Source organism: Helianthus annuus, chromosome 8 (genome assembly GCF_002127325.2).
Source record: "Helianthus annuus cultivar XRQ/B chromosome 8, HanXRQr2.0-SUNRISE, whole genome shotgun sequence".
Taxonomy (NCBI): domain Eukaryota; kingdom Viridiplantae; phylum Streptophyta; class Magnoliopsida; order Asterales; family Asteraceae; genus Helianthus; species Helianthus annuus.
The window spans coordinates 14,891,420-15,035,598 of record NC_035440.2 but is presented as its reverse complement, the minus strand read 5'-3'; the positions used below and the strand labels follow the sequence as shown (position 1 = coordinate 15,035,598).

The window sequence follows — 144,179 nt, the reverse complement described above, 5'->3', positions numbered from 1 at the left end:
AAATGCAACATATATGCATCATATTCCTGAAGTAGACATGCGACTATTTACATGTAGCATTGTTATAGGTCTAACTTGGAAGGAAAGACACCTGATGTTCAGAGAATCTCAACCAACTGAGAAAAGTGTTCAAAACATCTTTAAATGAAGACCGGGTGAATGATTCCTCAACGGCTTGATATAAACCTTTACGGTTACCTTTTACTTGAAGTATATTCTCCCCGATTTCCTTCCTGACATAATCTATAATCTTGGGATCTACCGGATATCCCAGGTTATCATCCAAGTGAAAGGAGAACACAGCTTTGTCACCTGTTGTTGCAATTTCAGCTCGTGTGATGTTTAGGCTGTTTTCACGCATGATGCGAGTCACGTCAGATAATAACCCGACTCTGTCTTTTGTACGTATCTCTATCTTTAATCCCTGTATCGCGAGTACAATCTATGTTAACTCGTAAATTTACATCAAAGCAAACAAAACAAACGAAAAAATACAACTGAAAAAGATAATGTATATCATGCTTACCGTGGAAACTCTTCTCTCGATCGCAGCTTCAAGAAATTTTATTACTTTTTGTCTCTCTGCATCTGATTTGAAGGGTGATCCATCAATATGTCTGATCCAAAATTCCTACATATGTGGCCAAGAATCCTTATAAGTCTGTATATTTTTGAATAAATAGAATAAAAGGTTTTGTACATGACTAACCATTTGGTATGCTTTGGCCCCATCAGCATAAAAGTTTCCATGAAAAACAAAATACCCGAGTTCTGTCAGTGTACAAATTGTATCAAATAAAACCTTAGGCGTGTGTTTGCACCAAATACTGATTGCTGAGTAATTATCATCATTCCAGCTAACAACATCCAGTTTATGGCTTCTTTTATCGTTTAAGGTTGGTTCGGGTTCAAAATATTTATCAGCTGACATTATTTGATGAAGCTTTCTGTCGATCCATGTACACCCATTAGAGTCTCGAATCATTGCTTCCCTGTTATCATGACCTCCCTGAAGAACAATCAACAGAACTTTCTTGATTTTGGAAAGCTTCTCTGGTTCAATAATGGCAGATTTGGTCTGTTTGTCACTGACATGCATCACAGCCGCCAGCCTAGTGTTGTGGGTCCATATTTCAGCAGTCACCACATTACACTGTAAATCACTGATTATAGCACTTAGTTCTGAAATTAACCCGGGTCTATCATTTCCTATTAACTCTAGTGTTGTGTGGCCATATGGAATAGGTCTCTCGTTGCACTTTCGTCCTCTGGATGGCGTGGAGCTCAAATATACGTGAAGAGCCTGTAAATTATATATAAGAACAATTGTTGCATATCAAAGTAACTTGAGAAAGAAACACAGAGATAGCGAAAGTTATTACATTTCATCGATAATCTGTCTTACAACTAGGCCTTGCTTAAGTACAGTTGTAACTGTTGGAACTAATCTTGTCAATACTCAAAAGTTGGAGGATTTAAATTGTTTATTTTATTTTAGTAGGAAGATTTATGATTTATATTAGTTTTATTTATTTGGTTTCCTTATAGGAGTAGATTACTTGTTCGGATTCAGGGTAAAAAGGGATTATATGTTTAGGGTTTATGTACATTTAATTTTAATCAAAGAGTTTTTTCTTGTTAAATCCATTGTTTGATTATGTTGAAGAAGGTCTCGTTTCCAACAAGTGGTATCAAAGCGGGTTCATCAATTTGGGAGGTTTGTTATTATCGATCAGATTGTTGGGATCGTTGAGGGAATTTTTAGAGTTGGGATTATTATCGGCCGGTGAAACTTAGAATTATTAAAATCCAATAACCCATTCAATAAAAGCATCGGCAAATTAAGTCCATTCCAATGGCGACAAATTGGGATTGAACGTTTAATTAGAATCAGATTTCATGTTGCTTTTGTTATTTGAAGTCATTATTGAATGAAGAAATTAAGGATAAGGTCATTACACTTTAATGTGATTCTCAAATTCAAAGTTATCAAAAGAAAAGTTTTTTGTGTTGTTTCTGTTGTTTTTGAAATAATAAAAAAGGACTATTGGATTTTAAAAAATCCAAACTATACGGTCTCAACTTCAAAAATACCCCGTAGTGGTCCCACCTTTTCACATATTGTAAACTAATGGATCTTTACTAACAGAATTTAATTTCTTATTGTCCCCTTAACCTTTCTAGTTTAGTAAAGGTCCATTAGTTTACAATATATGAAAAAGTGGGACCACCACCAGTTATTTTAGAAGTTGGGATCGTTGCCTGCCAACGGTTAATAGTTAGGATTATTAAAATCCATTATTCCTTAAAAAAAAGTAACTTTGTTTTTTTGTTTATTAATAACAAAACAACAATTGGTATTAGAGCGGTTTATCAAATTTGGAGGTTTGCAGGTGCAAGAGGGTGAAAACCCAGGTGTAGTGCAGTTTTAGATCGGATCAACTTCAAAGGTGGTGAAGTAGCAGGTTTGATCAAGGTGGAAGAGAAAGGATGTTGCTTTGTTTGTGGTTAATGGTTCAAGTGTTTGGACAAGTTTTGGATGCGATCCCAGAGGAGTCAAAAAACAGGGGTGCGGTGGTTTGTCAGGTGCAACAAAGGTGTTGACGCAAAGCGAACACAAGAGACCAAGTATTGAAGTGGAAGAACTTCGGGTCTTACTTGGTATTCAAGACCTAGGAGGAACTTGACATGATTAGGGGGTGATTGTTGGAACTAATCTTGTCAATACTCAAAAGTTAGAGGATTTTGTTTATTTTATGTGTATTTTATTTTACTAGGAAGAGTTAGGATTTATATTAGTTTTCTTGGATTTTAAAAAATCCAAACTATACGGTCTCAACTTCAAAAATACCCCGTAGTGGTCCCACCTTTTCACATATTGTAAACTAATGGATCTTTACTAACAGAATCTTAATTTCTTGTTGTCCCCTTAACCTTTCTAGTTTAGTAAAGGTCCATTAGTTTACAATATATGAAAAAGTGGGACCACCACCAGTTATTTTAGAAGTTGGGATCGTTGCCTGCCAACGGTTAATAGTTAGGATTATTAAAATCCATTATTCCTTAAAAAAAAGTAACTTTGTTTTTTTGTTTATTAATAACAAAACAACAATTGGTATTAGAGCGGTTTATCAAATTTGGAGGTTTGCAGGTGCAAGAGGGTGAAAACCTAGGTGTAGTGCAGTTTTAGATCGGATCAACTTCAAAGGTGGTGAAGTAGCAGGTTTGATCAAGGTGGAAGAGAAAGGATGTTGCTTTGTTTGTGGTTAATGGTTCAAGTGTTTGGACAAGTTTTGGATGCGATCCCAAAGGAGTCAAAAAACAGGGGTGCGGTGGTTTGTCAGGTGCAACAAAGGTGTTGACGCAAAGCGAACACAAGAGACCAAGTATTGAAGTGGAAGAACTTCGGGTCTTACTTGGTATTCAAGACCTAGGAGGAACTTGACATGATTAGGGGGTGATTGTTGGAACTAATCTTGTCAATACTCAAAAGTTAGAGGATTTTGTTTATTTTATGTGTATTTTATTTTACTAGGAAGAGTTAGGATTTATATTAGTTTTCTTTTATTTGGTTTCCTTATAGGAGTAGGTTACTTGTTCGAGATGTTCGGGATTATATGTTTAAGATTTATGTACCTTCAATTTAATCAAAGAGATTTTTTTTGTAAAAACCATTGTTTGATTTGTAAAACAATCAACCAAAAACATGTTTGTAAATCATATACCAGAACATTTTATGTTTCATCTAAAACAACAAAAGACAACTCACCTCCTTTATGCTCTGTATTTTGTCTTCATCTGTGATTTTGTTCCCTCCATGACCAATAACATAGAAAACTGTAGGACCAAGAATGTCATCAAATCAAATGTTGGGTATAACAAGAACAAATATGGGTCGAGGAGTCGAGAGAAAAGAACATGTTATACCATCCATAAACCAAGATCCATCATTAGTCCTGGAAAATTTAGTGATTTTGAGATCAAAATCAATCAAAACTTGTAAAAGTTCTAATAGTACTCCTAGTGTGCTAGCACCATTAACCTGCATAACAAGTAATATGGTCGCCCAATAAGTTACAAAACAACCTACAAACGGATATATCAATGAAAAATCTTGATTAATAGACGGAGGAGGCAACAAATTGTGCTAGTTTCTCATCATTCACATATTGAACCGGTACCGAACCGTACCGAACCGGGTATATTCGGTACCGGTACCGGTACCCACTTTTGACGATTTTCGGTACCGGTTCTTTCGGTACCGGTACCGGACGGTACCGAGCTCATCCCTATATTGAAGTACATGGATTGTCATAGCCATTATCAAGTACCTCTATGACAGTAGCATTCTCGCACGATTCATTATCAACCACAACACTGACAAAGAGATTGAATATATTTAAACTTCAAGGATATGCAACTCTATGGTTTCAAGAAAAAGTAACAAAGGAACATATCAATAGTTTGTTACCTGGGTGGGTTCATTCTCCTGGCCAGTTTGTCCAACTCAGAAACACCATTAGATGTTTCAGAAATGCTGTGGAGTTCACCAGGTACATCTAAACCGCTGTATTTATACGAGGATTTAGACCTCCTTACAGCGGTGGTGTTTGACTCTGAGTCGGGATCCTGTACAAATTATTCTATCACTATATACAATACACAGGAATTAAGGTGGTCTAAGAAGATGATAGGAAATACATACATGTTTGGTGGTGTCACCCTTACCCGACCCTGTCTCAACTGTGCGCCTGTCGGAGAGTAAAATTGTAAAAATTATACAAAAATATAACTGAAATTCAAGACACATAAAAAGAGAATATTAAGGGATTTAAACTCAAGGATACCTAAGTGAGTCTGCATCTGAGTTTGAATAAGAACTTGAATTGGAAACTGAAATGAAATAAAATAAACAAAAGCAATATAATTAACCTATCCTGCACTTCCCAAAATACCAAAAACAAACAGATAGTACAGTTTAAGGTTGTTTATTGATCCTTACCTTGGCCAAAGAATATCTTTATGAACTCATCATCCTCCGAAGAAGAAGAATACGTGGTAAATTGCGATTTCAAAGCAGCTTCTAGCTTGGCCACCACTTCAGCCATGGTAGGTCGTTTATCAGGGCGTTCATGCAAGCATTGCAGAGTAATATCCTGAAAGATACGCAATCCATCATCCGCAATTCTCCCCCTAAGACCACGATCAATAACCCTGTGTGCAACTCCTTCTCGGATACATTGCTGCGCCCACGACACCAACCACTTTTGCCGACCAGACACCACAAAATCCAAAGGCCGCCGACCACAAAGCACTTCCAGCAACACCACACCAAATGAATACACATCAGTCTTCGTTGACAATTTGTTGGTGCACTTGTGTCTGTACTTTGTCTGTATTCGGTCTGTATATAAACGATGTCCAAAGTTTAGTCTGTAAGTTGACCAAGTCAACTATCCTCCTAGTTTGACTTGGTCAATCTGTTTGTAATATGCTAGTCTGAATCGAAGGATAGCCTCGAAGGATACTGTTGATCCTTCGAGGTTCTCGAAAGATATGCTTCGAATTGTTGGACCTCGAAGGATCATCCTTCGAGGTCATTGCTGATCATTCGAACATGTTGTCATCGATAGATGATCCTTCGGACCATCTATCGGATCCTTCGACCAAGACCTGCTGTGTATGGGTATATATACCCATGCAGTGTGTTGTATTTCAGTTAGACACCAAGACAGATAGAACACACACATCCGAGAGATAGTCTTGAGAGCTTTCTGTCCGGAACTCACACACACACTTTGAGAGTTTACAAGTTAGGTTTGTAAACATTGTGCTTGTAACCGAAACCTTCATTTGCATTAATACAAGTTGTGTTAATCGGTGAACCCGTGTGTGTTTGTATTTATACTTGCTTAATCCCGGTTTGCTCGCTAGCTTGGATTCCGCACTCGCTAGTGGGTTAGTATAACAAGGTTTGAGGTTCGTCATCCGACAAAAAGGGACCTACAAGTGGTATCAGAGCTTGGCTCTTTACCTTGTTTAAAACCGGGTTTTTCAAGTTCTTGGTGTGTGTTTGAACACTTGGTTTAACACCCGTTTTTGTTGGTTTTTCTACACTTTTAAACTGGAAAACGTGTTTTAAACTTACCGGGAGTGTTCATAAGTGGGTTGGGTAACTTAAAACTTGTTTTTAGGTGACTTTGTGTTTTCCGGCGATTATTCCGGTTAAAGCTCCGGTGACTGGTTTTTGGATAAGGTTTCCTTTTTGGGCAAATTATCTTTCAAAATCTTGGTTGGTGGGAAAGTTGTCAGCCTGCCATACCCTTTTGCCGAAAGTTGACTTACCAACCCATCACCTTTTCACCAACCCGTCACATCTGTGTCAGTGTGTCAGTGCACATTCGAAAGATATCCTTCGACTTCGAAAGATATCCTTCGACATCGAAAGATCATCTTTCGATCAAGGAAGGCACGATAGATCATCATCTTTCGACACATCCTTCGAAGTCCGAAACATATCTTTCGACCAAGGAATCTATTCGAAAGACAGTGTCCGAAAGATAAGGATTTAACTCGAAAGATAAGGATCTTTCAAAAGGGAATCCTTCGAGTTCTTGAATCTTTCGAAATTATTGTTCGAGATTCAACAGTAATCTTTCGAGAACTGTTGATCCTTCGAACAATAGTTGATCTTTCGATTGTGGTGAGTTTATTGTTAACTAGTTTCTGTGATTTCAGATCTTTCGACCAGGATCCTTCGGCTGTGTGATCTTTCGGGTGGCCATCATCCTTCGTGACTTTGACTTAGAATTTATTTTTCTTGTCAAAGATGAATCCGAGTTGGTGGAATCCTGCTCCAGACAGTGGAAAATATACCAGTTCTGGTGTTACTCCTTCATGGTGGGGTACACCGGCTCCTGATAGTGGAAAGTACACGTGTACAAGTCTATCACCATCATGGGCCGAATCTCCAGTATCTACATCTTCACAAGCAAATGCTTTACCATCAAATCAATGGGCATTAGTAACGGGTCAAACTCCGAGTGTACAAAGTATCTTATTAAGCGAAAGCGAAACAGGAAGTTTGAATCGACCCCCAAAACTGATGAGTTTGAATGAATATCCAGGATGGGCTGAGAGGTTTAAAACATATGTTCTTGGTCAAAATACGGAACTGTGGATACGTTTCACCACAGATTTCGATCAAGCCATAGAGGTTGCTGCTTCAGAGACTGCGTCATTTGCTGATCTTCCCGAAGATAAAAAGAAAACGTATGATCTGGAAAAGAAAGCATACGCCATTCTCACCCAGGCTTTGAGCAAGGATATTTATCACCAGTTTGTCAGCTTCAAGACAACTAAGAAGTTGTGGGACGGGTTGAAAACAAGAGGAGTAGGGAATGAAGCAACACGTCAGTTGCGTCATGATCTGCTCAAGAAAGAATTTGACAGCTTCGCTTGCATGGATAAGGAGTCTCTGGGAGACATGACAAGTCGTTTCTATCACCTGCTTACTGAGTTGAACAATTTTGGAGTTACAACAACTCAAGCAGAGGTGGTAAAGAAGTTTGCTGATGCCTTACCTCCTCAATGGAGTAGTTTCTTGGAAATCCTTAAGTATAACGGAGCGTTGAGAACTACAAGTTTTAACGACTTCGTGCAGCTTTTGGAAAACAAGGATCAGGAGGAAACATTGAAGGCAAAGAGAGTTCCATTGCCACAGAATCCAGAAATGTATTATGGAACTTCCAGCTCTTCGTCTGCAAGAACTGGTTCACATGCTCCAATTCAAACGGCGTTTGTCACAAGCACAGATTGTTTTGGCAATCCAATACAAGTTCATGTTAAGCCGCCTCCCACCACAGACATATTTGGAAATCCAATCCAACCACCTCCTCCTCCGCCTCCTGCTCAACAACAACGTGCATGTTATGGAGGAACATCATCTGCTAGTCAACAATCAAAGCCAAATACAGTACAGCTCGACACTTCAAGCTTCTCCAAAGTCAGTGTAGAAGTAGCCAAGGAACACATGGAGCTACTTAACACTATAGTGAGCGCGTACTGTGGGTTGATAGAAGGTCAGATTGGCAACATTAATCTGACACAGGAAGACTATCGGCAGATAGATAAAGAAGAGATGGACTTGATGGATATCAAGTGGGCCTTTGCTAGCGCTGTGAGAAGAGCAAAGGATTGGTTGGAAAGTACTGGCAGAACCAGCTTGGAAAGTAAGAGAGACACCAAGTATGGGTTTGATAAACAAGCAGTAAAGTGCTTCAACTGTGGTGAACGGGGTCACTTTAAACGGGAATGTGCAAAGCCAGCACAGCATGGAAACCAGAACCCCTTCAGAAACCAGGGCAACCAGCAGAACCAGAACAGAAATAATGAACGTACATTAGTGCCTGTCAACAATCAAGCCAACCGGGCACTTGTAGTTCAGATGGATGAAGGTTGCGACTGGTCAATCCAGTTTGGTGGTGATGCTCCTAATGGTACAGCTTGCTTTGCTCAAGTTGTGAAGGATGTAGTTAACACCAGTGGTGGAGAATCTTCCGCCAGTGGTGGTGAATCTTCTGAGGATGAAGACTCTTCTGGGTACAGCAGGAGTGTTGATGAAGATTCATCTGGGTCAGGCGATGAGAATGTGAGTGAGACATCTGGTGTCTCGGCTGATGCTGATATTGATGAACGTTTGGATGAAGCTGCAGCACTAAGTGTTGGAAGATCTATTCTGGTGGACCAAGCTGCTTGTACTTCGTCTTCTCTCCATTCAGCCTTTATGGCTAATGTCGACAGTTCTTCAAGTCTGGTATGTGTCGATGAACCCATTGCTGTAAACTGTGATAACTGTGATAGCTTGCAGGCTAAATGTGTTGAGTTAGAGGCAAACATGTCTGAGTTGCAAGCCAAACATGATGCTTTACAAGCTAGTTTGTTTGACTTGCAAGACAAACATGGTTCCTTGAATGATGAGTGGTGTGCATTGCAAAGCAAACACGAGGCTTTGCAAGAAAAATATGATGTGACATTCATCCACAATCAGAAGTTGACTGTGGATCTTTCAAAATGCACAGAAGCCAATATGTTTTATGAAAACCATGAAAAGGAATTTAAGTCAATGATTGAGACATTAAAGAAAGACAAAACTGAATTGACTAAAATGGTTTCCAGAAAACAAACGGACATTAATTTGTACATCTCACGTCTTGAAGCAATGCAAAAAGAAATGGTCTGTGTAAAAACGGAAAGTGAGGCAATCCAACTCAAGCTAGACAGCTATTTGAGCTCTAGCTACGTGTTGGATCACATCATTGACGTTCAGAAAGAAAAGAAGGATGTCACATGCATAGGATACAAAAAATGTCCACCACCAGTCAGACACAATTATGATGCCATGCCTGATGAGGAGGATAGAGTGTTCTTCGAACCATCTGTTCCTCTTGATGTAAAGGAGTTTGCAGCAGGACTCGGATACCAGAAAGAAGTATCCTCAGATTCAAATGTGTCAGCAGATACATCTGTAACTGCTGAACAGAAACAGGATCCTCTAGTTGAGGTTGAGGATGCTGATTCTTCAGATGATGAATCTGATGATGCTGCTCCAGCAAAGTCTGATGCGGTAGTCAAAAATGAGGACATACCTCTTGAGAATCACATTCTATGTGATCCCCCTGTCAAACCCGCTAAGACTGTTGCAACTGAGTCCTCGTCTGAGAAGGAGTCGGAGAGTGTGACCTTGCTGTACACTTTGGTTGGTGATGATAAAATTTACTCAGACAAAGATTTTCCTATTAAGAACGTTAATCAATCCTTAATCGATAAAGTCTTTGAAAATTCGACAAGTAAGTTTTTGGGGAAGAAAGGACCACATGTTACAGTTACACAGTGTCCTCCAATCCCAAAGGCTGAAGTTCGAAAACAATTTGGCAACAAGAAATTACCAGCAATGCCAAAACAGCAAAATCACACCAAGCCCAAAGGAAAGGCACCGGCTCAAGTCCAGAAGAAGCCGAATCAAAAGAAGAAGAAAAATGTTAACTTTGTGAAATCGACGGGAACGGATAAAATTGAAACGTTTGAAAATAAATCTAACTTAGATTTTGTCAAGAAAGCTACTGTTTTGAAAAGAAATGAACAAAACAGTTCACAGCCTAGTACCTCGGGTTCACAAAGTTCAACATCATCGGCTAAGAGAACACATGATTCTTCGAGGTATGTTGAACGAAGATCATGTTTTGAGTGTGGAACCATTGGGCATATAATTCGAAATTGCCCTTATCTTCATAAGCAAAAAGGAAAGGTTGATGATCCCCGTGGCAAGACTGACCGTAAGCCATCTGTTTCCACAAAACAAGATCCCCGACTTGTAAAAGAAAGGGAGAAGAAGCAGAAACGCCAACAGGTCAAAAGGATTGAAAAAGTAATTAAAACCGATGTGGTTCAAAAGCAATCTGTTTCTGTAAAATCAACAAATTCAAAAACTTCAAACTGTAATGAAGTTAAAATTTTAAAGAATGACACTGATAAAACAAAACAGACATGGAAACCTAAATCGGTTACTGAATCAGGGGGACCATCACAATTTACAAACCATCAAAGACAAGAAGTTATTGTCATTGATGAAAATGGAAGACCCAAGACCACAATGGCTTGGGTCCCACTCTCCAACTAATCTCTGAGTGAGTGTGCAGGAAGTTCCAGGAGGAACTATTGATAGTCTTAGGATTGTTGATAGTGGAATGTCCTTGCACAAGATAGGCGACAGAAGAAATTGTTGCCTTTGGTGGAGGGAGGGAAGAAGAAAAGAACACAAAAAGTCTGATGAAAGAATGTGTTTGAATGATGGTGCATAATTCGACCAAATGAAGAACGTGCCAAAAATTTGGTCATTCTGGTTTTTGATCGGGTCCTCAGGAACGAATGAAGTGAAATGTGTGCCGATGCCTTTGCATGGATTGAACATCCGCACACCATTTCTGAAAGAGAAAGTCAAAGACCTTCGCTGGTACAATGTGGAAGACCAGCCGGACCCGGAGGTTTATGATTTTTTTGCTGTCAAGAGATTTCTCAGTAACTGCAAATTCGACTTTGAAGTCCACACCGGGTGGATATCCAGTTGGGAGAGTGCTTAGATTCCTTGCAATGCACGGAACAGTTGCAGGATACGCCTTTAAATTCTTAATCTCTCCTATACTTGTCGATATTTAAGCTACTTTGTGAATTATTATTATCTCGAACAGTACTCTTTGGCCTGACACGTTGATCTCGAATATCACCTCACACGTGATTGTTTCTTTATGAAACTCGTCAATGTTGTTATGGTCCACACCGATGACCAACGTGCCGACTTATTTACCAAAGCTTTTGACAAATCCAGATTTGACTTCTTATTATTGGTAAACGGCATTAAGGTCAAGCAAGAGTAAATCAACATCGGAAAATCATTTTTGTAAATATCTTTGTGTGTTTTTAAATTTCTCTTAGTTTATTGATTTTAGGGGGAGTAAATCCAAAAATCTGAAAATCTAAAAACATCGAAAAATTTCAAAAACAAAAAAACAATAGAAAAACAAAAATGAGTTTCCTGGAGAGCAAAAGAGAAAATGATAGTACATCAGTGGTCTATCCAAACCTCTTTAAACCTTAAATGAAAAACGATAAGCAGCTCTATATAAGATGTATCGGTAGGCTCACAATCATTTTAAAGTGTGCAGGGTGATATAAATCTTAATCGACTGAAGACCAGGTGGGAACCATTCATTGGCATATGGTCTTAGTACCGAAATTTCGTTTGATAGATTGCCGAGGTTCTGAGATATTCGGTCTTTATGCTGCTTATCATCTGGGTATCATGGTTGTATCTTTTACCGAAAAATAACGGGGACGCAAGTCTAGATCTTCCATGATACTATACATACGTGTACATATTCATACTGCATTCGACCTCAATAAGTGATAAACAATCACATGTCCAAATCAAATAAGTGATAAAATATCACATTTATCCGGGTGTCAAGTTCGTCTCTCTGCTGTACGGAAGTACTGACCTGTTCACGGACTTGCACCTGTGCCCTCATGCATACGAAAATCAAGTTCCTCATCAATAAGTGATTATATCACATAGGACTTGTTTTCAATTCAAAATAAGTGAGTATCTCACATTTTATACGGTCAAACAGATGATAATCAGTATACTCACCGGTAAGATGAACTCTCGTGCATACCTTGATACGGGAATGTGTCGTGATGTGGATGAACACCGGTCGGTAAGTATAAATCATACCTTAACGTATCCCCTCGCCATGATTACATCTGATAAGTTGAGCTTAAGTGGACAACAATACCGATAATTGTTATAGGATGCTTATCTTAATGTTAACTAACTGAACAACAAGAGTGTTTTGGCATGACCGTACACTGATATGATTCTCTTACCCTCGAAACTCGCAAAAAGAATGTTTGTATATATTTATTTATTTACTGCTTAACTTTTATTATTTCTTTTAAACAGTTTCGTCGTTTGGTGCATATCAGCACGACATTAGCGGTGATGTCGTTTGATAACACTCAAAGGATTCTAAAATTGTTGTCTTTTAATTTCAAAAACACGCCTAAAATCCGTGTTTTAATATAAACTTTATAAAAGCCAAAAAGATTTTCTTTCTACTTTATTTTCGATCGTACGATGTTGGAGCTCGAGTCTTCGTTACCTGAAACCTGAACGAAAACCGAATTGACTAAATCTTCATAAACGGTCGAAATTTGCATGTTTTTGAAAGTTAAAGACTAAAATCGAGAAATTTATTAAACTTTCAAACTGTCGGACGGTGTTTGATTGTGATAATGGTCATGAGTGTGTCACTTGTTTATGATTAACTATATTCCAAGTAGTTGTTCTCATTATGCGTTTAGATTTCTTGCATGTGCATATTCTAAAGGCTAGGAGAACATGGTCGATGACAAGCTTTGGAATGAAGACACGACGAGAAGGCGCTCAAAAGATGAATATGATCGAGTTGCCGCTGGCCATCATCAACACCACAAGGATCTCACTTCATAAAGTTAAAGTATTTCACGAGCATAACTCAAGGGGGAGCTTATGTTAAGGGGGAGTTTGTCAACACACTTCCTACATGATACGGGTAGTTTGTTGATACACTCTCTGCTTTCAAGGCGTGAAGACTTTGAAGATCCTCCGACATTGAAGACTTGAAAGGACATCAGAGTTTTGGGAACTCGAAGACCAAAGACCGTCGAAGTTCGAGACGAGTCTACAACTATAGAAGATAAAGACAAAGCTACAGCCAAGGGGGAGTTTGTTGGTGCACTTGTGTCTGTACTTTGTCTGTATTCGGTCTGTATATAAACGATGTCCAAAGTTTAGTCTGTAAGTTGACCAAGTCAACTATCCTCCTAGTTTGACTTGGTCAATCTGTTTGTAATATGCTAGTCTGAATCGAAGGATAGCCTCGAAGGATACTGTTGATCCTTCGAGGTTCTCGAAAGATATGCTTCGAATTGTTGGACCTCGAAGGATCATCCTTCGAGGTCATTGCTGATCATTCGAACATGTTGTCATCGATAGATGATCCTTCGGACCATCTATCGGATCCTTCGACCAAGACCTGCTGTGTATGGGTATATATACCCATGCAGTGTGTTGTATTTCAGTTAGACACCAAGACAGATAGAACACACACATCCGAGAGATAGTCTTGAGAGCTTTCTGTCCGGAACTCACACACACACTTTGAGAGTTTACAAGTTAGGTTTGTAAACATTGTGCTTGTAACCGAAACCTTCATTTGCATTAATACAAGTTGTGTTAATCGGTGAACCCGTGTGTGTTTGTGTTTATACTTGCTTAATCCCGGTTTGCTCGCTAGCTTGGATTCCGCACTCGCTAGTGGGTTAGTATAACAAGGTTTGAGGTTCGTCATCCGACAAAAAGGGACCTACAAGTGGTATCAGAGCTTGGCTCTTTACCTTGTTTAAAACCGGGTTTTTCAAGTTCTTGGTGTGTGTTTGAACACTTGGTTTAACACCCGTTTTTGTTGGTTTTTCTACACTTTTAAACTGGAAAACGTGTTTTAAACTTACCGGGAGTGTTCATAAGTGGGTTGGGTAACTTAAAACTTGTTTTTAGGTGACTTTGTGTTTTCCGGCGATTATTCCGGTTAAAGCTCCGGTGACTGGTTTTTGGATAAGGTTTCCTTTTTGGGCAAATTATCTTTCAAAATCTTGGTTGGTGGGAAAGTTGTCAGCCTGCCATACCCTTTTGCCGAAAGTTGACTTACCAACCCATCACCTTTTCACCAACCCGTCACATCTGTGTCAGTGTGTCAGTGCACATTCGAAAGATATCCTTCGACTTCGAAAGATATCCTTCGACATCGAAAGATCATCTTTCGATCAAGGAAGGCACGATAGATCATCATCTTTCGACACATCCTTCGAAGTCCGAAACATATCTTTCGACCAAGGAATCTATTCGAAAGACAGTGTCCGAAAGATAAGGATTTAACTCGAAAGATAAGGATCTTTCAAAAGGGAATCCTTCGAGTTCTTGAATCTTTCGAAATTATTGTTCGAGATTCAACAGTAATCTTTCGAGAACTGTTGATCCTTCGAACAATAGTTGATCTTTCGATTGTGGTGAGTTTATTGTTAACTAGTTTCTGTGATTTCAGATCTTTCGACCAGGATCCTTCGGCTGTGTGATCTTTCGGGTGGCCATCATCCTTCGTGACTTTGACTTAGAATTTATTTTTCTTGTCAAAGATGAATCCGAGTTGGTGGAATCCTGCTCCAGACAGTGGAAAATATACCAGTTCTGGTGTTACTCCTTCATGGTGGGGTACACCGGCTCCTGATAGTGGAAAGTACACGTGTACAAGTCTATCACCATCATGGGCCGAATCTCCAGTATCTACATCTTCACAAGCAAATGCTTTACCATCAAATCAATGGGCATTAGTAACGGGTCAAACTCCGAGTGTACAAAGTATCTTATTAAGCGAAAGCGAAACAGGAAGTTTGAATCGACCCCCAAAACTGATGAGTTTGAATGAATATCCAGGATGGGCTGAGAGGTTTAAAACATATGTTCTTGGTCAAAATACGGAACTGTGGATACGTTTCACCACAGATTTCGATCAAGCCATAGAGGTTGCTGCTTCAGAGACTGCGTCATTTGCTGATCTTCCCGAAGATAAAAAGAAAACGTATGATCTGGAAAAGAAAGCATACGCCATTCTCACCCAGGCTTTGAGCAAGGATATTTATCACCAGTTTGTCAGCTTCAAGACAACTAAGAAGTTGTGGGACGGGTTGAAAACAAGAGGAGTAGGGAATGAAGCAACACGTCAGTTGCGTCATGATCTGCTCAAGAAAGAATTTGACAGCTTCGCTTGCATGGATAAGGAGTCTCTGGGAGACATGACAAGTCGTTTCTATCACCTGCTTACTGAGTTGAACAATTTTGGAGTTACAACAACTCAAGCAGAGGTGGTAAAGAAGTTTGCTGATGCCTTACCTCCTCAATGGAGTAGTTTCTTGGAAATCCTTAAGTATAACGGAGCGTTGAGAACTACAAGTTTTAACGACTTCGTGCAGCTTTTGGAAAACAAGGATCAGGAGGAAACATTGAAGGCAAAGAGAGTTCCATTGCCACAGAATCCAGAAATGTATTATGGAACTTCCAGCTCTTCGTCTGCAAGAACTGGTTCACATGCTCCAATTCAAACGGCGTTTGTCACAAGCACAGATTGTTTTGGCAATCCAATACAAGTTCATGTTAAGCCGCCTCCCACCACAGACATATTTGGAAATCCAATCCAGCCACCTCCTCCTCCGCCTCCTGCTCAACAACAACGTGCATGTTATGGAGGAACATCATCTGCTAGTCAACAATCAAAGCCAAATACAGTACAGCTCGACACTTCAAGCTTCTCCAAAGTCAGTGTAGAAGTAGCCAAGGAACACATGGAGCTACTTAACACTATAGTGAGCGCGTACTGTGGGTTGATAGAAGGTCAGATTGGCAACATTAATCTGACACAGGAAGACTATCGGCAGATAGATAAAGAAGAGATGGACTTGATGGATATCAAGTGGGCCTTTGCTAGCGCTGTGAGAAGAGCAAAGGATTGGTTGGAAAGTACTGGCAGAACCAGCTTGGAAAGTAAGAGAGACACCAAGTATGGGTTTGATAAACAAGCAGTAAAGTGCTTCAACTGTGGTGAACGGGGTCACTTTAAACGGGAATGTGCAAAGCTAGCACAGCATGGAAACCAGAACCCCTTCAGAAACCAGGGCAACCAGCAGAACCAGAACAGAAATAATGAACGTACATTAGTGCCTGTCAACAATCAAGCCAACCGGGCACTTGTAGTTCAGATGGATGAAGGTTGCGACTGGTCAATCCAGTTTGGTGGTGATGCTCCTAATGGTACAGCTTGCTTTGCTCAAGTTGTGAAGGATGTAGTTAACACCAGTGGTGGAGAATCTTCCGCCAGTGGTGGTGAATCTTCTGAGGATGAAGACTCTTCTGGGTACAGCAGGAGTGTTGATGAAGATTCATCTGGGTCAGGCGATGAGAATGTGAGTGAGACATCTGGTGTCTCGGCTGATGCTGATATTGATGAACGTTTGGATGAAGCTGCAGCACTAAGTGTTGGAAGATCTATTCTGGTGGACCAAGCTGCTTGTACTTCGTCTTCTCTCCATTCAGCCTTTATGGCTAATGTCGACAGTTCTTCAAGTCCGGTATGTGTCGATGAACCCATTGCTGTAAACTGTGATAACTGTGATAGCTTGCAGGCTAAATGTGTTGAGTTAGAGGCAAACATGTCTGAGTTGCAAGCCAAACATGATGCTTTACAAGCTAGTTTGTTTGACTTGCAAGACAAACATGGTTCCTTGAATGATGAGTGGTGTGCATTGCAAAGCAAACACGAGGCTTTGCAAGAAAAATATGATGTGACATTCATCCACAATCAGAAGTTGACTGTGGATCTTTCAAAATGCACAGAAGCCAATATGTTTTATGAAAACCATGAAAAGGAATTTAAGTCAATGATTGAGACATTAAAGAAAGACAAAACTGAATTGACTAAAATGGTTTCCAGAAAACAAACGGACATTAATTTGTACATCTCACGTCTTGAAGCAATGCAAAAAGAAATGGTCTGTGTAAAAACGGAAAGTGAGGCAATCCAACTCAAGCTAGACAGCTATTTGAGCTCTAGCTACGTGTTGGATCACATCATTGACGTTCAGAAAGAAAAGAAGGATGTCACATGCATAGGATACAAAAAATGTCCACCACCAGTCAGACACAATTATGATGCCATGCCTGATGAGGAGGATAGAGTGTTCTTCGAACCATCTGTTCCTCTTGATGTAAAGGAGTTTGCAGCAGGACTCGGATACCAGAAAGAAGTATCCTCAGATTCAAATGTGTCAGCAGATACATCTGTAACTGCTGAACAGAAACAGGATCCTCTAGTTGAGGTTGAGGATGCTGATTCTTCAGATGATGAATCTGATGATGCTGCTCCAGCAAAGTCTGATGCGGTAGTCAAAAATGAGGACATACCTCTTGAGAATCACATTCTATGTGATCCCCCTGTCAAACCCGCTAAGACTGTTGCAACTGAGTCCTCGTCTGAGAAGGAGTCGGAGAGTGTGACCTTGCTGTACACTTTGGTTGGTGATGATAAAATTTACTCAGACAAAGATTTTCCTATTAAGAACGTTAATCAATCCTTAATCGATAAAGTCTTTGAAAATTCGACAAGTAAGTTTTTGGGGAAGAAAGGACCACATGTTACAGTTACACAGTGTCCTCCAATCCCAAAGGCTGAAGTTCGAAAACAATTTGGCAACAAGAAATTACCAGCAATGCCAAAACAGCAAAATCACACCAAGCCCAAAGGAAAGGCACCGGCTCAAGTCCAGAAGAAGCCGAATCAAAAGAAGAAGAAAAATGTTAACTTTGTGAAATCGACGGGAACGGATAAAATTGAAACGTTTGAAAATAAATCTAACTTAGATTTTGTCAAGAAAGCTACTGTTTTGAAAAGAAATGAACAAAACAGTTCACAGCCTAGTACCTCGGGTTCACAAAGTTCAACATCATCGGCTAAGAGAACACATGATTCTTCGAGGTATGTTGAACGAAGATCATGTTTTGAGTGTGGAACCATTGGGCATATAATTCGAAATTGCCCTTATCTTCATAAGCAAAAAGGAAAGGTTGATGATCCCCGTGGCAAGACTGACCGTAAGCCATCTGTTTCCACAAAACAAGATCCCCGACTTGTAAAAGAAAGGGAGAAGAAGCAGAAACGCCAACAGGTCAAAAGGATTGAAAAAGTAATTAAAACCGATGTGGTTCAAAAGCAATCTGTTTCTGTAAAATCAACAAATTCAAAAACTTCAAACTGTAATGAAGTTAAAATTTTAAAGAATGACACTGATAAAACAAAACAGACATGGAAACCTAAATCGGTTACTGAATCAGGGGGACCATCACAATTTACAAACCATCAAAGACAAGAAGTTATTGTCATTGATGAAAATGGAAGACCCAAGACCACAATGGCTTGGGTCCCACTCTCCAACTAATCTCTGAGTGAGTGTGCAGGAAGTTCCAGGAGGAACTATTGATAGTCTTAGGATTGTTGATAGTGGAATGTCCTTGCACAAGATAGGCGACAGAAGAAATTGTTGCCTTTGGTGGAGGGAGGGAAGAAGAAAAGAACACAAAAGAATGTGTTTGAATGATGGTGCATAATTCGACCAAATGAAGAACGTGCCAAAAATTTGGTCATTCTGGTTTTTGATCGGGTCCTCAGGAACGAATGAAGTGAAATGTGTGCCGATGCCTTTGCATGGATTGAACATCCGCACACCATTTCTGAAAGAGAAAGTCAAAGACCTTCGCTGGTACAATGTGGAAGACCAGCCGGACCCGGAGGTTTATGATTTTTAGCCTTGAGTTTATTAAGAATTATAAAAATATTTTTAATACAGGAAGTAGTATAAATGATTGGGATGGCATTCTGAAAGGATGGCGTTTTTTAAGCATTCTAAAAGTTTTATTGTAATACTAGTAGAAATGTCCGCGCGTTGTGGCGGGTGCGTCTATTTTATCGCCTCGTAGTTGTTCTTGGGGTTTGTGGTGTGGTAAAGTCACCAACCTCATACATCACAACCTCTATTCCTAAACTCGAGAAATGCATCCACCTTGGTACTCATCGGGCACGCATAGGAGTTTGCCTGGTCCGTCCCATGTCACGCTCATCAACAACTTGTCCACCTTGGCTTTATGCATCTAGGGGGAATGCCGGCGCGTTGCCGCGGATTAAAAAATTGACATAAAAAAACTAACAATATAAGCAACTTGTAGACGACATATGGATAAACAAAAAAGGTTTAGCTAAATCAAACAACAGTTTATAAAAGAACAGTACCTGACTCAAACATAACTAAATGTACTTATAATCCATTGTCCTTGAAATATAAACTTAACATATAATGACATAACTTTGCTAAAAACTTGGAACACAAAAACGAGTTTAACAGAATTCTATAAAAAGAGCGAAAATACGTCCCTTAATGTGATTAACCTTAACACACTGTTGAGAGCCAGTTTCAACTGCCACTACACGCCGCACTCCTATCACAAAAATGGGAACATTCAACAACATTCAGAGTAGATATGGGTATGACCAGAAGGTCATCAAGGGAAAACACTTAAACTTCAGTATTGGAAATGGAACTATATGCTTAGATGGAAATTCATACACGGGTCAGAATGAAGAGTTACAACATATCCTGAATCTATAATGAGCTTTGTTGTCTACCAGTTGTAGTGCCTGAATCACCAAATAAAATCAGTTTTTGTTAATAATGAGGAAATTAGGGGAAAAAAAAGATAAACTTGATCAGTTAGCTATGTGTCAAACGAGCAAATGGATTAGCCTTAAAGATCCATTTAGAAGGAAAGAGACCATATAACAAGCTCATAAATCGATTTATAGAAGAAAGATTATTGTGGTAATAATATACTTTTTTACTCATAGTTAGCACCCAAACTATTTATAAAGCTCATATAAGATGAACAAACGAAAGTGTATGTGGGCACCTTGATATCACCTGAACTATTTTGATCAGAATTGAAGAATTGTTTACCTATTAGCCCGTTACCCGACTCACCCACCGGGCCGATTTAGCCACATGTGAGATGTGTGAGCAATGCTTACTTGAGCTATGCTTAGAGGAGGGTTGGACACCTAGATGGCCAAATTAGCATGTCAAAGCAAATTCGAGTGAAAAAAGTAATTTTGGTGCAGGGAACACGACCAGAATAAGTTGACCCGATATACTTTTTGACAAACAGTTGAAATAATATATAGTGCGTCTAACATGATTACAAAACTTATATTATCTCAATAGCAAAGCTATGATCTTATTTTTCTTTAAACAAATCAAGGAGGTTTTATGATATTGCACTCACCTATCTGACAATAGGCAAAGTTAGAAACCGTAAGTTGCAATTATAATCTGGTGAATGCGGGTCAAGTTGTTTTTATGTTATTGATAACGGATCAAATGTGTAATGGAAAAGATCTGCAAGCACAGCCATCAAGACACTCTAGTAAGTTTCCAATAGATAGGATCTGCCTGAACAGCCAACATTGTTCTAAAACATCCAAAAAATGGCCTGAACCAGCCTAAAGCAGTCCTAAAAACAAGAAAACAATTACGTATAAAATGGATACCTGCACATAGCCTTCATCTGAGATAGAATTTGAGGTCATGTCAGTACGTACTTTGGAGGTGAAGTAGTCCTGTACCTTCACCTGAGGCAAAGTGACAGAAAATATCAAACTGCACTGAACACCTACGCCTTCCTCATTTTATGAGAAATGTGTTATCATCTCATTGAACTAAGTTAACTAAGTGTTGAAAAAAAACTACTAATCATTATGTGAGTTGTCTGAGACCAGCACAAATTTACAAGTGTTTTGGGGCGCAAGCGACTCAGGACCTTTAGGGGCCTAAATCGAACTTCTAAAAGGATTTTCGAATAAAATAGTACGTATGATTGTAAGAGTCATTTTGTTTCTATATTTTAGAAGAATTTTAATGCATAACCTTTCATTAAGACTTGAAACCAAAACTCAAATGGAACCAAGTTTAGAGACCGGTCAAATTTCATTTTTCTAGGCGAGTTACAGATTTGTGAGTTTCAAACCGAACCGAGTCATGAATTTACATTTTTTTCTCCTAATTCGAGACCATAACGCACCAATCCCAACCACAAACCCCAATTTATTCTACATTTGCAATATTAAGCCTCTATGTAAATAGTGAAAGTTGATGATAGTTTTGGTAGCTTGTGTCGTGTAAATAGTGAAAGTTGATGGTAGATTATGTGCATAGATGTTTGTAAATAGTAAAATTTTGCTAAAGAAAATTAACTATTATGCTCTTACCTCCTTTTCAGACCAAGTTCTACCCATAGTTATCGATAGCGAATAGCGACAAATAGCGACAACGTACCTATATGCTACGTAGCGATAGCGATGAAATAGCGCCCACTATTTCGTGTTTAGCAATAAGGTAGTTAAAAAATTAAGAAATAAAACATAGCTATCTACATAACTTTTTTTTATATATAAAGTTAGTTTTATACCTTTTATTTGTAAATTTATAGGTTTAAGGACCAAATGTAAGCTAGTAAAAATAGGGGGGTTAAATGTTAAAATACATAAACCAATTTTACCCACTTTTTATGTAAATTTTACAAGTTTTAATGACTAAATGTAACCTAATGAAAAATAGAGGGGTTAAATGTTAAAATCCATAAAGTTATCTAACCCTAGAAAGGCTCAGACACAACAAAAACAAAAAAGGCAGCCACTCAGCCACTCTCTCTTCTTCTTCTTCATAGTTTCCGGCAGAAATTGCAGGTTTCTGGCCGGAGCAACAAAAAAAAACGCAGCCGCTCTTCTCTTCTTCTTCTTCATAGTTTCCAGCAAGTTTCCCGCAGATTTCCGGCAAAAATTGCAGGTTTCCGGCAGAAATTGCAGGTTTCCGGCCGCTATTCAGCGCTATACACCATATAGCGACCATGACTCGCCTCGCCACGCTATTCGCGATAGCGGTCGCTATGGCCGCTATCGATAACTATGGTTCTACCAGTTCATCAACTGTGCAACATATCGTATTAATTAATAATTAATTATAAAAACCTACTAGGTATTTTAAGTAGAATAAATTTTTGAACAATTTGAGCCCAGTCCAACAAGTTTAGTTCATCAAATACTTGGAGGTCAGGTGTTCAATCCTGGCTCCCTCCACAGTCCTAATGTATATTAGTATTATTACCATTCAATTATCCTAATCTGTGTTTAGCCTTTATATTCTCCTTAAGAAAGATGATGATGATTCTCCTTAAGAAAGAGGTAGCCTTTGAATTAAACCCTAAAAAAGTTTCTCAACTTTAAGTACACTTATCTGAACAATCAATCACCAAATTGATACATATAATCATGACAATGACATAGAGCCAATCAGTAGCCAACCTAGGGTTAGGTTAACAGATAGTAGCTATTAACTGCTCAAATCAGCAAATCATCAAAATAACTCAACAATCACCAACTGTAGGTCCCAATTACAAAAATTTACCGCAGTAAAGATAGAGATGTTAGTCGGCGCTGTCTTCGGTGGATGGAAGAACAATGGTAACCAAAACCAAGTGCCTGCGTTTTTTTTCCTCTCATCCCAACTACCATTACAGGCAACAAACATCAAAATAGACTTTTTTATATGACAAACCAAACAGAAGATTAAAGGAAGATACTAATATTATATTTTTATAACGTATAAAGCTCTATAGAAAACAATTAAAACAAGCTCACTAACCAAAAAATTGTGGGTTTTGTCGAATGGCTGTAATCACTACAACAAGCTTAAAATCTGAACCATAGTCTTCAACATCTTTGAATCTGGTACAGTAAACCAAGGAGCAACAAAATCGATTGAGAGTCCGGACCCCTGGACTCCCTATTTCACGCAGCCTAGACCTAACAAAAAAACCAACCACAATTCAACCACCTGAACCATAAATTAACCTTCAACATGCAGAGAAAAAATTCTGAGATAAAAGAAGAACTTACCTTCAATTTACAAATGCAGTCACCTGGGATCAATCCGCAAATAAAATTAAAACCCTAAATCAATTTTTACCGATCAGAACAGAACCAAAGGCAAGAGGCGAAACAAAAAATTGGAGAGAGGCCGTTTCAGGTCGCCAGAAACTCAACCCTGCAAAACCCTAGCCGCGATTGCGACTCTCCTTCTCGCCGGACCCAAAGCATTTCGAATCAAAGGTCACCGGATGTGTTGAAACTTGAGAGACAAAGCTCCTTTATAACATAGAATCGATTACGGCTAAGTGCAACTGAAGCAACGATGGCATTAAATATGGTTGGTGAAGGGAAATTGAAGCGATTGGGGAAGATTAGAAACAAGGTGCAATTTACTATCATACCCTTAAAGTGTCTTAAAAGTTTTACTTTTTTACAATTTTCCCCTCACAAACCAAGCTTCCATTAGTTGTACATATTGTTTTAAAAGTTAGACGCGACGTAAAATTACATTTTGATACATCACATTTGCTTTATATAGTTATTATATTATTATATTTATGTAGATTTTAGGGAAAATTTCACAAAATAGTAACCAAGTTTTAAAAGTGTTCTAATTAGGTCACTGGTGTTGTTTTTTGTCACAATTAGATAACTTAACATTCAAATCGAGCCATGTCTTTTTTTCCACGTGTCAAGAAAAAAATGGAGCATAAGATGCTGGGTCGAATTATTTTAATATATGAAATTACTAGTCTAAGTACCCGTGTGTTACACGGGTGGCTAATAAGAAAAATAACTACTTTAACATTGTTGACGTAAATATTTTAATTATATATACGTTGAAATATTAATGGAAATGATAGAGAGTATACTAAATAATTGAAATACATGAATACAAACAAAATAAATATTAATATCATAAACATATTAATACTGAATTCATACGGATTTGTTGATGCATCGTTTAACACCAAGCATTACAAATGAAAAATGGAAACACTCAAGAGCACCGAACCAGCGTAGCCTCCTTAAAAAAGACCTGCATTGCATCCAAATGCCTCCTTATACTTGTGAGCTTCATTGACTATCACATACCTGGTTCATAAGTGATAAGTTTAGTATTAGACCATATTTAGGAAAAGGGGAAAAAACAAAGAAAGTTCTAGCCAATCTGTATAAAGACAATATTTGTAGAATTGTATAACACCAGCATGCATTAGAATAACCACATACCCTTTGTCCACATCATGATAGCCATGTCTATTACAACCTTAAGTTACACACCAGAACGCATTAAAAGTAATTCCACAACCGATTGGAGAAGTTCTTTTCCGAATTTACACTCACGTTGATGCCTTAATTAGGCTACTAATTTCCATCATAGCACAAAAAGCAGCACAAGTTGGAAGATTTTATGGCACTTACAATGAGCAAAAAAAGTGACAATAATATTACAGTGAGTACTCTATTATAGTAAATAAACTTAACAGAGTAATAAAATAAAACAAAAAAAAATACAAAGTTATTTGGTTTAAAGAGCTCAAAGTAAACTTCTCTCACTTCAATGGTAAGCAGCTTACGTATATGCTCACATAGCTTTAGAATTTACCGGAGACATCATAGACAACCGGGTCATACGCCAAACATCTTGAGATCAATCGGCAATCAGATCTGTTGAACTTCAAATCTGAAGCGCCAGAATCGCAGCTCAAAGAACACCACAAAAAGCCTCAAATATTTTTAATTATATAAAAAGCCTCAAGTGATGCGTTGTATTAACAGTTTTTCATTTATTTTCATTGATGCGTCACAAATGTGATAATATTATTCAAAAACCAAATTATAAAGTTTAAAAGGAAATGGGTCATATGGATTGGAAGTTCCTTATTTAATCATTTATTCAAAAAATTAGATTACTATCTAATAGTGTCGATATTGTATTAATCAATCGTCTATTTTTCTTTTAAATGGGAAAAGGTGTTTGGGGTTAACCCAACCTGAATTCGACCTACACTAAAAGCAATTGCTCTGACCCGTTACTTGACTCCCTTGACCCCAACCATTTTTCATGACTACTATTTTTCAGGTTTCAACTAAAGCAAACCTTATATTCAAAACTTTTGAAGAACCACATACCTAAAACTCAAGTTGCTCAACAATGGTTGCCACGCAAGAGAAAGGTCATGAGACTATTACAGATAATTTGTAGTAAAAAATAATGAAACATAGACGGACAAATAATGAGCATATACGAACAACTCACTACCAATATTTATATTTAACAGATTGAGTAAGATATGCACCATCTATCTGAACTCTAAATTGCATATGCATCAGTTGCAAAAGAATGAAAGGAATGATGTCATTGTTTGAACTCCTTAGTGAAATCCCCTTATTATTGCAATCAAGAAAAACATATGTTCATCAAATATATAAATTACTCAAAATTTTCAAATAGGAAAAGATCAAATTTAAACACAAACCTGCAGATTTTGAAGGATTCAATTGACTAAGTTTGTTAAAAGTAAGTAAAGTTCATAAAAATAGTCCTAAATAATAGTTTTCCAAAAAGAAAAGCTTTACATGTACTCAAAAACATTTTTTGACTTTTGAGTCAAAGTCAACCCAATCATTGTTTTAAATCCAAAGTTAGTTTTGAGAGTCAATACTTGTGTAGTATGTTCTGCCAATTGCTTTCGTTGCTATTTACAACTTTTATAGGGTTATACACCTTAGTATTTTTGTTAACTTGATTAGCAACCTTAAACTCATAACCTACCTCAAGCATCAACTCAACAAATACATCATTGTTAACTACACTGGTCAGTGGTGTGTCCAAGCCACTACTATAGTGCCTACAACTTTCCATGTAGATTTAATCTTTCAATCGGTTTTATTACGAAAGTACATTTCTCATACTACAAGCATTTGGTACCAGATACCGGTTATTTTCGATACCGAAACCCATTTTTCCATTTTTCGGTACCGATATTTTGGTTGATTTACTGGTAAATACTATTAGTGTACTTTACCAATACCTATTTTCCCCGTTTTTCATTGCCGGTACCGCTCCGGTACCATTCTCATCCCTATACACACAAACACATAGTACGTATAAACTCCTAATATTGGATAATCAAAACACCGCTAAACTCCTCAAACTAATCTCAAGTTTATACTAGTCAATGCCTTTTGACAATAACCATGATCAAACTTAATTCAACCTTGTAGATCAAGTCTCCCTATGCATCTTAGCTTATCATATCTACTTATATCTACTTATGATTGGTAATGTTATGAATCTACTCTTGAGTATTATGTACCTGATAGCTAATAGGTCTACACTACTGGTTTGCAAATAGATCAAAATCCATTCGTACATGTAGAGCTTTTTTCAAGCAGGCCTACTCAAATATTTTGAATATTGACCGTTTCATGACTAAAATCTGTGAATGTGTTGTACTTTTTAAAATTAATTATTAAGAAGAAGGAAAAAAATCACCTTATTTTGGTTGAAGTACAAAAGAACAAATAATGAGATTCTGAATACCATATCGGACCTAGTAAATGTGCTATGGTTTATTAATCTGCATTCATCTCTTAGCTCTAACCTGTTACAACAACCAAGTAAACATCAACATATATAATATTCTCAAGAAGAACAACCAACCAAACATCAATATATACAATATTCCCTTAAAAGAACAACCAAGCCAAAGCCTCAGTTGACGAACTTGTCGAACTTTCCGCTTGGACACTGATCGATGTCGAAAGGTCGGTCAAAAACAAGTTTAAAATTTGGTCCTAGTACCTTTACTAGCAAGGGTAAGTAGGGTCGTCTCCACAGGGAATATGTGGTTAGTGTTGATTGTAGAAACCTAGATTAACTAAAACTAAGAAAAACTATTGCTTTGATTGCGTTTTGAGATTTTTGATCGAGAATAATTAAGAAAGTTATCAATTTTAAAGAAAAGCAACCCCTCCGGATTTCCGGTTCAATGATTCACCCAAACTTGTTTAATTAGATAGATACCAAAAGGTCTTGTTAACGGTTTAGTTTGATTGATAATCAAAGACAAGTTTTTAATAATAACCTATGCAATTTAATTACCAAATCATAATTGCCAAGAACCCACCCAATAACCAAACTACTCACGATGCAAGAGAACCGAATGCGAATGGTAAAAGATGAATAATTGCAACACTCACAATTCTTTTAAACAAAACTAAACCGCAAGTATTCTTCAAGTTATGAAAAACAATCCAAAGAACTAAATAAACAAGGTTTGAGTTTCACATACATGAACCATCCACCCGGAGGTGGTCACAAAAGAATCTAGCCACTCATAATCATGATTTGATCTTCTTGGTTTTCTTGGATGTTTGATTGCATGAAAGATTGATGAAAATTGAGGTTGGGAACTCCAAAATTCGTCCTTGGGAAGTGGAAAATGACTAGGGTTAGTGAATCTCTCATTTTGGGGTTGAAGATATCTTAAAATAAAGTGAAATCCTGAATTTTCCCGTGACTATCTGCTGTCAACGCAAGGTTGCGCCCCCCTGGCACAAGGTTGCGCCCCTGACTGATTAGCATCTGTATTGCGCCCAAACTGACACCAAGTTGCGCCAAACTGGTTTCTTCTTGCGCCAAGTACTGGTTTCTCACCATTTTTTGCATTTTTCAACTCCCAACTTGTGTGTAAGCTTCTAACCTTCATAAATCTTCCCGAAAACCTCCCGTTTAGCTTCAATATCCATCCGTTAAGCTTTGGGTACCTACAAATAGAAACACACTCAAAGTAACCATGTTTTATGATGATAAACACTTAAAACCTTATATTTACACATGTTAAAACACGGTTATTTACCCCTCTATCACATCCCCACACTTCACCTTTGCTTGCCCTCAAGCAAACCGTTACGGAATTACTCACCATCGTAACAATACCTCTAAACCCCTATACCGATGCAACCGTTTAAGTCCCAAGTCATACCCGTCCCATAGACTAACACAATCAAGATTGATAGTCCGACAAGCAAGTGATGCAATTTATAAAACTTAAGACTTGTTTATTCAAAACTAACATGCTTAGGATTACAACACATGCTACACGCCTCTCACAATAAACTCTCCTCTCGGTTTAATATCTGAACTAGCGTGTAATGTGCTAGTGTGTGTAAAACTCAAAACCAAACATGAAATCCTGTAATCATAAGCTTGTATAACAATCATTCCTCCACTGTATCGTATAACACGGCACATATCAAAAGGACTTTCGGTTTTGGGCTTAGGCTAAGGGTAGGAAATTTTTGGCTTATTTTTTTTTTATGTGGCGAACAAACAAACGACCAAACCGTGACAACTTATTTGCAAAACGTAACATACTTTTGGGTTGGTTTCTACCCAAGAACATAGACAATATTCACAACACTTTCTTTTTGTCTTTTTCTTTTTTCTTTTTTTTTCTTTTTTTTTTTCTTATTTTCTCAATTATTCAAAACTGTCATCCACGGTCACTATCAAACAACTCATGTTAGGTGGACAAACGAAAGGGTAAATAGGCTCAACAGGGCTACTAAGGGTGATGATTCGGTAAACACAAAACAAACAAACAAGTGGTGTAAGGGATATCCTAATGCCTTTATCATTTACATGAACGTATCAAACCACAGTCTCAGCATGCATCAAATCATACAAGTTCTAACACAGAATAACATATGGCCTGCTCTCAACAAATGAAGTCATTATGTAAATCATTCTATCATTCTACAGGCTCAAAATTCTCACCAAAGAAGGGTAAAAAGGTTGCCGACACGTAGCATATGCAATCTAAAACATGTTACCCTTAAATAGACATCTCTTTTCAATTCTTTTATCCATAAAACACTTGTCGGACGTACTCTCATGAAACTTAAAGGAATGACCATGACAAGGGACTATGTTAGTTTACTACCGGCAAGGAACCCATCAGTGATTGGAACGTAAGGTTTTCATATCCATTTAGTTCACTTAAGGCGATGAAATTCTTTAAAATTTTCAAAATTTTCAATTTTTTCAGTTTTCATCGTTTTCAATCAGTTTCAACCTCTTTTAAACTATGTCCCAAGCCTTTGCCTTCCCGGGTTGCCATATCCCCACACTTGGGCGACATTGTCCCCAATGTATAGTTTTTTTTAAAAACGGAACCCGGAATACCCACTAACAAACCTCATGAGCGACCGTGCCTAACACAATTAGCAAAAACACATTCCCTAACACATAACTTGTTCACACTACCAATAACACGGATAAAAATGCAATAATAGAAGTGGAACAGACTCCCCTGGTTTAAAGCGTAGAAGTGTCATGCGTCATGTTCCACCACGACCGTATAGCATTTCATTCGCGGCCGTGTCCAAAAAGTACTCAGGTCAATCTCTATAATTAGTGTGCAAATCATCCCCGTCCAAATGGAGATTGAGTATGGACGGTTCTGACTGAACTCTAATCCGTGCATTGTCCACCACTGCAACTAGAACGTATTGGGACTTCCCCAAACATCCCCACACTTGGACCATTGCATCCGTAGAGATTAATAACCTGATAACCTGCAACAGTACTCATGCAAAAACAAAACAAATATACACTACTCTACAACCTCGGGCTGCCTCCCGAGAGCGCTAAGTTTATAGGTCTTCAGCCAGACCGTACCTGATATACCCTCATGGTGGTCGAGTGGGATGCTTGCGTCCCATGGCCTCTACGTAGGTACCCCGCCAATGCTCTAGTAAGTCGTCCACTGTCTTCCACATTGGACCGAATAACTTTAACCTCCTTTTTGCATTATCAACTTCAGGCGGTTTCTTTTTCTTCTTCTTCCCTCGTGGCTTCCCTTTGTCTGTTTTAATCTCCTCATGCGCCACACTTTCCTTTTTCCTTACTGCTTTGCTCCCCGCCACTTCAAACCTGTCAACCAAAAATGTCACACCCCGATTTCCACGTGTCTCACCGGTGGGCCCGGTGGGGGATTACCGTGACGATGTTGGCAACAATATAGTCAAACCACACAATTTTATAATGCACAGCGGAAGCTTAAGATAAACATATAAACTTCAACCTCTGGTTGTAATATCAAATGTATTACAGAAGTTGAATATATCCACAGCGGATCAAAAAGTAATAAATATTGTTCATTCAGATGCAGCATCGAGTTTGCGAGACTATGTGCGATGCTTAGGACGCCTATACCAGCCCATTTCGTATAGTACCTGCACTTAATCTTTTTGGGGAAAATACGTCAGTTTACACTGGTAAATACATTCAACTGACACATTTGAAAATGTTTATTAAAATTGATTTGAATGCACAAGGCACAAACTCTTTTACAACTTGGGAAAATTATTAAAATCTTGTGAACGTTTTACATGTTCTTTTATGCGTTCAGTAGCCCGGGTCGTGCCGGGTTAAAGATTTATAGACACACCACATTGCGTAAAACCGTAGTATAAAAACCCAACGGCTACGTCTTTTAATTTAATGTCGACAATATATACCGGGTGTACGCCTACACCGGGATGTCGATGGTCGTGGCCATTTCGTAAAATGATGCCAAGGATATCCGGGACAACAGTCATTAAACCCCCCAAAGGCTTTTAAGAAATAAAACTGTTTAAATGAGTCGATCATATTATTAATTAACCACCTAAGCGATGGAAAAATATAATGCTCAATCAAGCGGTATTAATATACCGTAACCCAAGCCCATATAGGGGAAATAAGTTAAAGTATTTACCTTTGCAAGTATATTTCCTTAATTTGGATTAAATCACCGATAGCTTTTACTGGGGCTCCTAATCTGGAACGAAGGTTTTAATTAACCTCTTAGAATCCTAACGAGTCGTTATAATGGCCGTAGCCTAGACCGGTTGGTTCCGATATATATAGATATGGTTTAATCGCGCGAAAAGGCGAAAACCGAGAATGGAGTGTGATTCTGACCCAACAAGTTCAGAGACTTGTTTTATATGGGTTTATGGTTCACACTCTGGAATTTGGGGTTCAAATAATATAATTTGACCCGTATCGGCTAATTGATGAAAACTAGTTTCATAAGCCGAACCGTGCGCGCAATAGGCGAAACGGTTAACCATGAGAGTCTTATGCTTATTTCCTAAGTCAATATGCCTTAAAGAGGTTGTGGTATCAGTAGGATACCTTCCGTGATGCCCGTAACGAGTTTTAGTTAATATTACGCCCCGTAGGGGTTTTTCGGTCATTTTAAAGACTTTTAAAAAGCTTTTCGAGTTCTACAGGAAATCTGAGTTTCCCGAACAGCTTATCAAGCTTAAAATACTTTATTTATTATTTGGAACCAGTATCAACTGGAATCGGGTCAAAAGACCTTGTAGAACTCATGTTTTGGCCGAAAAGGGCATATTCGGTATTTACCGAACCGTAGCCATAACCGCAGGTTATGAGCGAGGTAAAAATTATTAAAAATCTTTAAAATTCCCTAAATATTATTTTAATACAGTGAGTAGAAGTTTTGGTGACGAAATCTTGGTTTAGATAGGTGTTATGCTAATTGCGCCGTTTATTACAAAAGTTTATTTTAATTGCGCTAATTAGCATAACTCTCATTCTAGACCTCGGATTGACGTGAAACTTTAAGGACATGCTTATAATTTAATAAGCAAGGTTCTGGTCCGTTCACGTGTCCAAAATACTTGTTTTATTTTCAAAATGGCGTTACGGTCAACTTTTAGGCGATTAACGGAAATGCGCAAAAGACTCGGATAACTCATGAACCGATCACAGAGGTTTATACCATCATGTAACCTGGTCCTAAGAGAGTCCTAAGGTATATCTATACCTCACTAAAACGGGTCAGAACTGAAGTCAATGCAAAAGTCAAACTTTTGCGACATTCGGCTCCGAACCGGGTCAATATAGCAAATGGTCGATTCAAACGAGCGCAAACAAGTTTATATGCTTAATATCATGTTTTATGAACATCAAAACAGGTTTCATAATGTATACATTACAGATTATGTAGAAAACGGCAAAATGACTTTCTGTTGACTTTTTAAGTGCGCGTTTGACTCGATATTTGACGTAGTTAGAGTGGTGATCAGAGGGAACCCTTTTAGAGGTTTATTACCCACATAATTACCTACTCAAAACAACTTTTGATCCGTCATAAGACTGAACCATTTGCAAGTTATTGTAATGACAACCGTTAGTTACGACGGTTGTGTTTATAAGCTATAGCTATGGAAATGTATGACCAAAATGGTTATGAACGACTTACAGAAGTGGTATCTTGCTTAGAGAGCAGAAGGGAATGCTAGAGAGCTCTTAGAATGATCAGATAGAAGTGTTTGTGTTGTGGTGAATGTTATGAACCAAATGTGCTTATTTATAGTGTTCACAAGACCTCAAGATCATCACAACTCAGTCTACCTTTGATCATGGATCATGGGCAGGTGTCCCTAAGTGATATGGGTCGAGTAGGGGGCACCCATGCTCCATTAATTGGTTGTTTGGTCGTTCAAAGGCTCCAAAAGGCAAGATGTTACAACTTTCTGCATCTGGGCGTCTAATGCGGCCCGCATGGGAGTTCCATGCGTTTATAATGCGGGTCGCCTGAGATTCAATTATCAGACGCGTATATTAGGAGGCTCGCGGCCCGCCTCAACTTATCCCTAACCTTCACGCGGGTCGCGAGAGGTTATAAATTCAGAAATTTTAAATCTTTTGTCATGATTGCGAAATCCTGGTAATTAATAACGAAATCTTTCGTAATGATTTACCTGACCTTTCGGGTTTGAAGGGGTAACTTTGCGGTTTGGCCCTCGGTTATTTACCGATAGGGGCCTCGTGTTATTTACCCGCATTATTAAGTCCCCGGTTAGTTTATTAATTATCCGCAAAGCCTTAACTTTCATTGTTGACGCTTTTAACCCTTCTCATACGAATTTGAGTATAACTCTCTCGTTTTAAGACGGAACTTCGCGGAATTTGTACAGTATATTCTAGTGAGCGTATAATACTGTTACGAAGCCTTGGGAACGTTAAAGGGTCACTCAGAGGTATAATTAAACATGTTGACACAGTTAACCCCTGTAGCTCGTAATCTCTCACTTTCTTCCGCGTTTCGCTTCCGTACGATCTATGATTTATTCGTTTGAAGGTACAAGCATTATTTAGGGTTACTATACAGTATATTTACCCTTGTTGGCATTTATAACCCTCGAATTTAATATACTTTCAAGGTTTGTCAAAAATTAGTCCTTTATTTTATATCAATGCCACGTGTAAACAAATGACACGTGTTAACACATTATTGGACGCAAAAATTCGAGGTGTTACAAAAAAGCACTCATATTTTGTTTGAATCTCCTTTGCAGGAGAGACATTCTCATCACCATTTTCAACTTTTGAGCGTTCACCTGAAATAAAAGGATCAGTAGCATTTGAAAACACATTTAACCGTAATTCGCGATCACCAAACTTCATACTTACCGTTCCATCAACGCAGTTTATAATTGCATGAGCAGTCGCTAAGAACGGTCTACCCAGAATGACTGGAGAGTGCGTGTTCTTTGAACTTGTGGCACAATCAAGAACTAAGAAGTCAACTGGGTAGTAACACTCTTCTATTTTCACAATTACGTCCCTTACAATCCCCCTCGGACACATGGGAGTCTGATCAGCCAACACCACGGTGGTGTTGACTTTTTGTAACGGACCAAAATCATATTGGTCATACAGACTCCCTGGTAGAATACTGACACACGCTCCAAGATCCAACAGTGCCCTTTTTATTTTAAATTCACCCACTTGTATGGGAATAATGGGTGCTCCTGGATCTTGGAGTTTGGGGGGAAGGGTACCCAATAAAACGGCATTCACGTTTGTAGTTAAATCAAGTTTTTTAGGGAACTTGTGAAGTCGTTTTCGGGTACTTAACTCTTTCAAACACTCAACATGATCGGGACTCTCTTTAATCGCATCAAGTAAGGGTAGATTAATTTTAGCTTGTTTAAAGCTTTCCCACCTTTCATCCCTTGGTGGGTCCCGATCATGTTGAGAATCCGATTCAGTATTAACATACTCCACCACCTCCTCAACTACTTGTGATGGTGGAGCTACCTCAACGCTACCAGTGTCAAAAGTTGGACGAACACTTACCGCATTGATGTGCACATTTCTTCCATTCTTTAAGCTAGATGACTGATGTGCTGGATTAACTATGGTAGTGCTTGGCAACTTACCTGGATCTCTTTTCAGCTGAGCTAGATCTTCTGCTAGTTGCCCCAACTGTTTCTGCATTGCTTCCGAAGTTTTGTCTCTAACCTCATTATGCTTCTGAATATCCTTCATAAATGACATGATTGCATCTAGCTTCGAATCACTCGAGTCGCCTCCACCACCTGAAGAATTACCTTGCTGGTTGCCTTGATTCCTCCAACTCCCTTGATAATTGCTTTGATTTTGCTGTTGGTTGTTGGCTTGAGGCCCTTGATTGTATTGACCCCGATTCTGGTAACCTCCTTGCGAGTAATTTCCTTGCCGATTCTGATACTGTTGACCTCCTTGGTTAGATACCTGAAAATTGGGGTTCAACTGATTAGCAGAATTACCATAACTAAAATTGGGGTGGTTTTGCAAACCTGGATGATATGTATTCGATTTCATATCATATTGCTTTCGGTCACCATAGATTTGATTCAATTCGTCGGTCTAACCATCCAACACAGCGCACTCTCCGACTTGATGCCCTAACTCTCCACATTCAGTGCACACCGAAAACGTATTGGCGGTTTTAACTTCACCCCCTTTTCCAAGGTTCATTTGAGCTAACTGACGCTCAAGCAATAAGTTTTGATGCCTCAACTTCTCAACTCGTTCCTCAGCTTCATAATCAACTGACTTCGCTGAACTCGATCTCGCCCTCCTGCTAGATTGTGCCTGTCTTTTCGAAGTGGCACTTTGTCTCTCCAAGTATGCCCAATCTGCAGCCTCGGTGTTTGTGAGAAACGTACCATTACTGATGGCGATAAGATCTCTTACATCATCAGGAAGTAGCCCATCATAGAACGCTTTGATCAACTCCCATGTCTGAATTTCATGATGTGGGCATTTTCTAAGCAACTCTTTAAACCTTGTGAACGCTTCATGGAACGCTTCCCCTGAATGTTGCTGGAATGCTCTGATTGCATCCCGAGCTTCACTGGTTCTATTCATGGTGTAGTACTCCTCCAAAAACACTTGCTGCATCTCTTGCCAAGTGTAAATACTCCCAGGAGGTAATGTTGCGAACCATTGGCGTGCCTTGTCTTTCAGGGTAAATTGAAACAACATCAACTTAACCTCATCCTTTGTAAAACCCGAACCTCCTATAGTTTGGCAAATTGAATCAAAACTTGCAATGTGCAAGTATGGCTCTTCGGTTCTTTTTCCATAGAATTCCGGCAAATGGCCTAAGTATTGAGGCCTCACCTCGAAGGGCCGATTATTATTCCCCACCGGTGTAACTATAGCTGATGAGTTGGGTACTATAACAGGTCGACAGTGACCTTCAACTCCTTGAATTGGTGCCCCTTGAACGACTTGTGGGACACCATCCAAAAACTGTATCTGCTCGCCCCTAAACCGATTATTAGCTCTTCCCGCATTAAACTGCGGGACTCCATGTTGAACTTGATTTTGTGGAATCGGCCGCTGGATGTTATTTCTTTGGTTGACTTTTTGTTGTACCGGGTGTCCTTGATTAACATTATACCCTTCGTCGTTTCTGTAATCAGCATATCTCCCATCATACTGGTTTTGATAATCATCATCTTCCCAACCGGATTCCCACGTATGAACACTGCCTTCTCTGTGGTTGGGATCCTCATCATACCCGTGTTGATGTTGTGGTTGGTTAAGACGAATAATTTCCCCATGTCGGAGATTTAGATTTCCAGGTTGGTTTTGTGGGCCTGGGTTGAATTGTGGAAATGGTTGTGGTGGTGGTTGATTCTGGTTTTGGTTATTAGGCTGGTTTTGATTTTGGTTTTGAGGGATTGGTGGATCTGGAATGGGAGGGATTGGATCGTTTTGGGCTTGGTTTTGTGGCTCTTGATCAGCCATTTCGTGAGCTGCTTGTTCAAGATCTTGAGCAACTGTTGATGACTGAGCTTTAGTTTTCACTGCTGAACGGAGAAGAACAAGATTCTGTCGAGCAGTCTTCTCAATTTCTGGATCAAATAAGAGCGGTGAGGATTTCTTTGAAAACCTGGTATGCATGCAACACGAGAATCACCTGCACACAGACAAACAAGAAACCAAGCGTAATACGGAACAAACAAATAAAAGACACACAAAAAGAAATATTTTTGGTTTTTCTAATTTTTAGGTTTTTTTTTTTTGAATTTTTTTAATAAAAACAACTACTAACACTAAGCGCACCGATTCCCCAGCAACGGCGCCATTTTGATCGATGTTGAAAGGTCGGTCAAAAACAAGTTTAAAATTTGGTCCTAAGTACCTTTACTAGCAAGGGTAAGTAGGGTCGTCTCCACAGGGAATATGTGGTTAGTGTTGATTGTAGAAACCTAGATTAACTAAAACTAAGAAAAACTATTGCTTTGATTGCGTTTTGAGATTTTTGATCGAGAATAATTAAGAAAGTTATCAATTTTAAAGAAAAGCAACCCCCTCCGGATTTCCGGTTCAATGATTCACCCAAACTTGTTTAATTAGATAGATACCAAAAGGTCTTGTTAACGGTTTAGTTTGATTGATAATCAAAGAAAAGTTTTTAATAATAACCTATGCAATTTAATTACCAAATCATAATTGCCAAGAACCCACCCAATAACCAAACTACTCACGATGCAAGAGAACCGAATGCGAATGGTAAAAGATGAATAATTGCAACACTCACAATTCTTTTAAACAAAACTAAACCACAAGTATTCTTCAAGTTATGAAAAACAATCCAAAGAACTAAATAAACAAGGTTTGAGTTTCACATACATGAACCATCCACCCGGAGGTGGTCACAAAAGAATCTAGCCACTCATAATCATGATTTGATCTTCTTGGTTTTCTTGGATGTTTAATTGCATGAAAGATTGATGAAAATTGAGGTTGGGAACTCCAAAATTCGTCCTTGGGAAGTGGAAACGACTAGGGTTAGTGAATCTCTCGTTTTGGGGTTGAAGATATCTTAAAATAAAGTGAAATCCTGAATTTTCGCGTGACTATCTGCTGTCAGCGCAAGGTTGCGCCCCCCTGGCACAAGGTTGCGCCCCTGACTGATTAGCATCTGTATTGCGCCCAAACTGACACCAAGTTGCGCCAAACTGGTTTCTTCTTGCGCCAAGTACTGGTTTCTCACCATTTTTTGCATTTTTCAACTCCCAACTTGTGTGTAAGCTTCTAACCTTCATAAATCTTCCCGAAAACCTCCCGTTTAGCTTCAATATCCATCCGTTAAGCTTTGGGTACCTACAAATAGAAACACACTCAAAGTAACCATGTTTTATGATGATAAACACTTAAAACCTTATATTTACACATGTTAAAACACGGTTATTTACCCCTCTATCAGACACACACCGCCGGTTCAACATCAATCCGAGTTTTTTTGCCTACATCTCTTGATTCGATCAAACAAAGCTTCAGTAAGAAGCGAGCAACCATCTTGGTGTCAACCAACACATGGATCTGATATAGAAAGTTATGCAACCACAAGTAAGAACAAATTCACTAATGCAATATGTCATAGTGACAAAGAATCAAATAGGAAAAAAAAAACTACCCAACTCACTTTCGAAACTCCTCAAACAATTCAAGTTTCTTCATAATCAATTTAAATCTGTATAACTACAGTAAAAAAACCTACAAACCTAACATGCAACTAACTATCAACAGATCAAGATCAAGTGAAACAAACCCTAAGCACCCTGTGCAACTCAAAGATAAAACAAAACTTAAACTCTAGGTCAAAACAGAGAACATCATCAATCAACTGTAAATAAAAAAACAAAAATCATACCTCATCACTTCCATTAGGAAGCTGGTGACAAATCATATTCGATTTGTTGTAAACAGGAAATGCTTCTTTAACCGCCCTTCGATAAGCATCCTCATCATTCAAAACTGAGCTTTGCAAAATCCCTAAAAACTATCAGAAACAATACAAATCTCTTAGACACCAGTCAACTATATGATATTAAATTAGTGGCATTATAATACAGGAAGTGTTAAGTATTTACCGTTGGAAAAGTACTTATCATCATCATCGCCAAGTATAAGTGTGTAGAAAATAGTAAACATAGTTATTAATCTCCAAAGGAAGATTGAATAGTTTACAATAATCCTATTTTATAGGTTAGATATGATACTTTTATGATATTAATCACAAATGACTAAGAAGCTTTAATAAATATTAGCAAATATGATTTCATGCTTATAATGCACAAAAGTAACAGAAACCACCTCATGCTTACTCAAAAGGATATGAAAAAGTCAACAATTAGAGTTGACTTTATTGATAATGGGTCAAATGGGAAAAGTTTTTTTTTAAGTAGCAAAAACTGAAGTAACAAAAATCCCAACATTATCATGATGTAAAACCAAATACAAAAAAATATATATATATATGCCAGAAAGAATTATCACTTAAGAGAAAGAACTTTTCTTCGCTTCAAAACACCAATATCCTATTGGTTGATGGCCTGAAATTTACACATGTAAATGGTCAAACACATGTAAGGATATTAATGTCGAGTCAAGGATACATTTCATATCCATACTAAAAATTATAAGTTGCCCAGCCTTTACGCCCATAATCATCATACTGCTAGCTATTGTTAATCGATGGACTTCACGACCATCAGGTGCACCTGAAATTTCAATCAATGGCATGAGAAAGTTAACCAAAAAGTCATGTTAGTTGGAAATATTCCACATAAGACATCCCAACTTGAGAACTTTAGCAATTTGATGGCAAAATAAGTAGCAGAACAAACAATAGATACTCACCATCTCGCAAAGAATATCACCACACCATTAATGAGAAATACGTTCTACTTTTTAAACTGGTTGTATCTAAGTAACTAACTTGTTGAAAACAATAAGTAGTTTGTCGGGTTTACACTAAGAAGGCACAATTTCAAGTTGTGCCATACATATGAATAGGTCAAAGTAAAAGACATAAACAAAAACATCAGATCAAAAAAGAAGAGGCCAAAAGTTCGCTAACATACAAAAAAAAAACAATACGATTGCTTTATACTACCTCCGTCCCACCAAAAGTGTCATATTTTGAATTTTCAAACTCTTTATTTATAAACTTTGACTTTAATTATATATTTTTGTGTTATATAAAACTTGATGAAAATTAACCCGATAAAAACACTTGTAAAACACACTCAAATCATATAAATTTCATCAAGTATTATCTAACACAAACAAAATTATTTAAGGTCAAAGTTTATAAATAAAGATTTTGAAAATTCAAAATAAGACACTTTTAATGGGACGGAGGGAGTATAAGATAAAGATATTATGATTTTGTTGCTTTTTATAAAAGATATTATGATTATGTTGACTATAACTTTGACCAAGTAAAAGCATTCTGACTTTGTACAAAAGTAAGTAACATGTTAAAATTGATTTCTTTCAAAAAATGTCAAATATTAGTAAATTTTTTTTTTTGAAAAGAGGCGATTTTATAAATTAGAAAGCAAAACTAAACCATAGCAAGGTGCTAAGGTATAGTTACTAGTACATCATCAAAAATGAAAAATAGTAACAACAGAAAGCTTATACATTGAACGTCATTTGAAACTTTTGAACTCGCACCATTCTTTCCAATCTAGATCCTTTTTTCCGGCTCTTGCTTTGACCCAAAGAAACGAAATTGCCTTAATGTCACCAACCGCCCTCGAAACATGTGTCGTTTTTCCGTTGAAGATCACGTTATTTCTAATTCTCCATAATGTCCAACATGTTGCCGCGATGATTAGATAGACCGCCTTCTTTTTATCTTGTGATGAACTTTGTGCTTCAATATATTCGAACAAACCCACGACGCTTAGTAAGTATCTTGGAAGTGGGATCTTTACCCATGATGATATTGCTGACCAAACCATTTGACTATACTGACATGAGATCAACAAGTGGTCCACCGATTCATATTTTGAGTTACATAGTACGCATAGAACCGAAGGGATGTGAATGTTCCTAGTAACCAAAGCGTCTCTAGTCGGTACTCGATCCAGAACTACTCTCCAAAGAAAGCAGTTTATCTTCTTCGGTAACCAGTAAAGCCATTTGAGAACTTGTGTTTCTGGTAGTATGCTAATCCCATCTAATTCTGAACGAAGATTGCCCACCTTGAATTCTTCTCTGTCTTGATCTTGTTTCCATAGCCAACGATCAGATTTCATGTTTATTTGAACCGTTTGCAGCCTATTAACACATTCCTCCCACATATTAGCTATTTCCGAAAGAGAAATCGGATACTCGCCGCCCCACGTCCATTTAATAGACCCATCCGACCTTGTATATCGATGCTGAACCAAGTATCTCTTGTCTGATTGCAGCGCGAAGAGATGAGGATATTGATCTTTTAATACAAAGTCACCTGCCCATTTATCCAACCAAAAAAAGGTTTTGTTTCCACAACCCAATTGTACCTCCAACCTGCTCTCTACCTCAGACAAATTCAGATTTGCACCCTTGCCTAATTGCACTATGTTTTTCCAAACCCCGCTTATCGAATTCATCACTGGGATAGACGGGTAATTTCTGTTTCTACTGTGAATTGCCGTTATCACTCTTGCCCATAAGTGTGTAGATTCATTTCTAAATTTTACTATCCACTTCACCATTATAGCTTTGTTCATTGAAGCCAAGCTGCCAATGCCTAACCCACCCTGTTTTTTAGGTGCCATAACTTTGAACCATGGTACCCAACACATCTTATTCTTTTCCAAGCAACCTCCCCATAAAAATTGACGCCTTACTTTCTCTAAATATTTAATGACATGAACCGGAGCACTATATAAAGAGAAATAATAAGTTGGGAGATTACCTAGAACCGCTTTCACAAGTGTTGTTCTACCTCCAAATGATAACGTCCGTGCCTTCCATAATGAGAGTTTGCTTTCAAAACGATCGATTACAGGTTTCCAATTTTTTACCAATCCCATGTTAGAACCAACCGGCAATCCTAGATAGGAGAATGGTAACAAGCCTTTCTCACATCCGAGTATTGTGGCCATCTCCGAGACGTCTCCGTTTCCCACCCCCACACCAAACACTCTACTCTTTGAAAAATTGACTTTTAGGCCCGAAGATAAATGGAAACATCTAAGAAGTCTTGCAAGATTATGGAAATTCTCTTTAGACCATTCACCTACAAAGAGAACGTCGTCTGCATATAGAAGATGTGAGACTGTTGGACCCGAGCCTGGTGTTGCAATACCTCTAAATATGTTATAATTGACCGCACTATCCGTTGCTATATGTAATGCTTCCATCGCCAATATAAATAAGAGAGGAGATAATGGATCGCCTTGTTTTACCCCCCTTTGAATTTTAAATTCCGCAGTTGGTGACCCGTTGACTAGGACCGAACTTCTAGCTGAATTAAGTGTACCCATAACCCATTTTCTCCAAAGAGCCGGAAATCCCATCTGAGCTAAAACCGATTCCATGAAATCCCAACTGATCGAGTCAAACGCTTTTTCGAAGTCCACCTTGAATAACATCATTTTTCTTTTGCAATTTTTTGCCCAAGATATGAGTTCGTTGATAATTAGTGGACCTTCAAGGATACTTCGACCTTCTATGTAAGCCGTTTGCACATCACTGACCAAAAAATTCATCACTTTCTTAAGCCTGCTAGCAAGGATCTTGGTCACAACTTTCGAGATGCAACCAATCAGATTAATTGGTCTAAAGTTATTGATCGTCTGAGGATTATTAACTTTTGGAATCAAGGAAATGAAACTTGAGTTACATCCACGATTCAACTTACCGTGAACGTAGAAATAATCGAGAGCAAGACTAAAGTCCTTTTCAAATAAATCCCAAAAATCCTTTAAAAATCTGAATGTAAATCCGTCTGGGCCCGGTGTTTTATCTCCCCCGCAATTCCACACTGCCTCCTTAATTTCTTCTTTTGTAAATCTTTTAACTAGCATGGCAGACTGTTCTAAGGATAGTACTTTGAACCCGTTATTAGTGAATTTCGGACGATTGTGCACTTGCTCAGTAAAGATTGATTCATAATACCTCTGAATGCTTGCTTTTAGCTCTGCTGGTTGTGATACCCATACACCGTCAAACTCCAACCCGTTTATTCTATTATTCTTCCGGTGTCCGTTGATAACACCATGGAAGAATGCAGAGTTTTCGTCCCCGTCAGCTGCCCATTTAACCTTTGCTCTTTGTTTTAGATCATCCAATCTACTCTCATCTAATTCATTAATCGTTTTCAGCCATAACTCCCTATCACAAGCTTCCTGATCAGATAGTGCACCTTTTTCCGCCTTTTGATCTAATTCCTCCACCTTTTTTTGTATTTCTTTCAGCATCTTGTTATCTCTATTTTTAATCCTTTCACCCCAAGGTTTCAATGCGAGTTTGACAGCTTTTAATTTTGCAGCTAATACCTTGTCTGGAGGATCAAAGCATTTGACGCCCTCGTACGCCTTTTTCACCACATCCAAAATACCCTCTTCTTTGAGCCACGAGTTGAAGAAACGGAATGGAGCTTTACCGAAAAACATATCTGAACACAGCAGCATCAGAGGTCTGTGATCTGATTTGAATCTTGATAATCCCCAAAGTTTCGCTGCCGGCCATAAGGAAAGAAACGAATGGCAAACCAATACGCGATCTATTTTGCTAAACCTTAAACCATCATCAGTCACATATGTAAAAGCGCATCCAAGCATTGTGTATTCCGTCAGACCTTCGTCATTGATAAACCGAATGAAATCTTTTGCTTCCTGTTTGTTGAATTTTGAATTCTTTCTTTCTGTAGGTTCCTTTACACAGTTGAAATCACCTAATAAAATCTTTGGACCCGAGAATGAACCCATAATAACCCGTAACTCCTCCCAAAGTCGTTTTTTCTGATTCAGATCATGAGGAGCGTAAATGTTGATTATTATAATTTCACCTCCCCCGTTGCACAGATCCCCCAAGATTGCTAGAAAATGTCTATTTTTAACAACCGACTTTTTAACAAAAATTCCTGGATCCCACAAACTCAACATACCTCCCGATCTACCAGATGCTTCTACTGATTCAAAATCGAAGAGAGTATTGTCCTAGAAACTACTTACTTGTAAATTCAGCGAATTTGACACTTGTGTTTCCTGAATGGCAATAAATCCAAGTTTGTTTTTTATTTTGAGATTCCTGATGTGTTCCGCCTTGCTAGGGTCGCCTGCCCCCCCTGATGTTTGCAGTTAAGAAATTCATTGAGAACCGATTGTCACCTGTGCATCCATTATCTAGTTTCTGATCCTGTCTTCGTGACCAGAGACCTGGAATCCGACTTTTTCACCAATTTCAATTGTAGCATTCACCTCCGCTGAGATCTTCTGGCGAATGATATCCTCGTTAGAGATGCAGTCGTCTTTATCTCTTATCTCAGTCGACGATTCGCCCGATCCAGTTGTGAGTTTACTCCTGCCCTTCGAAGTTTCTGTGTTTCTTCCATACCAGAGAGTGTCCTTCATCTTCATCGAAGGGAAACCCTGCTTTTTCTTCTTATGGCTCTGTTTCTGATGAAGTGGGGGAGCTTGAGTGTTACACCTAATTTCCTCGCTTTGAATAGAAGAACATGGAAGGTTATTTAGGTCAATATTCTTTTCTTGTTGGGCCACTTGATTAATAATATCCATAAGATTAAATGGATCGGACGTGTCAATATTGTTGTTATCACTGGGCCTTGTTGGTGGAGTATCTTCAACAGTCTCCTCCTCATTGAAAAGGTCATGTAGACCCAAACCAGAATTGGGCTCCAAAATAGGCCTAGGTGGACGCACAGGTGGAGGCGGTGGTGTATTGCAAGGATCTTCTGAATTATTATTGCTATTAGAAAAAGGTGAGTCATCATTAATATTAATGTATGGAGTTTTATTAATGTTGTTGTTGGGAGTGTTCCCACCGTCATTAAAACCACCCACATCCGCCGATTTAGCCGTATTATCCACTGCCACATTTATTTTTCCAAAAACCTCATTATTACTATGAGACGCTTCACTCCCCGATGATGCCCTTCCATTTCCCGCATGAACAACTCTTGGATTACCACTTTCCCACACCGGTGATTGATCATCTTCCCGACCACCATCCATCCACTCTCTGTTGCTAACTTCCGACTCCGATATCCAGATTGAGAGAGGCTCACCTCCCCAACTTAACGTTAACATGCTATTGATACGCCCTACCTTTTCTGTTAATACACCGACAAAGTTAACCGACAGGTCAGAGTCATCCACTGAGGCTTTTGATGGAATGATTACCGTCCCAACCAAATTACCAATTTGATTAAAGATGTCTGGACCCCAAAATTTTAGTGGCACACCTCTAATAATGATCCTTGCAAATCTTTGGAAAGATACCTTCTGTCCTTCCCATCTCTGAATCGACGAGAACCATGTTGACCATTGTTCCTTTTTTAGATTAACAAAGTCCTCCGCCTCTTTTGTAGTTTTGAAAACAAGTAAGATACGTAGTCCACCCAAGTATTTTGTTGACACACCATCGATGCCTTCAAATTCCATTATTGCTTGTATATCTTTTAGGTCATGTGGATTTTTACATTCACCGATGATTGACCTCTTTCTCCAATTTTTTGAAATCACACTTTCCTGTAGATTAATCTCCAGGTTTTCCTCTGGTACCTTCATATCCCGGATCCCGGTAGCAATGTTTGATTCTGTGCCTCCCATATTTGCCTTCTCTTGTGCCTGCTCGGTTGGTTTATTGGGAAACCAAGCGTTATATTGATGTTGTTGTTGTCTCTTGATTACCTTCTCGTTCAAATTAACTGATACAGTTTGTGGTTGCTTCTGGTTTCTATTGAACGGCACATGTTGCTTGTTTCTTGACATCTCGTTATCACCAACATGACTTTCCTTTTGTTTGTTGCTACCAAGTTTGTTATAGTTTTTCTCAAATTTTGCTAGGTTGACGTAAACTCTAACCTTATCAATTTTAATTGATCCCAGACATTCACCCAAAGCATGCACATCTCTAACATCTGCAAACCTGATGAATCCGAAGGTATTGCCAACCTTATCTTTCTTTTTTGCTACGTAAGCATCTGTCATATGACCGAAGTTCTGGAAAACATCCCATAGAAGGTAGCTTGAACAGTCATATGGCAAGTTGCCAATGAAGTACGTCGTCTCTTTGAAGTTGGGTTTCTTTTGTTGTTTATCTCCCTGAATTAGTCTTCTCCCTTTGTATTTTGCAACTCGCCATGGTTCCTCCGTCATGCCATCGTCTCTTCTCCTATAGTCTTCATATCTTTGGTAATCATCTTGTCTTTTTCCGTACGAATCATTTCCCCACCACCTTCCTGCCATTCTACGGCGCAGAGATTTCCAACGAGATACCAAGCTATCCCTTCGTCCCTCCGAACAGACAAACAAAACAATGGCAACCCGACCCTAAAGGTGTTAATGGGATTCGAATCGATCTAGCTGAACCATACTCAGATAGCCGCGATCAATATCAGACCCACTAAGCCCCGAAGGAATCCAGTAACCACTGCGGGAAAAGAGGGAAGAAAGGGATGTGAAACCAGTTTAACGAGGAAGAATAACCGACCGAGTGTGGGAGCCGTTGAATCCAGATAGAAGGAGAGGTCAGACCGTTATATCCAAGGAAAGGACGGGACCTCCCGCGCTATTTAGACGAGGCAAACTCCGGCGAGACACTCCGGCGACGGTTCAGTTTAGAGAGCTAGGGGCTGCTTTGGTTCCGGGAGTTTGTGGAGGGGGCTATGCTGTGAGGTGTTTGTTTGACCCATTAAGATTGATGGTGTCCAGTGATTGACCTAGAGCCGTGATCAGCGAAAAAGCCCAGCCCAAATGTGGTGTGGCTTAGGTGATCAGCGAAAGCTGTGTAAATATTAGTAAATGCCAAAATGGTTCAGGTCAAGTTGACTTCTAAAGATTTTAATTATCAAAACAATTGAGTTTGAGTAAAACAATTTCGTAGCTTTATACATTAAAATTATAGTTAATGTGATTTTTACACAGTCAACCCCACTCCCTTTTTAGCTAAATCTTTCATTCCATCCATTTGAGATTCAAAACCTACCTCAAATCAGCTCATTCATAAGTAAATAGGCAGCCATGTTTACAAAAGTCCAAACTTTTCACAATGCTAACCCTAGTGGCGGTTCACCATGGCTAGAACCCATGAGTTGTTGTCAAAATGCAATAGCTTATAACATTCTTGGTCTTCGAATCTTGACCCTAGACTGTGTCTTCATATTTTAACTAAATTACTATGAAAACTACATCAAAATGGAACATAATCATTTAATGCAATGCCAGCTACTCACCTACTCCAAATATCCAATGCCCTTTTGATTTTTATAGTTTTATCATATAATCAAAAAATAGAATATACATACTCAGTAGCCTTGTATTGTTGGAAGAAAAGACTTGTAAACCTCAGTAGCATTGATGTGTTGCAAACGCATCTTATTTTCCTTGTGTATTTTGTATATTATTTTAATAGTTTAGAGTTATTTTTATAATATTTAGAAACATATTTTATTATTTATTATTATTACAGATCCTAGTGCAAATGAAGCGAAAATAAATAAGAATGAAATAATCAGTCAGTTGGGCAGAGTACAATGCCAAAAACCGAATCAAAATCGAAATCATTTTCTTTGAGTAGACAAAGCCCGCTAGATTCGCAGCCCATTGTCTAACCCTATTTAAAGAGATATATATATATTGAAAACAAATATATTATATTCATTTGTTACTTTGTAAACAATTAAAAAAAATACAAGAAAAGAATATGTGGACATAAGTCCATGTGTTCGTTGATGGCAAAATATGAAAAAAAAAAAGAATTGAAGTGGGCTGCAACAACTAATAGGCTTAGGGCCTTGTGATGACGGCAAGGAGTAGCAGGGCTCAAGTTTGAGGGGATTTATTCCTTTTTTGGGTGGCAAATACTGGAAGGAACAGAATATATATTTCGAAGGAGGGGGCATTATATTATCTTTTCTTTGACTGCCGCTGCAATATATCAATCGAATGGAGGGGCATATCAGGGACGAATTGGTGGAGTTTTGAAGGAAGAGAAGGCTTGTGTTGAAGAAACTTGGCATAAAGTTTATTGCTTTCGGTTAGACTTTGTTTTTATTGTTTTCAGTTTATTTAGACTTAAATACTTGAACAATGTTTTCTGAACCCGTTTACTTTGATTTTATTTTTGCTTTGTTCTTGACCATGCTTGGCTAAATTTATTTGTGCTACCTAGGCTATGGATAATTGTTAGTTTTATTTACGGTTTCCCGGTTCGGTTAATTTATGTTTTGGCTCTATGTTATGGTAAAAGTGTTCTAAACTACGTTCTAATGTTTATGCGTATTTAATAATTGATGGTTTATTTTTGTTCCACCTTTTTCTTGGTTAAAATTAATTGCGTATTAATTAAGACTAGGGTTAGGTGATTTCGTTAACTTTGTGTTTTCGAATAAATCTCGTGGTTGCTAGACGTAGTAAACCCTAGGAACAAATTAATAAACTATTTGGTAATTAAATACTCTACCATCTTTGAGACCGAGAGGAGATTAGATGTCGAGTTGTCTTAATCATTAGACAAGTTAGGTGTTAATTGCACGAGAGTGAATCACCCTAGGTTTTCTTGTGATTTTTAGCAAACCGTGTTAGAACCTAATTAGAGTCACCACCCCGTACATCCCTTACACTTCCCGGATGTACCGTTTCTAGTGAGACCGAGAGATAATCTAGACTTTGGGTACCATAACCTAGTTAGAGAGACTGAGAGATGATCTGACATTAACCGATGAGTTTATACACTTTTCTTGACCCTAGATTGCGACCTGTTTGGAGAATGATCTGTTAGCCAGTTTAGGTCTTGTTTAGTGAACCTTAAGATCCCGGTAGCCAAAACTTAGTTATTCCATTCCAAGAACCGTGAGTGAATTGACATGCATCTTGCCTAGGTAGCCACTTTTCCGTCATCTGAATTCACCTAAATTTGTTCTCTGTTTGTTTTGCTTTCGTATTTGCTCTCTTATTTAATTTTAGTAGTTAATATAAATCCAAAACACAAATTAAAACCAGTTAAGTATTAGTTGAGTCAGAGTCTAGGTCAGCGTCGCTAGTGTCTCGTGGGTTCGATACTCGGACTTCATTGAGCTTTACTACATACGATAGGTACACTTGCCTGTCTTGTGGTCTAGCATTAGGATAGTCTTAGTTTATAAATTTAAAACTAGGGTGTCTAGATTAGGTAGGTTTTTATAGACCATATTCAGCACATCAAGTTTTTGGCGCCGTTGCCGGGACACTTAGGCGATTGCGTTATTAGCTTTGACTGATCTTATCTGTTTAATTGGTCTTATTTGTAGTTTGAGTCTTAGGGTTTGAGTCTACTAGTAGTGTGTCTAGTCGTTTTTGTAAATATATTTTTATTAGTTGTTTTTTATATTTTTTATCATGTGTTTTATCTGTGGAGGGACCCATTACACCAAATATTGTCCAAACGATTCGGGGTGTTCCATAGATTTCGATGTTAACCCTCTTGTGCAGCCACGACCATATCAGAATTCCTATCCTTTACCGTATCAATCATGCGACGAAATCGAGTACCCATCTTATGTTCCGGCATTCGTGGAATGTGTTCAAATCTTCACTCGGATAACGGAAACATCACTAGACGAAGGAGATTCGAGGTTTCCCGAAATGCTTGCTATTCTTAAGCAAATGCACGAGGTATTAGGTCAAATGTTGAGGGAAAGCGTGAATCAGCATGTGGATCCGGAGTGTGAGGGTTGCGCTGGACCGCACAGGTATGAAGATTGTCCGGTCGCTTTTCGATGGTCAATACCTTCGGTTACACGAGGTATATACTGGGATGATGATTGGGATTGGAATCGAGGTATGAATGACGAATCGGTAGATGCCACCGAGCTTACCAATATGAAGACACCATTGTGGGATGTTGAGGGTACTTGTGAAGATAATGAGGTAGAAATAGAAGAAAAAGGAGTTGAGGTTGAAGAAGATCCTACTAGTGACCCAGAGTTGTTAGATAGAGAATTGGAGACGAAAATGGACGAATTAGTCCCACCTCCGGTTCAACAGGACGTGAAACTCCCTTGGTATTCCACGCCATGGTATTACGGTCCTGAACCTATTGATGATGACGTCTGGAGTGAAGATGATGAGGGAGTGGTAGAAGAGATGGAATTAGAGATGCCTGACTACACCACGTCCCCTAGAGTTGAAGAAGTTGAAGAAGAGCCACTTGACAAAATGGAGGATGAGAATGAAGAGCATATACCATCTTGGGAGGAGGAGTTTAGTGATGAGTTGGTAGGTTTGCCAACTCTTGAAGATGAAGAATTTGACCCGGTTGGTGATCTCACCTATCTAGAGACATTACTTGAAGAGAAACCGACCATGGAGATCAAATATACACCAAATGAAGAAGAACAGGAAGTGGCCGAGGAGTTTGATAGCCGACCCGTGGAGAAGTTAGAAGATGGACTGCCACCACAATCAAGAACACGGGAGAGGGCGAGAAAGAGCTTGGATCAACACCTTCTGAGGATTCGAGGATGGTACCGAAGGAAGAAGGAGGAGGAATCGCTGAAGTTTGCACAACACCATCCTTCTCATTACCTGCCACGAATCAGGTTTGGTCCAGGTAAGTTTAAATATTGTTGGTCCGACCCATTCGAGAATTTTAAACGGTTTATAAATTCCATTCTAAAAATCTTAATAGACAATAAAGAACGAGTGGAACTAAACGGGTTGGACCAGGGCTTGATAAAGGAGAAACCTCCTGATAGAGTTTGAGTGTGGGGAGGTTTTGTAGAGTTTGTATAGTTTGTTCGGTTTGTTTGCAGTTTTCTATTCTTTTTGTATATTGAGTCATTTATTTTGTACTATGAGTCTAATTTAGTTGTGTCGAGTCGGTAGTGTTTGGGTTTTTGCTTGTTTTTGTTTATGCAGGTTTGGATAGTTTAAAATCAAATTCTAGTGTCTTTTGGCACTGTATTTTTTCAACACTCTAGAAAAAGAAAATAATTGAGAAGTCTACTCTTCCTCCTCACTATCGTGCTGTTGTCTCCTACGCCTCTCTCTTAGTTCTCAAAGTATGTTGTTTGTTTCTTATTTCAAGAACTGTAAAAATCTTCCACCAGAAACTAAAAATCAAGATAGTAATCAAAGAAAATACATGCAATCAAAAGAGGATAAGAAGTTAAAGCCAATAACGATGAAGAAAAATACACGAAACACTTTTGTCACCGATTGTAAGTAACGTTGCTGTAAAGTTGCTTAATACAAATTTTCAATTCGGAGTCATGAAACCCCAGCGTACCACCGCTATCCACCGACTATGAAGATTTTTTAGCTTCCATCACACAACAAATATAATTCTGATTATAATATAATTGAAAACTTGCAAGTTTGAATGAACGTGCAGTTCATTCTCCTAATTGATTAGTTGAAAGTGAAAGCATTAAGAAAAGGGGATACCTGGACGTTTGTGTTACATTAAAAGGTAACGATAGAACTCCTCTCCCGAGTAATACAATCGTTTTCAGCCAACACAATTAATGTTTCAACCTCTTCTAGGCCTTTTTTTCCGGTGATTCTCCGCTACCTACCACCAATAAAATCAACCAAATAAATATTATACGAAAAGTAAATCCCATTTTTTTACGATTTGATCAATGTTTTCATCGCAACTAAATTAAATCTTCAAACATCAAACAAATTATGATTCATGATCTAAAAGTCAAAACCAAAACACAACGAAACCCAATATAAAATAAGACCAAATCTAATCAAATGATTTACTTGATTGAAAGTAACAAACCTCAATAACGATTGAATCTTTGCAAACCTAATTACACGAAATAGTAGAATTGTTCCTCCTTCCGTCTAGTAACACTAAAGGAAAAGAGATTTACCTCCTTTTTTCTCCAATTGATGTAGCAGTAGACGGGTTCTTCCTTCGGAATTCCATTCTACTTCACTTGTTGATGATGAGCATTGTATGTAGATTTCCTTAAAGAACAAAACCAAACTTAAGGCAAAACCAACAACCGAATTGTCATGTAACTGAAACAAAATGGCAATCAAAGAATATGAAACAGAGGGCCTCATACCCAAAAGCAAATAAATCGCCGGAGAATGCAAAACCTTAATCTGAAATGGGTCAGATGGGTAACACATACCTTAATGTCGCCTATGATGCACTGGGACGGGTACGGGAACGGGGTACGGGGACGGGTACGGGAACGGGAAACAGGAAAACTAAAAAAATTTTAAGAAGCGGGGACGGGTACGGGAATAAAACATATAAAAAGTAAATATATATTAAAGATAATGTAACACAAAACCCCAAAATAGTTATATATTGATGTAAAGATAATATTGATTTCTTATAATTTTTATAATATAATTTGTATTTGTATAATCCGATGAAAAATTGTTTATTTTCATTATACTTTTTTTAGAAACATCTATATATAATCTAAAATTTAGTTACATCTTCTATTTTAAAACCTAATTTATGAATGTTTTAAATGCAATTTTTAAAATACAATTGATTACAATAATATAATACAAAAACAATATCACCCTCCATCCCCGTTATCCCCTTTAATTAGGGTTATCTCAATCTCTGAAGATGGAGAATCCATCTTCCACAACCAAATCCCTCCTCGACGAATTTTAAGGGAAATCCCCAAACTGGCATCACACACTTCGACTTTTGAAGATGGAGAATCCATCTTCCGCAACCAAACCCCTGCTCGACGAATTCTAAGGGAAATCCTCAATCTTGCATCATCTGTCTTTCTCACGGTTCGAGTTTTTGAAACCCTACTCTCCGTTTGCCTCAGTCACTACCGCGATATTCCTTAATCTCCGTCGGCAATGAAGTCGCTGATGTGTGCGAAGGCGGTACTCGACGGTAGTGATGGGCGCTTGAATGTGGCGACATTGAACCCTAAACCACTGACGATGGTGCGTTTCGTTTAAAAATGGTATTTTCTGAATTCGTTTGATCTTACATGTTCACTTCAAATTTTAGTTTTGGTCTTTTGAATGTGTAGGGAAGAAATTAGTTGGGTTAATTTGAGGGTTTTAAATTTGGTTTGATTTAGGTTGAAGGTAGTGTTTCACTGCCTTAATCTCCGACGGCAATGAAGTCGCTGATGTGTGCGAAGGCGGTACTCGACGGTAGTGATGGGCGCTTGAATGTGGCGACACTGAACCCTAAACCACTGACGATGGTGCGTTTCGTTTAAAAATGGTACTTTCAGAATTCGTTTGATCTTACATGTTCACTTCAAATTTTAGTTTTGGTCTTTTGAATATGTAGTGAAGAAATTAGTTGGGTTAATTTGAGGGTTTTATATTTGGTTTTATTCTCTTTGGGTATTTTCATGAAGTGTGAAGACTGGGCAAAAAAAATGATTTTAGTTATGTCTTTTGCAGCCTCAATGGATAGCACATGAAGTGCTTCGTAACGAACCTTCAAACGAACAGTAACATTTAGTTAGCATATTGAAATTAGTCAATTCAGAATATGAGTTCCAAGATAATATAAACTTTTACTGCATACACTGTTTAAATGATCTGATATTTGTTAATTGGTGTTAGTTTTAATAAAGAATCAGCCTAATATAGTATGATGTTGATCAGGTTGGGGATGTCGGCCTTTCAAAATTGAAGCATTCAACCTTTTTCCTTGGTCTTGCAAGCGTACGGCATTGTTGGATATTTGATTGTTCGACAATCTTCGGGTGATGATTTCCATTTTTACCCTTCTCAAAGTTTTTTTTTGGCTTATCATTTAAACCTGCCGTGATATTCACCAGGTTGGGTGCTTCGGTGTTTTAAAGTTGAGGCATACAACCCTTTTATCTGCTGCCTTCGGCGAGGGACAGTAAGAACATTTTCTTTCGTTATTTCCTTGGTTAAGTGTCAGAATTGGCAAAAAAAATATTGGTTATGGTTATGCCTTTGACACCCTCAATAGATGCCACCTGAAGTTCTTCGTAAGGAACCCTCAAGGTTGCTAAATGTGTCAAAATTGGCAAAAAAAATATTGGTTAGGGTTTTAGCTAGGGATATTGATTAATGAGGCCTTTTATATACCACAGTTGCATGAACATTAATTGGGCCGATTTACGGTAGGTTTTAATTGCATTGATAATAATTACCCAACTTCTTCCTAGGAAGGTGAATGGTCTTACTTTCTATTATATGACCTCCACCCTCCCTATTGTTGTTCACCCATATTCAGAGTTGTTAAACTGCTGTCATGTCTAGCTCTCAGAATGTTAATACATCAGAAATTGGTGTTGCCAACCAATTGGTCCTTGCTGACCTCCGTGAGGGGACTACCGGCCCCATCACGGTGATGGTTTGTAGAAAGTGGGACGTCACAAGTGTCAATGGCCGCTTCATGAGCACTGATTATGTCGTCAGTGATATAAAGGTAACTATCACCCTTTTACCCCCTATACCCTTTCCCTTTTACGAGTTTCATCGTTATTGAAAGTCTACTGTTTGGTTTACGCAGGGAGGTGTCATGCATTGTACCGCCCGGAATAACATTGCACATTACTTCTTTGACAAGCTAAAAGAGGGTGGGGTATATTTACTCAAGGGTTTTGTAGTCCAACGTACCGATCAATACCGGATTCTGAAAGACAACCCCTTTGTTATCGGGTTAAATGGCTCCACGGTAGTTATAAAGGTTGACGATGGCGGTAGTTCATTCACGCGCTACCCGTTTTTACTTACGCCGTTTGAGGAACTCGAACCAACAGAGGGCAAGTACTTTGTAGGTATGTTTACTCTCCTGATGCTGGTGTAACGGTTTTGCGGGGGAAATCAGGCTCAAAAAACAGTACTAACCCCACATAGTATGAAACTGATCTTTTATTTAGTTTGTAGTCTGCTATAACGGGCTAAGAGAAATAAAAAGGGGATCCACGTAGAGTATATAACATTGAAAAATAGTAAAAGTCGGGTGTTCCATTGGTGTTAGTGAGCCTTTGATGTCTGTCCAAACAAGCTGGTAGGAACCACCTGTTTCTACTACTAGATTATCCTTCGACCCATCCGACAGGGCTCACCTGGGTAGAAAAACATTTTACTCTTAAAATCTACAAAACCTACTACTTGAATGTAAAACATGCGCATAGTAAACGGGGCAAGTAATGGGTCAAATGGGTTGGAAATTTAAACGTAAGAACCATTTTGCTTTACGAATCTAAAAAGAGTAACGACTATCTGGTGTAGAACACCATCTACTCTGTCGTGTGCGTACGAGAAATGACTGAACGAATGGTGAATCCGGTTTTCAGTTCAGCCCCTGGCCGTGTTTCAGTATAAATTCAGAATCCGGGTTCCGCAAATATGACCAATATAGCGATAAATATGTCTCCTGTTGGTTCGAATTCCTAAAAAGCCGTAAACTAATTTATTCGGGTTTGGTTAAATATACATGTCAAATATACATACTAAACCGAATCAATTAGTTAACTCAGCCGAATTTATATGTATATTATATCAAAAATACCCTGTTATATATGCTATTTTACATGTATATTTAACCAACTGGGTAAACTAATTGGTTAGCTACACCGAATAAACGCTGGATTCTAGGTTTTGGTTAAATATACATGTAAGATAGCATATAAATTCAGAATCCGGGGACCCCAAATGGTTCGATCAGCTACCTACACCGAATAAATTAGTTTACTCCGACGAATTTGGCTCCACATTGGCTCAGTTAGGCTATTAGACATATTTATAATTCAGACGAATCTTCATTACACTACAGATGTTATCGGATATGTTACTGAGGTGGGGCCGCAGTCTGTGAAATCATCGGGTGCTCGCGCGGTTGAGTTCAATCTAAACAACGAACGGTATGTACCTAATCCTTATCCCCTGTTTGTTCTTTCTTTTTCCGTAACCTAACCCTCTAATTTTTTGACCTTTTCAAAATTCACCCAGCAATCGCCGAGTTAGAGTAACACTGTGGGGTGATCTCGGTGATGTTATGCTTAAGAAGAAGGCCGAAAACCCGGCTGTCTACTGTCTAATCCTGACTTCCATGAGCGCAAAGTTTTACCTGGGTACGTTTGTTTTCCGACACGTAAATTATGATGCGCATTACTTAAAAAAACTTCACCTACCTTAAGATATTGCAGGTGTCCTTGGTTTGTCCAATTCATCGTCAACTATTCTTATTGATTCATCCGAGGTTCCCGCACTGCAGACTTTTAAGTCGTCTGTGAGGTACTGTTACAGCCTTTGTCGCACACACTTTAATTATCTATTTTCTCCCCGTTTATTGCTCTTGCTGAATATGAAGCTATGCTTCCCAGCTGTGTTCCTATTGTAGATACTAGCGATCCAGTCACCGAGGAAGTTGTAAGTGTTGGAACTCTACAAGAGCTTGTGGACAGAGTTCGTGCTGACAAATCCAAGAAAAAGGTATTCACTCCAACTGACTGTTTACATACGTCTCTCCCCTTAGACCGCTTCAACCAGCAACCCAGAACTTTACCCAGCACACTCCTCAAACCCTTTTCTAAAAAAAATGCCTTCGGCAGCTACCAAGAAACTAAAATAAATGATTAACCGACTTTATGAGCTTCAACCCACCATAATGTTTGTTTGAAAATGACAAATTAAATTAAACAAGACGTCTTCCATAGGTTCAGAAATATATGTTTGAGGAAGGGTATGTTGATGTTATGGTAACGACAAACTGGTGGTTCTCGCTTTGTTTGTTCGGGGGAATGATTACTAAACTACTACACACACTCTGCATTAAAACCATTCGTGCATACTAGCTTTTGTTAAATGTAATTTAATAAACACCCATATCCTGCTTTGTTTTTTAAAATCTTTTACTGTTTTAAAAGTTAGTATAAGATAATGAATAAATCATTCTATGTGCAGGCAACCATTATTCTGTTTAAAATTAAAAAAACATACTTAACGTATGCTTTAGAGTCCAATAATTACCACCACCGCTACCGCTAACGCCACCCCACCACCATTGTGACCCATCACCGTTGGGATGATACCGATCTCATTTCTTCAGCTTTTTGTCACAAAAAAAATAAAAAAAAAACACCTAGGGTCCTTATTTTTTTTACTGATCTCCTACTAAACAGAACTACCTAATCTATCAATTGTATGGAAATAGGGATTACCCTCGCCAACACAACCTGTCCATCTGCCTACTTGTGTTTTTGTTCGTTGTAGGCCATTCTTTTCCGGAACGTTGTAGAGATTACGTCTATTAGAACCAAGAACAGCTGGTATCTTTTCGCGTATTCCGGTAGCCAATGTCGTAGGGGACTAACAAGAGAGGGCGGTTACTTCATTTGCAAAGCGTGCAAATCGAAGGTTGACTATCCAAGGACGAGGTATACGCTTCAACATCTCATGCCTAACTTCATGACTTTGTTCCCCTACCAATATGATGCGATGATTCTTTGTTGTCTAGGGTGATTTGATACCCTTCTACCTTCGCCACCAAACAATTTTGTCCCCGTTCTGCCATTATTATTGATCTACTTTAACCTGCTAGGTTTCGGATTCAAGCGGATGTAACTGATGGAACGATGAGCACCGTTGTCACCCTCTTTGATGAGGTTGCTGAGCAGTTGGTCAAGAGGACCGCAAAATCCTTAGTAGAAGAGCAGCTAAATGTATGCGCACTCCTCATTACAAGATGATTTTGAAGCATGTGGGAAATTGTTGCGATAACTTTTCTGGTTTGTATTTGGTATGCAGGATACTTCTCTAGATGCTCCCATATTACCCTCCGCCCTCGAATCCCTTATTGGAACAAAACACACTTTCGAGATAAAGAGCCACACATACTACCGTTATGGAGAATATGAGAGCTTCAATTGTGCGAAGATTGTCGGCCCTGGTTTGGATGATACAGATGGAAACTCTAAGTGTGTGACGTCGGATTTGGGTGCCCTGCCATCTGACTCCCCAAAGCGTGGTTCGAGCCTCCCGCCTCCGACACCCGGATCTGGACGCAAGCTTAGAAAACTGTAAGTTCCACCTGCCAATTGTCCCCTGTTTCGAATGTTTACGTGTTGGAACTTTGCACCAATCCATACGTTTCCATCTTTCTTTGCAGCTACCTTGAAGAATCGGATGACGATGATGAGGGGGTGTCCGTTGATCCTGCACATGTTACAGGTGTGGTTGACAATAGTGGGGATGCTAAGAAGGGCTCTCACTGATATGGCGGTGGTCATTTCTCATTTTCTTCAATTGTTTGCGCTCTTATGACTTTTCCTTTTATGGATCCAAATAATGTTGCAAAATATATGACTTGTGCCCACGCGAAAACTGTGTTGCTTTACTATTGTGCAATATATGTTATTTTCACGCCTTACCAGCCTCTCTGAAATTCTTAAAACAATACAACCATGCATTTACATCGCATCAAGATACTCCGCTTAAAAAGGGATGGTATAGTCCAAATAGGATCATAATATGCCACCTCGGAACACACGCTCCCAAATACGTTTACCCAGCCCTTTTGTTACATCTTTAAAGTCACAAATAACTTCCAAACACTGTAAAAGGGTTCTATAAATGTTTGCTCGGAATCATGCATATTCCAATAGAATAATACCAATGCACAACGTAAATCAGATTTGGAAACGTATTAGACTTACATGATTTTTTTGCTAAGATGTTGAATAACCGATATAGATAAATGCAAATATACAAGCGATGCCTGTGTCACTATACAACCTTCGTGAACACTTACGTAGAAGACTGCATTATAAACAAGAACGAAATAATCAAGTCATGACTTGAGCTACACAAAGACCTAACCACATATGCCCTTTTCTGACCGACTGTGGCTGCATACGTTATTTTGGAAAAAAAACAGGCACGCGGCCAACAATAAATATGATCTTTACACCAGCTTTAGCATGCATTCTTTAATACTTATTTTGTTGTAGATACTATGCCTTTTCCTTACGTGCAATTTACTTTGTTTTACCCCCCCCCCCCGGGGGGGCGGGGACGTATATGAATGATTCATTTTGGCTGATGTGTCATGTAACATTATATGCAAAATACAGATGGCTGTGACCCCCTTTGTGATGCTCGAAGCCTCTTTCGCCTTTCATGCATATTCACGTCGTTTGCTTAACGGGTTGGTCCAATACGTTTGTGGGTTAAAACTGATTGAACAGGCTGGAACAAACAGAGGTATGTCGCTTTTAATTGCAGTGTTATCCCCGACCCCGCATATGGGGTTTTAAATACTAAATTCTAACCCTTCCTGTTCCCTCATAAAAGACAAGACGAGGTTTGTAGGTTATGGCCTACTACTCCTGATGTGGTTAGTAATTCGATACAGGCCCGCCGTTGTTCCCATACGCTGCCAAATGGAAAGATTCAAACATATTTTGGCCTTGCATTGATTAACAGCTGCAACGATTCTAGCATCGTGGGTACCAAACATTCTATCCATATACAAAATCGTAATTATGTGGGTCTTAGTGGGAAGGTCGTGACATACTGTGGGCCTACCCTAACTACCATAGATGCAACTACTTCCTCTGCTGACCCCAACGTAGGTTAGTTACACTCTTCATAAAAACGGAACCTTTTAGCCAAATGTCCACTTACCGACATGCGTGCCCGCTCAAATTACAACTCTAACTAGGCTGCAAACAGTTTAACCACTCCAATGTTGACGTCGCCGCTGTACAGCCACACGCAATGGAGTGGAATTTACTTTCTTAGCCAGTTATTTATAAGTTTCCTACCTACTATGTTGCGTTTATCCTATCTGCATGCTTTGTACCTCTTGCAGGTTGTGCTCAAATACAACCGCCGACTGTTACAGTGACCACTGGGCCTGGCGCTAAAGTGTGTTCAAGAGAATCAATTAAAGGTCGGCCCCATATTTCCTCATGAACGTCCCTCTGGGGCGCAGTACGCCTATTTATACTTTCTGGATTGCACGCTTACATCATCGCTCAGCCCACTACGAGCACTACATAATAGTTGTTTTAAAGCATATGTTACAGGTAAAAACGCCATGCAGAGCGATGCAGCGCAGATGCAGCCTGCTTTATGTCCACCAACAACATATTCTCCCTCCGTATCTGCCCAAGGTCTGCAACGTTATCTACAATGTTTAGTACTATCCTTTTATCAATCCCGTAACTATTACGCTTTTTACAGACAATATTTCCTGCACTACACGGCATTCTCATCAAAGCGTAGCGGGCCCATCACGCCTGCGCTCTTCTCGGCCTAAAAAAACAGAAGGTAAACGACCATAACTGCCCTGTACCTGACTAACCTTCGCCCTGCTTATCATGCAACATAGGAATAACATTGCCATATTTTAATATGTTACCAGGTATTCGTGTTCGCACCCCACGAAGGGCAGCGTTTGCATCAACAGGTATTTCCCGACCCTGTTTCTTGCCATGCATGTTTTGCTCCCTTTTGCATCTGGCTTCGCTATGCTGTTTGAAACGCTTCTCTAAATCGTGCGTTGTGCTAAGCATTCCTGTTACAAATATCATAGGTGCGCATGTTAGGTACCAGAACCTTGGCCGTCCAACCTTCACGTGCCATAATTGTGCGGCGATCATGTGGTATGAAGAGAGGAATAAAAATGCAAAGTCGTCTGATGGGACGACTTTCTCTTCGTGCTGCCAGGATGGCAAGGTTTTGCTTGCTCGCCTTCTTGATCCGCCTGAACCATTAAGATCATTACTTGATTATAACGACCCGTCGACACTTAGATTCAGAGAACAGATTAGAGTTTACAATAGCATGTTCTGTTTCACATCATTTGGGGGAAAGATTGATCATGCTATAAACAGTGGTCGAAGCCTATACACCTTCCGAATAAGTGGGCAGAACTACCATCGAATAGGCTCCATGTTGCCAGTTGAAGGTGAGCAACCAAGATATGCTCAGCTGTATTTCTACGACACGCAAAACGAAGTTAAAAACCGTATAACTGCTTTGTTTGGCCAGACCCATTGTCACGACACATGTGACGAAGCAATTGTTGCGTCCCTAATCAGAATGTTAGACACCCACAGTCCTTTGGCTAACGCCTTCCGCATGGCACGTGACTGGTGCACTCAAAATGAAAGAAACAATTGTCAACTACGCTTACTTGGCCAGATAATAAACAATCCACAATACAACCGCCCTAATGTGTCTGAAGTTGCTGTTCTTATCACAAACGACTTTGGGGACAACACTGAACCACGTGATGTTATCGTTAGCACAAAGCACGGCGCGCTTCAACGCATATCGGAATTACATCAGCTTTACATGGCTTTGCAATATCCGCTGTTCTTTCCGTACGGAGAGACCGGGTTCCACGAACGAATACACTACCATGACAACACAGGACGTCGAGCGACTAAACGACAATGTGTCACAATGCGGGAATACTACTGCTACAGAATCCATTATCGCAATACCAAAGGCACCACCCTGTTAAGAGGCGGTCGTTTATTCCAACAATACTTAGTTGACTCATACGCAGCTATCGAAGAACAAAGATTGCGCTGGATGAGGAATAACCAAAATGAACTGCGTGTTGAACTCTATCATAATGTTTGTGACGCTGTGACGCGTGGGGATACAAATGCCAAGGCTATCGGCCAACGTATAGTTTTACCGGCAACCTTTACGGGCAGTCCAAGATATATGATCCAAAATTACCAAGACGCCATGGCTCTGTGCCGCACTTTTGGGAACCCCGACCTGTTTGTAACATTTACAGCTAACCCAAAATGGCCTGAAATCGATGACATGGTATCTCTCATACCCGGCCAAAAGTCTCATGATCGTGCAGATGTTGTATCACGCGTTTTTAAACTAAAGCTTACCTCCTTGATTGAAGATATTATGAAGAAACAAATCTTTGGTAGCTGCGAAGCAGGTACAGTTTGTAATACCTCGCCTCTTTCTTTTGGTATCAATTCTCCCACGAATACTAACCTTTTAAAACTCTCCAATTTTCCCCTTTTCCCCTTCCTGACTTCAATATTTGTTCCCTTGGTTCTATACAGCTGTTTATACAATTGAGTTTCAGAAACGAGGCCTACCGCACGCGCACCTTTTGTTGTGGCTTGAACATTCTGCCGAGTCACGCACACCGGCTGGCATCGATGATTTGATTTCTGCAGAGATCCCATCGGAAATGGACGATCCATCCGGCTATAAGGCCGTAACAGATTACATGTTGCATGGCCCATGTGGAAACGATGCGCGCAGTGCTCCGTGTACAACAGATGGAAAATGCATGAAACACTTTCCGAAACCATTTTACCGAGAAACAACAATTGACGAAGACGGTTACCCGGTTTATCGCCGACGAGATACCAAGATCTTCTTTAAGAAGGGCAAAACGAAGCTTGACAACCGGTTTGTCGTCCCATACAACCGCTACCTCCTCTTAAAGTACGAATCTCACATCAATGTTGAATGGTGCAACCAATCCCGAGCGATAAAATACCTGTTTAAATACTTAAACAAGGGGCCAGACAGGGCTACAATGGTTGTTCAGGAAAACATTGGCAATAACGGTGAAAAGCGTACACAACAGATTGTTAAGGTTGATGAGATTAAAAACTATCTGGATTGCCGGTACTTATCACCATGTGAAGCTGTGTGGAGAATGCTTGCATTTCCTATACATTACTCATTCCCATCCGTCATGAAACTAACGTTCCATACACCTGATCAACATCTGCTCACGTTACGTGATTCAGACAGCTTACCGGCATTGTTAAACCGGGACGGGATACGAGACACGATGTTCACCCAATGGTTTGCGCTAAACAACAGAGATGAAGCGGCAAGAAAGTTAACGTACGCCGAGATACCAACAAGGTATGTGTGGCAAGAGGATAACAAGGTTTGGAAAACGCGGTTGGAACGGACAGCCATTGGGCGGATTGTGTATTGCAATCCAGCAGCTGGGCCAAAGTATTATCTAAGAATGTTGTTGGGGATTGTGAGAGGGCCTCGAAGTTTTGAAGAAATAAAAACGGTCGACGGAGTCGTATATGCAACGTTCAAAGAAGCCTGCTATGCGTATGGCTTGCTTAATGATGACAAGGAGTGGAATGACGCCCTGTCAGAGGCTAAATTATGGGCGTCCGGTTCCCAACTGCGGGAATTGTTTGTTATCATGTTGTTGTTTTGCGAAGTGAATCGTCCGGCGCAACTCTGGGCAGAAAATTGGGAGATACTATCTGATGATATTTTGTACCAAAAACGTAGGCTCTTCATGTTCCCAGGGTTACATTTATCTGACGACCAGCTTAAGAACTACTGCCTGATCGAACTAAATGAACTATTGGAGAAAAATGGAAAATCGTTATCGGATTTCACAGATATGCCTCAGCCGGATACGTCGCTCCTCGATAAGATGGATAATCGTCTAATTAGGGAAGAGTTGAGTTACAATAAAAAAAAGATAACAGACGAACACGATCGATTATATGCATCACTGAACACGGAACAGACGGCCATATACGACACAGTCATTGAATCTGTTACCACTCGAAAAGGCGGGTTCTATTTCGTGTATGGTCCGGGTGGGACAGGCAAGACGTTCCTGTACAAAGCCATTCTGTCACGCTTAAGATCTATGGGCATGATTGCCCTTGCGGTTGCATCTTCAGGTAAAAAAATAATTCTGGAATGTTGTATTATTATTCTTATGCAACATGATGTATGTGGTCACGTACGCAACTCTATTTTTTACTCACTTTATCTATCTCTACACATCAGGTATCGCGTCCCTTCTGTTACCCGGTGGTCGGACAGCTCATAGCCGCTTCGCTATCCCTTTAGAATTACTTCAAAATAGCACGTGTGCCATCAAACAAAATACCCATTTGGCACACCTATTACAAGAGGTAAGGTTAATCATCTGGGACGAGGCACCAATGATGCAAAAATATGCTTTTGAAGCGCTTGATAAAACACTTAGAGATATCTTGGGGTTTCCTGCCCACGCAAACAGGGAACGCGTGTTTGGTGGCATGCCTGTTTTACTTGGTGGTGATTTCAGACAAATCCTGCCCGTCATCCCAAAAGGAAAAAGAGAAGATGTTGTTCAGGCATGCATAAATAAATCGTATCTGTGGAAAAGTTGTAAACTCTTCAGACTCCACCGTAGTATGCGTGTCAACGAATACACCTCAGCAGGTGTGCTAGACATGGATAGGCAACTTTTCAACAAATGGTTGTTAGAAATCGGCGATGGAATTGTTCCTTCAAAGACCAAAGAAGGGGAGGATGAGCCTACCTGGATCGAGATACCCACCAGGTTCATCGTAGATGGTTGTGGCCTTCCTGTGGAATCGATTGTTAACGCTGTCTTCCCGTCGTTTACAGAAAGGCAGGTTGATGATGATTATTTGTGTGAAAGAGCAATACTAACCCCGCGCAATATAGATGCGGACGAAATCAATGATTACATGTTTGCACAACTAAGACGAACCACAAAGACCTACAAGAGTTCTGATGAGATATGTCGCGCGTCCACGGATGTATTAGAATAGGAACAACTCTATCCGTCTGAATTTCTAAACTCTTTGACATTCCCAGGTAACCCCCCCCCCTCCCCCTTACCCGGCACAAAAAAATTATTTGCAGGCAAAAAAAATGTGCCCAGTTAAATTCTTTAATTATTTGACATTGTCAGGTATGCCGCCGCACGCTTTGCATTTAAAAGAAGGCCTCCCTATCATGCTTTTAAGAAATGTGAACCCCTCGCAAGGATTATGTAATGGCACCCGCCTTATTATAACAGACCTTGGGAAATTTGTTATCAAGGCTAGAATACTTACTGGGTCTAATCGTGGAGATACTGCATTAATACCGAGAATAACCCTTTCATCGACGAAATCAAAATGGCCATTTATTATGAAAAGACGCCAGTTCCCAGTAAAACCATGCTATGCAATGACCATTAATAAAAGTCAAGGTCAATCATTAAAAGTCGTTGGTCTGTATTTGCCTCGCCCTGTGTTTAGCCATGGTCAGCTATATGTCGCGCTTTCAAGGGTTACGACACCTGAAGGTTTAAAGATTGTCATCGTCGGGGATGACAACGGTAGCATGAAAAACCATACCAGAAACATCGTTTATAAAGAGACGTTTAACAATTTGGCGACATCAGATGAGACACAATAAACAATACTTGCCATACCGTAATCTTTTAGACCACCAAGAAACTTTTATCGCCTTTATTGCTGTTAATCCAACATAATAATTTATGCACACCCTAAACCCATATTTTCTGTTTGTTCTGCCCCAGCCACAACAACTATGTACGTACCACGTTGAGTATTACGCATCTGCCCTCCAACGACAAACTATCCCCGTATTCTTCCAGTAACGCCACCGCAACAACTATTCATGCGCCACAGGTCGTAGGAATGTAATTCTTTATAGCTTCCTTGAAAATTTTGAAAACTAATAGTCTTTTTAATTTCTTAGTTTTTTGTTTGTTGATCTTATTCCGATACATGTGCTGATTGGGTTTTTTTTTATATTTTAGGTGGAAAAGGCACCGATGATTCAAAAACTGTTGTTTGTTGCTGGTTTGGACACATTTACGCAAACGCATATTGGGCCACGGTTGCCAACTGTCATTTGGGGGGGGGGGCATACGCTTTCGTGCCCGCAACTATTTCAATCATTTTGGGTGGTCAATATAGCGACATCGTTGACCCTGAAGGTTGCTAAATGTGTTGAGGTTGGATTGTATGAGCTTGATTTGCCCTAGGTAGGCATGCCCTAGGTATGCATATATAAATATGTGCGTCTATATATATATTATCTGCATATAGGGGATATGTATATAGATTGTTGCTAATTATGCGTAAAAAGATTTGTTTTACATGCTTCCTTAAGATTTTGCAGGGTACTATATGTGTTGACATTGGCTTGCCTCAGATTATGGCAAGCAGGTTTTATCATCTTTATTGCCGTTAATCCAACATAATAAGCAATGCATGTCCTAAACACTTTTTTTTTGCTCCGCTCCAAACACACCAGCTGACAACTACATTCTACATAGCCTGCCAATAACGATAGCGCACCAGCTACTTTTGTGCCACAAGTGGTGGGAATGTAAGTGTTTACACCTTCCACTACATTTTGAAAACTCATACTCTTTGATATTTCTTAGCTTATCTTAATTTTATTCAGGGACATGGGATGGTTGGTTTATTTGTCTATTTTAGGCTGGAAAAACAACGCTGATCCAAAAACTGTTGATTGTAGCTGGTTTGAACACATTGACACAAACACGTATTTCGAGACGGTTCCCATCTGTCGTTTTGTGGATGGGGGTGTCATAGTCTTTCGTGCCTGCTACTGTTTAAATCATTATGACAGGTCAATATAGCGACACCGTGGAACCTCAAAAAGTGGTTACAACCTTGCACATCAACCTTTTATAAAACTTATGGTGTTTCGCTCAATATTACATCCAACTGACTCCCACATGTTGATGCTTATATAGAAAATTTAGAGGATTATGAGAGGGGCTTAAGAAACTACTGTTATTGTTACTTCAAATCTACAAATTGTGCTTCGTTTTACTTGGTTTTGGCGTAATGACACACGGTTAGTTTTGAATCATCTTACATATTCTATCTTTTACAATTAAGAATTTAATTGGCTGGAAATGTTTCTGTTTTATAGATTCAGATTCATGCGACCACTACCTACAGTTTCATTGGCAGCTCTAAACGGTTATACATCATAAGAGCTTGATTTTACCTTGGTATGCATATCTAAATATGTGCATGTATGTATATATATTCTCTTCATACAGGGGATATGTATATACATTGATATAAATTTATAGCTTTATATATATTTAATAATGTTCATTTATAAATGTATGCGCTCCTGATACTCAACTTCCATAACATCAACTTATTAGTATTGACACAAACACGTATTTTGACACGTTTGCCATCTGTCGTTTTGTAGGGGGGAGGGGGGGTCATACGCTTTCATGCCTACTATTGTTTCAATCAGATTGGCTGGTCAACATAGTGCCACTGTGGAACCTCAAAAGGTCGTTACACACTTCCACATCAGCCTTTTATAAAGCTTATAGTGCTTAGTTCAGTATTACCACCAATTGACTTCGACATGCTGAAGATTATATAGAGAATTGACACGAATATGACAGGGACTCAAGGAGCTGCTGCTATTGTTACTTCAACTCTTCGAATTGTGCTTCGTCTTAGTATACTTTGGCGTATTTTCACACGGTCAGTTTTGAATCATCTTATACATCCTGTCTTTTCCCGTTCAGAATTTAATTGGTTGGAAATGTTTTGGTACTTATGATTTCGGATTCATCAGACCATTATCTACAGTTTGTTGGGTCGCTCCAGCCGGTTATATATCATACGAGCTTGGTGTTAGTATGGTATGCATATCTAATTATGTGCGTGTATATATATGTATATATCTATATATATTATCTGCATATAGGGTATATTTATATCAACTAATATAGATTTATAGATTTATATAGATTTAATAATATAGTTTTATATATGTATAGACTCCTCATATTCAACTTCCATAACATCAAATTATTATTAATGGTTATCATTTCAGATATTGTAACATCTTTGCTTTTTAACTTCCATTCAAATGAAAACTGCCATAGGTCATCCCAAGAGGCTGCTTATCATGTTTCTATAAATTCACAACCATATTCAAGCATCCTACCTTTCATTATACAACCTGTGGCTGAATATCCAAAAGACCCCTGCAAACATGAAGAAAACTACTACTGTTGCTAACTGTCCAGCAAGTCTGGAAACTGTTGAAGAAATATTAAACCATGGGCGAGAAAATAAGAAACACGCGGTATAAACACTTTCTATAATGTCGAATGTTTCCCCCAGCATTATTATTATCCATACATTGAATGTGTTTCTTCTAATCCATGCAGAATGCTGAGTTCAACTGCCGTGTTGTGATTAAAGGCGTACGTAATAGCGAAGAGTGGTTCAGACTTATGTGTGGAGGAGGGAAATGCATGAAAGGTGTATCGCATGAACACGGGGAGTTGTGGTGTGAAGGCTGTGAAAACCCAGTTATGATTCCTCGAGCAAGGTTCGTCTTTGGTATTCTATAGTTATGTACTTTGGCAAACCTCTTTACACATTTTCACATCTGAATAAAAAAAAATTACCAACAGATTCCATCTTCAACTTGATGTGGTCGATTCCACGGCTAATGTGGTCATCGTGTGCTTCGATGACACTGCACAACTTCTAACAAGCACCACTGCCCAGTCTATACTGAATGTGGAATCGGGTCTCTCGCACATCTACACCGTTTCTTCCGCAATCAACCAGGACAGCTTCACACCAGTCATGATACGGACCTGTAACGGTAACATCTCAACGCTCCCAAACTGCTTACATTCACTTATAGGCACCACCCGAACCATCCAAGTTGATACATCCACATACTACCATCATGGGGCCTTTGAGAGTTTCAACTGCAAACATGTGCTCCCAGACGAACCCAACTATCAATCCGTTGGATCTACCACTCCTACTCCCATGACTACGAAGGGTAAAGGGGTGATGACAATTCCAACGCCGGTTAAGCTCAAAGAAACAGTCAGCAAGTACATGTAAGTTTGTATACATACTTTTGAATTACGAAATTCCATGAACCACGTAACTACCTGTCCATTTGTATTGTGTTTTAGAAACTGTTCAAATATCAATAATATATGCTACAAACATCATGTTTATTTCTTTATGGCTATAGTGACACCATCGTTTTTTGATATGTGCTTTCCGACTTGATATGTTTATTCCGTTTGGATACTTAAGTTAAATCGTTAGATTATGTTCTTCCCCCTGTTTTTACATACCAAATAGCTAAATGGAATTAATTGATTTTCAATGAGTTTGAACTGTAGTTCATAAATGGAGATTTACTTGAACATAGTTACATTCTTTCAATTTTTAGTGCAAAATAATGGAAATACATAGATGGTCAAAATTAAGGTTCAGCCTAACATTTCCCTTCTTTTTCACAGCCCTAATTATGAAGATTCTGATTCAGATGGTTCGGTGGGTAGCTAATGGGAACGACGGTTGCATGGTCATGCATTAGCAACAGAAGATTTAGTTGAGCATTGAATAAAAAAGGAGGCTTTATGAACTACTTTGAGTTTTCCTCTTTAATGTGTTTTTTTAGACTTGCCAATTTTCTTGTGCTATGCACGTCTTAAATTTTGTGAGGCCAGTTTATGGTGCAAACTCTTATCACATTTTGTATGGTTTCACTTACAATGTCTTTTGGCTAATTATGTTTTACCCTTACATAAACACTTTTCCTAAATACACAACACAACGAATGACACTTAAATGACGATCATGTCGTGCATCGCACGGGCCTTCCCTCTAGTTATCTATATAATAAAAAGTGTTGTTCAAATATAAAAAAAAAAAAGCAAAAGAGTTATTTAATAATAAACTACTTAAGGGATAAACAAATAAGGATAGCACAATGTTTTCCTTTTTTATAAGGATAGGACTTTCTAAATTAATAAAAAATCAGAATGTTAATTTTTTTAATATAAGCAGGACCCTTATATCACCGGGTTGTGGGTTGTGGGCTGTGGTTATCAAAGGCCCAGTAATATTAATAATATTGTAGGTCATCTTCATCTCCTTTATTGTTCAGAGCCGCCATGACGTTTCTATTACCACCGGAGTTGCTATAGTAGACCGGAAAAAAATCCATTTATCTCAAATTCAACCTTCTCTTCTCATCTCAACTACAATCTCCCTTCTGGAAACTTGACAGAAACGTTTCCTGCACGTCCCCAAACCCCATCCCCTTCTGCAGCGCGTTTCCAGGCCATACCCAACATGCCGGGGACGTTTCCCGGCCGTCCCCGTGCCGTTTCCGTCCCCTAGCAGTCCCCGGGACGGGAGACGCCACCTCAATGGCGTTTCCGTGCTTCCAAGAATGTCGTTGGTCGTCACTGTTAAGGAATGTGTATTTCAAAAAGAGTAGCTAGAATCTCATCGGAACCCTAGCCGCCATTGCCAGAGGCGGCGGCTAGGCCTTGAGATCCCTAATGCCGACTACATCAACACCCAAACAATCTTTTCAACCAATGAGTTTCAGATCTTCTTACCTCTCGATCTCAGCACTCGTAAATCGGTGGCGAATCTGATTAGTTTGTATAACAGTCTCTCACTATGATTATTTCTCTCTTTCCTAAATCGGCGTCTCTGACTCTCACCTCTGAACATATTAGGGTTTCAAGGTAGAAGAATACCCCTTTTAACTAATTGCAAAAGATTGGAAACGCTTCCATATGATCTTCCGGTAATTGATGAATTATTCAACTTTCCATATATAATCCAAGGAGCGTTTGAAAGAAGAATGAAGGAATTGTGAGGCGATAAGGAGAATTGATTGAGAATTGAGAGAATTGAGATAAATGACGCCTAAAACCCAATTCTCTGGCCAAAGACCATTGCCACATCATGGTCAACATTATTTTTTTTAGTATAAGAGATTGATATTTATTAAAAATAAAAACCATTTAATTACATTAAAAATTTAAAAAAAAAAATTACAATCCATGTCATCACTCGACGTTAGCATCAAATAAAAGAGAAAAAAGAAACAAAAATCCACATCACCATGGTTACATATGAAATTGATGAAAACCCCCTTAATTTTAATAAAAAAATGAATGTTGAGTGACCTGATTAGAACACTTTTGAAACTTGAGTGACCTAATTGGAACACTTTTGAGACTTGATTATTATTCTATAAAGTTACCCCTTTTATTAGGTTTCTGTATAATGGAAATGGATGAAACTCCTATTTTATTTAAAAGAATTAAATATATTAATTAATTTTGTAACACATGTATACAAAAGGTTAGAATTATTGCCAACATAACTCACACGGTTGTTCGAGTGCAATATGAATTGAAGTCATTTTGTTGTCTTCATAAAAGACATAAGGTCACATACCCACATAAGGTCATGGTCAATGTGGAACATAAGATTGTGATTGTTATTTTATGACATCATAAGAATACAAAGTGTACAAATCATATCTCTGAGCTTTTTGGTGTTTTTATTGGTAAATTTTTAATCGTGAATTGATTAATATTTTACATATAATAGTTTCAAACTGATTCATACAGAAATAAAAAAAATATATGCATTATATTTCGTAGATGAATACTTAAACTACAGGAAAACTATAAACAAATTATATCAAACGAATAAACGATTAACTACAGGAAAACTAAAAACAAATTATATCAATAGTCGTTTAAAGTTGTTTTTAACGTGATAAACTATTTTATTAAATATCTTTGTAAAGTTTGTAAAATGAATAAATAAACAATAAGTGGAGCATATACAACAATAGACCGCATAGCGCAGTGGATTAGCGCGTCTGACTTCGGATCAGAAGGTCGTGGGTTCGACTCCCACTGTGGTCGATTTTTTAACTTTCTCACAAATAATATTACACTTTCGTCCTTTTGAATATTCAAATTTCACTTTCTACCCTAAGCTATAGCACAATCACCGAGGTCGATTCTTTTTAATTTTCTTGCAGAGAATATTTGACACCTTGGTCATTTTGAATGTTCAAATTTCACTTTCTACCCCATAGTTACATCATAAACGCCATTTAGAGGTGTAAACGAGTCGAGCTCGAGTGCCGCTCATTTCAAGCTCTATGTCTAAAGATCGAGTTTAGCTTGTTAATATTTTCTCAAGCGGGACTTGTTCAATTTCTTCTAATATTTAACTATTTATTTTTCATAATTATTTGAAGATTTTTCTATATAACAAAAAATGTATATCATAAAGTTATTTTCATCATGTCTTTATATATCTTTATGTATAGTAATACTAATTATGTGATTGTATACTTACTACTAAAAATGTAATTTGTTGTAGTAATATACACGCCAAACTCATATAAGCTTGGCAATGAGCATTTTTCACAAATTTATGACGTGCTTACATTATCAGTCTACGATTTAATAAGAAAAATTAAAGTTATTCGGTCTTTAATATATATCATTAAATTTTGAGTTTCGACTAATAAAAAAATTTTGTAATCTAAGGTGTTATATACTTACTAAACATACTTTTCTAGTTCAAATATAAGCATAATATCAACCATATATTTATCATTGGATTACCAACACTCATAATGGATACAGTTAAATCAAGTTACTTTATTACTGGCTATTTTTTAACAGATTCTAATCTATACTTATTTAATCCGCCTAATACCCCATTATAATAAGGATTGAACCTTCATCCTTTTGATATAGAGAGGCACCCATACCCCTAGGCCAAATCCCTTTGGTTATTACTAGCTATTATATGGCAAAACCAAGGGGTTAGATAACGGGTTAATATATGAAAAAAAAATAAAATAACACAAAACGCTTTCTTTCTAGAGGTAATAAATTTTCGCATATGGGATTATTAATTCCAACAAAATTATGTAGATGACTTTATATGCTAGTAGCACACAATACAACTAAATGTTAGAAGAGACCAGACGATGCTTAGTTCAAAACATCTCTTAGACTATATGTAGTGGAAGACACAAATAATACCTCCATCATTGGATGTTTTGCATCATGTGGTAGTACAGTCAGAAATAAGGCATTGTGGGACATTATGTTAAAAAGGGTGTAGTGGGACTTGAAATCTTGTGAGGCATTATACTCTAATAGAATTAAATAAAAACCATAAACAAATGCTACTGGCCAAAGATTGGGAAGGTGTGCATCATTTGCCAAAATAATTGAAGGAAGGCGTGGAAAAAAGAACACTTGGGACAAAAATTTTGAAAAAAAAAAACACCCAAGGGGGCGGGTAAGTGGTGTGTGTGTGTGTGGGGGGGGGGGGGGGGAGGGTTATTTTAGGGAAAACCCCCACTATGGATAGTCTTAGGATGTTTATAAAATTGACAAGAGTTTCAAGAGATGTATTAAGAATTCAATAATCAACAATTTAGGTCAAGGAAACATAAAAATCAGCAAACCAGGCGATTTATAATGATCATTATTTTTTGATGTATTAGTGGCTTATGATTCTTAAATCTTTTAGAGATACTTTTTGGCAATTGTGTTACATGTATAACTTCTTAGAATCAGGGCCAGCCTTTTAGGCTTATCAATCTAGGTACGGGCCTAGGGCTACTAAAAATCAAGGGCCTCTAATTTTTACTAAAGTTATATATATTATATATGTATCAGGCTTAAATAAAAAGCAAAACTAAACAATGTTTTTTTTTATAAAGTTACACAGATAAAAAAATGTTTAGGAAAAAAGGCCCACATGCAAGACCCAGTTTCGAAATTAAACCACAGACATAACTGCAGTCTGTAGCAACCATCTACCACTCGATGTCATTCGAATTCCGTGAATCAGCGCCAAAAATCCCTAAAATTGAGCCGCAATCATCGTTCCTACCTCCTATCGCAACCTGCTCTTTCGATTTTCTAGGTTATCGGCTATCACTAACGGTAATCACTCAAGGCATCGGCTCTGTCGGGATTGGAGGAGAATTTATGGGCAAAATTAGGGCTAATTACTAAACGTAGGTTAACTTTAGCAGCTAATTTTTCTATTAATCTCTATATGTTTTGCAAAAGGGCCTCCACTTCGTAGTCCACTTAGGGTCTACAAAAACGTTAGAACGGCTCTGCTTAGAATATACTTTAACTGTGTTGTTATTTGTATAACTTCTTAAAATATACTGTGGTTGTGATGTTTGAATCTATGGTGTGTATTCTGGTTTTATGCAGTTGACTATTTGCCTAACTAGATCTAAAGGACTTTATTAGTGTATGATCTAGGAAATCGAAGTTTTAAAATGCCTTTGACTTCATTTTAATAAATTGGCAATTTGTGTAGTGACTTTCATCCTATTATCAATGTTTTTAGAGGAGATCTAAGAGTCATTTAAGTGTTTGATGGTTTTACTTAAAGTCGTACATATATTAAAACTATTTTATGTCATTTACTATATATTTGGTTTGATGTGCCCACCATTTGGTGTAGGTGGAGTGGCAGAGGCAACGAAGATAAGACATTGGCCTCTTTTAGAGGTCGCAAGTTTGAATCCGAGCCAACACGGGTTTTCGTCCTATTGTGCATTACGTCAGTCTGCCAAAGAGTCTCGGTTCTTGTGGCGGTACAACGTTTGTCAAGTGGCAGTCGGCAGTATGGTTTCCCGTGAGAACTCGCAAACGTCCCATAAGCCGGTGTTATGCCCCTCCATGGAGAAACCCGGTGGGTTCCGATCCGGGGCAGGCCTCATAGCCGTGCCTGCTATTGCCCATTCCCAACCGCTCTATAGGTGATATCTTGACAATCGTTGTTTAAAAAAAAATATATGTGGTTTGACTTATAAAGGAAACATGGCAAAGTGTTATACATAATGATGCAACCGTGAAAGAGCTTAAGGTGTGGGCGTTCGTTGAGCGAAAGAAAAAAAAAACTTTTGAACTATGTAAAAAAATGAATTCTATAAATAAAACAAAATAGACATGTATGATCTATTACAAAATTATAATGCTATTACATATGTTTTGAGTAAGCTTATATAGTCTTAATTTATTAAAAACTACATATAAAAACAAATATAACATACAACAAAAGAAAAATAACAAATTTATAAATTAGAGAAAGGACACTTGACACTAGTGGAGGGACCAATCTCTTTGTTTAGCCCGAAGGGATGAGAAATAAAGATGGTGCTATCTTTGGAAACCCCACTAAGTCAAAACAGTGGATAGGCCTTTTTCTTTTCATGTTGAAAATTCCATCTGATATCCTCCAAAATATAGCAATATAAATTATTTTATTTAATCATAAATTATTTACAAGATCTTGTTCGAAGTCAAATGTATATGAGACATATGAAAAACAAACCGATTCACTATTTCTATAATATATGATACATGAAAAACAAACTGATGATTCTTACTTTTACATAGTTAAGTGGATTGTGAATCTAAAACTTTATAAAAGTTACGAATTGTTCTTACCTTTCTCACGTATGTTTAACTTGTTACTTCATATTTGATAAGATTATTGAGGGCGGTACCTATACTGTTTCATGGCTAGGCAAGAGCCTAGGGCCTTCAATTTTTTAAAAAAAAATCTTTTATATAGTATATGTGTATTATTATATTATGAGTCCAAACGAACTAAAGAAAAACTATATTTATTGTAAGGCCCAACTCAAGAACCAATTTTAGAATAAAAATTGACCAATTTCAACTCTAAGTAATATGCAAATCATTTTTAATTTAGGCCCCTATCGTCTTTCTCCTAACTGTAACGCCATGTGCGCTCAATGTCGTAAATCGATGAGAAATTAGAGGCGGAATTTGGAGAAATTAATGGCGTCGCAAGGATAGTCCAAGTTGGTTAACGACTATTTTTTATAATAATCTCTATATATTATGATTTACTCGATTACTGTTTGCCATAAATTCATAAATGATCCTTCGAATCTTTGAATTTTGATATTGTGCTTGGGAATTTCCTATTGGGACTTGAAAGGCAGAAAACAAAACCATTTTTTTCTTTATACCAATTCAAAAGGGCATCGACTTTGCAGTTTGCTTAGGGCCTCCACAAACATTGGACCTGCCCTGCGATTATTTACAACATTTATATTGCTTGGTTTAGTAGAAATGAATATGTCTCTTGGAGGGCTTTGATGGAGAGATTGCCAACTAAAGCTGCATTGGCAGCTAGAAACATTGATGTTGGGGACACATGATGTTCTTTCTGTAACGAGTATGATGAAACCAGTGATCATTTGTTTATGGCATGCCATTTTACACAGGTGATTTGGCTCGTGATTACACAATGGTCTAAGATTCCATCTTTGATTGCCTTTAGCCTAAAAGATGTGTTGGATATATATACTATTGTGGCTGGTTCTAAGAGGAAAAAGAAGATTGTGAATGCTATATTTCAGGTTGTGATTTGGAGTATTTGGAGAATAAGAAATGACGTAATTTTCAATCAGGTTCATCCAAGCGTATCAAGGGTGGTGGAAGAATCAAAGTCGATGTCTTACTTGTGGATAAAAAATCGATTGAGATCTCCTAATTGGACATGGGGTGAGTGGTGTAATTTCAATATTGTAATGTAATGTAGGTTAGTGTGGGCCGGGTGATGGCCGTCCTTTTCAGGTATAATTTCCTTATACATTTGGTGTCTAGCTTCTTGCTAGTTGATTAATAAATACTTTTTTGTTGGCCGTTCAAAAAAAATTAGAAATGAATATGATTGATTATAATGATTAGTAAGAGAGTAAGATATAGTATGATTTTTGGAGTTCATAACCATTTGTTGGTTTGATTATGAAAAATATCTATTTAAACTTTTATCTGAGAAAAATTAGCTCTATTAAAAGGATATTTGGATGTGCTATCAAACAAATAATTAAAACATCAAATCAAGAAATGGTTTATCCGGCAACCATTGCTCTTTTGTCTGAACCAAAGTGAATTATATATTCGGTTTCTCAAATTATTATTCAGTTCAAATCAAATATCAATTTATGGTTATTTATTTTTTTCCCATTTAGACCAATCTTGTCTAGCCCGACCAAATTCAGTAACATATAATGATATAAAACATTTTTAAAGATAAAATAAAAATTAATTCGGTTGAAAGCCGAAAACCAAACCGAACTTGACTTTAGTGTTCGGTTCTGTTTTCTACTACTTAAATTCGGTTGGGTTCAATGGCAAACAAAAGAATTATTTTTTTGGGTACGGACGAGGGGTTCAATCAAACTTTCAAGAGATGCGATTTGAATTTTTGCAACAAAATACACTAAAAATTTTCTTTTAAGGGGGCACCCGCCCACGCACCCCTTCACTTATGTCCACCACTGGTCAGATCTTCAATTTCGACCGAAAAATTTTTAAATCAAGTTAAACACACCTACTTACTCGTATATCTGTCTCGAATACTTAAGATTCCAAATTTTGTTATGTGACTCAAGCTTTTGTCATCCATACCTTACTAACATAATCTCGACATTCTACATAATATATATTATATATACATATATGATATTGTATGAAGTCATACGGATTATAACATTATATTACAAACTTTTTTTTGTAATTACTAATTAGATAACATTATATTACAAACTTTTTTTAGTAATTTTCTAATTAGATTTTTTTTAAAGGTGTGAATTATTCGCGAATATCGGAAGATCTTGCATACGTTGTCTTAACCGGGTCCTTGCTAGAGAGCCCCATCGGCCCTCGCACAATAGATCTCTCAAATTTAAACCCCTCAATGAGAAACCCTATCATCCAGACTCGAACTTGAGATCTGAAAAGAAAAACTTATCTGAACCTACCAAAGATGAAACTTAAATATCCGTGCCCAGCACTACATCACCATCATAGTGATGGTTTTCTAATTAGATTAAGTAAGATTGCAGGAAACACACCATGTATGCCGCCATGGTCCTCAACCAATTTACCAAACCACCACCCACATGTCCAATGATGGCGTTGATGGTGGAACATGGGCCCCACATACTTAACCAGCTGGCCCCACTTCCAAATCAATAAAATACTAGACACAACAACTAAATAAAAACTAAAATATTAAAAAAAAGATCCCCAATCCCCATTCTCAGTTGATGAGTTGGTCACATTCCACTCATCTGACTGCCCCTCTGTTTTAAACAGATTCACCTTTTTCAGTTTTCTCTTCACTTTTCCGGCCACCGTTGCACCTCCTCCGGCCACCACCTACTCGCCGGAAAACAGCTACCGATCATCTACACGTGTAACCAGATCGCCGTCCACGAAGATCTCATCAACTTTTCACGTTTTCAGGTCAGCGATTTTAAAACAATCATTCAGGATCTCTTTTTATGTATTTCTGACGTAATCATTGCGTTCGTTTCGTGTTTTCAGTTTCGCTTTCGTTAATTAACGAAGATCTCCACAAATTACTCAGTGTTCAGGTGAGCGATTTTGAAATAATCGATTCAGGATCTATATATGTGTTTCTGACGGAATCATTATGTTCGTTTTCGATTTTTTAGTGTAATTATCGAAGATCTCAACGGATTATTAAGTGTTCAGGTGAGCGATTTCGAAATAATCGATTCAGGATCCGTGCAATGTATTTTGACGGAATCAATGTGTTCGTTACGAGTTTTCGTTTTCTAGTGTAATTAATGCTGTAGTTTTTTAGTGGTGGCGCTTTTGATTCTGTATCTGTATCTGTCATGTAATAAATGCTTCTGTAAAATATAGATGATTAGAGTAATTAGGTTTTAGATAATTAGATATTTTTTTTTTGCAAGTGGCTCGAATTCAATTTTCTCCTGATTTTTAACAAACTATTGGCGTATATCAGATCAAACGCCATGTGATTTGTTTATAATTATATGATCGTATTTCGTTTCTGTTAATCTATCATGTCCGTAAAGTTCGGATCTAGTGCTGTATGTTTACTTCATTTTCCTTTTTGTGGTGATTTGTTATATGATTACAGCCGGAAATAAAATAATTTAAGGCTGTTTTTGTGTTTTGCAGATTTGATTGTCTGTTCTGAAGCGGTGAAAGAGACGGATGAGTGTTTAATTTGGTTGATTTTGTGTACAGGTACTGTGGTTAGTTTTGTAAATATGCCTTTAATCTGTATACTGTTAATTGTTAATTTGTTGTTACAAAGTGTGAATTTGTTCGGATCTGATTATTACTTTATTGATCTAGGGTTTGGTAAATTTGGTGATGAGATTGTAAAGTTGTGTTTGTTTTTAGCCGGAAACCCTAATATAAAATTTGGTAATTTCAATTTTGATCTAGCAGGGAAGATAACTGACAAAAAAGAAGGTTGTAAGGGAACAAACCTGATGAATATAAAAAAGGTTGTTTAGCTGTTCTATGCTAGTGGAATTACTCTTAATATGAGCTTAGTGGATCTTATTTTAATATAACTTTTTAACTTTTATGTATTGTCTTTTCCTCTTTTTCTATGTTGTAGAATAGTCAGTTACCTCTTTGTTGTTATTCTTTTAGTTTGTTGTCTTCTAATGAATCTTTTAAAGTTTTGTTTTTGGTTAGATGTTGCTGACAAGTGACAACCTTTCTTTAATTCTATATTCATTTTGACTTTATGGGCAAGCTGTTGACTGTTATAGAGAACTAGTAACTAGTGACTATATAGTTTACTTTGAGCAACAAGATGCAGTTCCACATTTCGGTTGGGAAAACTTAAATTTTCAGGCCTTTCACTTCGTTTGAAACGCAACATTCACACGTGATGTCGTTTGATATACAAGACTTTTGACTTTTGTCGTCTGTTTCTTATACAAGAATTTTGACTTTTGACTTTGACACAGATGAACTGAAGGGAGCCATGAAAGAGAGCCCTAGAAGATACACAAACCCCTTTTTATCAGATGAAGAGAATGAAAAACTCAACTTATGGACTCAAGAACTTGAGCATTCAAATATTGAGCATGATACATTGACAACTTTAGGACCATCCGATTTTTGTGAGAAAGAAACAGAACTTTACACCGATAAAAATGTTACGGAATGTGAATTTCCTGAGTTGTTAATATGTTACAAAGAGGGTGCTTTTCATGTTAAGGATATCTGTGTTGATGAAGGAATACCTCATGGAGAAAGGTTTTTGTTTGACGAGAATAATAATGAGATGCTGCATCCTGAAAAGTTGAGGTTTACAACTATGGAAGATTATTATATGGAATCTAATTTATGTTCTGGAACCGACGTGAAAGTTGATACTCCTTTGCCTGTTCTAGAACCTTCTAATGATCATATGAATATTGGAGATAATCGTGATGAAGTTGATGCTGCGTTAGCTTTAAACGGGCCTATCAGTGATCATAGAAATATGGGCAAAATAAGTATTGATATGGAGATTCCAGTTCATGATTTACAGGATCCAGTACCTGATTACAAAGAGTGTGGGTACAAGGAAGAAGTTAGTGACTTTGTCGGTCCAAATGAATCGAAGGAAATTTCTAAAGATGATATTAACGACGGAAATGGAATTTCGAAATCTTTTGCCGACGGGTTTATGGTTTCTTCAGATTCTGTTACTGCTTCAAAAGCTACCGACAATGACGGTCCAGATATCTCAGTGCAACTTGATGAAAATATGATTTATTCAAGTGACAATTTATTGGATAATGTTTCTACAGAGAAAGTAGTTTCTAATAGTGGGATCTCGTCGGAACAAGATCAATCGGTTACTGTTTCTAAAGCTACCGAAAATGATGGTAAAGATATCTCGGTGCAACCTGATGAAAAAATGAATTTTTCAAGTCATAATTTATTGGATAATGTTTCTACAAATAAAGTAGTTTCTAATAGTGGGATCTCGTTGGAACAAGATCGATCGGTTACTGTTTCAAAAGCTGCCGAAATTGATGATCCGGGTATCGCGGTGCAGCCTGATGAAAAAATTACTTATTCAAGTGACAATTTATTGGAAGATGTTTCTACAGAGAAAGTAGTTTTAAATAGCGGGCCCTCTTTGGAACAAGATCGAATTCTTCCATCACTCAAATCTCTCCTTGAGTCCATTGATCAACAGCCTTGTCAGGTTAGTATTTTTTACCTTACTAGACGTTGCAGGTTTGACACATTGATCTGTGAGTGAGTCGATTTGGGTTTTGTTGTATCTCAAACAGGCCATACAGGGTGTTTTAACTAACCCAACCTGAACTGGTTTGACCCGTACTAGAATTTTACTCGTTTTGACATGAATCTGTTATCCAACCCGCCCATTGCCACCCCTATTCCCTACCAATGAGGTTGTTACATGGAAAAACTAATGTATTTTACATATTATTATTATTAATTATTATTATTATTATTATTATTATTATTATTATTATTATTATTATTATTATTATTATTATTATTATTAATATACTAACATTTGCCAAATTCATCTACAGTAGCTTCACTTTTTTTGTCTTTATAGTTTGACTTTTTTGTTTTTTAGTTTTAATTTCACCCTTATACTACAAATAACCTACATCTTTAACGCAATAGTTTTATATAAATTCTGTTTGTTAGTTTTTTTTATAAAAATTTAATACGCAGTTGTGTTTAATTTTTTTCTCGACATTCCGGTACAAATTTTATTGAAAACGTAGTTGTGTTTGAAGTTGTGGTACGGTAATGAACTAAGCCGGTACCGACAGAACAAAATTGGTACCGTATCGGTGTTATCGGGACAGGTATCGGTATTTGTTTTTTTGGTTTTTGATAGATTGTAAATGAACAACTTCTAGTCATCGAAACCGAGTCTTACAACATTTAACATCCCCACTGCCACGGGTGGGTTAAATGAATAGAAAAAGGAGTTCTGTTCGAATTTCGAAATAGTTGTACAGTGACGAACCGAGCCGATATCACCGAACAATATCGATATCGGTATCAGTTTTATTGGAACCGATATCAATATTCATTTTTATGGTTTTCATCGATGTAAAATAGTGTTTTATTTTTTGGATTAAATCACACATTTTGTGGAATAAAACCATTATTAAATAAACTTTTTTTCATGGTCGTCGAAACCAAACATCACAAATTTTAATATCCCCACCGCAAAGCGTGGGTTTCACCCCACTAGTTACAGTACATAATCAAAACCTAAATACCATTGCAAGTTTGGGTCTAACTGTAGTCTTCCTAATTGCAGAGTCCAATAGAAGAAATCTCAAAAAGGCCCGATGAGAGTGGAAACGCGGTGGAAGGAAACGACACTTTGCATCTCAACAGTATCAAACCAGCAACTGGTAGTGAACATGTTCATAACATGGAGAATCTTGAACATCCTGAACTTTCCATAGTGCCGAATGGTGCACCTAAGCTCCAGGATTCGGGTTCAGATAATGTTGCAATGGTTAATCAGCTTCATCGTGGTGAAGGAGAGTCAAGTTTCTCCGTTGCAGCTCCTGTTCCAGAACATATAACTTATTCGGGGCCGATAGCATTTTCTGGAAGCACCTCTCTCCGATCAGATAGCAGCACAACTAGCACCCGATCCTTTGCCTTTCCCATGTAAGAATAAACACAAAAATTGCACATTTTTCTAAACTGTGTAGAGAAAAAGTTAGGGGTGAGGTTGACGGGTTGACTCATTGGACCCTAATCACGCATGTTGAAAAACCCTAATCACGCATAAACGGGCCAACGGGTTGTCCTTTTCACTTAAACGGGTTAAACAGGTCAACACAAACATGATGTGTTTAATTAAACAAGTTAACCTAGACACGTCTCGTTTGTTATACGAGTTAGATATTGTGTCATGTCTGGAGCGACTTGCATATGGTTTATAGTCAATTTGTTTATAAAATGTAACAAGAATTTTGTGATAAACTGTAGATTGCAAAATGAGTGGAACAGCAGTCCTGTAAGAATGGCTAAGGCTGACAGAAGACGCTTACAGAAGCACCGTGGATGGAAGCATGGGCTTTTATGCTGTAGATTCTGATTTCATGCATCTTTAATTTTATAGGATGTCGGGTTTTTTTTTCTATACATACAAATCAAATTTTCTTAGGCGTGCAGCTTTGTTCCAAAGTTGTGATCGAGGTTGAAATATGGTCTTTTGTGTTCGGTTTTTTTGACTTCATTTAGCGTGTTGTTTGCTTTTAGTAATTAGAATTTCATATTTATTCGGGTGATATTTCTTATATACACATAAATTAACTAGTTGAGCAAAAAAGAAATGTCCTTTTTATACATTTTATTTGCATGGACGTATATGTCATGCATGCATTGTCCTACTTTCTGGTTTCTTATTTTTGTCCTAAATGTGTTGCAGACTTATATTGTATAAAGTAATGGTACATACACCTTTATATGCAGATAAGACAAATGTGAAACACAGAAAATGAACATATATAAGCTTGTTATTAGATGTTAATGACTTAATGTTTTAAATCATTAGATATTCGCTGTACGAGTTGTCTTGTGGTACACAAGAACACAAATATCCATTTGAGAGTGTGTTTTCTCATCATATAGTTTACATGTTTGCTTTTGTTATTGGTGAAACTGAAATGTGTGGGTTTAGTGAGTTTGATGAACTAGAATAAAGTTCGGGTTTCATACAAGGTGTCTAGGTTGTGGAGAGTCGATGCTCAAGCACCATAACGTTAAGGTGGAAGTGTTGTAATCTTGTGGTGCTGGTATTGTTTCTTCTCACTTGTCATACGATGCTCAATACGGTGGAAACTGCATAGTCTATGTACGGTAGCCTTACATTCCTCTGACCGTAGGTCTACTTGATTAGGTTGGTGCGTCCATGGACATAAAATCTCCACGTATTTATCTACGGTTTGTGCCTTTGTGGGTATATATGCGTGTAGTGTTTACTTATGAAGTAACGGTCCTTGGTATGGATTAGTAGAAATGTCATAGCGCGCTAACGGTCTTTTGTTCTATCAAGCTTAAGGACCACGTGTTTGGTCACAACTTGCACCTGATTATTTAAGTTGTGTATCATTTTGATAACAAAATAGTTGTTTAGTTATAGATTGTAGTCCTTTTTACAAAACTTCTCTTACGTTTGTTTGTCGAATTTTTGGACCTTGTTTTATTAAAAATTAAATTGTGTTAAATATAACATAAATATACTTTACAAAATGCTGGTGTAACATTTTAAGTTCTAGTTTAACACTTTAACTAAATCATTCATATGTAATACTTATAATTGTTTTTAAAGGAGTATATAAAAGAATAATATAGTAATTAAATCATTCATATGTAAAGACTTATAATTATTTTTAAAGGAGTATATATAAAAGAATAATATAGGAGATGAGGCAAGGGGCAAGAGGTACATCACATCCACCTTTCTGTCTTCATCTCTAAAGTAGACCAGACAAAGCTTGTATTATGGTGGATGGATGTGAAATATGCAAAGTGACTAGTGAGGGAAACTATTTTTGTTCATATTCAACTTCAGATTTTCATTGCATATATACACATGTTTACCTTTTGTGCAATGGACACAAAAATCCAAAACTTAAGCTTTTTGGAAGTTCACAACTATATGGAAAGGTGATTTGAGGTTACCTTCACCAAAGACTCATGCCAAAAAAAAAATAATTTAATATTCACTACAAATCAGAGGACTTTCATCGACAGACAAATGACTCATATTTGTCTCATAGAAGGTGATACATGATACAATGATGCTTGTCGCTAATCCGCCGTTAATGGTCCTTGGGGAATAAACGTTTTCAATACTAGGTTAACTAAAAGCATATAGGATTTGTTACCAAATTCCTTTTCGGGTTTTGAGGCTTGCTTCTTTAAGGTGTGTTTGGTTGGCTAGTTGATTAAGTAAAGCATGAGATGAACTTTTGTGTCACTTGTAACCAAATTTCAGCAATTTGGTGTATGACAGAGATGTATGTTTAAACTTGATATAACATAATGGTCCTCTCATCATATATGATGATAATTTCACCAAAATGGTGTTATCATTTGTAGCCTCCTGTCTCTTAAAACCTCTTCAATGCGGATTCTATGCGCCGCTTTTTTTGCCCTCTTTTTTACCAAAATAGTTTGTAGGTAAATGTTAAACGTATCGTTCTTTGAATTAGACAAAATTTTGATCTTTCGGCTAACATATATGACGAAAAAAGAAGTTCAATAATGCCATAAGGCTCAATGAGTACTGATTAGGATATATATTTATATATATCTATGCACTTCTTTGTTATATATTTAAATTCTCCACTTTGTGCTTTTGTGTATCCTCTATATAACACACACACACACACTTACTTATTACTTTCACTTGATTGATAATTGATTTCTAACAGAACCAACATCTATATATCTCATCCCACATGCTACATTATTGGTACTACTGATTTGGTTGGAGATGATGATTGACATGATGATAATGTTGTTGTGTGTTAGAGTTTCACTTTTGATGACAACTAATGCTGATTTTCTCTTTAGCCATCAGATACAAGATTTCCATGAGTTAGGTATATGTTGAACCCCCCCCCCCCCCCCACACACACACACACAATGTTTCTTGCATGGTGATGATGCATGATATCATATGCTTACATTTTCTGCAGGTTATGACCAAAAGGTTATTTCTTCTGGGCTTTCAAGAAAGTTGATGCTAAACAAGATGGTAACCCCTTGAAGCGTTTTTTTATCTTGTCTCGTTGGTTAACAGAGTATTGATAGGGTCCCGCAAGATATCGAAACCGGGAAACTATTAATATTTTAAACTTTTTTTTGGGTTTGCATTTTTTTGTAACATTGTTTAAGGTTATGTTTTGATTAGGGTGAAGGGTATAGAGATCAAGATTTGGTGCTCTACAATGACCAAAAGAAAGCTCTATTAGCAGGTAATTTGTTGATAAACACTTTCATTTAGAAATAATTCTGCAATGTCACAAAGCATAATATTAAAAAAATGAAGATACATATAAATAAATTCATCATAAAGCCCACTCATGTAACATTTTTTTATTTACATATGTAGGTGAAACAGAGAAGAGAGGGGTGGTGAATGGAGCACAAGGATCCGACCCGACCCAATTCACTACGATGGATTATTCACACGTGAGAAGAAGACGCCCTATCCATAACAGCTCTTCTCCCAAATCCGCCAATTCTCCATAACTCTTGCTTTCTCTCTTTGTACAAACTTAAAACTGTTTTTATGTTTAATATTTTATTATATTTTTCCTTTTTTTTACCTAATATTATTTGCATTTTATATATGAAATATATATATTAGAGATTTCGTTTTCATTGTTTAATTTCTAAATATAATTTAGAGTACTATAAAATTCAGTATTGTGGTCATAAATCAGTTCCTAAATGCACTTTGCGACCTGTCACTAATTTTGGGGCAAATCACCCAATTGCTAGTTAGTTACATTCATTTTTTTTAAGGTTGTGTGTTGTAGTTTAACTAACTGATTTTGGCGCAAATCACCTGGTTGCGAGTTAGTTGCATATATTTTTCTTAAGGTTCTATATAATAGTTTAACTAATAAGTGCATAATATTGTCACAGCACTACCACACACGCAATGAGCTTTAACTAATTGCACCCTTTGAATATAATGTTGTAGTTTAACTAACCGTTTTTATTAAAGGTATTTATATTAAATAAGAAAAAACTATATTAATTCAAAAGAGGGTGAGGTGTCATTTTTCTATTGGGTATGGAATTGGTGAAGAGAGTGATGGGAACGTTAATGGGGTAACGGCGTAACGCCCAAAAAGGCAGTTGGTTTAGTGGTGGTGATGTGGGTTGGCGAAGGTTTTGGCGTTAAACGTGTGGTTAGGTGGTAGGGGTGTTAAAGAAACACCAGTCCTAATCCTTTTGGGATAGAACTATAGTGTTAGTCTCAATAGGGGATTATCCTTTTGATCTCTTCTTCAATCGACAAAGCTTGGAATGCTCTACAAAATAGAACACTGTGAGCTCGTTGCGAGAAGGTGAGGTGAGGAGTTCTTCTCGTAACCACCACCCGACATGAGAATAACTAATGTTCTTACAAGGAAGTAAGGAAACAATTGTGTGTTAAGAGTGAGAGAGTGAGAAATCGGATGCTTAAACCTGTGATCGAAGGTTGGTATTTATAGCCGAAGGGTTAGAGAAGGAGATGGGCTCATGGGCCAGATGTTGTCAGCTAGGAATATCCATTTGGTCTCCTCTGACACGACATGTAGTGTTTGCAGAGGTGAAGGGACCTTGGCGCACCGTGATTGGTTACACCTGCCTTGTCAAATGTACTTTTTGTCGAGTTTGTGATCAGCTGTGAGTGGAGATAATGGTGCAGTGAATGGCGCAAGCTGATTAGCTACACCTCACTGTCTTTTTATATTGTTTGTCCCCTGCGCAATTGATCATCGTTGGGATTGGCTCGGCAGAGCATGGCGCACGATGATTGGCTGCAGGCTGCTGCCACTTGTACTGGTTGTACTTCTATGAGTTGTCATGGTTGTGCGTGCACGGACGGATCCCGCGCAGGAACCTTGAAACAAACTGAGAGTTTTTTTGTGAATAAGTGTGAGTATGGTCCACATGGCTTGCGTGGCATTTAGGACCATACCCCTTCAGGTGTCATCCCACAACAAACACCCTGATTAGTCCAACTTTAGCGACCAAAATATCAATGTTTGTGTTTTGTGATTGAAACTATTTCCAATTGGTTTGCGACGGAGTCCACTTGTGAAGTAGCAACCGACTAAAAACAGTCGCAAAAGTTGTGCCGATTGTTTCAGTGGTTTATTTGGTGGTCATAGATTTTGGTTTTAATACCCTGTTTTATTTTTATTTATTTATTTGTGATTTTAGTAGTGCGTGTGTAAGTACTCAATTCATCATTAAATTGATCACATTTCAAAGGGTTTTTTTTTTTTTTTTTTTTTTTTTTTTTTGTTATAAACATGCATGTTCAAAAGGTTTGTTAAAAGGTAAAATCATTTATGTTTAAATAAAACTTAGGAAACATTTTGTACAAGTGATTAAACTTGTGATCACGATATGTTTTGCTATGGCTAAATGTATGTCAGTTTCATATGTAACCAATTCTACAAATGTAAGTTTTATTTGGTATTTTTACACTCTTTTTTGAGTTAATTATAAGTTCTTTGGATAGAAATACATTTATGTTTGTTTATCAAACAAACTAACATGAATATGATTTTGTGTTCGTTAAATTTAATCTTATATTTGATTTTTTAGACGAAAACAACGAATATTACAAATAAACACTACCATCCAGAAGCTAGAATTAAAAAAAAAAAAAAAAAAACAACAACGCGCCTATCTTCTCATACACATTACAAATTTGAAAAATAGCAAGTCAAAATTACACCACACTTACTAATTAAGTGAAATACAACTAACATGCCCGAAAAGGAAGAAAACTTCGCCCTGTTTGTGTTCTGATTAAAGGAATATATGACTAACGCGGTCTCACAATCAATGTTTATGTTCTGATTAAATGAATATATGACTAACACGGTTTCACAATCAATATTCAATAATTGTGTCATTAAGTTCATTTACTTCCATTCACTTTTATTCATTAATCTTCCTTATATGTTAGAATTTCGTGTAATACAAGAGATTGAATATAATTAAGCAAATTATACTAATAATTATGCAACCTATATTAATAACTACGTAACTCATGATATAGTTTTGCACATACACAATTACGCAACTTATATCATAATTACACAACTTGTTTATAATTACGCATATACATAATTACGCTTGTTATACAAAGTTTCATCCTTTATGTTTAAAACTTGCCAAAGCTATCTTTTAAGTTTATTTTTGTTATGGGTTCTATCCCTTAAGACTAACCTCGTTTATTTACCCAGTTAAATTCCCTCACATGCATAACATGTGAGGGTAATAGATCATCTGGTTTCAGTCTCATCGTCTTAATATCCTGAGATGAAGAAGGTGAGTGGGAGTTCAGTGATGGTAGGTATGAGGTGGAGGAAATGAGACGGTGGTAGTGGTTTTGGGAAGATGAAAAAGGGAGTGGGGTGGAATAGGTATTTAACTCCTTTTTTATAATGGTTGAACTGAAAGGACTACATTACCCTCATGTGCCAAGCACATGGGGTGTTTTAAGAGAGATATTTAACTGATGTTAGGACTGGGGACCAAGCGAGTTCATTTTTAGCAAGTTTTGGTACCACGCGTGTAATTAGTAAACCACTAGAACCAAATTTGCAATTTTTGCAAACCACAGGGACCAACCAAGCATTTAACTCAATCTTTTATGAACAAAAGGGACTAAACATGTTAATGCACATAAACTTGATGGACCTTTCACGAACTCACATCACACTTCACCAATTGTCTGTTAGCAATACCTGATCTGTAACCGCCCGTAACTTTACCAGACACACCATTCCCCATCTACACTTCAATACTGAGCAGTTACACTCAAATCACACACACACACATCAATGGAAACCTTCTGGCAAAAAGCAAAATCACTTGCAGAAGAAGCAACAAAGAGATCTCAAACCCTAACATCTTCTCCAGTCCGAATCGCCGACATCGTCTCGGAAACCGCCAAACGATCCAAAGACATTGCTGCCGAAGCTTCCAGAAAAGCCGATCAGTTGAAGAACGCTGCACTTCTCTCACTCGCCGATCAAATTCCGTCGCTGTCGATTACGTCAGCTTCGTCTTCTTCTGAATCGCCGTCGGAGTCGGAGCTTGAAACGTTCGGCATCACGGAGGATCTGCGAGGCTTTGTTAAAGGCCTCACGTTGTCTACGTTTCAGAATTTTCCGTTTCCAGGTGTTATTTCGCTTGATCTGTTTGTAAATAGTTTGTATGTAGGTATTGGATTGCTGTTATTTGATGCTGTTAGTTGTTAAGTTAGTTTATGAAATGTTAAGATGCAATTTGACTGTGTATGCTGAAATAGTTGATTCTGATGTGATCTAGTTAGCTAACAGAAGTCTAAGATCAATGACATTTCTGAAAACCTAGATACATTTGTTGAAGTTAATTGTTCAGTTGATTTCTCTCGCTAGATCTGTTTGTGAATAGTTTGTATGTAGGTATTGGATTGCTGTTGACTGATGATGTTGATTGTTTAGGTTAGCTTTTGAAATGTTGAGATGCGTTTGACTGTGATAGTATGAATGCAGAAATTGTTGATTCGAAATTCAGAATTGAAGTAGGTTATGAAAATTGTTGAAGTATTTGCTAGATAGATTGACCTTTGTTAGACTCACTGGAATGTGATCTAATTAGCTGACATAAATCTAAGATCAATGACATGTATGAAAACCTATATGTATACGTTGAAGTTCGGATTTGCTTTTGTGCATCTGTTTACGGTTAACTCTACTGCTTTACACAATAATTATTTATTTAATTATAATATGTTAAGATGTGTTTTGACTATGAATGCTGAAATAGTTGATTCTTTATTTAAAAATTGAAATGGATTATTATAATTGTTGAAGTTTTTGCCAGATATATTGACCTCTGTTAGTCTCTCTGGAAATCTGTAATGTGATTGAATTAGCTAACGTAAATCTAAGATCAGTGACATGTACGAAAACCTAGATACATATGTTGAAGTTCAGATTTGATTTTGTACATTTGTTTATGGCCAACTCTATTGCTTTACGCAATAAGACAACTAAACTTTTAGACTCTCTTGACCTGTAGATGATGCGGCATCTGATGTGGCTACTGTCTCCAATGTAAGGCAAGATCTTTCCGAGTGGCAGCAGAAACATGCAAATCTGGTCCTCACAACTATCAAGGTATGAGCGCTTTTTGTGTAAGTGCATGGATCGTGTTTTCATTCTAAATTGATTAACATATATGTGGTGTTCTTTGGTAAGTTAAAGAATCATGCATCATACTTCTTCCACTGCGTGAGGTTTAGGCCATACGTGTTAGTTACATTGTTTTTTGCATGTTAGGCGCAAATGACTGATGTTCTTGTTGACCTGTGAGAATTTTGATAACCATGTACATTTCTAAGAGCTAATTGATGCAGATAATACATTTAATCAATGGTGTTTGTTCTCTCGTTATTAAGAAAGTATGCTCGAGTAGGGAGTTCATGTCCTTGATTTTTTTTCTATCTTTAAGTCGAATAGACATGCAAAGCATATGTATAAATATAAATGTATAATGATCATAATATTTCAGGAAGTATCAAAGTTGAGATACGAATTATGCCCAAGGCACATGAAGGATGGAAGATTCTGGAGGATATATTTTACACTTGTGAGCACTCATGTTTCCCCGTATGTGACTACTTTATCTTGGAATTTCCACTTCAATTATTAATTATATTTTATTGGATGCAAACTGATCTCTTTGCCCCAAGTATGAAATGTAAATGTGATGTGGTTTATAAATAAAGATCTTGTGTTATTACTATTACTTCTCTTATATGTTTATATATGTGTAGGTATGAGAGGAAGTTTGTTGAGGAGAGCAAGTTAAAACAGATAGCACAAGCAAAAGACGAAAAAAGTGATCACACTCCGGCCGCTGAACCAGAATCGGCGGGAGCAAATCTGCAAAGCAAGACATCTACATCTGAACAGGATTTAGATTCATTTCTTTTGGGAGATCTTGATGACAGTGATGGGCATCCAGGTATTTTTTAAGAAAAAATATCGAATTACTGTTTTGTTGAATATTCTATTTGTGTTGACCTTCATCCTTCTCACTTTCAGATGACGGTGATAATGATGCTTTTGATGATGATGACGACGATGATTTTGACAAGGCGGACAATTCTGTGAGTATATAAGATCATATTGAAACACCAAGTCTGCGGGATTGAAGAATATTGAGTGATGGTTTTTATATGTGTGTGTGTACTTGCAGGCGATTGAAGATGAAAAGTGAGTGGAAGGGTGAAGGGGGTACAGCTTGATGAGGACATGTATTTTTGAGTTTGATGGAAACATGATATGTTCATTTGTAATGTGGGATTGATAAGCTGTTTTTTTTCCGATTGTACTTAAAAAACCTTGTTAAGATGGATTTCGTATAGAAATATCAAGTCAGAATGTAAAACTTCATAGGTGTATATTTCTGCTGCTTCTTGGTGATTCCATTGATGCATCTGAGTGAACATATCATGTTTGGCTCATGTGTAGTACAATAACATAATCACTTACAAAATCTAAAAAATTTCAAGTTAGGCGATCTGACCGAGAACTCAGAGAAAAAAAATACAAGGTTTTCAAGTTTTGAGTGTTGTTAATATTGCAAGTTGACAACCAATTTGTCTTCTTTACTGATCATTGGCGACCTTGAACCTGGGCTCTCCTAAGCTCGAGTTTGGCTCGTTTCAAATAAGAGATCGGGAGCTTGATTTGGTTAGGTTTCGAGCTCTCTATTGAAAACTCGAGCTCAACTTGTGTAATTTTTTAAGCTTTGGCTTAGTTCGGCTTACTAGTTATGTAATTATTTATTAGGTAGTAAAACAAAAAAATATTATATTTTATAAATAATAACCTACTTTTGAATGACAAGCCTATTTAAGCTTGGCTTGTTTCAAAACGTGATATATCTTGGAAGCCAGTCCTCAGCTTACATCCCTAATCTTCTTTGGAAATTCAGGTCTTTGAACAATTTTATAGAGATATTTTTCTCAAAATGTGATATATTTTGGAAATTCAGGTCTTCGAACAAATCAGTTCACTGTAAAACTTAGCAAAAAGATATATATGAGATTAGGAAAAAAAATATATATATGAGAGTAGCATATATGTTCAGTTCAAAACTTAGCAAAAAAATATATATGAGATTAGTAAAAACTGTTTCAAAAAATGTATTGGGGTGAGAGAGGCTCGAACTCTCGACCTCAGGATTACTCAGATTGCTATGAGACCTACGCGCTAGCCAACTGCGCCACCACCCCAGATGTTACTGTATCTCGTTCATTATCTAATAACTGTTCCAAGTGTCAAAAGTGCTTAAGTACACCATACCGGACCATTCATATATTCAGGGGCGACTCAACCATTTTGGAGTCCAAAAGCGAAGTGAAAATCCGAGGCCTTTTTTCCTTTGTCTTTGATGAATTTGTTTTGTTAATTTCATACTTAAACAACTAATAAAAAGTTGCATCAAAAGAAGATCTGCAAAGCACCATCCTGCACTCTTGCACAAATGATTTAACCTGCACATTTACAATAATTTGTTAATATAACTCGGATGATTTGGGTCGATTTCAAACAGAGTTGCAGAGGTCAGAGAACATGAATAATGAATGCTCCATGTTTCAGAACTGATCCATTGCGAGTAGCGACTCTTCAGTGGTTGATGACTTGATGATTTTGGAAATTGAAAACCCTAGTCCAGCGATGCTTCACGTCTGAGCTTCGCCCATTAGATATATACATATAATTCTAAAATTTTGAAGCCCTTTTGGATTGGAGACCCAAAGCAAGAGCCTCAAAAAACTTGGGGTCTCCGGCAGGTCTCCAGCAACAGAATCATAAGATAATAAAACTTAAACCAACAAAAAAAATATTTTAATTTAATTTTTATATAATTTTTCATCTTCAACCACAATAGAGACAAACCCAAATCCCTAACCTTACAAAATCATAATAACAACAATAATAATAAGGATAATAAATCCAAATATTTATCAAAATCACTAAACAAAACCAAAGACAACAGTAATCCACCACTACCAACCAAGCAGTCAGTAACCACCATGCAGCAACTCTTCGACACAGAGATCTCAGGTTGCCCACAACAGAAAAATGACACATGTACAATTTTGATTGGTCTTGCAGCTATACCCCCTCCCCCCCCCCCCCCCCTTCCATCCATCCACCATATTCAAAACACTAATTCTCGGCTTGTGAAATGGCGTGTCACGTCTTTAGTCTTTTCGATGCTTGATCTGAGTTTTCCCCATTGTTGAATTCTTGAAACCGGACCACGTCTTGATTGCTAGGATGAGGATTATTCTCGTGATCCTGAACGCAGATCGATCAATTGATTTCAAAATTTGATTTTTTTAGCACAAACAATAGATATATGTGAACACTTGTGTACCTTTGCAGTGGATGTGCCAGATGCCAGTCCTCTATTTGCTCGTTTCCCGAGATCCACCTGTACGGATATGGTGGCTTGAGTCAAATCCACACCCGAGTTCTGAAGTGCTTGCGTAAGGGAATTCAATAACCTGAAATACCAAACACGCGCACACAAAAGTCATGATGATGTTTATATTAATTATCATAATCCAAATATAAGGAGCATCATAAAAGCGATGCATGAACAATCCCGTGTGTGATAAAGTAGAGGTGGAAGATGAGTGGGTCGGGTAACGGACTAACGGGTCAAAACGAGCCGTTTCCATTACGGGTCAAAACTGGTTGGGTTGACCTGCAAACAATTTTTTTCCTACTTTTTCAATAAATAACTAATGCATTTAATATGGTTACAAAAAAAAGTTATTATAATAATTATGTAACATTTAGAGTAAAATGCCATTTTCGTTCCCTGAGGTTTGGCCTGTTTTGCGACTTTCATCCAAAGATTTGAAATCCTGCCATTTTCATCCGGCTCGTTAACTACATACATTTTTCTTTGTTAAGTCAGGGGTATTTCGGTCTTTTTTTTCTTAACTTAAAGGGCAATTGGGTCTTTTTCAAGCGTATTCAGTCTATTAACATAAAGTGAAAAAAGACCGAATTGCCCTTTAAGTTAACAAAAAACACGGAAATATCCCTCACTTAACGGAAAAATAGATAAGTTAACAAGCCGGATGAGAATGGCAAGATTTCAAACCTTATGGATCTAGATGCAGAAAAACAAACCTTTGGACGAAAGTCGCAAAACTGGCCAACCCTCAAGGACGAAAATGGCATTTTACTCGACATTTAAATAAAAGATGTAGGAGGTCGCATGCAATAATAACACACTTGTGATGACTTTCAACCAGTTTACGCTAAAAATTTTTGACCCGTTTGAGAGAGTATTTACACGAAATCTACCCATTTCATAAGTAAACGTATCAGAATTAGTCAATTAGCGCCTCTACCACAAAATTTCTTTGATACTTACCCTTGAGAATAAGCACTCGAAATGCTAATTGTGCCACCTTCAACTGTGAACTCCTCTTGCTGATTCGCATCACCGGCAACAGGAACATCAGAAGACTGCATATTGACGTTACAGTGAAGGGCAGAATGGGAAAACGTCCCGTCAGCTTGCTGAACGGGAACAGGAATGCTTGGTTGGACAGCTGGCATTGCCATTTTACTCGCTAATTCAGGTTGCGAATCCATCATATTACAGTTCACATCTCCACCAGGGTCGGAACGAGTTGGATTCGGTGTGCCCGTGTTGATGGCAGGTGCAATCGAGGCGTTTTCGTCAAATCTAACGGGATACGATGGAGTCAAGGCGGAATCCGGCTTTATGACAGGTGGATGACCGAAACCTGGGACCCGCCAATGGCTGTTCCTCTACACGGAAAAAAAAATGGAAACTTTATCGATTGAATAACGACCATACAGCAACTTGCATGAATGTTAAAAAAATGTCTGATTTTTGAAAATCACAATCACTTAATAAGTTGTAGTAAAACTGGATGTAGACGATAGTGTTTGGACGTGTGATCAAGTATTCGACGTTTAAGCGTTTTGAAAATTACTGTTTTCGTCCCTTTGGTTTGTCAAAAATCACTATTTCAATCCATTAGCTTAAAAATTGCGATTTCAGTCCCTATGGTTTCACTTCCGTAACCATTTCAGTCCACCTCGTAACCATTTCAGTCCCTGTACTTAACAGAATAATGGATTGAAATGGTTACGAAAGTGAAACCACAGGGACTGAAATCGCAATTTTTAAACTAATGAACTGAAATAGTGATTTTTGACAAACCACAGGGACGAAAACAGTAATTAACTCTTCTGATTATTTAAGAAGTTAATACGTAAACCGACCAAAAAGGGTATATTAATTACCCAGGGCATTAGTTTGGTGGGTTCTGCACTCCAACCTTGGTACGATCCTTCATACTTTTGTACTCTTTCTTGTAAATACTGAACATATTCTATCACCTGCAAGAAGATGCACGGGTCAACCGAGATACTCATCGTCCAAAAAATAATTAAAATTCAAATATCCTTATGTTTGGTGTATTTACCTCAAGCAAAAATGATGCCGTATCTCTCTTCTGATCACTATTGGGTATCAAATCCCTCAATATCTGGAACCTAACAAAGAAGATAAGACGTGTTCCAATTCATTATAGACCGCTAATCTTAACAGATCTACGATATATAAATAGAGTGTCGTTCAATACAAAACCAATTTAACTGTGATACATAAGACGCGTATGCAATCGCATAATCGTCTCTCTTTCTCTCTCCCACTGTATCTGACATGCACAACCTACAAGTGCTTATGCGGTTCCGACACTTCTTTGCTTAAATTTACTTGTGCATTAAACGCACCCCTAATTCAATATCATACTCGGTTAATCCCACCAACAGCAAAGCTAAGGTAGGGTCTAAGGAGGGTAAGATGTAGACAGCCTTACCTCTAGCACGTAGGAATAGAGAGGCTGCTTCCAGGGAGACTGATACGAACCGAGGCCCAGTTCCACTTCAGATTAGGAACCCATTATTTGACCCAAGCCCCGTTAGCTATAATATTGTGGGCCACAAAATCAGGAGTAGTGGTCGTAACCGTTCCCTTATTTTCTTACTTAAGTACGATGTTTTAGGTTAATTTCCATTATCGATGTTTATGTTATAAAAATTAGGGTTCTGAACCTTGTAATCGGAGATCAAGCCTATCTCGAATTTGGCTACTTATGTAATTGTTTCTTCCAGTAATCAAAGTTGAATTTCTAGTTCTTATCAGAGACCCTCGGCTCGATAGTAGTTTTTGTATCAAGCCTTGGACATGAGGCACATAACACTCAGCAATCGGGACAAAGGCCGATTTGTGCATGTACCCCCTTGTCTTTCGGCTATCAACGCCACCACATGATGCATGATTAGTCGTCCGCCGCTTTTAACGTTATTTTCACGAAATTCGTAAAATAACGTTATTTTCGGCTACCAACGCCACCCCTAATTCAGTATATATTATTGAATTATTTATTACAAGATTTTCAAACGCACGAGCAGCGTGAAATAACTTAATATAACTTAAAGACAACTAGTTACACCATTAATCTTTCCTCATAAAAATACACAAACTAAGGATTGTTATCAATCCGATAACCCTAAACAAACAAGCATAACCTACATCCTACGGATCACGATTACATTTCATATCGATTAATTTGCTCACTTTGACCCTGCTTCACAATAATCAAACCAATTTCATCAAATCACAAACTCAATTCCACACAAAACAACAAATTAAAATACAAAAACAGTAATTATAACGAAACAAACACATACCTTTCATTAATCTTGCTCCTTCTACGCTGCTCGGTCACCGAATGCTTGGACCTAGTAGCATCACTGTTCTTCCCATCTGCAACAACCCCAATTCAATCAACACCCAAAATTACAACAATTTTTCAAAAATCAATCAAATTGAGAATAAAAAACATACCTTTAGAAGATGGGTTGGTGTCTTTTTTGGCCCCGTAATCTTCGTAATCGTCTTCCTGGTGTCCTTTGCTCGATTTCATCTTCCCTGTTGTTGATAAAGATTTCATGAATTTCACAGAATTGAAGACAAATTGATGCGATTGGATCTGAAGAGAAATCTTACACGATGAGATTCGAAGATCTGAGAATTATGGGTAAACGCCGGCAGGGAACGGTGGCCACCGTGACAACAACTTCTTCTTCACGGGGTTGCGAGAAAGCCTCTTTTCACGTGCTTCTCATGAGCCCCCTTACCCTTTTTTTTTTCTCAAATAATAGTATCCGAGTTGATTTTGATTATTCGGTACATGTATTGGTATCTAGTTTTCTTGATATCGGTATTAGGTAGGTTTGGTATTGGTGTGGGTGAAAAATGACACCGGTGCCGAATTTTATATAACATTAAAAGAGTATTTTTGAATGCATATCTTTTTTCGTATTATTATATTATAGTATTTTGTACCCGTATTGTGTTACTAATCATACCGATTTTACCTTACTTGCTATTTGTATTGCGTTGGTATTCGTACCGATTTTACATATTTGGTACTCATACGTGTGTTCAAAAGATATAAAAAACAAAGTGGTACCAAACGCAGGGTATTGTATCGAAATACCAGTACCGAACTTGTAACCGTATTTGTTTTGGTAAAAAATCTGATAAGGATAATGTAACCAATTTTGTAAAGTGATCTAGACAGTGGCGGAACTAGCACATTAAATCAGGGGTATCCAAAAAAAAAATTTAACGTACAATCATACAATATCAGAAAATGACAATATATAAATAAAGTAAAGAAAATACCTAATAGATTTGTTATCTTCTTTTTTTCATAGCTTGAAATCGCTCAATCACATCGTCGTCTATTACCTTATGAAAAAATCATTTTCGACCGCAAAAACCATGGCATTGTTCAAATGGATTATTTTATTATTTGGGTTTTATTAGTTATTACAATTTGGGCTTAGTTACTAAAGGTTTTGGGCTTAATCAATAATATTAAGTTTCATAATCTTCTCTTAGGGGTATCCTCGTATATTTTTAGGGGTATCTTATGTATAAAACCGAAAAAAAAAATTACACTGCAAATACGAATACGGGGTTGGGCCGTAGCCCATGCTACGTCTAAGTGTACATTGGTTCCGCCTCTGGATGTAGAGTGCTTAGGAGATGAACGATAATGAAATGAATGTTAAACGAGTAAGGTAATCAAACACAGAGATTTATACGAGGAAAGCCCTTGATCACTAGTAGATCGCCGGCATAAAAACCTCGGATGGTGAAAACCATCACTATCAACTATATTGCACAATTGAAAATTGTTTACAACTTCGGATACTGATCAAGTATTTTACAACTGAAAGCTATGAGTGTTGTGAGAGTTTTGGTTCGTAGTATGTATGCGAAAATGTGAATTGTCCCACTAACACTTGATCAACCCATTTTGAATAACAACTGAGTCCAATAATCTTGGAAGACCATGTTCAAGCCCCATGACCGTTTGTGGAAATAAATGTGCAGCATCTTGAATGAATTATTCCCGAGATTCCAGCTAAGACTCGGTCCACTTCGTTAATAACCTACACATGAATATTAAAAAAAAACACCGAGAATGACTGTTAGAAACCACAAGTAATAATAAGGATCCTTGATCCTCTGAGTCCCTTGTAACATCCCGAAAATATAAATTCTTAAATTTGCAATTAGATTGCGAATAAATTAGTAAAATAAATTAACTAGGAATGACACTAACCTAGTTAAATGATGACTTATGTGTAGTTAAAGACATAAAAATAAACTAAAAGAAACTAGAGGGACCAAAAGTGTTTACTAGTTTTAATAAAAACAATTTATTAAAACACAAACACCCCTTGTGAGGGTGCTGGAGATCGATCAAAGCAAGGGGGCGACCAGGCTTGTCAAAACCCTAAATTCCACAAAACACCCAAATTGAAGGTCCAAATCTGATCCAAAACGAAATCCGAGTTAAGATTAGTGATCCTCATTGCAAGGGGGTTATAAGGTATGCAAAATTTGATGAAAATTCCCTACTTGAAATTCTCATGAATTTGGGAAATCTGAAATTTGATGATGCATGTTTGTTATTTGGTTAAGATAGGGATGATATAGTATCTAGGAGTAAAACCTAGATAACATGTGAAATCAAGTCTAAATTCTGGAAATTTCACGAACACATTGAAGGTGATTCATGGGTTTTGGTGAAGAATAGATAAACACTAGGGTTTTGAGCATTATTCTAGTGTAATATGGGTCATGGAAAGAAATTACTGAAATATGAATGTTAAATTTTATATGTGAAAGCTTGATTGATGTAAATTCGGGCTAAATGATAAGTTAGGGACTTGTTATATAATCATGTAAAATTTTGCCCTTAAAGTGTTTGTATAAATGCCTCAAAGAAGGCTTGAAACTGAAATTTAAAGTTAAAACGCATGATTGTGATGTTTAGGCAAATTATGCGACATATGATTTAAAAGGAGTTCTAAACGTATCGTGATTGAACTCTTTAGGAAAAGATACCGGAACGTCGAGTGGACAAGCCGGTGGCGACTTGCGTTTGAAGGGCGTGCATTGAAGGTATGTAACTTGACCCGTTACATTAAATGAATTGTTGTTAAACTATGCATAGTCGCATTGTAGAATAGAAGTTGTGTTGATTTTGGTGACCATGATCGTTACTTGAATTAATAGGGTTAGAATTGATAAGGAACTGCTTGGTAGTCATCATATTGGAGGATTTCCACAAGATGAGCCAACGGGTCGAATAATAGTGTAAATTGTAGTATTAGTGTTTTAATTAGTTAGAAATGGCGATAACAATCACAAGAGCATTAAACCATGGGATTGATAAGGAAATGCAAGTGATGCTAAGCCCTGGATGATGGGCATAAGGCGCCATAGGCTTACTAGTGAAATGGTAGTAAAATGGGTAAAGTTAGAGTGGGTCGAATAAATGCATAGTGACATTTAGTCGTTCAGTCCGTAAATCAAATTTTCGGTATGATAATTGTAATAGGTACGTCGGTAATGAATTTACAGACGTATAGGAAAAAGAATCACCTAAAACGGACTTACGAATCAAAAGTTATGGCCAAACGAAGTTAAAAATCTGAATTTCCAGAGCTGGCAGCAAATGCAGGTCACAAACCTGCATCTGCTGGAAAACCGTCTACCCCGCGCCACGCGACAGGATCATTTAGATCTGGCGCGACACGCGACGAAACAAAGGGTACCTGGCGCGACACGTGACAGGATCAATTTTGAAATTTTATTTTATTTTTCATGATTCGATGTCGGAACTCGTTTATATGTACTATATCAATGTCAAAACTAACATTTTTAATGGTTTTGACCTTAGGTGATAATGGGGATCTTACGGATGGCAGTCAAGCAAGTTTTGAAGAACCGAACACAACTTTTGAAGCTTCCGTGATATCTAAAACTTATTAGACAATGTTTTCGTAATGTAAACAATTTGCTTATTGTGTCATGACCGTTTAAACTAGTTGGTGGCTGTCAAGTTTTGAATACTTAGAACTTGTGTTGGTAACTTATGTCTTAAGTTTAAACATCTTTTATATATAATCATATGAATTTTCATTAAATTCATATAGTAATTAGACGGGCGTTACATCCCTGCACTACCGGCTAAGGATAACTGATCCAGACAACACCTCAGAATATTATGCCCTTACAGTACTGAAACATAATATTTGGTACGGTATTCGATAACAAAACGAACAACTCTAAATTACTAAATTTTGTGACTTAGGGTGAAACGTGTGATTGTATATAAGTTGCGGCAGACGGGTTTGGTTGTTGTGTTAGGTGATTTTGATTTAAGTTGTTTACCATTTCCCAAGGATTCATTCCCATTTATCCGAAATTTTAAAACTTTGTGAAAATTTTCTAAGTCCCAAAAGACGACCCTAATTCAAACAACACCTGCACTGGTCAAACAACACCCAGTTTTTCAAATGGCAATGAGGGTTGTAGTTTGAAAGATATCCAAACGACATCGGGTATGTCGTTTGGTTAGATTGTGATATAGTTTGACAGTTATTCAAACGACATTGAGTATGTCGTTTGGCTGAAAGGCGATGTCGTGGTGTTAAGTCCAAACGACACCTAACAAGCAATCGGTGTCGTTTATCCCGACAATGAGACAAAAAGTATGCTCCTTTTTCATAATTTCAAACGTGTTGCAGAGACAATCACCTTCTAGCACGAAGTTGTACATTTCCGGAAGTATTCCGGCGAGCTTGGTCATCGGAAACGATGGTGAAATGTTTTTTAAGCTCAAAACTCAACAAAACCATGTTTTTGATTGTCTCCATCATTTTACCAGGTTATCAATCACCATTAACATCAAACAACATCATTTAATGGTCTTTTAATCAGTTTTTCTGTATTTAAGGGTTTTGTCTAATAAATCTTCAAATATCACTAAAAAACCTCTCAAAATCACCCAAAATGCTTGGTTTTCGACAAGAAATCGAGCTTAATGCTCTGATAACACTTGTAGGTATAGATTATGATCTTGAACAATGAGTTTCTTGTTGTAAATATGTATACGAGTGCGGAATCCAAGTATACACACTAAACCGAAGCAATATAAGATCAATAAACACAATAGATATACTCAAATGTTCTCATGTATTGATTCCAGGGGAGTTTCGACACAATATTACATGAAATGCTCTCAAACTCTCTATGTGGTGTTAACCCATGTATTGATTCCAGGAGAGTTTCGACACAATATTACATGAAATGCTCTCAAACTCTTTGTGTGGTGTTAACGAAATGTGAATGATAAGCTGTTGTATTTATATTAACATGCAGAGCTCACTAAATGACATCCAAAACATTTAAACGATACCTCAGGATCTTTTGAACGACACCCTGGTATCATTTGCACAACTTCAAACGATACCACTTAATCAAACTGCACCAAACACTTTCCAAAGTACATCCATGTCGTTTGGAATATACATGCCGTCTGGTTGTGTTGGCCAAGTCAAATGACAGGAGGATGTCGTTTGACTTTGGTCAACTTACACAAAATCAAACACTTAACAACGAAAACTGTTTTATACAAAGATCGAAATTAATATTGTTAGATGCAATTTTAGACACATTTTATCATATTTTAAGCGTATATTTTTATTGGATTTTATGCATTTAGACCATAGATAATACATCTAGTTGGAAAATATAAATTTTTATGAGATGGAATCTACTTTGATTCGTTTTTAATATTTTTTGTAGTCAAGGAGCGACCACTAAGGATTACAATGGGGGTTGGAAAGAAATGGAAGGATTCACAACGACAAGAATCTCAAAACAACCGAAACAATATGACGAGTGAACTTTTGAATGGATTTTATTTATTTATTATTATTATTATTATACACCTTTTTAATTGAAGGTGTATAATTTAATAGTATGAATGTTTGAAGTTTAAGTTGATAAAAGAATATAAAGAAGCTTTGGTCAGTTTTTGTTCGTGATATCTCAAAAAGTGAAGTTGGGCCAAAAATAATAATTATTCCATATATAAATTAGCAACTTATATGTGCATTTAGAGTTGTACATTGTGCTTTGGTTATTTTTCAAAAAAATAAAGTTGATTTTTTATTTTTAACCCAAAGTTTTTTTATCTTTTGTAATTTTAACCCTACATAATTTGTTTTTTTAACTTTAACCCAAAACTTTTCAGTATTTGCAATTTAACTTCACAACTTTTGTCACTTATACTTTTCATCTTTCGCAAATTTTCGTTTTACGTATAGTTCTAAATTTTTCGAGGTAATACGACGCAACGTGCATGTGTGGTTCAACGTTTTTACCTATATTTTTCCATGTTTGACAGGTTCGTCGCAACACGCATATCCTAGGTTGAATCAGTGTTGGTGGTCGATGACGGTTGTGTGATATTAATACTATTTGACACCGTTTTAAGCCCCGCCGCAACGCAGTGTGTGCTTTGGGGGTTTTTCAAAGAAAAAGTGGTTATGCATATGGTTGTCGTAACGTTGGCTTTGGGGGTTTTCCAAAAAAAAAAATTGATTTTTTTTACATTGGGGTATTGGATTTTAATAATCCCAAGTTTCACTAATTGGCCGGTAATAATCCCAACTTCAAAAATTGCCTACAACAGTCCCAACTTGTAAGATTTTTGCCACCAATGATCCTTGTCTAACTGGGTTATAACCTTGTTGGGCTGGTGACCTGCAACTTATTCCGGCGACCCGTTTTACCCCTGAAACCACCAAACGAGACCACCACCAATCATCTCCGACCTCCTGTAATCTTCTCCGCTTCTCAAAAGTTTAAAATTTCCACCATCTACGCAACTCCGGTGACCTGTAACTTATTCCGACGACCTTCTTTACCCCTGAAACCACCAAAGGAGACCACCACTTGTTATTATGAGGAAGCTATTTGTTTAGAATGAATTTGCTGGGCTGGGCTGGAAGGTGCGGCCCGCTAACAACAAGAAGGAATGAAAAAAAAAACAGGAGCTGGCAATCTGGATAAGGAAATATTAAAAAAAAAAAAGGCATCACAAAATAAAAAGAGGAATTCGAGAAGCAGGTAGTGATTGGGAATCTTGTGGCTTTTGGTTGAATCAAAACTATTGAATTTTTGTTTTTGTAAGTTTTAATAATTTCGGGGATGATTTGTTTGTTAATTTACTTGATTGTTTTAGCCATCATGTCCGGCTAGAACCGTATAGTTTCAACATTAGGGATTAGCTTCATTGTTTTGGTTGGTAAACTTATGTGAAACGGGCACGTTAAATCCGATTATTTTAGCGGTTTGTTTGTGTGATTTTTGTTTTTAATACGGATTCAATCCGGAAAAATATTAGATTGTTAGTAAACTTGATCAACTTATTAGTTGTTCTAATGAAGTTCATCATTTTTAAAACCTTAATTAAGTTTTAATTTTTATATAAGGAACGAATAATATTTTGCTTTTGTCTATGAACCCAAACTATTATAGAATCATATAATATAATTAAGTATTCCGAACAGTGTGAATGGTTATTTATAATCGATATTTCTATCGCGCAACCCGCACACTAAGATCGGGACGGCGTGATCTTAGAGTAGCGAGTTGGCTCTAATCAATGAACTGCGCTTGGTTAGACACCAGGTAGAGTGGATGTCCGAACGGCGTGATGTCTAGTATTTATACAAACTATTATTTAAAAGGATTATTTCTCCGTGATCGTCAATGATCGTAGGCCGGACCGAATCAAGTAATTGCCCTGGTGTTGAAATTAGCTTTCAATATATGAGTTTACCCAAACCTTTTTACTTTGACATTTTTATATAATTTTTGTTTTTTATAAGTTCTAAGTTTAACAACCTTTTTTTTGAACGACAAGGAACGACGTGTCAACCACCATGACACCGGGCGTTGTGGCCAAGGTCGACTACTCTACTGTCGCCAGCCCCTTGGCTCTCCCAGATGCGCGGAAACCCGCTCGAAGACACTTTACTTCGCCTCCCATCCAAAACGAGCCGCGTCACCCGTATTCGCCCTTCACCTGGATGCCGTAGAAAATAATAGAGAGAGTGGGAGTCGAACCTCTGTCACAAAAACACTAAGTCTTTTCCCAACCACTCCACCACTACCTCATTGGTCTAACTTTAACAACCTACTATCTATTCTTAAACCAATCATCCGTTGGCCTAAGTTTAACAACCTACACCAATCATCTTAACGGCTTTTATTATTGAAATTATAAGAATGAGTTTATGAATTTTTGAAAGTCTAAAAATAAGCACATTTGCTACGAATTTTTCAACCTGCTTTAGAAAACTGTAAAATATTTGTCTAAGTTGTTCATGTTTATAAATTCTTACAGTAAACAACTAAACTCGTGTAGTAAGTGTGTAAACTTAAAAACTTGTTTATGCTTCAGAAATCTTTATATATAAAAAAAAAGTTGTGTTAAGGATCAAATAAACAGCTTTTAACAAAGAAATGATACAGATTACTAAAGTAATTAATAGTACGTACACTACAATTATAAAGTAGCGTAATAATAATAAAAAAATATTATACCCTTATACAATTAGTAACTTAGGTTGTGTCCTATTTGTTTAAAAGTCATACCCTTTAGTTTATTTTACTCACACCCTTTCATTTTATTATATAACCTTATAAAAAGTAACATAAGGCACCATCGGCTAAGTTAATCGTTATGTCTCTTCGCGTCACACCCTTTAAATAATACCTCTCGAATTAATAAACTCATATTATACCACCAACATCATACACTTCTAAACAACCACCACCCCAAATCAACATCTCCCAATAAACCACAACATTTAAGAAACTAATATCTTGAATAAATTAAATGCTATTAGCATTTACAATTGTCTTCTATGTGCATATCCCACGCATTCATTAGCCAAATACTTTAATATTACGCATTGGTTGAAATTACGAAACAATGTGACCGTTTGTTGTTCGGTTTCTACATGATCGTCAGTTTGTCACGTATGTTCAACACACAATTGATGCCGGTTCTACTCCTGTCCGTCAATACCGTTTCGTGTTTTATTGTTTTCCCTGCCTTTTTTCTCACTACATATCCCATTTTTCCCTGCTTTGGATTTCCGGCTCTTGGATTTCTTGCATAATTCAAAACCACATTCTTTAACCCCTCCTACTCCATCCAAATCCCTTTCAAACTCCCCTTCATTTTCCTCTGTTTTCAGTCGTCATCCACTTTTGTTCGTCCCTGATTTGGCGCCGTATGTTTTGATCATTACATCCGAACTTTTGATTCCGGTATGTTCGATACCATCATCCTAAGTTTTGTGATACTCCAATTGGTTTATTATTTGGTTCTCTATTGATTATTAGGTTCTCTGTTTGTATGTATGAACATCATGTGCGTTTCCGTGTTTATAATTTGTACGTGGCTTTTGTTTTGTAATTTCTGAAAATACATATGTGGATTCATGTTAATCTATTTGTATGTTTTAATTTCATCACTCATAATGTTCAATTTATTTTTGCAAGCACTAAAAGTTGTAGTTTGTTTGTATTGTTGTCTGACAACATTTAAAAGAAAATTATTTTAATATTATATGGGTTGATAATCTTCTAATGACAACGAATCAGTTTTTGGTCACCAAAACGAAATTAGAAATCCAGAAAGCTAATAAATGTGTTCTTTTGTGGGACATGGTGTGAAATCAATGGATAACTAGATGCTCTATTACTGATTATCACAAAAAAGGGGAATAACTAAAATGATTTTGATGGTAACTGCAATCTTTTTGCTGTTGTAAATTGACTTTGATGGAAGTTTTAACTATTGATGATTGTGAAAGGGTGCATAAGGGATTGTGGAAACGGTGGTAATCGGTGATCGTTTAGTATAGTTCGCCGCGGTATGTAAAACTCAAATCTGTGTGTGAAATTCAGCGATATTGTTAAGGAAATGGAAGAAAAAAAATCTGCCCAGTCGGTAACTTTGTGTTTAGTTTCATGTCGATGGACTTTTCTTTCGTCGAAATTAGGGGATTATTTGGCGGTTCGAACGATGCATGATCATGAATTTTGCATTGATTGTGAGTAAAGTCGGCTCTGTTTTGTGTGAACCTTTGTTTCTTTCCCTTATGCATATTTTCATCCATATTTACTGTTGTTAATCCATAATTTATTGGAGAGTGGTTTTGAGGTGGTAATCCATTGTGGACGATGACAAAAGAAAAGCTTTTATGGCGGTCATGTCGAGTCCTTGGCTATTGACTAAGACAAGAAAACGATCATTGGAGACATTGATTTAGTGGATATCGTTGAAAAATTTGGAAAATGGTACACTGATATACTCACCGTTGGACCTGACAAAGAACCAACAAAGAAATCCAGAGAAGAATATGAAGAAGAAGAAGAAAGAAGAAGCTATTAAAAATGGGTGGAAACTTGCTGGATATGAGATCTATTATTTAGGTATTGTTTTATTTGCTGGAAATAAAATCTATTATTTACTCATAATTTGTATCATTCTTCTGATTGATGATTTTGATTAACTGTTTATGTGAAGGATCGAATTAGTTTAAAAAAAAATGTCATGGGTTTGTTATTACGTGATACTCGCATAGTTACTTGCAACTGTTTAGTATATTGAAGTTGTTAGAAACCATAAATATTTAATATTTCAAGTTGGTTTGAGTCGGGTTTAATATTGTGCCGCAAACGGGTATACCCCGAACACAATGGGTTTGAGACTGAAAAATAACATTTGAAGATAAGGGTGGTTAACTCGGTTGATCTCACGAGTGACTTTGAAGAGATCAAGGATAATAGTAAATTGGTTGTTTTATATATTTCATTCATGTTTATCATTTAAGTTTTTTTTTTCTTTCAAATAGTTTAAATTACACAAAATCCGCATTTGACGGGGCTCAAACCCTTGACCTCAAGGGGAACAACACCTTAATTACAATGGCTTTGTTAATTGGACCCAACATCCCACCCTATCATTTAAGTTATTTAGTTTGTTTAAAAGTCGAAGTAATAGGTATACGTGTGCAAATATGATTTTGTTTGAGGTTAATATATAAACCTGATAATAGCATAGGATTTCGTTGTTGTCATTGTTTGGTGTAAGCTAGGGGTAACGCGACAAGAAAAATAATGTTTTTAGTCAATACCCCGCCGCAACGCGCGGATTGACGTCAACTCGTTTCGTACAATTCATAGTTAGCGCGCGTCTATTTGTACCAGATGACACACCTATAACTATAAGACTTTTAAGTTTGCAACGGGTTTTAAGTACCCACACCTTTTATAGGGAAAATCACCAAATTGGCCACTGCAACGCCGTCTTTGCGAAAATGGACACCGGACACCCCTTGCCGAGCCGGTTCAAAATCCTGAAACGGCACAAGAGTTTTTTTTAACGGCCGTCCACTCCCCGGTTGACACGTGTCCGACAATCCCTGAAACGGCTTGAGAAGGAAGCTGTGAACGACACGTGGCTGTTAATGTGGAAAGATCTTAGCCAAGCCGTTACAACCGGCTCATGTGGAAAGATCTTAGCCATGTTCCTTCAACGAGCCAAGCCACGTTCTTACGAGATAGCCAAGCCGTTTCCGTACGATCTGGCCAAGCCGTTACAGCTGACATCCTAGCCGTTTCCGTGAACTACTTGTGCCGTTTTAGCTGGCTCCAAGCCGTTTTAGCTGGCGCCAAGCCGTTACAGAAGGTCCGTGCCGTTTCAACACACTGTTCGAGCCGTTTCAGCTGGCTCAAGCCGTTTGAACTGAATTGAAGCCGGTACAGCTGTCTAATGCCGGGTCAACGTGTTGTTCAAGCCGTTACCGGGGTCAACGTGTTGTTCAAGGCGTTTGAGCTTATGTTCTCACTATATATTTACCCACTTGTTTTTTGGTGTGCTTGTTTAACGAATCCATCTAACACACTTAAATCTCAAATAAAATGTTATCTTGGTTTCTTTATGTTATTAGCATAGATGTTTTTGTGTATCAAATGCAAGAAATATTTATGAAATCACACGTATCTGCTAGTGACGTGTTCCTTGGCTTTAGTTATCAAATTCGGTTTTGATATTGCTTATCATATTGGAGTGTCTTACTCTTCAGAAATGCCGGATCTAACTACCCAGTTAGTCCGGATGGAACTATCGAGCAAAAGACGCATCTCTATCATTGCTACAAGCGTTTTGACTCGAATTCCAGAAGAAGGGTTTTGATTCAATCCTAACTTTGAATTTGTTCTCGGGGAGGTTCTAAGTTCTAAGCAGTGGTTTGGTCAAGTTATCTGAAGACTGCTTTCTTGGAGACCGAGATTTTTTCTCTACTACCCGTTTCTGCTGTTATGAGAAAGGGTTCCGATGAGAAATTTTGTTTGTAATTTTTACATGTTATGGATCAAATTGAATCACTTTACTAGCGGTTTGACGAAGTTTTGTTTGTTATTTTTTCATGTTATATCTTTTATGTGATTTGTAATAATTAGTAATAAAAATTATGTGTTTCGTTCACTTTTAATTATGATTTGGGCTTTTTATATGGGTTGTTCACAAAACAAGTTAACGAAAAAAAAAATACATAACTGTGTTGGGCTATGTATACGGGCTGTGCACTAACAACTTAAGGAAACTGCTTTGGGCTTTTTATTTGGGCTTTTCACTAACAAGTTAACAGAAAAAAATAAATAAACTGTTGCTGTTCACTAACAAGTTCACGAAACTGCTTTGGGCTTTTTATATGGGCTATACAGTAACAATTTAAAAGAAAAAAAAATAAATAAACTGTTTTGGGCTTTTTAAATGGGCTTTTTACCCGTTGCCTTTCCATCTTCCCATGTAAACGGCTAACCATTATTACTTCCACACCTATTACCCACTATATAAACCCCCCCAAACTTCTCATTTCTCCACGCCGTCCCCGTTAACACTCTTTATATTTCGACAATACATTCCGTTCATCCGTTCAAATGGCAAATTCGTGGACAGAAGTTGACGACATCGCATTGTGCGAAGCCTGGGAGGAGGCAGTGACCAATCCTCCACCACGGGGACAGGGTGGCCTTTGGGTCCGTGTTCAACAAATTTTTGGACAGCTTCGTGGTCCGGACCATAACCGAAGCGTGGACGCCTTATCTTCTAGGTTTCGTGTGGTCCGGTTGGAATGCGAGAGGTTTGACCGGTATTTCCAGAGGGTGGAGAGAGAGATGCCCGACCTTGAAGAGGATGATCAGAAGGCGGTGGCGCTGATCAACTATCGTCATGACGAGGGACAGGATTTCAAGCATGTTTCGGAGTGGGAGGCTATTAGGATTTATTTTTAGTTTTTTTTTAGTATGTTTTGTTTAGTGTTTTTATGTTTATGTTTAATATTTATATAAAAAATATTTTGGATGTTATAAAGTTTTGCATGTTCTAAAGTTTTGCATGTTATAAAGTTATAAGTTTTGTTAACTGCGACGAAAAGTTTTTTTATCTGCCAATTGTGGACTGCAACGAGTTGTCACGTTAAGCCCAACGTGAAGCCCAACCTGGCCCAAATGTGGACTCAAAATAATTGTCAACTGGGTCGTTTTAAAGTACTGTATAAAAATAAATTAGTTAACATTGTTACCAGCTCCGAGTAGGAGGATAAACTGGTTAACATGTTTTGCTTTCACATAATGGGCGCAGGTTCGAACCACGGAGGGGCCGTTTCTTTAAAGAAGAACCCCCTTTTTATCCGTTTTTATTAATTAAAATAGTGGACTGCAACTAGTTGTCACGTTAAGCCCAACGTGAAGCCCAACCTGGCCCAAATGTGGACTCAAAATAATTGTCAACTGGGCCGTTTTAAAGTACTGTATAAAAATTAATTAGTTAACATTGTTACCAGCTCCGAGTAGGAGGATAAACTGGTTAACATGTTTGGCTTTCACACAATGGGCGCAGGTTCGAACCACGGAGGGGCCGTTTCTTTAAAGAAGAACCCCCTTTTTATCCGTTTTTATTATTTTACTTTCTTAAATTAGTTTAATAAGTTAAATTATTAATTAATAAATTTTAAAATTATTTGTTTTAAAACTTTGTGGGTTCTTGGGCCCAAACTATGTAGCTTGTTTTGGGTCGTTTTTTACTATTTTTATTTAACTTTATTAATTAGTTTAATTAATTAAAATATTAATTTATTTTTGCACGTTGCATATCGACAAACGGCTCTTTGGCCCAAACATTAACTTGCACGATAGAATATTACAAACTTCTTTCGTGAATTACAGATAGATTTTTAAAATTTCAAACACTGAAAGGTGTTCAAAGTCCTCGTCGTAAAGTATTGCGTAGTCTAGCAGGGCCTCTTGTATGATCTCTTCTTCTTCCATGTTCGGATTTTTTTTTCACATTTTTGCACCTTCCTAGAAAACGTGTACATTTAAAGCGTACCAAAGAAAGACGAGTCATCAACGCCTCGACGCTTCGGGACGTCTCTTGTAGGTGAATGCAGAAATTGTTGAAAACCTGCTCCCAGAAAGCAGGATCGGAAACTGAGTAAGTGCCCAGTTCACGAGCGGCAATGTACGAAACGACAGCAGCAATATCTTCCTCGTCGGTCCAAGAGTCCATTTTGTTAGTGTGAAGTTTTGGGATGAGAATGTTGTTTAATAGGAGGGAGTAATGTATGTATTTATAGGTTTGAAAAGGGTAAAATGGGAAGATTTAATATTAAATTAAATATATTACAAAGAACAGTTTTTTTATTTAACAACATTTGGCCGTGGTAAACACCGCCAAAAATACAGTTTATCAGCCATGAATCGTCTATATGACAAACATATTTGCTTAACGTCTCCAGTAATGTTAATGGGTTTGTCTGTAACCAGATGCTCCATAAGCATACACAGATAGACAGCTTCATTTCCTACGATTGACCTGTTAGAAATCACGTAGTTATCGTTTAGCTCATGAGTTATGCAGCATTCTGGTTTTCCTGTCTTTTTCCAATACTTCAAATGCACAAGCAACCCAGTTAAATACACCTTAAGCTTCGTCAACCGTGGAATAATAACTGCCCTAAATTTGTCTCCTCGTCCATAAAAGTTTTCAAACGGGTACAAAACTAATTCCTGGGACGCCAACTCTAACCGTACTAACATCCATTCGTTATTGTCAATCGACAGTGGGAAAAACACAAAATCCACGTCAACAAAGGAAGGAAATGGGTTTACTTTACCATTTCCATAACCAACCACGCTTTTAGGAACCGATTGTAGTAACGTATCATAGAATTGAGGTGGGAGAATTGTCCACCGCAAATTTAACGTCGGATCCTTTTGTAAATTTCTTTTTCTCCAAGCCATTAGTCGTCCAGCCCATCCCTCAATATGCTGTTTAATGATTATTTATATATTAATAAACACGAAAAAATGCAAATTTTGATAATAAAAAATTTATAATGAAATTACCGTTGCTGTTAGGTAGCCATTACAATGATAGCCTAACAAAGTACCCCAAAATGTTTTGTCCAACTCCACATAACGAGTGAAAACAGCTGAATAACAGAATGGGGCGTCGCCAGTACTGTAAAATGTTGCAACATCTTTTGACCAATTCTCAGATTCGTCGTCTGGAATTGCCCATCTTCCGGCTCTCTTTAAGTGCAAGCTTTGACGGTTATTTAAAAAATTGTTTTCTTCCGGCACGACCGTTTCAGACGAGGAAGATTCACCGGACTGTCTGGGTGCTCTCCATTTCTTAAGAATCCACGTTGATGATTTACTAACTGGTTGAGAGCAGTATACGTTGTTTTTGTCAGCCATTATTGGTTTTAAGACTGTTTCAAGTGCTATGAGTGGCGTTCTAAGAAAATTTTTTGATCTTATTTAACTTGAAAATAATTTATTATATAATTGTTTTTTAATAGTTTTCATCACAACTTTCAATAAAGGTACTGCCCGAGCCGTTTCATATAACTGGCCGAGCCGTTTCGTGGCACGTGCCTCAATAAAGTAATATTCAAGCCGTTTCCGTTTCTTGTTTATGCCGTTACCGACAGGCCGAGCCGTTTGCACTGCAACTTCAAGCCGTTACAGCTGCAACGCCGTGCCGTTTCCTCTGCTACAGCAAGCCGTTTCAGGCGCGTCGTTTTGCTGTCAGTTTAAGCCGTTTCCGATTTCAGGCCGAGCCGTTTCCGCTGTCAAGTAGTGCCGTTTCCGGCGTCAGGTTGAGCCGTTTCACGGCGCGTGTTCCAATAAACAACTATTCCCCACATCAACGAAAATTCAAATCGGGTCAACAATGCCGTTTCCTCATTTTCTCATTTTCAAAGCAACTCACCACGTTGGAGCAAAGCAAAGGAGTTGAAGACCGCAACTTTCAACATCCGAAAGATCGTTGACTCTTCCGGGACCACTGAATTCTTCGACAATAATTGTGGGCCCCCACTATGGACTTCAACCGACACGAGAACATGCCGAATGCTTTCGAGAATATACCAAACGACCAAGAGATGCAAGATGCTTTCATGGACCCCCCTTTGTGCCCGGTAAAATGTTTGCCGATAAAATAAAGATAAGTTTTTTAATTGAATTCGTATGCTATTTTTAATTTTTTTTCTCTTTTTATATAGCAAATAACTATTAAAGTTCGAGAGAAGTGGTTGGTTTTAAAAAATTTGCGTGAAGTGATGACTCCGGCGGTTGAATCAGCTATTAGGCAAACTTGTTTCGGTCCATTCTTAGATAATAGGTGCACCATATGCGATAGCCTTCTTTTATATGGCGTTGCACAACTACAAATACCGACGCCTTTTCCCCGTATTGGGATTTCGTATAAATTACGAGGGCAGCTATTTACATTCACCCCGAAACAGTTTTGTTTAATAACGGGGCTACGTTTTGGGCACAGTTCCTGGTCACCTATAGACCATCCGAACTCATTTAGGAACAAATACTTTGGAGCTGGATCAACTGTTAATTTTGGCCAAATAATGAACATGTTCGGTAACATTAGCCATTTTGATGATGCTGACCGCACGAGGATATGTCTTCTAATGCTAATCGGTCAAGGTTTTTTGGGTTGGCAAAAAACCAATGCAGTTGATAATATGATTTTAGACCTTGTGGATAACTTAGAAGAATTCAGACAATATCCGTGGGGTAATTATTTTTGGGAAAGTACTTATAGTGCTATATACAATTTGTCCAATCGGAAAATGGATGAAGCTAAAGGTTTTTCTTTAGCTAGATTTGTGTGGCCGTTCAAGGTACCCGTAAATGTTTATGAATATAGTTATTTTTGAGAACTTATAAAATTAAATATAAATAACCCTTAAATAAATTCTCTTGTGTAGATGTGGGTGTTGGAGACTTTTCCTCATTTTAAGAATTCAAGGGAATGGTATCAAGGTGAGACGATTCCAAGATTTTTGGGATGGAAAGAAGGCAAGAAGTTTATGAGGAGCAGTGTCAATTCATTGCTACAAACAGCTGCAACCGTAATACATTTTATCTTTAAATATACTTTAAAAATAAACATACACTTTTTTATTGTTTATATTAATATATATTAATAATTGGGGATTTTTTTGAAACATTTTGGCAGAAACGTGAATATAGGCCGTCTTTGGTTATATTGCCAACTCAACATGAGTTGCAAAGCGCGTGGTATTTGTCTAGTTCAGATTATTTAGACGCTGAACGTCGGATGTATGCCAGTGCAATGCCGGGCGAGAATCCGGTTGAAAGGGCCACAGAAATACCCATTCAAATGCACACAGAAATACCCATTCAAATGCCCACAGGATTCACGGGTCAAAATCAACCAGAAATGCAGGCCGCCCCAGGTGTCGTCACACAAGAACAGCTTGCGTCTGTAATGGGGGCTCTGTTTGGTCCCGATGGGACCAATGAAGGTTATAATCCGGCAACGGATCGAGATGAGATTCCACAACAGAATTTTGATCCCCCCCCGACCCCGTTTCGATCAAATTACGAGAATGACCTGATTTCAAAGTTTAAATCAGTCTTGGACGAGAGGCTGCTAGAGAACAACCGGAGACTTACCAATATGTTCATGGGAGAGTTTTCTCAATCATATCGATGTTCTCCAAAGCAAAAAACGGTCAGGACTCCGGTGACCGTACGAACACCAAAAGAAGAGGCACACACTCAGAGTGATAATGTAAGGTTAATTTTTTTTTATAATAACAATATCCACCAATAACTGTTAATTTACCTGTCATGCTTTTCTTGTAGGCTGTTGCCGATTCATTTATCAATTACGATAATGCCTACCACGTCTCTATGAGCCCGATGGTGAATGAAGATTTTGTAAGTTTTTCCAATCTTTTTATTTTAATTACTTATCATATTTTTATTACTAGTATAAATTTAAAAAAATTTAGTATTAATTTTGTAAATGAAAGTTAATGAAATTATTTTTTAGATAGTGAAATTAATACATATATACAATTTTTGTAGAATGAGGATCCTGAAATCGTCAAACTGAGACGATCGGAAAGGCTTGTAAAGCCCGCAGCAGCTATGCTATCCCCGTATGTGGCTTTTAAAAGATTGAAAGATATAAAAGCCAAAAGGTCAAGAAACGAGGATCGACAAATTGATTTTATCAAGCAGTGGTATCCAAATTGCGGCAGTCAACATCTTTCCCTAATAGTTGGGAATTCTGTCGGTCCAAAATTTTGGGAGTCGTTGCTGGGCATGGACGGTGAAGGCTGGTTAAGCGATGATGTAAGTAATAAAAAATTAATTTATATTTTTTTGTATATTGTAATTAACTTTATAATGTTTGACAGCATATATTTGGGTGGATGATCCACATGTATCATTCAAGAAATGAAAGTGATCGGTGGAGTATTCTACCCCCATATTTTCAAAATTATTTTCGGTACACGTCCGTCGACCATACCTGTAAAGGTTACTTTACTGGGCAGGTTGACCCTTTTCCATCAATACATACTCTTGACGAGGTAATGTTGAACGACAACTTATTAATTACTGAATAAATGTATTTCGTATTGAATTAATTTAATATTTTGCTTACTAATTATATAGGTTTACGTACCGTTGTATATAGAAGGTGCTCATTGGTTTTTAGGCGTTTTCAATCTTCTCAATTACACGCTAACGATATACGACAGGTATTAGGCAGATTTAACTTATTAGTACTCCAACATACATGTTACTAACTGTGTTAATTTGTTACTCTTTCAGCTTTTTAAATGCTTTCGAAAAGGAAAGAACGGATGTGGTGTGTCATATAAATTTTGTGTTTGACCACTGGCTACGAATTCATGGTTACAATGCCCACAGACCATTACCGTTAACTTACCCTTTCCGAGTTATTTATGCAACCGATGCTCCTCAGCAGTCCGGAGTTTTGGGAGACTGTGGGGTTTGGGTTTGCATATTTCTTGATAGGTTGATAAATAAAAAACCGTTGAACAATGATAAAGATACTCAGAAAACAACGGAACGTATGCGACGTCAACTTGCTTTACTATTTTATGATTTCGTGTTACCAGATACAACAACTGACAACAACCTTGGTGATGATGATGATGATCCCGTATTAGAAATGTAATTGTATTTTTTTGGTTTAAAAACATTAAATATTTTTCTACTAGTCTTTATATGTATATATATATATATATGTGTGTCCCTTCTACCTTTATTACACATGTGACATCCTCCATTACCAATGACAAGTATTCCTCCTTCCGTTTCCAACAATCAACAGATTTGGGATCGCCAATGGTCTCCAAATGTTCTTGAATTTTACTACGAAGGGGATAATCCTAGTTGCTATTCTTCTTACACGGGGTTAACACCACTAGGAAAGGATTGGTGGGGGGGACTGCTTGGATTTACTGGAGCAGGTTTTATTCAAAAAACGGTACCTTAATAATAAATTTTTTCGTAATAAAAATCTGTTTCATAATTTTTGTAATAAGTAAATTACCATCATTTTTTAGCACGTACAAGCATGGTGTAACAAACTCATGTGTGAACGAGAGAATGCAAGGACGCTGTCGTCAAACGATATTCGTTGGACAGTTCTACCGCCAAATTTCTTCGACATGTTACATAAACAAGATATTGATGCAACCAGATACGCAGATGGTTCTACAGCAACATATCCTCCATTCTGGGAAATTGATACGGTAGGCTTTATCAATTTTTTTTTCTATTTTATTATATCCGTTTTTTATTAAATGAACACGACTCCCACTCTTACTCCACACCTATTTAAACACATCTTGGTTCACTGCTCAACTGCATCCCCTTTTTTTTGTACCTCTTTTTTCTACCTCATGGCAAATCAAGAAATCAACATTCATGTAAACGTTCATATCAACGTCAACATTTTCCAACCGATTAACCACCCAAACCCACCCCCAGATAACCCCGAACCAAATAATTCACAAACTCGTAACCCCCCAAACCCGGTGCAACAGCCAACACGTGAAGCACCATTTAGGGGTTATGTTCAGTGTGAGGCGGTTGATCCGTTACCTAATCACGATGAACAACAGCTTCCTTTGGACCAGATTATTCCACAAGAAAATTTGGCGGTTACTGCTGACGAAGACTCAGACTCAGACGACGAATCTTGTTTCGAAAGGCTGTACGATAAAGTGCGTTTTGAAGCTTATCGTGCGGAAATGGAAGAAGGGGTAGAGTATGATTCTGAAGCGGAAGACCATTCCGGTTATTAGTAAATGTCAGGGTTGTTTTTTTTTAAATAAGAACTTGTACGTGTTTGATATAATTTTTGGGAAAGTATTTTTTTGCTAATAATTTTTGTTTTTAAATTTACACCGTTGATTTAGAACCTAAAATTATTCACTTTTTTGAAGGTATACGTTCCTATACCGGACAACGAACAAAATTGGTTGCTTTTTAAAATAAATATAAAGTCACTACAATTAAGAATTTTTTTTGCTAATAATTGTGACACGATTAATTGCGGAGATTCATTTTGCGTACACAGAAGAGTACATCAAATTGTTCTAGAATTTGAGTCTTTATTTTTGTGGTTTCTCGGACGTATATCGTACTGGCAACAGTCAGGAATAAATGAGACGCGTTCCATGCAAATAGTAGGGGATTTCGTGTGGCCTCCTCAAACAAATCGTGTTGGCAGAAATTCAGGAGTCATCATATGTATGCTAATGGAAAAACTTATTTGGAATCGTTCTTTAACATGGACCGAAGGAAACCTTCAGGATGCTTGTTTCAGATACAGACGGTACATGGCAGATGAACTCTACACCGGGCGCTTCACACCTGTTAATGTTTAATGGTTCTATGTATGCATGTAATATAAAAAAAATTAATAACATATTTTAATGAAATGATTTTCAATATTAATATGCAACTAGTTACTCGACAAGTTATATTAAATTTCACAAAATAAATTAATAAAGTATTAAAAGTCTCCCAAGTTGAAAGACGGATACATATAATCAGCAGGAGATTGTGTAAAATCATCAGGATTATCGGTTTCTTTCCCTTTCCCTTTGTCTGGGTGTTTGCGAGTACGAACTTCTGACGGCATGGGCTGCCGACATACATCCCGATGATGACCATATGAGTTACATCGGGAACAATAGAGGGGAGTAGGTTCTTCCCCGCGGGATAAGATTCGGTTGTTTTCTCGAGGACGACCAGCCTGGCGCTTTGTCATATGTGGCGGTTGAAGATTGATAAGGTCTTCTGGAGTCTCCCATTCAGATCTATGCGGGAGAGGATAAATCGCTTCTTCATAAGTTTTCTTATAGACTTCGTTGGAGTAACACGGGAAGCAATACTTACTGCAGTCGGTTTCACCTAAAAATTTTGAAACGGCGATAACATGCCCGCATGGTAAACCAGAAACCTGCCAAACTCGGCAACTACATGTTCCATTAACAAAGTCCACTAAACCCCCCTTTCCACTGTCTGCAACAGAATAACTGTTTAACTCAATCCCAGCAACCGTCCATGTTCTAGACCCTTCAATTTTTTTAAAAATTTTCTTCTGTGCCCACTGTGTAAGTAAATGTTTTTCATGTATACCTTGCAAACGGCGATCGTAAAACCACTTTTGTACAGATTGCCGGAAGAACTCTAAGAGTTGTGTTACCGGCATTTTACGCGAGTGTCTAGATAAAGCGTTAATAGACTCCGCGCTGTTAGATGTCATATAATGATATCGATTGCCTGGACAATGCGCCCGTGCCCATCTACCGAACCCAATACTTGTTAGAGTGTGTCGCACTCTAGGAACGGCAAGACAAAGAGCATTAAATGACTCGTTAAAATCAGACAATCGATACGATTTGCATGTCTTCCACCACAACTTCTCATTTTCTTTTTTTTTATCAGAGGGTAAACGTAGGTTCATCATTAAATGACGACAGCATAACCCATGATAAACATGTGGAAAGACATTTCTAACAGCCAGATGTATAGAATTCGCTCTATCCGAAATTATGGCCATTTCAGGTATTTCACCGATACATTCTTTAAGCTTTGACAGAAACCATGTCCAACATTCACCATCCTCTGATTTTCCTATTCCGTAGGAAATTGGTAAAATTTGGTTGTTTCCATCCATCCCAACAGCTAAAAATAACGTCCCTTTAAATTCACCCTTTAGGTGTGCAGCATCAATGATCACCACCGGTCTTAAATTGCATATAAAGGTACGAATCTGAAACAAAATTATTTAAAAAGAGTCAAGAACATGTAGTTTGTCGAAACAAAATAAAAACAGATAATGCTATAACTTACCGCAGCACCAATCGCGACAAAGACCATCTCAAACCGACGCTCGTCATCAGTCTTGATATGTGTAACAGAACCAGGATTTGCCCGCTCAAGATTGTAACAGTAAAGTGGTAGTTCTGCGAACGACTCTCTGCTTGATCCTTGTAAAAGCTCTAGTGCCAGACTTTTTCCACGCCAAGCTTGACTAGTGGTTATCTCAACTTGGAATCTCTGTCTAAAATCTTTCACTATTTCATTACAACGATATATTCTTCCACTGTCTTTTAAAGGTTCTTTTAAATAATGAGCAACAACATGTGGGTTTGCCTGACGAACATGTGGGTACGTTAGCGTCTTCGAGCACGTGTGTTTATCGTTAAAACTCTTAACAAAAAACACCCCACTATCTCCAAAACTCCTTGCACGGAAACGCCAACCGCAACCGTCGACCAAACATGACACCTGGTACCGAGTTTTAGAGGATCTATCTACTTTAAACTCAAAGTGTTCTAACAAACATTTTTTTCCCAATTCAAGTTTCATGTCTTCTTTGTTATTAAATACGTGACCTGGTTCAAAAGTAATTGATGAAGATCGCGAACAATTTTCGAAAGAATTATCAGGATTTGGTTGGGAGTCGTTTACAACATCATAATTTTCTTCATCAGTACAGAAATTTAAATCAGGAACTAAAAATTTTTTTGGACTTGAAAAACCAGATGATCCAACACCAAACCCTTCAATCACATATAATTTATAAATTTCAAAAATATTTTCCATAGCAAAATTATAAAAAATTGCAAGATCTTCATCGTTTATTATATCTATGGGATCACTAAAGGAAGACAACCGATAAGATAACTTCGTAATGTTTGTAGAACTACAAATGTTTGACAGTTTACTTAAAAGAGCGGTGTATGAAAGGTTGGGTTCAATTTCTAAACCACGTCTACTTGAATCAGCATCAGCAACATACTCCAACTTTTCGTTAACGATTTCCCACTTTCCGCCAGTGTATACAACCAAATGAATCTTCATAATTTTAAGTTGGAAACTTTCTTTTACAAAATGCCAAATGTTTTTATAACTTTAAACAAATCTGTTGAAAAAACAAATACAAAAAATATAGGGAAAAATTTTTAACGGCCACTCACTAAATATAAAGGTTTGAAACGGCTTGAGCCAGCTGAAACGGCTCGAACAATGTGTTGAAACGGCACGGACCTTCTGTAACGGCTTGGCGCCAGCTAAAACGGCTTGGAGCCAGCTAAAACGGCACAAGTAGTTCACGGAAACGGCTCGGATGTCAGCTGTAACGGCTTGGCCAGATCGTACGGAAACGGCTTGGCTATCTCGTAAGAACGTGGCTTGGCTCGTTGAAGGAACATGGCTAAGATCTTTCCACATGAGCCGGTTGTAACGGCTTGGCTAAGATCTTTCCACATTAACAGCCACGTGTCGTTCACAGCTTCCTTCTCAAGCCGTTTCAGGGATTGTCGGACACGTGTCAACCGGGGAGTGGACGGCCGTTAAAAAAAACTCCTGTGCCGTTTCAGGATTTTGAACCGGCTCGGCAAGGGGTGTCCGGTGGCCATTTTCGCAAAGACGGCGTTGCAGTGGCCAATTTGGTGATTTTCCCCCTTTTATAACCATTATAAATGTGAAAAGTATTATGGTTTTTTCATGCTTTTGACGCTTTTAATTATGTTTGTAACGGCTTTTAGATTGTGGGGTATGGGGCGGGGGTTGGGGCGTGGATTAGCTGAAAACACCAAAGCCACCACCCCGGGTGAGCTTGGGTTTGGGCGTGGCCCAAGGGGCGGGAGTTTAAGACCGGGCGTTGGGCATGCCTAGCGGTCCTACGTGGCCGGCTCCTATTCGCTTGTTGGCTAGATCACAGCGGGCTACATTTAAAATTCAAATTATAACCGTTTGGCCAAGCCAAGCGGTTCACCACCCAACTGTCCACATCGCTATATATATAACCCCCAACCCCACCGGCTGTCCACCGCTACCCCAACCCAAACACACTTGAACGAACCCGTTACCCACACACACTTGATCGATGGCCTCTTAGACACACGAGGAAGAGCTAGCTCTTGTCACGAGCGTCGTTGACGCAATGAAGGACCGCCAACCCGGTGAGACCCGTTACTGGCCGGAAGCTTTTGCTAGCTACCGGCATAACGTGGGAAACGACAGACACAATTTAAACGCGTGCCAACACAAATGGCGCGAGCTACGACCGAAGCTCGATCGTTTTAAAGCCTACTACGACAGCGTCCCGGGCGGTGAGATATGTCACGAAGACCGGGTGGCGGTGCCCAACATCGAGTTCCGGGGCAAGGAGCGGAAGTCGTTCGACAAGCTCGCCCTTTTCGAAATCTACCTAACGCTTTAGGTTTTTTTTTTAATTTTGTAATCCTTTTTTTTGTAGAATTTTGTAATTTTTAGGAATTTAATAAAATTTTAGGCTTTTTTTTAAATGTTGTGTGTATTTTTTAATTTTTGGTTTATTTTTATTTTTATTTTAATAAACCTGCCAAGCCACGCGGGCTAGCCACGCCCCGCCATACCCCACGGACACGTCACTCACCAATGAGGGGCTCGAACTCCACGTGTCAACCCATGCCTTAAACCCCCGCCCCACCATACCCCACGGTCTTAAGTACCAACACCTTTTATAACCATTATAAATGTGAAAAGTATTATGGTTTTTTCATACTTTTGACGCTTATAAACGTAAGCATATTGTAGAATGTTATCATTTATCCCTGCAAACAACTTATTGATATTTTTTAAAAATGTGTAGATAAAATTACAAATGATAAACTTATTGTAGTTTTCAGAAAGTAAATAAATTTGTAAAAAAAAAAAAAAAAACCCATTTAACGATATATAAAGAGTTAATAGCCAAAATGGTCCCTGAGGTTTGCTCATTTTTGCCACTTTAGTCCAACATCCAAATCTTTTAAATTTGGGTCCCTGAGGTTTGCATTTTGTTGCCATTTTAGTCCAAATTTCAAAAAAGTCTATTTTTGTCAAGATTTCTTACAGAATTTTGTCTTCTTCCTCATTTCTCATAAGGGCAAAATTATCATTATAGATTATTATAAACTAATTTATATTAAAAAAATAAAAATAAAAAGCCTCAAAGAATTCGGGAAATGCCAAAGAGGCACATGGGTCGACACACGTGGGAACATCAAAGGGTAATTCAGGAAATTCAACTTATAACCCTCAAGATGATGGGGAAGGTGAGAGTGTTTTGATCGATTGATTAGGGTTATTTAAAGTTCTTTGAGGATTTTTTCTTTTATTTTTTTTAATATAAATTAGTTTATAATTAATAATTTATAATGACAATTTTGCCCTTATGAGAAATAAGGAAGAAGACAAAATTCTGTAAGAAATCCTGACAAAATTAAACTTTTTTGAAATTTGGATTGAAATGACAACAAAATGCAAACCTCAGAGACCCAGATTTAAAAAATTTGGATTTTGGACTAAAGTGACAAAAGTGAGCAAACATGAGGGACCATTATGGTTATTAACTCATATATAAATAAACTCGTTACAATTGGTTAGCTGCTCACGTGCAAGTCGTTTTCTAGTTTTCTTAATTATGTGTTTGTTATTAACATGTTAGATAAGTATAAAAAGAAATCAAATACCGTAAATGTTTTATATGGAAAGTGGCTATTCACGTGAGGATGGATTTAAGTGCATGTTTGGTCAAAAGTCAAACTTTGAACAATAGAAGTTTGAACATGAAGAATAAGAATAAGATGCATGTGCTATCAAAATCAACAGTTGAAAAAAACCCATATTTTGTCACACAGTATATGCCTTTTACCTTTCATATATATATACACGCCCAGAAAGATAAAGCAATCAGGTCAATAACTCAAGATTGTGCACGTAAACTAATGGCAGAAATGCAAGTAACTTCCATAGATCAAAAGCTTACAGTGGCACAACAAGAACTAAAAATAAACGGTGATCAATGTAATGGCAGTGGTCCGATTCTGTTTGATTGTGTAGTGTGTCTTTGTGAAGTAGAACCAGAAGATAGTGGGTCCAACAGCAGTGGCGAAGCTTGACCCGAATGACCGGGGGTCGAAAACGTATATACCAAAAATTTTCTATAGAACCGGAGGGTCGAAAACGTATATACCCAAAAATTTCTATACGAAAATTACATATATAACACTACTAAGCGAAAAGTTCGGGGGGTCGGGCGCCCCTCCCCGCCCCTTTTATCCTTCGCCAATGTCCAACAGGCTCACCAACTGTGAGCATGGAGTCCAGTGTAAGATTAAATATATTACGTATTAATATTTAATCTATAGCCATCATAATCATTTACATTATAGAGATCAAAATATATTAGAACCTATTATTTAATTAGTTGGTAATTGTTGATGGACCATATTACCCTTAGTAACTAATTAGGTTTCCTCCTGGGTGCTTATATAAGGAGAGTTATGTGGAGGTTTAGGGGTTACTCAGTTACACAATTCACACACCCCATTAGCCATAACATCTTCACGAAACCTCCTCTCCATAACCGATACCCCTTTTCGGTTCTCTAAGTCCCCATCATCAGTCAGCACCCTAAGGAGGAACCAGATCAAGATGACAAGCATGTCGAACTCCATTACTGGATTCTCCTCTGCACCATCTGCTGTGACAGGTATGATTTATATTGTTTTCCTTCATGCACAAACAGAACTGAACCAACATGTGGTATCAGAGCATATGTTGATTAGTCAGTTCTGTTTTCGTATCCATAATTCTGGGATTGAAACTTGGAAAACGGAATTTTTTTGAAACCTTATGAACATAACAGCCGATTTCGAGTCATGGAGATCGACTCGAGATCTTTTGTTTTCGGGAAAAAGATTAATTATTTGTTCACCGAATTAACTGGATTATGTTTTTTAACCGAAATCTATTTAGAAAAACTAATAAAATTCAGGTTTCGGGTTCCAGAATTTATGTTTTATGTTTTAGGGTTCATCATGTTCTTGAGAAAATTCGAAGTATTCTGTTATGTTTTGGAATGATTTAGGATTAATGAGTGTTTTTTTCATGTTTGATCTAATTTTATCTTTTAATTTTATTCGAAACTGTTATTAGATAAACAGATTATTTTCGAAATATGTTGACAAAATTAGATCAGCTTAAAACAGGAAAGAATATCTCTTAATCCCTTAGATTTCGAATTTTCGGTTATGATATCACAATTAACAGCTGTTAACGAGGTTGCGACTCGCAACCATGAGGTTGCTACTCGCAACCATGAGGTTGCTACTCGCAACCATAACGTCATTACTCGAGACCATGAGGTTGCTACTCGCAACCATGAGGTTGCTACTCGCAACCATAACGTCATTAGTCGAGACCGTAGTTGCGACTCGCAACCATAACGTCATTAGTCGAGACCGTAGTTGCGACTCGCAACCATAACGTCATTAGTCGAGACCGTAGTTGCGACTCGCAACCATAACGTCATTAGTCGAGATCGTGGTTGCGACTCGCAATCTCATTATTTTAAGCTGTTTAAATGTGAACTAAAGAAAAATTTTTTCGGGGCTCCGCCCCGAACCCCGGGCGGGGGCACGCTGTCCCCCGCAACCCCTAGCGAACTCACCGCGGAGTTCGATCCGCGCTAACGGGTAGTTTGCTATTAAATGATTGGTTTTTGTAATTATTTAGTTAATTAATGAGGATCAAATAATGTTTTACAAAACCAAAATGGCTTTACTTGAATGAGTTTTTGATATATCATTTCTGGCCAAAGCTGACTTGATACATCTACTTATCATCCAAGTATTACGAAAGCTATGTTGTGTGTGCATCATAAGCATGAATGTCTTAATTTCTGGCCAAAGCTGATCTAATTCATTCATAGATGGCATACTCAACAAGTGCATAACTAAAGTGTTTGTCTCAATTTCTGGCCAAAGCTGATTTGTTACAACCACTTTGCACATATGCTTAAATGATTACACTTCTGGCCAAAGCTGTTTTGTCTTCGTTTAAGTAGAACTTTAAGTAGTCTATTATTTTGATGTTAGTAATAGACATATCACAACCTCTTCACATAATGATCCTTATATTAATGATCCTCAATTAATTTTTGTGATCATTTTGTCTGCCTTATTCTTAGTACCCATATTTTTACTCACTATGATTTTCTTCTATAAATCTATATCTCATCCACTCTAATTCCTAAGCCTAAAATGTTTTGCTTTATTTAAAGTTTCTATAAGAATTAGCTCTTAAATTAAATCCTTGATTATCTCTTAAGACACGATAACCTTATTGCTCTCTTCTGATAAGGCACTACGGAAGAAAAGTAGAGCATGATGATTAGGGTAAATCGAACATGATGTCTCTTATGATAATCAAGAACTCTCTAACATAATTGCTATCACTAAAGTTATTCCAGATTCAGTTTTTCCTAAGACTAATCTATAATTGTGGAATAATCACAAGAACTCCTAAGGCGCATGTCTTCATTTAAAATTATAAATTATAAGGTTAAGTGGTATATGTGAATATATTATAATGTACAATACCATGACCCATAAAGTTAAGGGCTTACGCATGAAAATAAGTACATTTTCCAGTACATTACATACTAAGTTTTCATTTGTACGATTTGATGCATTATAAATCAGCTATAACACTCAAAAGTACCAAAGTATAACGAGTGTGTTGATAAGCAACATATGTACATAGAAATAAATGTTTGAAACTGGAAAATAAGATGTTATTCACCTTACAACCACTAAAACCTTAAGAGAGGATTGTTCTAAAGTCCATAGACAAACTACAAGTGTTAATCCCAACGTTAAGGTTCTTCAAGGGAAAATCTCACTGCATAATTATGTCATTAGACTAGGCATAAGCAACGAGACTATCCATTATTCTAAAGAACAGTTGGATAAATTAATTAGATAGAAACTTACTAATGATATTTAAGTCTGATAATTTTAATATTCCAATTAACACATGATTAGTTGACTCTAGTTCCATACGTTTCCTTACCAGAACTCGACAAATAACTAACATGAGAGTTAGTGACAAAATTAAATGTTAAGACTATAAGAACCATAATGAACAGTCTTCCAACAACGCTTTACGATACCTTATATATTCTGGAGATTAATCAGAATACAGTATCATAATTAAGCAATGTTATGAAGGTTGTGAGGTTTGCATAGTCAACATAAAGTCACACTTATCTTAAACTCTCCTCTTATTTGTTCTAAATATCTGGATAGAAACATTACTAAGATGAAACTAGATGATACCTTATTTTTCACAACCTTTGTCATCATGCTAACGAAAATTTGACAAAAGGAAAATGAGACTTATAAATTTCATCCATTAGAACCAAAATTCATGAGAAATCATGACATGGTTAATGAGGATGATTATCCATCTAATCTCATTTTAAGTGATTTTAAATCATGACGTTAAAGCCCTAAAATATGACTTGGCTTAGGGAATAAGCATGGGTCCATCATAAGTCATTCATTGACATTTGTGGAACTTTTCCAAATGGAATATTCAGACATAATTCATTTATCATTTAACAGACTATCAACTTGTATCTAAATTTTGTCACATATGGCCCACGGTCTTAGAAGAAATTTATTCATACATATACTTTATAAGATTTCTATTAAATATGTTCCTAAAGTTTCTTATGATATCTGGACATTAAAGAAATCAAATAAAGTCTAACGTATATGTGATAGGTTCCCGCGTCACGTAGCTCATTGAAACTTTTCTTGTAGCATTTTAGAGATATTAAAGATCAGTGGGAGCATTAAGTGTCTTAATAATAACTTGCAATAGTTGCAAGAGGTGGGGAGTGAAAATTTTACATTACCTTATAAGTTTGCACCTCTTGTACAAGACACCGCTCCATCATGACACTGTTCTATCATCAATACTTGTCTCCTCAAATCTAATGCTACTCTTACAAAAGTTTCATTGTTTCTTAATTGTGGGCGCACTTAGATTTCTTACCTAAACCAACATAATCCTCAACAAGAGAAACTACAACGACTAATGTCATTAATTTGTTTTCTCTATTAGAATTTATTGGTCGTTAAGTATTGACCCTAAGCATGCTGAGTTCCTAAAGATTTCTAAGGTTAGTGGGAGCAGTCAAAGTCCTTATTATGACTTGCAAGGAATACAAGAGGCGGGGGGAAGAGTGTCATTAAATTCACTCCGAATTTAACTCCGATTACACCTCTTGTACACTATACTGCACCAACTCTTACAAACTTAGAATGAAAATGATAGCAACCTAACCAAGAGCTAATCCATAAAATTGAAACTTCTAATGAACCCAATAATCAACTCAGGAGGTCATCTAGGTTTAAAAGCCTACTAGCTTTGATGATTACATAACCTCCCTAATTGAAGTTGAAATGGATTTTGGAAATGTTTACTGATCCTATCTCTTCAAATTAAGCCATTAGTGAAAATCAATCATTTGAATGGAATAAAACAGTTTTCTAGTGAAACTGACTTTGTGTGTTCTTATAACGTTTGGGATTTGATTAAGTTACCTAAGAGTGCTCATGACTAAACCAAATCCTAATATAAGCGTTAAGACACTCAAAAGCATGATTGATTGTCAAAGGTTGTACTCAGGAAGAGATAAGTTATTAAAGACTCTTTATTGCATATCTAACAAAAGATTTCTTTGAGGATCATCACTGTTCTAGTAGCTTATAATACTTTTAAGCTACATTAGATGAACATTAAAACGATTTTCCCTAATAAATGGCTGACACATTTACATGTTCATTAGATAACAACCTAAAGTTTCAAACTGAAGGTTAAAGAACACTTTATTTGTAAGCCAATAATATCCATGTATGGGTTAATGCAAACATCATAATGTGATGAAAAGCTAACGTAATTATTTTCATCAAGAATCAAGTGGATTAATGTACCTACCTCAAGATGAGTGGGAGCAACTAAAATAAACTTGTCTATATATAGATGACATTCTTTGACAAGCATATGTTACATAAGTCAAAGCATTGTTAACACAAACTTTGATATAATAAAACTCAGAGATATCTCTTACGTGATTGATATCATAACATACTGAGATAGACCAAATGGGATATTAGTTTCGTTCCATAAGTTTAACATTAAATGGGTCCTTACATATGTAACAATCAATATTGCTCTCCTTTAGAGGATAATAGGATAAATGAGATTATTTATTTATGCTTCATTAATTAGAAGCCTTATGTAAGTTTAAGTCTATACTCGTTTAGATATTACTCATATTGCAACACACTAGATATGTCTAGATTAATGTGTAGCATCTAATGGAGTATTACAATATCTTTAAAAGAAACGAGAGACTACAATTTAAAGAAGAAGTGAGAATTAAAAACCGGTTTATTACTCTAACTTTGAAATATTCAAAGATTATAAAATGCAATTTCGGGTATATCTTTATGTCAGCAGACAAAACCTACTTCATGGAGGAGTCATAATGCACTGATATTAACAACCTAAGTTATAACGACATAACATGGTCACTAAATGTTGTTGGAAATTTAATCAGTGGACTCATAAGTTTATTAACTCCATATAATGTTTGAAGAATTAGTGTGATAAAGTCAGCTACCATAACTCCTTGAACAGTAACAGTTCAAGAGGTGCTGCATTAAGTTTCGATACGCAATTAATTATTCGTTTATGAACGAGTTGAGGAAACTAAGTTTTGTATCGAATACATTCATGATATGCTTAAGGATCCTATAACTGAAGGGCTATTACCCATAAGTCTTATTAAGAGAGCTCATAGACGGGTATTAATTAATAGTCGTGCGCAATTGCATATCGTACTATGAATGACTAAGTATTAGTTAATTTTCCTCAAGTTTGATTTTGTATGTCTGTTAGAATATGTTCAACCGGTATAATGGCATATAGACAAATAAAAGTTACAAATCAAACAAAGGGCTTACGCGTATTTTGATCATGATGATTAGGTTTTAAATTAAGGCTATAGTATGATTAATGGGGGTCCTGAGTCGCATAATGATTCAACGGCTGTATTTTTCTGCTATAGTACTTGTTTAAGGCTAAAATGAGTGTTAACTCCTGATCAGGCTTATCTAATACTCATAGTAAATGATTACTCGGCTAAGTGGGAGAATGTAAGATTAAATATATTACGTATTAATATTTAATCTATAGCCATCATAATCATTTACATTATAGAGATCAAAATATATTAGAACCTATTATTTAATTAGTTGGTAATTGTTGATGGACCATATTACCCTTAGTAACTAATTAGGTTTCCTCCTGGGTGCTTATATAAGGAGAGTTATGTGGAGGTTTAGGGGTTACTCAGTTACACAATTCACACACCCCATTAGCCATAACATCTTCACGAAACCTCCTCTCCATAACCGATACCCCTTTTCGGTTCTCTAAGTCCCCATCATCAGTCAGCACCCTAAGGAGGAACCAGATCAAGATGACAAGCATGTCGAACTCCATTACTGGATTCTCCTCTGCACCATCTGCTGTGACAGGTATGATTTATATTGTTTTCCTTCATGCACAAACAGAACTGAACCAACATCCAGTTTCATGATGAGTGCATTGAGTCATGGTTAAAGGACCATCCAACATGTCCCTTGTGTCGGAGTCATGTTTCACGGCCAGTTCATCTCCGGCTAAAGGCCTACTTGTTTAAGGTTAGGGATGATATGGTCTCTTACTGCAACAATGCACTTGACAATGTGGCTAGCTCCATAAATGATTGTGATGACTCCTGAACATGTTTATTTACATGTTGCTATTATTTCATTCATTTGGACAAATTATTATATTTTGTTGAAGTCATAATGTTTTTGTGTATATATTGTTTTGGGTGTATTTTGACTCCGGTACAATCATTTGTTAGATAGGTATTACAGGTGAGAATGGCAGTTTAAGTTATTTAACAACTATAAAGTTGATTATATATAATCTTTTGAATTAAAAGGCCTAAAATTACTATGAACATATATAAAACTAAAAGATAGTGAGACCACACGACTAAGATAAATGTAACATTTGCAAAAAAATTGAAACTCGCTTTTAGAAAACTTTGACACACAATTATATTTACACGATTTGTCGACGCGTCTGATCTTGACAACTTAAATGCATCGTTATACGTTGGACATACCTTTATAATTGTATAACTTAAATAAAGTAATTAGTTTAGACACGCCGTTATAATCATCATATACAAAAATGTGTTTTGCTTTAAGTATCTAACAATTATACTCTTATACAATTAGCAACTTGGGTTATGTTCTATTTGTTTAAAAGTCACATCCTTTAGTACATTTTACTCACACCCTTTCATTTTATATTAAGACACAATGATTTGCATCACACCTCTTTAAAAAGTCACAACCCTTCAAACTGCTTTTAAATGTATCATACCTCTTAAAAAGTCACAACTTTTAAATACATCACACCTCTTCAAAAAGTCATAACTCTTAACTACATTTGAATATCACATCCCTTTAAACTACTTATAAATATATTACACCCTTACAAAAAGTCACAACCTTTCATATATACATAATTACCAACTTGAGTCATACCCTTTGGTTTAAAAGTCGCGTTGCTTAGAAAGTTATATTTATGTTATCTGTATATACACACATTTACCAACCCAACATTTTACTAACGCGTGTTTATGTATGAATTGAAAAGTTTGTCAAACAAAATGCAAACTTATAAGCCTGTAGTCGCACATGTTCACCACAGAAACGACGCTGGTTCGACTTTCGTCCCTTCTTTTTTTTTTCCTTCGTTTTTTCATTTTTTATTTCCTTTTATTAAATTCAATTTTCTTTTACATATTTATTAACTAACTGCCGCCGATTCAGAATGGACGCCCTCTTACAAAAATCCCTCAGTTTCAATTATCACATATTAATTATTAAGCGTCGCATGAATTTTGAAAGCACATATCAATTTAATGCAAAAACAAAAAAAAAACTTAAACAAATTAAACATTAATCGATAGTTTATCATCGTAAAGAAAAAAACTTAAACAAATTAAACATTAATCGATAGTTTATCATCGTTCTTCTGTTATAAAATAAGAAAGGAATCCAAAGCATGGATTTATATAATTGTTAATTCATAGTAATATTTCACCGATACAATTCATGGTATCTTAAAGAAAATACAAATCAAAATTAAAAAAAAAAACAGGAGGATTTACAAATTTAAGGAATGTCAATTCATCGGTAAATAAAACGATTTAATTTCATCGACAAATGTTCATGGAAAATCAAGAAATACTTATAGGTATATTGACTAACTGCGACACATAACTAGACAATTTGAATCTCTCTTTTTTAGTTGATTTTTTATCAGGTTTCCTTATTGTTGTATTGATTTCAAACCGAAAAGAAATTCAATTTTTTGTTGATAATTCAGGGAGACTGAATGTTGTTGTGAGGTTATGTTAAAATATGCAAAAGTTAAAATATGCAAGATTTATAATCCGTATGTTGTGGGATTTGTTGTGAGGGTATGTTAAAATATGCAAAATATATGATCCGTATGTTGTGGTTTTTCTATAGTTTGTTTGATTATGAATTACTGTATGTTGTGGTTTATCTATAGATTTTGATTATGATTTACATTGCAAAATATTTTTTTCCTAAAAATGCGTATATTTCTTTCTAACCACATATTATGTGCAATATATTTTTAATCGCCCACGTCCAATATTTATGCTTATTACATTTACAACAAATACATTCTAACCTATTGTGTATAAATAAAAAAAATTGACAAACGTGAATAACACCAACGCCATCTACACCCGCGATAATCGTACAAAAAGTAACATATCTGCCACTTATCAAGACATGCTCTGTTCAAATTTATGCTTGAGCCATTGAAATTTGTTTTTATCTTTATTGATGATTTAGGTTTCGGGTTAAGCAAGAATGAAACAAATGTTTTCATAAACTTAAAATTTTCGCATCTCATATAGTGACACTAAAAGATCATAATTAACATCCCGCTGCAACGCGCGGGTTAGCACTAACTCGTTATACTCAAACTACAACAGTCGATTTTTACGATTTTTAGAAATGATTATTGGATTTTAATAATCTCAACTTTTATTAGTTGGTCGGGATTATTCCAAACTAAGAAAATGTTTAAAGGGATGCCTAACTTTGAATGTATTTTCATCCAAAGATCTCATACTAACTAAACGTTACCTTAGTTTTTTATGTTTGTTACATAAACATGTCACGTTATCAAAAAATAAAGTTTTGCCACATAAGCATTTCACGTCATCAAAAAAGCTAAAAGTTTTTCACCGTTTTAGTCTTATGCATTAAATTGGTGAGACCATCGGCTTAGTGACTTCGTATACTTTTCATGGTATATTTTACTTTTTTTTCTTGATCCAAATTTTTGGTGTGTATGGGAGCACGCTCATTTAAGACAAATGATATGTTCAGAACTTTGATGAAGACATAACATACGTAGTGTATAAAAAGATAATCAGAAGTAGCGAGAAGAAAAAGAGAGGTGGTTACTTAAACGTCTTATGCCTCACATTTTAAGTAGTAAGCAAAAATACTTTAACTAATAGGGTGATTGTTCATTGGCCAAAGCAAAACCTTTAAAAACTTGGGTTTAGAAGGGGTAGGTCTTGTGTTCAAATCTCATTGACAGACATTAATAAAATAAATTTGTCGTTAAAACATAGTAAAGATGCATTATGGGGATTTTATGATTCTTAATATATTATTGGTTTATATATGATAGTTTTATAGCCAAAGTTTATCTTCATGGGAGAAACAGGGTGGTTTTGTTGTCAATGTTTGTTTTTCCTATGCTTTTCTGTGTGCTTTGCCTCTTTCCGTGATTTAAGGATGAGTTTCTATTTGGAAAAATGAATTAAAGTCAGATTTACATAAAAAAATTGTAATACATCAACTACAAATAATTTTCACTAAATAAAAAAACAATAAGATACCTCTACAAACATTAAATCCAAGTTAATTAATCATAATCTAAACAAATTGCGGTTACAAAATAATAAAATAGAAACAAGTTGCACCAACCTTGGGATTCACAACATGTTTATTATCTATGGTCCGTCCTAAAAACCGCCTTTCATGTATCAATCCATGGACGACAAATGGAGTAAACCAATACTTTAGTTGGATGATGTTTATGTTCTTTTTTGAAACAAGATGCTTTAAATTTTTGTTAGATTTGTATTTTTTTATGCTCTTTTATCATTGCATAGCATCAATACGAGCTGAACTTGGACTAGGACCATGCGTAGTCGTTGGGTGAATAATGCTTAATGCTTCACCCTTAGGCGTTTTGCACCATTTGACAGTCCATTCAGCAATGGGGCGTTTTTCTAAAATAGGTGTAGTGGGAATATGGGTATTTTGTTAAAAGGGGTGTAAAGAATTAAAAAAATAAAAAAAAACCCATGAAAAAAATTGATTGGCTAAACAAGAAAATGGTTAGATGTGATTGGCCCATCAAATAGGGCTTGGGCGTGCTTTAAAAAAACGCCCGGAACCAAAATCAACAAAACACGCCCATGGGGGCGACAAGGCCGGCATTTTGGGGCGGTATTGGGCGAGATTGAGGGCAAAAAACGCCCCATTACGCTTGGTCTAAGCAAGTCAAGTAAAAATAATGTTGTTTTTAAATTCTTTAACATTACATCAAACACCATTTTCTAAAGGGTTATTAGATTTAATCATCCCCAACTATTGGCTATTGGCCGCTGCCACCCTCAACTATCACTTTGACGCCCGTCACCCCCCAACTTAACACTTAGTGTGTTATGTCACCACGTCGCTAACTGATCACTAACTTTTGATGTTGTTTTTCTACTTTTAGGGGTGTCATAGGGATCTTAGAAAGGTTTTGGGGATCTTTGGACACCCCCAAAAGTATAGTAACAAGCTCAAAAGTGATAGCTGGGGGTGACAACAGCTAATAGCCAATAGTTAGGGGTGATAAAATGCAATAACCCTTTTCTAAAAAAATATATAGATTTGATAGGTAACTTAAAATTTTAAATTCACAAAATAAAAATTAAACAAGATGGTAAGAAAAAATGTGAGTATAAAAGAGGGAAAATTAAGGGGAATTTTTATGTAATTTGAGTTTGATAGTATACAAACCACATGCTACCATTGTCCATATGATCGGCTGATCAAGAAGTTTTTATTTATATTTTATGGGTTTCGTAACTTCAAACAGGTCAAAAGTGATATTCGTTTATATTTTTAAAATGTGTTGTCAAAATTGGAAAATTGCCAAACTTTGATTATAAGTATTTGATTAAACATTAGTTTAACTTTATAAAATTTACAACTTAGACACATTTTATTATATCATTTAGAAAGGTAAACTTGTTCATAATGAAAAACAACAACAAATGTCATCACTCTTCAAAGTTGGTATAACTCACAATCAAAACAATGCATATACTCAATTGATACCACAGTTTAAAAAAATGTTCTATCCACTTTTGTCTATACGTATAGTAAGCATAGATTTTTACATTATAGATGAGCGTAAAAGTTGAAGCATAGCCTACCACAATAAATACATAGATCATGTTTAATCGAATGATAAATGATTCATGGGTGAAAATCAAGGGGAATTGGCTATATTTTGAGTTTGAGAATCGACACACCGCATGTGACCATTTGTCCAACCGCTCGGATGATTAAGACGCTTTTGTTCATATTTATGAGTTATGTAACTTTAAACATATGGTAAGTTACATTTGTTTTACGTTGATATCTTCTCCAAATCAAATGTGTGCATAAGCCTTTCCAAAGGGTATGGTATTGTTAATGAGAATTAAAATAACTTATGTTGCCAAACTTTGCTTAAAAGCATACACACAAAACAAAAGGTATTGTTTATGGTTCAAATCCCATCCCCGTCCTTTAAACATCAACGTTGATAATAGTTATAAGTAATTGATAACAACCTAGTATTTGATTACATATCATTTAACTTTATACACTTTACATCTTAAGTATATGTGTTTTCAGTATCTTTTGCAAAGCTTATATTGTTTCTTGGCCATCTTTACTCGTAACTTGTGGTGTGGCCCATGTATTATTATCTCTATTTGAAATAACAAAGCAATCTAAGACAAATGTCATCACTCTATTGGTTTTCCACCTTCGTTTCTATGTATAGTAGATACAATATATTCTTGTATCAACCACTAGAGTTGTTGGTCTAGTGGCAAGACAAAACCTTTAAAACATACTTATTGTAAAATCTTGGGTTTAAGTCTTACAAAAAAGCAAGAAATTTGTTGTTTAAAAAATTATGTTCTTATATTAGAGATGCGCATAACTGGAAAATGTTGATCTAAATTAACCGAAACATTATGAAACCAATGTTTCATTTTCATTTTTTGTTTAACTAGTTGAAACAATTTGATTACGGTTATGGATTAAGATTTGACCGGCATAATCACCCTCCCCAATAAATATATAGAATATGAGTGTAAAGATCAAATACAAATGAGTTTTAATATACAAAATATTTTTAACGTAAGAAGTGAAGGAGATATATATATATATATTTTTTTCCTACTACTTAAGAATGATGTTTATTCTACAAAATGTAAATTCCCTACTATTTAAGAATGATGTATATTTGCAAAATGTAAAAAAAAATTGTATAGTAGTAGAGTAATTATTGTGGGGTAATTATATTACTCTATAAAATTACATAATTACCTACTAGTGTAAAATCACAAAATATAACTTTTTTTTTTGGATTTTGGAACTAAAAAAATGTAATTTAATAAAATTTGGGAAAATTAGGGGAGTTTTTTAAATAGTTTGAGTTGAGAGTCGGACTAACCACATCTGACCATTTGTCCAACCACCCGGCCGAACATGACATTTTCTTTCATATTTGACTATTTGTGGGTTTGGTAACTTCAAACACATAAGACCATGTATAGTGGTTAATTTAATTGGCGTGAAGTCACAGGTATTTCTGAGAATTTACGTACTTTGTTCGAGCTTGAAAAAATATGCCCTTCCATAATGTTTTATGATTATTTTAAAAAAATCACTTTAGTATTGGGCTCAATAAACCTAATGTCCAGTGGGCTAAATTCTAAACCATAAAATGATTTGTAAATGAGTCTATATTGGAATTGATATGTGTTTACTATTTAAAAAAATAGCATATACATATCGGAAATTTTTTATATCGCGTGCCTCTCGAAATCACGGGCCTTGTGTGGATGTCCTCCCCGCACACCATCAAAGCCGCTACTGTGTGAAGTGGCAAAGATCACGCCTCATAATGTCCCGTACACTGTCCTCTGGGCGTGATCTTCAGAAAATTGGTGTTGGTGTGATTATGAAAACGCCAATAAAGAAAATTGAGAGACTTGATCTTAAAGGAAATGTCTTAATGCCACATGTCACATAACATAGAAAAGACATTATCATAATAAGTCACTAGACATGGTCTAAGAAGTTATATTCGTTTTAGATTTCTCTCTTTTCTAGCCCTTACCTTTTTATCAAGTTTATCATACGAATTTCCTTACTCTTTAATGAAAAGTGAAATAATATTTTCTATCATGCATTAAATTCAACCGAGTACTCAAGTTAATCAACATAATTAAAGTTAAAAATAAAATAAAAATATTATTGATATGTGTGGTTCATCTAAAAAGGTTAGGACCTCCTTTTCGGTGTATAATTTCTGCATATGTCCATAACAAATCTGTCTATGAAAAAACAATTGCATAAACGTTTACAAGGTGTATAGAGATTGTTAATGAGAACAAAAGTAACTGATATTACCATACATTCATTTAAAGCATATACACATAACAAAAGGTATTGTTTATGGTTCAAATCTCATCTCCGTACTTTAAACATCAACATTATTAAAAGTAAGTATTTACAACCTAGTATTTGATTACTTATTTTTTCTAGAAATTTTAAATTGTTTATCATCTTTATTTGTAGCTTGTGGTCTATGTATAATCACTCTAATTGATATAAAGCAAATTGGATTTAAATAATTCCAACTTTTTTAATTTGACCGATAATAATCCCAACTCAGTTATTGACCGATAATAATCAGAACTGGTCCACTTTTGGCCGATAATAGTCTGTGTTAAATATAGTTTAACGAAGTTAAGTTTTTTCTGAATTACAAACCCATGTTTTAGGGCTTTTGATTAGAACGAGGATACCAGTTGATTGATGTAAATTTTACCTCGAAATACTGCCCCAAACGACGAAAACAGTGCTTCAATTCGGGTGTTTAAACTTCCAAATAACAAAAATCAAGTCGTTTGAAGCACTGTTTCCATGTAAGTTTTACATAAATCGACTCGTATCCTCGTTCTGATCAAAATCCATAAAACATCGGTTTGTAATTCGGAAAAAAAAAACTTAACTCTGTTAAGCTATTTTTAACATGTAACACCCATAATAACAATTAACATTTACATAACATTAAAGTAAGCATTTTATATGAAAAATGCCACTTAACAAAAACTTTTACATCATAAGTATTTAAACATGTTTACAACATCCAAAACATCGTTAAAAGTGTTTACATAATCCACTTGTATTAAAGCAAAACAAGATCGAATGTGGAAGCTTCATTGAGAGGTGTGTTCGGTTCTTGCTCGTGGCTTGATCTTCTTCCGGAAGCATATAACATTCACCTAGAATCAAAACCAACATAAAAGTTAGTTTTGATAGTTTATTTACAAGTTCATACAAGTCCCATGAGCCATACAATTAAAATAACAAGGATTTGCAGATTTTACACCCGTCGCGTGCCGTAATCGAAACGATGCTCAAAATCGGATTCGATTAACTAAGATATGCAAAATTCAGCAAAAGTGACTGGGCTCTACCGTAACTTACGGTAGCCACCATAAGTTACGGTAGCCACTGGGTAAAACTGGTGTCACACCCCGATTTCCAACTGTCTCACCGGTGGGCCCGGTGGGGGATTACCGTGACGATGTTGGCAACATTATAGTCAAACCACACAATTAAATAATGCACAGCGGAAGCATAAAATAAATATATAAACTTCAACCTTTGATCGTAATATCAAAATGTATTACAAGGGTTGAATATATCCACAGCGGATCGTAATTAATTATAAAGTATTGTTCCATCAGATACTGCAATCAAGCTTGCGAGGCTTATCCCGACGCTAGGGAGCTAATACCAGCCAATTACGTTTAGGTACCTGCACTTAATCTTTTTGGGGAAAATACGTCAGTTTACACTGGTAAATACATTCAACTGACACATTTGAAAATGTTTATAAAAATTGATTTGGATGCACAAGGCACAAACTCTTTTATAACTTGGGAAAATTCATAATGATCTTGTGAACGTTTTACATGTTCTTTTATGCGTTCAGTAGCCCGGGTCGTGCCGGGTTAAAGATTTATAGACACACCACGTTTGCGTAAAACCGTAGTACAGAAACCAACGGCTACGTCTTTTAGTTTTAATGTCGACACTTTATACCGGGTGTACGCCTACACCGGGATGTCGATGGTCGTGGCCATTTCGTAAAATGATGCCGAGGATATCCGGGACAACGGTCATTAAACCCCCCAAAGGCTTATAAGCAACAAAACTGTTTAAATGAGCCAATCATATTATTTAGTTATCCACCTAAGCGGTGGACGAATATAGTGCTCAATCAAGCGGTATTAATATACCGTAACCCAAGCCCATATAGGGGAAATAAGTCAAAAGTATTTACCTTTGCAAGTATAAATCCTTAATTAAGATCAAGTCACCGATAGCTTTTACTGGGGCTCCTAATCTGGAACGAAGGTTTTAGTTAACCTCTTAGAATCCTAACGGTCCTTGTATTAGCCGTAGCTTAAACCGGTTGATTCCGATATATAGATTTGGTTAATTCGCACGAAAAGGCGAAAACCGAGAATGGAGTATGATTTGGACCCAACAAGTTCAGAGACTTGTTTTTATATGGGTCAATGGTTCATACTCTGGATTTTGGGGTTCAAATAGTATAATTTGACCCGTATCGGCTATTGCACGAAAACTAGTTCCGTGAGCCGTACCGTGTGCGCAAATAGGCGAAACGGTTAACTATAAGAGTCGTACGCTTATTTCCTAAGTCAATATGCCTTAAAAGTATTCTGGTATCAGTAGGATACCTTCCGTAATGCCCGTAACGAGTTTAAGTTAATATTATGCCCCGTAGGGGCTTTTTGGTCATTTCAAAGACTTTAAAAGGGATTTTCGAGTTCTACAGGAAATCTGAGTTTCCCGGACAGTTTATAAAGCTTAAAATACTTTATTTATTATTTAAAATCAGTAGCAACTTGAATCGGGTCAAAAGACCTTGTAGAACTCCCGTTTTGGCCAAAAAGGGCATATTCGGTATTTACCGAACCGTAGCCATAACCGCAGGTTATGAGCAAGGTAAAAATTATTAAAAATCTTTAAAATTCCCAAAATATTATTTTACCACAGTGGGTAAAAGTTTTGGTGACGAAAACTTGGGTTAGATGGGCGTTATGCTAATTGCGCCGTTAATTACAAAACTTTCTTAAAAGTGCGCCTTTTAGCATAACTCCCATTCTAGACCTCGGATTGACGTGAAACTTTAGGGACATGCTTATAATTTAACAAGCAAGGTTTTGGTCCGTTCACGTGTCCGAAATACTCGTTTTAATTTTAAAAGGCCGTTACGGTCAACTTTTAGGCGAATGACGGAAATACGTAAAAGACTCGGGTAACTCATGAACCGACCACAGAGGCTTATACCAACATGTGACCTGGTCTTAAGAGAGTCCTAGGGTATATTTATACCTCACTAAAACGGGTCAGAACTGAAGTCAAAGCAAAAGTCAAACTTTTGCGACTTTCGGCTCCGAACAGGTTCTACATAGTAAATGATCGATTCAAACGAGCGCAAACAGGTTTATATACTTATTATCATGTTTTATGATTGTCAAAACAGGTTCCATAACATATACATTACAGATTATGCATAAATCGCTAAAATAGCTTTCTGTTGACTTTTTAACCGCACGTTTGACTCGATAATTGACATAGTTAGAGTGGTGATCAGGGGGAACCATTTTAGAGGTTTAATACCCACATAAATACCAACTCATAACCATTTTTGATTCGTCATAAGACTGAATCGTTTGCAAGATATTGCAATGACAACCGTTAGTTACGACGGTTGCGTTTATAGGCTATAACTATGGAAATGTGACACCACAAAGGGTGAGATCACTTACAGAGGTTGTGTTCTTGACTATAGAGCAGAAGAAAAGCTAGAGAGCTCCTTAGAATGATCAGATAGTGTGTTTTGAGTGTGATGAAGGTTATGAGCACAATGGTGCTATTTATAGTGCAACCATGCCCTCTAGTTCACTACACAACAATCTATACTGACCATGATGATGGGTAGATGTCCCCTGAGGTGTATGGGTCGTGTAGGGGTCACCCATGCTGCCATAATTGATCAAATGATCGTTCAAGAGCTCAAAAGTCAAGAAACCACAACTATTCTGCATCTGGGCGTCGTACGCGACCCGCATGGACATTCCATGCAACCTTTACGCGGGTCGCCTGGGATCAGAAGATCAGACGCGTAATAGAGGGAGCTCGCGGCCCGCCTCGACTTAGGTTTAAACCTTACGCGGGTCGCGTGAGGTTATATTTTCAGAATTTTTCATATCTTTTATAATCATTACAGAATCGGGCCATTAATAACGAAATCTTTCGTAATGATTCACCTGGCCTTTCGGTTCTGAAGGGGTAACTTTGCGGTTTGGCCCTCGGTTATTTACCGATAGGGGCCTCGTGTTAATTACCCGCATTAATAAGTCCCCGGTTTATTTATTAATTATATTGGAAAGCCTTAACTTTCACTGTTGACGCTTTTAACCCTTCTTCTACGTATTTGATCGTAACTTTCTCGTTTCATATCGAAACTTCGCGTAATTCATATATTTATTTTAGTGGGGGTATAATACCGTTACAAAGTCTTTGGGACGTTAAAGGGTCACTCAGAGGTATTATTAAACATGTTGACACAGTTAACCCCTGTAGTTTGTAATCTCCCACTTTCTTCCGCGTTTTATATTTGTACGATCTATAATTTATTCGTTTGAAGGTTTAAGCATTATTTAGGGATACTATACAGTATATTTACCCTTGTTGACATTTATAACCCTCGAATTTATATATACTTTCAAGGTTTGTCAAAATTAGTCCTTTATTTATTATAGATGCCACGTGTAAACAAATGCCACGTGTTAACACATCATTGGACACAAAAATTCGAGGTGTTACATCCTCACCCCCTTAAAATAAATCTCGACCCGAGATTTACTCAAATAAATAGGGGTATTTTTCTTTCATTGTAGCTTCGACTTCCCACGTATATTCAGGACCTCTTCGAGCATCCCATTTGACTTTTACAATCGGTACGTGCTTTCTGCGAAGCTTCTTCACCTGTCGATCTTCAATCGACAAGGGTTTTTCTATAAACTTTAAGCTCTCATCTATATGCACATCTGTGTGTGGAATCACCAACGATTCGTCGGCGAAGCACTTCTTGAGATTGCAGATGTGGAACACATTGTGAATTCCATTGAGCTCTTCAGGCAAGTTTAGTTTATAGGCAACTGATCCGACTCGTTCAATGACCTCAAAAGGTCCTATGTATCTCGGACTCAGCTTGCCCTTCTTGCCGAAACGCATCACCCCCTTCCAGGGTGACACCTTAAGTAATACCTTTTCACCTACTTCGAAGTGAAAATCCTTACGCTTTGGATCAGCGTAGCTCTTCTGCCTATCGCGGGCAGCCTTGAGACGTTCCCGGATCTGGACAATCTTGTCCGTCGTCTGGAAAACAATCTCTGGTCCCGATAATTGGACCTCTCCTACTTCCGCCCAACATACAGGCGATCTGCATTTCCTACCATATAATGCCTCAAAAGGCGCAGCCTTTATGCTGGTGTGGTAGCTATTATTGTAGGAGAATTCGATCAGGGGTAGGTTTTTATCCCAGTTACCACCTAGATCGATCGCACATGCACGAAGCATGTCTTCTAGCGTTTGGATAGTACGCTCACTCTGACCGTCCGTCTGTGGATGGTAAGCCGTACTAAAGTTCAAACGCGTGCCCAAAGATTGCTGGAAACTCTTCCAGAAGTGTGACGTGTATCTAGTATCCCTGTCGGAGATAATAGACACAGGTATGCCGTGTAAGGCTACAATCTTATCAACATAAAGTTGGGCTAACATATCGGAGCTATACGTCTCCTTGATGGGTAGAAAATGAGCTGATTTAGTCAGCCTATCGACTATGACCCATATTGTATCGTTTCCTTTCCTGGTTTTGGGTAACTTGGTTATGAAGTCCATAGTTACGCATTCCCACTTCCACTCGGGAAGTTCAGGCTGTTGTAGCAAACCGGACGGCTTTTGGTGCTCGGCTTTGACTTGAGCACAAGTCAAGCACTTTGCTACATGGGCGGCTACAGACTTTTTCAAGCCTATCCACCAATAATTTGCCTTTAAGTCTTGGTACATTTTATCAGCACCAGGATGGACTGAGTATTTAGAACTATGGGCTTCCTGGAGAACAACATCTCGTAGTCCCCCATAAATCGGAACCCATATACGTCCATTTAGCCTAAGAATTCCATCCTTGCTAAGAGTCAACTGCTCCTCAGTTACTCCCAGCTTTTCATTTGGATAATTAGCTTCCAACACAGCCTCACGCTGCGCAGCTAATATCCTTTCCATCAAATTATTTTTAACCTCAATGCTCTTGGCATTGATTCGAATGGGTTTTACCCTTTCTTTCCTGCTCAATGCATCGGCGACTACATTCGCCTTGCCGGGATGGTACCTGATTTCGCAGTCATAATCATTCAGGGTTTCCATCCAACGGCGTTGTCTCATGTTCAACTCCTTCTGGTTGAACAGGTGCTGAAGGCTTTTGTGATCTGAATAAATCACAAATTTAATACCATAAAGGTAGTGCCTCCACAGCTTAAGTGCAAATACAACGGCACCCAACTCCAAGTCATGGGTGGTGTAATTCTTTTCATGCACCTTTAATTGCCTTGAAGCATAGGCAATCACCTTGCCCTTCTGCATAAGCACACACCCCATGCCTGTATGTGATGCATCGCAGTAAACTACGAATTCATCTGTACCCTCGGGTAAGGTCAACACAGGTGCGTTGCTTAGCTTCTGCTTCAGTATTTCAAAGGACTCTTGCTGCTTCGGGCCCCAAATGTACTTTTCTTTCTTCTTGGTCAAGGAAGTCAAGGGCGCAGCAATCCTTGAAAAATTTTCAATAAACCTCCGGTAGTATCCTGCTAACCCCAGGAAACTACGAATTTCGGTAGGCGTCTTTGGCTCTTGCCAGTTCATGACCGCCTCTACCTTAGCGGGATCCACTTGGATACCACGCTCACTCACAACGTGTCCTAAAAACTGGACCTCTCGTAGCCAGAATTCACATTTCGAGAATTTGGCGTAGAGTTTCTCACGCTGTAGTAATTCGAGAATGCAACGGAGATGCTTCTCGTGGTCAGCTTGGTTCTTGGAATAGATAAGAATATCGTCAATGAAGACTATGACGAATTTGTCCAAGTACGGCTTGCAAACGCGATTCATGAGATCCATGAACGCAGCCGGTGCATTTGTGAGCCCAAAAGGCATCACTAGGAACTCGTAATGACCATAGCGAGTCCTAAATGCAGTCTTGTGTATATCTTCATCTTTGACCCTTAGTTGATGATAACCCGACCTTAAGTCGATCTTGGAGAAGTAGCTTGCTCCTTGCAGCTGGTCGAACAGATCATCGATCCTTGGTAAAGGATATCTATTCTTTATGGTAACTTTATTTAGTTCTCGATAGTCGATGCATAATCGCATCGATCCGTCCTTCTTCTTTACAAATAGGACAGGAGCTCCCCAGGGAGATGAACTAGGTCTGATAAAACC

General features: G+C 37.3%; 9 protein-coding genes, 2 long non-coding RNA genes and 2 other non-coding genes across 19 annotated transcripts in view; 8 read left to right on the top strand and 5 right to left on the bottom strand.

The window, feature by feature from the left end:
* Positions 1 to 5,341, bottom strand: part of LOC110869643 (ACT domain-containing protein ACR4-like) — a 5,412-nt gene extending 71 nt beyond the window's left edge. The window contains exons 1-10 of the mRNA XM_022118882.2: positions 5,003 to 5,341; positions 4,848 to 4,893; positions 4,706 to 4,751; positions 4,472 to 4,629; positions 4,332 to 4,377; positions 3,928 to 4,042; positions 3,770 to 3,837; positions 710 to 1,303; positions 527 to 631; positions 1 to 424 (exon numbers count right to left, since the gene is read on the bottom strand). The exon at positions 1 to 424 is cut by the window's left edge and continues 71 nt beyond it. Of these exons, the coding sequence (XP_021974574.2) occupies positions 71 to 424; positions 527 to 631; positions 710 to 1,303; positions 3,770 to 3,837; positions 3,928 to 4,042; positions 4,332 to 4,377; positions 4,472 to 4,629; positions 4,706 to 4,751; positions 4,848 to 4,893; positions 5,003 to 5,108 (1,638 nt within the window). The 5' untranslated portion in view covers positions 5,109 to 5,341 and the 3' untranslated portion in view covers positions 1 to 70. The remainder of the gene's footprint in view (positions 425 to 526; positions 632 to 709; positions 1,304 to 3,769; positions 3,838 to 3,927; positions 4,043 to 4,331; positions 4,378 to 4,471; positions 4,630 to 4,705; positions 4,752 to 4,847; positions 4,894 to 5,002) is intronic.
* A 14,104-nt stretch (positions 5,342 to 19,445) lies between these two features.
* Positions 19,446 to 23,589, bottom strand: LOC110872208. Of its 3 annotated transcripts, XR_002554287.2 has the most exons (8): positions 23,199 to 23,589; positions 22,945 to 23,105; positions 22,708 to 22,807; positions 20,796 to 20,876; positions 20,531 to 20,643; positions 20,206 to 20,306; positions 19,819 to 19,889; positions 19,446 to 19,690 (listed from the first exon to the last, which is right to left on the bottom strand). It is a non-coding gene; the product is annotated as an uncharacterized LOC110872208 (long non-coding RNA). The 3 variants fall into 3 exon arrangements; XR_002554285.2 differs by having other exon boundaries at positions 19,452 to 19,889; positions 23,199 to 23,587; XR_002554286.2 differs by lacking the exon at positions 20,206 to 20,306 and having other exon boundaries at positions 19,452 to 19,889; positions 23,199 to 23,587.
* Positions 23,590 to 53,733: 30,144 nt separating this feature from the next.
* LOC110869644 lies at positions 53,734 to 57,813 on the top strand. The gene is made up of 10 exons (XM_022118883.2): positions 53,734 to 53,919; positions 54,004 to 54,271; positions 55,273 to 55,360; positions 55,449 to 55,570; positions 55,646 to 55,733; positions 55,823 to 55,931; positions 56,712 to 56,875; positions 57,040 to 57,160; positions 57,246 to 57,517; positions 57,607 to 57,813. The coding sequence occupies exons 1-10, from the start codon at positions 53,743 to 53,745 to the stop codon at positions 57,710 to 57,712; spliced, it is 1,515 nt and encodes a 504-aa protein (XP_021974575.1). The 5' UTR covers positions 53,734 to 53,742; the 3' UTR covers positions 57,713 to 57,813.
* Positions 57,814 to 60,101: 2,288 nt separating this feature from the next.
* Positions 60,102 to 64,051, top strand: LOC110869645. Its single transcript, XM_022118885.1, has 3 exons — positions 60,102 to 61,416; positions 61,547 to 63,166; positions 63,276 to 64,051. Exons 1-3 carry the CDS (start codon positions 60,102 to 60,104, stop codon positions 64,049 to 64,051), a joined length of 3,711 nt encoding a protein of 1,236 aa, XP_021974577.1.
* A 145-nt stretch (positions 64,052 to 64,196) lies between these two features.
* LOC110869646 (ATP-dependent DNA helicase PIF1-like) lies at positions 64,197 to 64,685 on the top strand. The gene has a single exon (XM_022118886.1). The coding sequence runs from the start codon at positions 64,197 to 64,199 to the stop codon at positions 64,683 to 64,685; it is 489 nt and encodes a 162-aa protein (XP_021974578.1).
* Positions 64,686 to 70,954: 6,269 nt separating this feature from the next.
* On the top strand, positions 70,955 to 71,028 carry TRNAR-UCG. Its single transcript has one exon. It is a non-coding gene; the product is annotated as a tRNA-Arg (tRNA).
* Positions 71,029 to 77,207: 6,179 nt separating this feature from the next.
* LOC110872210 lies at positions 77,208 to 82,351 on the top strand. 5 transcript variants are annotated; one of them, XM_035976462.1, is made up of 7 exons: positions 77,208 to 77,448; positions 77,530 to 77,579; positions 77,661 to 77,700; positions 78,157 to 78,225; positions 78,966 to 80,200; positions 81,308 to 81,669; positions 81,994 to 82,351. In XM_035976462.1, the coding sequence occupies exons 5-7, from the start codon at positions 78,983 to 78,985 to the stop codon at positions 82,100 to 82,102; spliced, it is 1,689 nt and encodes a 562-aa protein (XP_035832355.1). In that variant the 5' UTR covers positions 77,208 to 77,448; positions 77,530 to 77,579; positions 77,661 to 77,700; positions 78,157 to 78,225; positions 78,966 to 78,982; the 3' UTR covers positions 82,103 to 82,351. The 5 variants fall into 5 exon arrangements, with proteins under 5 accessions (XP_035832355.1, XP_035832356.1, XP_035832358.1 ...); XM_035976463.1 differs by lacking the exon at positions 77,661 to 77,700; XM_035976465.1 differs by lacking the exons at positions 77,208 to 77,448; positions 77,530 to 77,579; positions 77,661 to 77,700 and adding an exon at positions 77,886 to 78,040.
* A 2,029-nt stretch (positions 82,352 to 84,380) lies between these two features.
* Positions 84,381 to 85,350, top strand: LOC110870877 (probable root meristem growth factor 8). The gene is made up of 4 exons (XM_022119965.1): positions 84,381 to 84,617; positions 84,714 to 84,772; positions 84,929 to 84,992; positions 85,130 to 85,350. The coding sequence occupies exons 1-4, from the start codon at positions 84,509 to 84,511 to the stop codon at positions 85,267 to 85,269; spliced, it is 372 nt and encodes a 123-aa protein (XP_021975657.1). The 5' UTR covers positions 84,381 to 84,508; the 3' UTR covers positions 85,270 to 85,350.
* Positions 85,351 to 88,488: 3,138 nt separating this feature from the next.
* LOC110872212 lies at positions 88,489 to 91,207 on the top strand. The gene is made up of 6 exons (XM_022120998.2): positions 88,489 to 88,935; positions 89,821 to 89,918; positions 90,313 to 90,410; positions 90,578 to 90,768; positions 90,849 to 90,913; positions 91,003 to 91,207. The coding sequence occupies exons 1-6, from the start codon at positions 88,596 to 88,598 to the stop codon at positions 91,021 to 91,023; spliced, it is 813 nt and encodes a 270-aa protein (XP_021976690.1). The 5' UTR covers positions 88,489 to 88,595; the 3' UTR covers positions 91,024 to 91,207.
* Positions 91,208 to 91,958: 751 nt separating this feature from the next.
* Positions 91,959 to 92,044, bottom strand: TRNAM-CAU. Its single transcript is given in 2 exon segments — positions 91,959 to 91,994; positions 92,007 to 92,044. It is a non-coding gene; the product is annotated as a tRNA-Met (tRNA).
* Positions 92,045 to 92,656: 612 nt separating this feature from the next.
* LOC110872213 (transcription factor BIM2) lies at positions 92,657 to 97,040 on the bottom strand. The gene is made up of 8 exons (XM_022120999.2): positions 96,886 to 97,040; positions 96,724 to 96,807; positions 96,567 to 96,642; positions 95,297 to 95,366; positions 95,115 to 95,210; positions 94,210 to 94,613; positions 93,196 to 93,325; positions 92,657 to 93,116 (listed from the first exon to the last, which is right to left on the bottom strand). The coding sequence occupies exons 2-8, from the start codon at positions 96,800 to 96,802 to the stop codon at positions 93,012 to 93,014; spliced, it is 960 nt and encodes a 319-aa protein (XP_021976691.1). The 5' UTR covers positions 96,803 to 96,807; positions 96,886 to 97,040; the 3' UTR covers positions 92,657 to 93,011.
* A 17,221-nt stretch (positions 97,041 to 114,261) lies between these two features.
* LOC118481178 lies at positions 114,262 to 114,776 on the top strand. Its single transcript, XR_004864726.1, has 3 exons — positions 114,262 to 114,460; positions 114,535 to 114,609; positions 114,760 to 114,776. It is a non-coding gene; the product is annotated as an uncharacterized LOC118481178 (long non-coding RNA).
* A 2,954-nt stretch (positions 114,777 to 117,730) lies between these two features.
* Positions 117,731 to 120,090, bottom strand: LOC110869648. The gene is made up of 2 exons (XM_022118888.1): positions 119,077 to 120,090; positions 117,731 to 118,996 (listed from the first exon to the last, which is right to left on the bottom strand). The coding sequence occupies exons 1-2, from the start codon at positions 120,088 to 120,090 to the stop codon at positions 117,731 to 117,733; spliced, it is 2,280 nt and encodes a 759-aa protein (XP_021974580.1).
* Between the last annotated feature and the right edge of the window lie 24,089 nt (positions 120,091 to 144,179).

Excerpts from the sequence above, each read along its gene's own strand:
- LOC110869644 (XM_022118883.2), top strand. The coding sequence starts at position 53,743 with ATGTCTAGCTCTCAGAATGTTAATACATCAGAAATTGGTGTTGCCAAC. Across the intron at positions 55,932-56,711 it reads CTGACAAATCCAAGAAAAAG|GCCATTCTTTTCCGGAACGT; the intron begins GTATTCACTCCA and ends TGTTCGTTGTAG. Across the intron at positions 56,876-57,039 it reads GTTGACTATCCAAGGACGAG|GTTTCGGATTCAAGCGGATG; the intron begins GTATACGCTTCA and ends TTAACCTGCTAG.
- LOC110869645 (XM_022118885.1), top strand. The coding sequence starts at position 60,102 with ATGTGGTATGAAGAGAGGAATAAAAATGCAAAGTCGTCTGATGGGACG. Across the intron at positions 61,417-61,546 it reads CTTTGGTAGCTGCGAAGCAG|CTGTTTATACAATTGAGTTT; the intron begins GTACAGTTTGTA and ends GGTTCTATACAG. Across the intron at positions 63,167-63,275 it reads CCTTGCGGTTGCATCTTCAG|GTATCGCGTCCCTTCTGTTA; the intron begins GTAAAAAAATAA and ends TCTACACATCAG.
- LOC110869646 (XM_022118886.1), top strand. The coding sequence starts at position 64,197 with ATGCCGCCGCACGCTTTGCATTTAAAAGAAGGCCTCCCTATCATGCTT.
- LOC110872210 (XM_035976463.1), top strand. The coding sequence starts at position 78,983 with ATGAAAGAGAGCCCTAGAAGATACACAAACCCCTTTTTATCAGATGAA. Across the intron at positions 80,201-81,307 it reads TTGATCAACAGCCTTGTCAG|AGTCCAATAGAAGAAATCTC; the intron begins GTTAGTATTTTT and ends TCCTAATTGCAG. Across the intron at positions 81,670-81,993 it reads CGATCCTTTGCCTTTCCCAT|ATTGCAAAATGAGTGGAACA; the intron begins GTAAGAATAAAC and ends GATAAACTGTAG.
- LOC110870877 (XM_022119965.1), top strand. The coding sequence starts at position 84,509 with ATGATGATTGACATGATGATAATGTTGTTGTGTGTTAGAGTTTCACTT. Across the intron at positions 84,618-84,713 it reads ACAAGATTTCCATGAGTTAG|GTTATGACCAAAAGGTTATT; the intron begins GTATATGTTGAA and ends CATTTTCTGCAG. Across the intron at positions 84,773-84,928 it reads AGTTGATGCTAAACAAGATG|GGTGAAGGGTATAGAGATCA; the intron begins GTAACCCCTTGA and ends TGTTTTGATTAG.
- LOC110872212 (XM_022120998.2), top strand. The coding sequence starts at position 88,596 with ATGGAAACCTTCTGGCAAAAAGCAAAATCACTTGCAGAAGAAGCAACA. Across the intron at positions 88,936-89,820 it reads TCAGAATTTTCCGTTTCCAG|ATGATGCGGCATCTGATGTG; the intron begins GTGTTATTTCGC and ends CTTGACCTGTAG. Across the intron at positions 89,919-90,312 it reads TGGTCCTCACAACTATCAAG|GAAGTATCAAAGTTGAGATA; the intron begins GTATGAGCGCTT and ends ATAATATTTCAG.
- LOC110872213 (XM_022120999.2), bottom strand. The coding sequence starts at position 96,802 with ATGAAATCGAGCAAAGGACACCAGGAAGACGATTACGAAGATTACGGG. Across the intron at positions 96,643-96,723 it reads CACCAACCCATCTTCTAAAG|ATGGGAAGAACAGTGATGCT; the intron begins GTATGTTTTTTA and ends GGGTTGTTGCAG. Across the intron at positions 95,211-95,296 it reads CGGCATCATTTTTGCTTGAG|GTGATAGAATATGTTCAGTA; the intron begins GTAAATACACCA and ends ATCTTCTTGCAG.
- LOC110869648 (XM_022118888.1), bottom strand. The coding sequence starts at position 120,090 with ATGAAGATTCATTTGGTTGTATACACTGGCGGAAAGTGGGAAATCGTT. Across the intron at positions 118,997-119,076 it reads TTGTCGCGATTGGTGCTGCG|ATTCGTACCTTTATATGCAA; the intron begins GTAAGTTATAGC and ends ATTTTGTTTCAG.